The sequence below is a fragment of the Ailuropoda melanoleuca genome, chromosome 2 (genome assembly GCF_002007445.2).
Source record: "Ailuropoda melanoleuca isolate Jingjing chromosome 2, ASM200744v2, whole genome shotgun sequence".
Taxonomy (NCBI): Eukaryota; Metazoa; Chordata; class Mammalia; order Carnivora; family Ursidae; genus Ailuropoda; species Ailuropoda melanoleuca.
Window position 1 is genome coordinate 76429265 of NC_048219.1, and position 112932 is coordinate 76542196.

At 50.2% G+C, this 112932-nt stretch overlaps 4 protein-coding genes, 1 long non-coding RNA gene and 1 other non-coding gene across 14 annotated transcripts; 2 read left to right on the forward strand and 4 right to left on the reverse strand.

Annotated features, from left to right (window-relative positions):
* Positions 1 to 6: 6 nt before the first annotated feature.
* Positions 7 to 24346, forward strand: CELSR2 (cadherin EGF LAG seven-pass G-type receptor 2). Of its 3 annotated transcripts, none has more exons than XM_034654027.1 (34): positions 7 to 3441; positions 8005 to 8652; positions 10602 to 10824; positions 11243 to 11358; positions 11536 to 11624; positions 12023 to 12180; positions 12577 to 12740; positions 12894 to 13019; positions 13383 to 13549; positions 13844 to 14131; positions 14215 to 14389; positions 14621 to 14762; positions 14920 to 15040; positions 15667 to 15850; positions 16006 to 16107; positions 16841 to 16935; positions 17168 to 17377; positions 17852 to 18035; positions 18143 to 18271; positions 18358 to 18538; positions 18674 to 18841; positions 18940 to 19066; positions 19192 to 19392; positions 19706 to 19880; positions 20171 to 20283; positions 20433 to 20512; positions 20607 to 20733; positions 20827 to 20949; positions 21546 to 21673; positions 21909 to 21997; positions 22103 to 22297; positions 22426 to 22596; positions 22740 to 22974; positions 23305 to 24346. In XM_034654027.1, the coding sequence occupies exons 1-34, from the start codon at positions 117 to 119 to the stop codon at positions 23330 to 23332; spliced, it is 8787 nt and encodes a 2928-aa protein (XP_034509918.1). In that variant the 5' UTR covers positions 7 to 116; the 3' UTR covers positions 23333 to 24346. The 3 variants fall into 3 exon arrangements, with proteins under 3 accessions (XP_034509918.1, XP_034509919.1, XP_034509920.1); XM_034654028.1 differs by having other exon boundaries at positions 23448 to 24346; XM_034654029.1 differs by having other exon boundaries at positions 23702 to 24346.
* A 3137-nt stretch (positions 24347 to 27483) lies between these two features.
* PSRC1 (proline and serine rich coiled-coil 1) lies at positions 27484 to 31626 on the reverse strand. 3 transcript variants are annotated; one of them, XM_034654032.1, is made up of 8 exons: positions 31395 to 31626; positions 30858 to 30915; positions 30709 to 30766; positions 29803 to 30244; positions 29338 to 29452; positions 28998 to 29246; positions 28612 to 28705; positions 27484 to 28165 (listed from the first exon to the last, which is right to left on the reverse strand). In XM_034654032.1, the coding sequence occupies exons 1-8, from the start codon at positions 31425 to 31427 to the stop codon at positions 28162 to 28164; spliced, it is 1053 nt and encodes a 350-aa protein (XP_034509923.1). In that variant the 5' UTR covers positions 31428 to 31626; the 3' UTR covers positions 27484 to 28161. The 3 variants fall into 3 exon arrangements, with proteins under 3 accessions (XP_034509923.1, XP_011223268.1, XP_011223267.1); XM_011224966.3 differs by lacking the exon at positions 31395 to 31626 and adding an exon at positions 31151 to 31259; XM_011224965.3 differs by having other exon boundaries at positions 27485 to 28165; positions 31296 to 31433.
* A 19-nt stretch (positions 31627 to 31645) lies between these two features.
* Positions 31646 to 48056, forward strand: LOC117801025. Of its 2 annotated transcripts, XR_004623346.1 has the most exons (4): positions 31646 to 32660; positions 32754 to 32866; positions 41040 to 41144; positions 41261 to 48056. It is a non-coding gene; the product is annotated as an uncharacterized LOC117801025 (long non-coding RNA). The 2 variants fall into 2 exon arrangements; XR_004623345.1 differs by lacking the exon at positions 41040 to 41144 and having other exon boundaries at positions 31653 to 32660.
* On the reverse strand, positions 36158 to 48532 carry MYBPHL (myosin binding protein H like). Its single transcript, XM_019799632.2, is given in 8 exon segments — positions 36158 to 36536; positions 37396 to 37582; positions 38602 to 38738; positions 38832 to 38991; positions 39131 to 39270; positions 39502 to 39697; positions 40260 to 40348; positions 48068 to 48532. Coding segments are annotated over 8 exon segments (1065 nt in total). The 5' UTR covers positions 48213 to 48532; the 3' UTR covers positions 36158 to 36525.
* Positions 48533 to 50737: 2205 nt separating this feature from the next.
* On the reverse strand, positions 50738 to 93684 carry SORT1 (sortilin 1). Of its 4 annotated transcripts, none has more exons than XM_034654031.1 (20): positions 93551 to 93684; positions 91825 to 91898; positions 82446 to 82548; positions 81746 to 81910; positions 77909 to 77982; positions 75115 to 75164; positions 73900 to 74027; positions 71108 to 71252; positions 69981 to 70136; positions 68275 to 68381; positions 65030 to 65132; positions 64530 to 64698; positions 63532 to 63722; positions 62659 to 62781; positions 61189 to 61378; positions 57705 to 57821; positions 57012 to 57120; positions 55904 to 56010; positions 55494 to 55617; positions 50738 to 55323 (listed from the first exon to the last, which is right to left on the reverse strand). In XM_034654031.1, the coding sequence occupies exons 2-20, from the start codon at positions 91854 to 91856 to the stop codon at positions 55309 to 55311; spliced, it is 2208 nt and encodes a 735-aa protein (XP_034509922.1). In that variant the 5' UTR covers positions 91857 to 91898; positions 93551 to 93684; the 3' UTR covers positions 50738 to 55308. The 4 variants fall into 4 exon arrangements, with proteins under 4 accessions (XP_034509922.1, XP_034509921.1, XP_011223270.1 ...); XM_034654030.1 differs by having other exon boundaries at positions 73900 to 74030; XM_011224968.3 differs by lacking the exon at positions 62659 to 62781 and having other exon boundaries at positions 93551 to 93683.
* TRNAK-CUU lies at positions 76326 to 76398 on the reverse strand. The gene has a single exon. It is a non-coding gene; the product is annotated as a tRNA-Lys (tRNA).
* Positions 93685 to 112932: the final 19248 nt, after the last annotated feature.

A 112932-nucleotide genomic window follows, 5' to 3' on the forward strand; every position in this document is an offset into this window, starting at 1 on the left:
ACGAGTGGCCCCCGGGGACCGGCGCCCTGGCCCGGGCATGAGGCGCGGCGGGGCCGGCTGGAGCCGGAGGAGGAGCCGCCGCCGCCGTTGACCCGGCCGGCCGGGAGCAGGGAGAGATGCAGAGCCGGGCAGCCCGCGCCCCCCTTCCAACGCCACTGCTGCCACCGCCGCCGCCGCCACTGCTGTTGCTGCTGCTGCTGCTGTTGCTGCCGCCACTGCTGGGAGACCAAGTGGGGCCCTGTCGTTCCCTGGGGTCCGGGGGACGTGGCTCCTCAGGGGCCTGCGTCCCCGTGGGCTGGCTCTGTCCAGCCTCAGCCTCCAACCTCTGGCTCTACACCAGCCGCTGCAGGGATGCAGGGACAGAGTTGACTGGCCACCTGGTGCCCCACCACGACGGTCTAAGGGTCTGGTGTCCAGAATCCGGAGCCCACATCCCTCTGCCGCCAGCCCCGGAAGGCTGCCCATGGAGCTGTCGCCTCCTGGGCATTGGAGGCCACCTCTCCCCACAGGGCAAGCTCACCTTGCCCCAGGAACAGCTGTGCTTAAAGGCTCCACAACTGAGATGCCAGTCCTGCAAGCTGGTGCAGACCCCAGGGCTCAGGGCAGGGGAAAGGTCAACAGAAGAGTCCATGGGTGGGCGTCGGAAAAGGAATGTGAATACAGCCCCCCAGTTCCAGCCCCCCAGCTACCAGGCCACAGTGCCTGAGAATCAGCCAGCGGGTACCCCAGTGGCATCTCTGCGGGCCATTGACCCAGATGAGGGTGAGGCAGGCCGGCTTGAGTACACCATGGATGCCCTCTTTGATAGCCGCTCCAAACATTTCTTCTCTCTGGACCCAATCACGGGCGCTGTAACCACAGCCGAGGAGCTGGATCGTGAGACCAAGAGCACCCACGTCTTCAGGGTCACGGCGCAGGATCATGGCATGCCCCGACGCAGTGCCCTGGCCACACTCACCATCTTGGTGACTGACACCAATGATCACGACCCTGTTTTCGAGCAGCAGGAATACAAGGAGAGCCTCAGGGAGAACCTGGAGGTTGGCTATGAGGTGCTCACTGTCAGAGCCACAGATGGTGATGCCCCTCCCAACGCCAATATTCTGTACCGCCTATTGGAGGGGCCTGGCGGCAGCCCCTCAGAAATCTTTGAGATTGACCCTCGCTCTGGGGTGATCCGAACCCGTGGCCCTGTGGATAGGGAAGAAGTAGAATCCTACCAGTTGACAGTGGAGGCAAGTGACCAGGGTCGGGACCCTGGTCCACGGAGTGCCACAGCTGCTGTGTTCCTATCTGTGGAGGATGACAATGACAACGCCCCTCAGTTCAGTGAGAAGCGCTATGTGGTCCAGGTGCGTGAGGATGTGACCCCGGGGGCCCCGGTGCTCCGGGTCACAGCCTCAGATAGAGACAAGGGCAGTAACGCCCTGGTGCACTATAGCATCATGAGTGGCAATGCTCGGGGACAGTTTTACCTTGATGCTCAGACTGGGGCTCTGGACGTGGTGAGCCCTCTTGACTATGAGACGACCAAGGAATATACCCTACGGGTCCGGGCACAGGATGGTGGCCGCCCCCCGCTTTCTAACGTCTCTGGCCTGGTGACAGTGCAGGTCCTGGATATCAATGACAATGCCCCCATCTTTGTCAGTACCCCCTTCCAGGCTACTGTGCTGGAGAGTGTCCCCTTAGGCTACCTGGTTCTCCATGTCCAGGCCATTGATGCTGATGCTGGTGACAATGCCCGCCTGGAATACCGCCTTGCTGGGGTTGGTCATGACTTCCCCTTTGCCATCAACAATGGCACAGGCTGGATCTCTGTGGCTGCTGAGCTGGACCGGGAAGAGGTTGACTTCTATAGCTTTGGGGTGGAAGCCCGAGACCATGGCACCCCAATGCTCACTGCTTCAGCCAGCGTCAGTGTGACCATCCTGGATGTCAACGACAACAACCCCACCTTTACCCAACCAGAGTACACGGTGAGACTCAATGAGGATGCGGCCGTGGGCACCAGCGTGGTGACAGTGTCGGCTGTGGACCGTGATGCGCACAGTGTCATCACCTACCAGATCACCAGCGGCAACACCCGCAACCGCTTTTCCATCACCAGCCAGAGTGGTGGTGGGCTGGTGTCGCTCGCCCTGCCGTTGGACTATAAACTTGAGCGGCAATACGTGCTAGCGGTCACTGCCTCTGACGGCACGCGGCAGGACACGGCACAGGTGGTAGTGAACGTCACTGATGCCAACACCCATCGTCCCGTCTTTCAGAGCTCCCACTATACGGTGAACGTTAACGAGGACCGGCCAGCAGGCACCACGGTGGTGCTGATCAGTGCCACGGACGAGGACACAGGTGAGAATGCCCGCATCACCTACTTTATGGAGGACAGCATCCCCCAGTTCCGCATTGATGCAGACACAGGGGCTGTCACCACCCAGGCTGAGCTAGACTATGAGGACCAAGTGTCCTATACCCTGGCCATCACTGCCCGGGACAATGGCATTCCCCAGAAGTCTGACACAACCTACCTGGAGATCCTGGTGAATGACGTGAATGACAATGCCCCTCAGTTCCTGCGTGACTCCTACCAGGGCAGCGTCTATGAGGATGTGCCCCCCTTCACCAGTGTCCTGCAGATCTCAGCCACTGACCGTGACTCTGGCCTTAATGGCAGGGTCTTCTACACCTTCCAAGGGGGCGATGATGGAGATGGTGACTTCATCGTAGAGTCCACGTCAGGCATCGTGAGAACGCTTCGGAGGCTCGATCGTGAGAACGTGGCCCAATACGTTTTGCGGGCATATGCGGTGGACAAGGGGATGCCTCCAGCCCGCACGCCCATGGAAGTGACGGTCACCGTGTTGGATGTGAACGACAATCCACCTGTCTTTGAGCAGGACGAGTTTGACGTGTTTGTGGAAGAGAACAGCCCCATTGGGCTGGCCGTGGCCCGTGTCACAGCCACCGACCCTGACGAAGGCACCAACGCCCAGATCATGTACCAGATCGTGGAGGGAAACATCCCTGAGGTCTTCCAACTGGACATCTTCTCTGGGGAGTTGACTGCTCTGGTGGACTTGGACTACGAGGACCGGCCCGAATACATCCTGGTCATCCAGGCCACGTCGGCTCCCCTGGTGAGCCGGGCCACAGTCCACGTCCGCCTGCTTGACCGCAACGACAACCCACCAGTGCTGGGCAACTTTGAGATCCTTTTCAACAACTATGTCACCAACCGCTCAAGCAGTTTCCCTGGGGGTGCCATTGGCCGTGTGCCTGCGCACGACCCTGACATCTCAGACAGCCTGACCTACAGCTTTGAGCGGGGGAATGAACTCAGCCTGGTCCTGCTCAATGCCTCGACGGGCGAACTGAGGCTGAGCCGGGCATTGGACAACAACCGTCCTCTGGAGGCCATCATGAGCGTGCTGGTGTCAGGTAAGGAAGGGCCCAGGTGGTGTCGGGCGGGGGTGCCCCTTGGGGGAGGGCCCGGGCAGCCGTCCAAGGAGGAACCGCTGACCTGCCTCTCTGCCCAGGGCCTGGCACAGAGGTTGAGGGGCGAGAAGCAGCTTGGGAAGGAGCCCTAGGAATCCTGGCAGCTGGTGGAGGCCCCGCCTGCCGCCCCAGGCTGGGCTGGGCTGCTTTGGTTGGCTGCCCCTTGCCTACCACCCTGTGACGTGGCAGGGGAAGTGTTGCGAGGCTGCCCTGGCTCTGGCTGCCAAGACTGTGAAAAAAGGCGCGTGGAAGACTAGGGGGCCAGGAGAGCTGGGGGAGGGGTAGCGAGGACGGTGGTGTGTGGGTTGGTGGGGGGAGGCGAGCTGGTCCCCTCAGCACCCCTTCATGCCCGGCAGGCTATTTCTGTGATCTCATAACAGGCTTCTGACAGAGCAGAGGGCGATGGGGCACAGGGTTGCCGCCGAGGGGTCGGGACCCTGCAGTCGGGCCTCTTCTGGCCCCTTCTGGCTCCCGGCTGAGCCCCAGACTGGCTGAGGGGGAACTTTGTCTAGTGCATTCTTTTCCCTCCAGGCAGAAAGAGCCTGGCCTGGCTACCCCTTCAGAGCTCCCGCAGGAAGTGAAGCCAGAGCTCATTGTCTCTGTCCAAACAGACCCCACTGTCAGAGGCCATGGTTCGGGGTCCAGGTTGGGGGAGGGGCTGCAGTGAAGCCAGGGGCAGGCTGAGGCCTCCTGGGCCCCCTTGCCACCCCATGGGCTGTTCTTAGGATGCTAGGCCTTCCTTGCTAGCTGTGACCAGCCTGGGCTCGGAATGGGGTGTGGGACCAGGATGAGCCACGGGACTGGTGGCCTTCGAGGGTACAGCCCCCTGTTCCAGTGGGGAGAGAACAGAGTCCTGGGGCGTGGGAGCCTGGCCAGGACCCAGGCTGGGCATTCCTGCTGCTTGGCCAAGCGCTCAGCCTGCAGACTCCCTGGACAGAGCGTTGGGGGAGGAGAATTGGGGGGGGGGGTTGTTCTGTCTTCTCTGTCAGCTGTGGGGAGGGGCAAGGAGGGGACCAGCCCTAGGTTGCTGAGTCCCTTCCCCAAGCTTGGGAACCACTGGCACCCCCATGAGGGCCCCTTGTTAGGGGCACCCTGCAGATTGATGGGCTGGGGTACCCCACTCCAGGCACATCAGGGAGGGGAAGAAGAGAAGAGTCTGGCACTCCTCTACTGTCACCCCAGGGAGACTGGCCTGGAGGGGAATGAGAGGCATGTGGATGCAGGGTGTGGCTTCAGCCCCCACCCTGCTGTGGGTTCTACCTGGACAGATGCCTCCCCTACCCCACTTCTCAGGTGGCCATGGGACCTGGGCATGTGAGCTTTTAGAAGTCATGGACAAGGTTCTGTGCCTCTTAAAGCTTCAGTTTCCCTCCAGGAGGAAGTGAAGGGCTGGAGTTCTTGGATCCTAGATCCTTCTCCGTGCTGGTAGAAGCAAGCAGCCGGGAAGGATGGAAAAGAAGGGGCTCTTCCTCTTGTCTTCCCCACAGCCTGTCCTAGGTGAGAGTGGCAGGACACTGAGGAGGCCCCACCCAGCCTGCAGGCTCCTACCAGGGCAGAGCCCCTGACCACAGCTCCCCTAGGACAGAAGGGAAGGCCTCGGGCTGGCCCTCTAGCCCTGGCCCCATCCTGTCCCCTCGGCCCTGACCCTTGGAGGCAGTCACCACGGCAACCCCAAAGTTCAGGGAGGCTGGGGCGAGGGGGAATTGACTCCCACTGCCCCTTTGTTTTCCTTCTCTTGTTCTTTGTCTCTCTTTCTTTCCCGCCCCTGCCCCTGCCCATGGGGGCCCTCCTGCTCTGCCCCGCTCCGTGGCCCTCTCCCCATCTCCTGTGTGGCTCTCTCCTCCTTTTCCACTTTCTCCATTGCTGGCTCTTTTCCTGGATCTTTGTTTTCCCGTTTAGTCTCCACGTCCATGCCTGTCTGCCTTCCCCCTCTCTGGTTCCTGTGGCTGAAGCTGCCCCAGCTTGGGCTGGCTGGCTCTCCTGAAGCCCCAATTCTCCCTGCTTCTTTCTTACTCTGCTGGGACACACAGGAGCTCCTGTGCATGGTCCGGTCAGCACCCAGAGCGGTAGACCCTGTCCAGGCCTGCAGCTTCCACTGGCACATCTCCCAGGGGAGAGAGGCTTGGAGTCTGAATCTGCCACAGTCTGGGACCTGGGACCCCTCTTCCCACCCTGCCTTGGCACCTGCGGGGTGACCCAGGTCAAAGCAGGGGAGAGGAACAAAGAGGAAGGATTGAACAGTAGGTTGATTGCTGGGATGGGGGACCACAGAGGAGGGGGCAGGTGGCCACAGATGGTAGACCAGATGGGAAGCAACAGAGACATATTGGGTGAGGGGCATGGGCGGGGCCTGGGACTGAGGAGGGAGGCACAGGGAGGAGTGCTTGTTCCCAGGGCTGAGCGGTGGTGAGGCTTCTCTCGCTCATGGGCTTTGACTGCCCCCTCCCTTCCCTAATCAGTTAAGGGCACTGGTGTGGACTCTTGGGCCACTTTCTGCCTGGAGAGACTATCCCATCAAGGAATCACTGGGCAGAGGCACCAAATACACAGGAGCCCTGTGTCAGTTCCACGCCTCAGGGCAGGGTGGTCCGAAAGAGGGAGGAAAGTAGAGCCTGAGGTCATCATCTGGGCAGGCTTCCTGGAGTAGGTGAGCTTGGGGCAGGTGAGAGAAGTAGGAGGACTGTCGGCTGGTGTCTGGGTAGGCCAGGTGGGAAGGCTCAGCATGTCTGGTGGCTATAGACAGGAGTGGGAAGAGCAAAAGTGGGTAATGACATGCAAGCTTGCTGGTGAGAGCTGGCGGGCTTTGGCAGTCTCAGGTGATGAGGCTGGAGGGTAGGTGGGTGGACGGAGGACGGGGCCGAGATGGGTATCTGCCTTCAGCCTTCCCAGGCTCAACTGAGCTGCCTGGGGTAATTAGCCACCTCAAATACGTATAGCGTAGAAACAGAATCTATTTTCAGGTTCCTCTCCTACTCCCACCCCACCCCAGAAACACCATCTCCTGACCCGTTCCTGCCGGGGAGTCCTTCAATATCAACTCAGGGCCCCTGCTGTATTTTATTTTTTATTTTTTAAAAGATTTTATTTATTTATTTAAGAGCGAGCGAGAGAGTGAGAGAGAGGGAGCACAAGTTGCGGGGAGAGGCAGAGGCAGAAGCAGACTTCCCTCTGAGCAGGGAGCCCGACGCGGGGCTCAATCCCAGAACCCTAGGATCATGACCTGAGCCGAAGGCAGATACTTAACCAACTGTGCCACCCAGGCGCCCCCCCCCCCGTATTTTAAAGACCATTTCTTCACTATGGAGACATCAACATCTTAGTATTTACTGAACACCTACTATGTGTAGGACATTGTAATAAATAAAAGTATGAATACCTTTTAGAACCCTGCCAAGCCATTTCCCCCTCCCCACTGGCCTCCAGCTTTCATTTCTGAGCTAAATAAAATCCATCGCCATGTATATGTGCATCAGGTGCGCATGGTATTTCTGGGCTCAGAGTGTGGGTGGAGTGAGACACTAGAGTGTGTTAGCACCTAGCTGTTCATAAGTGAGTGTGGGGCCTGCAGGTGTGGCAGGCATTCCGGTAATGCGTGAGCCAAGTGGGCGATGAATAGCTGGAGGCCCAAGGCCAGAGGAGAGATCAGCCTAGTGGGGCTTTTCCGTGGTTTCAGGTTGGAAAGCTGCCCAGGCCCTTCCCTCTCTGCCCCCCAGATCCCTCACAGCATCAGGGCAATGGGTGGTACAGGCCCTGGTAAGGTGGCTCTGCTGGATTTCCTGGGGTGACCCCCCCCCCAGGCTATCTTCGGCAGCCCGGAGAGTTGGGCGGGAAGAATGCTTTGTGTGGGGCGTTGCTATGGGGATAGCCGGCCTGCGCCCAAGCAGCTATGGGGCTCAGTGGGAGGAGGACTGGGTGGCCCACTGACCCAGTTCACCCCCCACTCTGCCTTGGTGGGGGAGGAGGGAGCATAGCCAGGGTCAGGGTGATGGTAGTGTTCAGATATAGAGGCCAAGGGGGCAGGATGATTAATTTTGTGGGTATCTCATGGTGCTCTGGGCCCTGTAGAAATGTATGAAATAGGCAAAACCGGGTTCTTGTGCAGGGAAGCCCTGAATCTGGTGTAAGGGATCAAAACTCGTGGCTTGGACAGGGAAAGGTGCATAAACATTAGAAAAATGTACCATTCTTCCCAACGGAGGGCTTTGGGAAAGTATGCAAAGAGAACTTTTGAAAATCAGATTCCCCTTAGTGTCTGTGGGGGCTGATCCCTCAAGGTGCGACTTGCCTACAGGTGACATACATGTAGTTTCTTGGGCACCTTTTGCCAATTATAAAAGGGAGTCCATTGTGGCATCTGGGCAACGCAGGGCTTTGTGGGCTGGATCTCAGCTCCCACACCCTTCTGGGGAGTGGCTGCCCAGGGCTGTGCAGGGCTAGGTCTATGGCTCGGCACTCCTGCCCTCCCCAGCTGCACGTCAGGTCCTGACCCTTGTCGTTTCTCTGCAGACGGCGTGCACAGCGTGACTGCCCAGTGCGCACTGCGTGTCACCATCATCACGGATGAGATGCTCACGCACAGCATCACGCTGCGCCTGGAGGACATGTCGCCCGAGCGCTTCCTGTCGCCCCTCCTGGGTCTCTTTATCCAGGCCGTGGCAGCCACGCTGGCCACACCCCCAGACCACGTGGTGGTCTTCAACGTGCAGCGGGACACCGACGCCCCTGGCGGCCACATCCTCAATGTGAGCCTGTCCGTGGGCCAGCCGCCCGGCCCCGGGGGCGGGCCGCCCTTCCTGCCCTCCGAGGACCTGCAGGAGCGCCTGTACCTCAACCGCAGCCTGCTCACGGCCATCTCGGCACAGCGCGTGCTGCCCTTCGACGACAACATCTGCCTGCGCGAGCCATGCGAGAACTACATGCGCTGCGTGTCCGTGCTGCGCTTCGACTCCTCGGCGCCCTTCATCGCCTCCTCGTCCGTGCTCTTCCGGCCCATCCACCCCGTCGGGGGGCTGCGCTGCCGCTGCCCGCCCGGCTTCACCGGCGACTACTGCGAGACCGAGGTGGACCTCTGCTACTCGCGGCCCTGCGGCCCCCACGGGCGCTGCCGCAGCCGCGAGGGCGGCTACACCTGCCTCTGCCGCGACGGCTACACGGGTGAGCGGCGGTGGGGGGCGGGGTGGCCTGGTGGGCTGACGCAGCGGCGCAGCCGCAGACCCGGCTAAGCGGGCTAAGCGGGCTAAGCGCCGGGCGGCCTCGTCGCTTTCCAGAGTGAGGTATGGGTTACGCTGGGCGGCCGCAGATCTCACTGGCTGGTCTACAAGCTGCTGGGGAGAGTGGAGGGGGGAGCGCTTCTTCTCCGAGAACCCCCCGCCCCCCATCTCAGGCGGCTAAGTGAGGTCAGCACCGCTCTAGAGGCAGCCCGCTTGGGTTTATAGTACAGCTTTGCCACTAGTTGCGTGACCTTGGGCAAATTACTGAACCTCTCTGTGTCTCAGTATTTTCGAATGGAGATAATGACTCTGCTTACATCATAGCATGGTTGTAAGGCCTAATTAAATTAATTTAATACATGTGAAGAGCTAGCCCTTGGAAGGCGTTGGCTGTGATTGAAGACACCCCTGGGATCAGGTGGCTTGTTCTGAGTCTCACCTCACAGCTTGACCAGCCCTGAAGCTGGGCCTGGGACCTGGTCTCCCCCACCACTGGGAGAGTTACCTTTCTTTCTTTCTTTTTTTTTTTTTTAATACTAATTTTTTACTATGTTATGTTAGTCACAATACAGTATGGGAGAGTTACCTTTCTGAGCTATAAGCAGTGCTTTCCTTCCCAGGTATTCAGGGGAAGGCATAGAAGAAACAAGGGGTTTGGGTGCGGGGCAGGGTTGTTTCAGAAGGTCGTTGTACCTGTGTGACCCTAAGCAGAATAGCTCCACCCCTGCTCAGGTGCTGGAAAAAGGGTCAGGTGTCCTGGTTGGCCTGTGACCTGGGTCTTTACACATTCCCTCCCCAGCCTCTCCCTGGAAGGCTCACTGCCTCTGCTTTGTGCTCCTGACCCTGCCATGTGGGATCCTGTTTCTCCTCTGGTCACCCCCTTCTCCTCTCCTCCGTGGGCCCTTCCTCTCCAGATAGGTTAGGCCTTATTCTCTCTCCTCCACAGCCATGCTCACTGGCTCTGCCAGCAGTAGCAGGCAGACCCCACCGCCTTCCCTGCTGCATCCTCCTGCCCAGAACTTGCCAGACTTGACTCCTCTCAGCTGCTGCTGTGGGTGGGGGTGGAAGGGAGGGGAGGGCTTGGGGGATGGGAGGGGAGTCTTTGTCCAAGAGGATGGGGAGGGGGGCTTAGAGTAGGCGGACAACAGTTTCCATGGAAACAAGAGCCAGTCACTAGGCACAGGAGCTGAGAACCTATCTCTAGAATCTGGGAATGGGGAGGGAGAGAAAGGGGTGGATTTTCCCATCTGATGTTGTTGGAATTTTCAGCTCCTCCACTGAAATCCTGGTCTGCTCCCAAGGCTCAGTTCCCCACTCTGTCAGCATCTCCCAAGTGCACAGGGGGCCTCAGTCTGGACCCCAGGGCTCAGGGTGGGAGTTCTCTGCCCCATTCCTGGGAGTCCCCAGCTTCTTCCCCCCCACCCATAACTCTGACAATCCAAGTGGAAGCCTGGTCTCATCCCCAGAGAGGGAAACTGATCTTGGCGCCTGACAGGGACAAAAGCACCAGTGGGAGGGAGGGAGGGAGGAAGGGGGTTTGGCACCAGCCCTGGTGTTGTCCTGCACGCTCTTTCCTCCATGCACATTCACCCCTGTGGGAACAGAACGCTCCCAAGCTTGCTTGGTAGCCGTGACACCAAAAGCTAACTGGGACCTGGGCCTTATGACTGGGGCCCCCAGCGGGCCTGTGTGCTTGAGCCCCAGCCAGGAGTACAGAAGGGCCCGGGAGCTTCACGGAACTTGCAGGGCAGCAGTATAATGGGATGGTGGTGAGGATGCTTGGGAGAATTCAGGAGTGTTACAGGAGGTGTGGCTGGGCGGGGAGGCATCCCAGTTCCCCTCCACTGTCTCAGGCGCTTGGTACTCACTCACCCTGCCTTTCCCCCTGCCCAGGTGAGCACTGCGAGGTGAGTGCCCGCTCAGGCCGTTGCACGCCAGGTGTCTGCAAGAATGGGGGCACCTGCGTCAACCTGCTGGTGGGTGGCTTCAAGTGCGACTGCCCGTCTGGAGACTTCGAGAAGCCCTACTGCCAGGTGACCACACGCAGCTTCCCTGCCCGCTCCTTCATCACCTTTCGTGGCCTGCGCCAGCGCTTCCACTTCACCCTGGCCCTCTCGTGAGTGGCTGGGCGCTGGGAGGGGTGGGGGAGGGCGGTGGGAGCTTGGGGTGTCTCCCCGTCTGCAGACAGGCTGAGAGGTCAGGCAGCGAGAGTGCTGGGAGCAGGTTTTGGCAGAGCCAGGTCGGCAATTAGGGTTGCCTGTGCACTTTGCCGTCAGACCTTCCTCACCCACCAGGATCCACTGACCACTCCTCCTACACACTCTCGAGGGAGGAGAGCCAGGGGTCAGGGCTCTGGTTTCCGTCCTGGTGTGGACTCATTGTCCACACTTTAGCTCCGTGGCCCATAGAGCCAAGGGCCAAGGTGTCAGCCCTCCGGAGGGTCCTGAGTAGGATCAGGGGCTAGTTAGGTGGCTGGGGTTGTTGGGGTTAGGTGGGTGCCCCATTCCTTGCCCCCATGCCCAACTCCTGCTCAGGTTTGCCACCAAGGAACGTGATGGGCTGCTGTTATACAACGGGCGCTTCAACGAGAAGCACGACTTTGTGGCCCTCGAGGTGATCCAGGAGCAGGTCCAGCTCACCTTCTCTGCAGGTGACCCCGGTTGCCCCATGTCTTTGCCCATCCCCCAAAGGCCCTAGGTGTCTTGGCCCCCGACTCCAAGTCACACACTCCCACTAGCCAAACCTGGGTCTGGTCCCAGCCATGAGCACACCCTCCCCATTCCTAGCCCTCATCTGGTGTCCCAGCTTACCTGGGTCCTTTCCTCAGGGGAGTCGACCACCACCGTGTCCCCGTTCGTGCCCGGAGGGGTCAGTGACGGCCAGTGGCACACAGTGCAGCTGAAGTACTACAATAAGGTGGGTGTCAGAGGGGGTCAGGGGTCGCAGGGCTCTGTCCTTGGCTCAGGTGCTCAGACCAAGGTGGCACTTCATCCGGGGGGCTGGTCATGGCACTTCTGGCTGAAAGGGAGGGAGGGGGGTGCGAACTTGCCACTTGGCTGGGCTGTTCCCCTTCCGCCACCAAGTAGTGCTCGATACTCCGCGTCCTGTTAGACAGGCACAAACTCCAGTGAGTGTCGAGGAAGGCAGTTAAGCACGTATGTCACGTGAGCATGCTGTATGTGCAGGTGTGTATATATATTCACACACGTGTGTACAAAGGGGAGTCAGCAGCTGCTGGTGTCTCTGTGCCTGGCCCACGAACCTCGTGGGCTCCTTGTTCACGGCGCCCCTTCTCCGCCCTTCTCTGTCCACAGCCACTGTTAGGTCAGACGGGGCTCCCGCAGGGCCCCTCGGAACAGAAGGTGGCTGTGGTGACCGTGGATGGCTGCGACACAGGGGTGGCCCTGCGCTTTGGAGCTGTCCTGGGCAACTACTCCTGCGCTGCTCAGGGCACCCAGGGTGGCAGCAAAAAGTGAGCAGGGGAGAGGGCTGGGGCATGGGGCGCGGCGTGGGGCCAGGTGGGGAGGGCAGGTTGAGAGGGTGGGCCTTAGGGGCCCCAGAAATGGAAAGCCTTCCAGATGGGGGCCCTCCCTCACCTTGCTTCCCTAGCCTCTGCTCAGCCTTCTGCAGGGGTGGGGGTCAGGGGAGAAGCGCAAGATTAGGGGATTAAAGCAGGGTCTGGAGGAGAGGTGGGGATGAGATGAGAGTAGCTCCAGGTCGGGGTGCCTCCCTTCCCCTGTGCTGTTCTTCAGAGGCCCTTGGGCTTCTGCCTTGGCCCTTCCACACTCTGGCCTGGTGACAGGGAGAGGGGAGAAGGAAGAGCCAGAAGGCCCCCCATGGTGCCTCAGGTTGCCACCATTTTTGCCAGGTCTCTGGATCTGACAGGGCCCCTGCTGCTGGGTGGGGTCCCCGACCTGCCGGAGAGCTTCCCAGTCCGCACACGGCACTTTGTGGGCTGCATGAGGAACCTGCAGGTGGACAGCCGGCACGTGGACATGGCCGACTTCATCGCCAACAATGGCACCGTGCCTGGTATGTGAGCCTGGGGTAGGGGACAGGCCAGGAGCCCCGGGCAGAAAGGAGGGCTATGCCCGGTATGGGGACGTGTTGGGGGTTTCAGAGGCCCCTCCAGCAGCAGATTTTCTGTTTGGGGCCCTGAGCTGAGCCTCTTTCTCTCCCTTCTAGGCTGCCCTGCCAAGAAGAACGTGTGCGACAGCAGTACTTGCAACAACGGGGGCACCTGCGTGAACCAGTGGGACGCGTTCAGCTGCGAGTGTCCTCTGGGCTTCGGGGGCAAGAGCTGTGCCCAGGGTAGGAGAGGCAGCCAGCAGAGGCCAAGGCCCGAGAGCTGTCGCCAATGCTGGGAACACTGGCAGGGTCGGGGCAGGCACTGGGCAGGGCCTAGCCAAGCTGGGCTGTGGGTGGAAAAGCTTGTCTGGGCAGAGCCCCGAGAGGGTAGCACTGGAGACAAAGGACCCAGTCAGAGGCAGGCCTGGGCACAGTGTGGGGCGGGCCCAGGACAGGTAAGTGCTCTGGAGGGCGGGGCCAACGAGGGGAGTGGGCACTAGGAGAGGCAGTGCCCTGCCTCCCATGGCACCACCACCCCTGAGCATCATACCCCTGCAGCACCTGGCCGCTGCACCCCTCAGAGCCTGCCTTTATCTGCCTCCCCAGAAATGGCCAACCCGCAGCGCTTCCTGGGCAGCAGCCTGGTGGCCTGGCATGGCCTCTCGCTGCCCATCTCCCAGCCCTGGCACCTCAGCCTCATGTTCCGCACACGCCAGGCCAACGGTGTCCTGCTGCAGGCTGTCACCAGGGGGCGCAGCACCATCACCCTGCAGGTGATGCGGGGAGGGGTAGGGGGCAGGTGGGCCCTGACCAGGCTGCAGTAGCCTCCAGGGGGCTGGTCAGAGAGGGCTGGGCGGGGTCTTTTCTCTCCCCAAGGAAGAGGTGGCTAGAGCTGCTCATTGGATCACTGCTGCCATCTATTGGCCCTGAGGGAAATGATACCTTTTCCTCTGTGGCCTCCGCTGGGCCCTAGGATGGGTTTGGTGGTCCAGGCAGGAGGAGGACAGTGGGCTGGAAGAGCCGATGAAAGCAGGCTGCTGACCTTCTTTTCTTTTCTTCTGATGAAGCTGAGGGAAGGCCACGTGGTGCTGAGTGTGGAGGGCACAGGGCTCCAGGCCTCGTCTCTCCAGCTGGAGCCAGGCCGGGCCAATGACGGCGACTGGCACCATGCCCAGCTGGCACTGGGAGCCAGTGGGGGCCCCGGCCATGCCATCCTGTCCTTCGACTACGGGCAGCAGCGGGCAGAGGGCAACCTGGGCCCCCGGCTGCACGGGCTGCACCTGAGCAACATTACGGTCGGGGGGGTGCCTGGGCCGGCCAGCGGTGTGGCCCGTGGCTTCCGAGGCTGTTTGCAGGTGAGCATCCTCCTCTGCCTTCCCATCCTCCCCACCTGGAGGCCTGCTCCAGGGAGGGCCAACATGGCTTCTGTCCCTCCCAGGGTGTGAGGGTAAGCGAGACACCCGAGGGGGTTAGCGGTCTGGATCCTAGCCGCGGGGAAAGCATCAATGTGGAGCCAGGCTGCAGCCTGCCGGACCCCTGTGACTCGAATCCGTGTCCTGCCAACAGCTACTGCAGTGATGACTGGGACAGCTATTCCTGCAGCTGTGATCCAGGTGTGCCAGGGATCCAGGGAAATGGGGAGGTGAGCGGGTGCCCAGGGTCTCACTTCGGCTCTGCCGTGTGACCTGAGGCCAGTCGCGTGACCTCTCGGAGCCTTGTCTCCCGCACTACAAAGCCACAGCCAGCTGGTAGGACTCTCAGGTGGAAGGAGGTGGATTGAAGGCAAGTTTAAAGGAAGTGCCAGTGCAGGGTGGGGATTGAGCCTCTTGTCTTTACGGTCCCAGGTTACTATGGCGACAACTGTACTAACGTGTGTGACCTGAACCCATGTGAGCATCAGTCCATGTGTATCCGAAAGCCCAGCGCCCCCCACGGCTACACCTGCGAGTGTCCCCAGAATTACCTTGGGCCATATTGTGAGACCAGGTAAGTGGACCAGGGCATGCCGCAGCCTGTCTCTGGGGTGTCTCTCAGAGCCCCGGGAACCGGGCTGAGCCACAGCCACAGTCAGAAGGGCCACACACGGCTGCAGCAGACAGGGGTGGCAGAGGGGGCTCATGTCTGCCTGGGCCCCTCTCTGCAGGATTGACCAGCCTTGCCCCAGAGGCTGGTGGGGACATCCCACGTGCGGCCCATGTAACTGTGACGTCGGCAAAGGCTTCGACCCAGACTGCAACAAGACAAGCGGCGAGTGCCACTGCAAGGTGACAGCCCCAACCTGGGCCTCCACAGTAGCCACCTGGGCCTTTGAGGGGAGGCAGTGGAGAAAGCCTACCTGCAGAGAGCTCAGGGCTTTGTGCCCTTACTCTGATGGAGGGTGGGGGGGTGGGAGAGGACACAAGTGGCCACGTGCACTTATATGTCTGCGGTTTGGGGGGACCCAGGACCAGTACTTTACCAGTGAGCTCTAGGCCAGCTATACTGGTTGTTTGCAACCCACTTGGACTGATTGGTGTCTCATTGATGGGCTACACTACAAATCGTTACCAGTTAAATTTTTTTTTAAGATTTTATTTTTCTGAAAGAGCGCATGCGAGAGCGAGTGCATGCGCACAGGAGTGGGGGTAGGGGCAGAGGGAGAAGTAGACTCCCTGCTGAGCAGGGAGCCCAATGCCGGACTCGATCCCAGAACCCTGGGATCATGACCCAAGCCGAAGAGAGACGCTCAACCGACTGTGCCACCCAAGCACCCCTAAATATTTTGAATACCACTCCCGGGGGGACCTGAATTCAGCGAGCCTTCCTCTAGAGGGGCCACAGCCCAAAGGACCCATGAGCATCCTGGAGAGAGCCTGAGCCACTGACCCACTTCCTCCGTCCTCCCTCTCAGGAGAACCACTACCGGCCCCCTGGCAGCCCCACCTGCCTCCTCTGCGACTGCTACCCGACGGGCTCTTTGTCCCGCGTCTGTGACCCTGAGGACGGCCAGTGTCCCTGCAAGCCAGGCGTCATTGGGCGCCAGTGTGACCGCTGTGACAACCCCTTTGCTGAGGTCACCACCAATGGCTGTGAAGGTAGGCTTCCCATGATGGGTCGGTGGCTCTCCTGCTATGCGCTCGGTCCTGGCGTCCCAGGGAGGCCAGGAGCAGGGGCTGGTTGCAGGCCCGAGGCTGCTGAGGGAGGGCTGGAAGGACAGCTGCCCCAGGTGACCCTGTGTGCTTCCTTGCAGTGAATTATGACAGCTGCCCACGGGCCATCGAGGCTGGGATCTGGTGGCCCCGTACCCGCTTTGGGCTGCCTGCTGCTGCCCCCTGCCCCAAAGGCTCCTTTGGTAGGTGCTGGAAGCTAGAATGTGATGTTGTGGACTCAGCCTCTCATCTCTGGGACAAGGGTGGGAAGCCCCTGGCTGCAAATCCTGGCACCTCTCTCTGGTCTTCAGGTCCTGGAGACTCCATGTCCCATCCTTCCTGGGTGCACTGTGCCTCTGCTCCCAAGGTTGCCCAGATGAAGGGCATCTACATCTTGGAGCTCTTATCAAAAATGCTGACAAACCTGCAGCGTGCCTGCCGCAGGGTTGGGTACTAGAGATTCGAAGATGACTCACACAGAGTTCCCATCCGCAACTTGCCCCCCGGAATGGGAGTTATGCTACTAGCAAGGCGGTCTGGGGAGCAGAGGCTGTGTCGGGTGCTATTCCAGGGGACACAGCCCAGGGACGGGGGCTGGTGTTGGTCCTTGGATCGATGACCAACAGAGTTCGTAAGCAGAGAGGGGCAGAGATCCCAAAGTGGTGGCTGCAGAGGGGCAGTGAGGTCTGGGGGTTCGAGGAGAACACATGCCCCGTGCTTCTAGAGTCCTCATTTGGGCCGATCTTGCAGAGGTCTTGGCTCTAGTGTTCTCTACACCTGTCTTCCTCTTCTCACCTGGGCTATAGGAGGGCAGGGCCCTTGTTTGCTTGTCTCCTGTCTCTGGCCCATGAGGTGCTGGGCGCCAGGAACTCAGGCAGGTCCCGGAAGCCTCCTGTGTCTCTCCTGAGGCCTGCCCTCTGGGCTTCCTTCCCCCAGGGACCGCTGTGCGCCACTGTGATGAGCACAGGGGGTGGCTCCCCCCAAACCTTTTCAACTGCACATCAGTCACCTTCTCAGAGCTGAAGGGCTTTGTAAGTGAATCTCCTCATCTCTAGCTCCTCTCTCCCCTCCCTCCTGTCGGGTTTGAGAAAGGGGCTCTGGAGTTCCAGCCCCTGCCTCCTGGGGCCTCCACCCGGAGTGGCCATTTCTCCCCTTTCCTGAGGCCCTTTTATTCCCGAGTTCCAGCTCTGCCTTCTGGGGACCTCACTGCTGCCCTCCTGTGCTGACCTCCCTTGCTCCCTGTCCTGTCTGGCTCCATCCTAGGCCGAGCGGCTACAGCGGAACGAGTCGGGTCTGGACTCGGGGCGCTCCCAGCGACTGGCCCTGCTCCTGCGCAATGCCACACAGCACACGGCCGGCTACTTCGGCAGTGACGTCAAGGTGGCCTACCAGCTGGCCACACGGCTGCTGGCCCACGAGAGCGCCCAGCGGGGCTTTGGGCTGTCTGCCACACAGGATGTGCACTTCACCGAGGTGGGGCTTGGCTGGGGCAGGGCTGGCTGGTTAGATGGGGGCCATGGTGAGTGAGCCTGTTCCTGGGGTAACTTGGGGGCCATCCCTGCCTTTGTGGAGGGACCTCCCAGCTGGCATGAGGCCTCCAGGAGCTCCCTTGAGCCATGGAATTTAGAGCAACTCTTTCCAGCCCTTTTCCTAGTAAGATGTTGATAGAAACTAATGTTTGTTATTGGGGCCTGGTGTGATCAGGTTCCGGAGCAGAGGCCCTGCCCACTGTGCCACGGTGGGGAGGAATGAGTATCTAGTACCTACGTAGGAGTCCAGGCCCAGGGCCCCGAAGCTTTTAGTTGCAGAGGAGGAGGGAAGGTTTGAGGGAGGGGCGTGGTTCGGGTGGGTGGCCGGGTGGGTAGCCAGGGCTGGGCGAGGCACAGGTGGGCCTGGTGGGGGGGATGAGGAAGTGTGGGGCCATACGCGTGACCACGCCCACCCTAGAACCTGCTGCGAGTGGGCAGTGCCCTCCTGGACGCGGCCAACAAGCGGCACTGGGAGCTGATCCAGCAGACGGAGGGAGGCACCGCCTGGCTGCTCCAGCACTATGAGGCCTATGCCAGCGCCTTGGCTCAGAACATGCGGCACACCTACCTGAACCCCTTCACCATTGTCACGCCCAACATTGGTGAGACTGGGTTAGGGCGGGGTTTGTGCACAGAATCCCGGGCACGAGTGGCTGTGCTGGGGGCCTCCGTGCCAGCCCCAGGGTCTGACCTGTGACCCTCTCCTTAGTCATCTCTGTAGTTCGCTTGGACAAGGGGAACTTTGCTGGGGCCAAGCTGCCCCGCTACGAGGCGCTGCGGGGGGAGCAGCCCCCAGACCTGGAGACAACGGTCATTCTGCCTGATTCTGTCTTTCGAGGTCAGTGGGGAGCTACGGGGTGGGCCAGGGGCCAGGCTGGGGCATCTGTGCAGGGCCCAGCTGAGTGGACAGTGTCCCAATCCCAGAAACAGCCACTGTGGTCCGGCCTGTGGGCCCCGGAGAGGCCCAGGAGCCGGAGGAGCTGGCCCGGCGTCAGCGGCGGCACCCAGAGCTGAACCAAGGTGAGGCCGTGGCCAGTGTCATCATCTACCGCACTCTGGCCGGGCTGCTGCCCCATAACTATGACCCGGACAAGCGCAGCCTGAGGTGAGCCGCTGAGGGGACAAGGGGGGCCTGGGGGTGCAGGCTGGCGGCCAAGCCAGGAGGCATAGAGAGAGGCCAGCGGCTGGGGGTATACCCGAGACTGCCCTAGTGACCATACGCCTGCCTGTTCCTCGTCAGAGTCCCCAAACGGCCGGTCATCAACACGCCCGTGGTGAGTATCAGCGTCCATGACGATGAGGAGCTTCTGCCCCGAGCCTTGGACAAGCCGGTCACGGTGCAGTTCCGGCTGCTGGAGACGGAGGAGCGCACCAAGCCCATCTGCGTCTTCTGGAACCATTCCATCCTGTGAGCCTGCGCTGCCCTACTCCCAAGCCTTTGGGCAGAGAGCCAGGCCCCTGGGTGCCTTACTCTCCTTGTCTCCTGACCCTGCCTCCCTCCCGCAGGGTCAGTGGCACAGGTGGCTGGTCAGCCCGAGGCTGCGAGGTCGTCTTCCGCAACGAGAGCCACGTTAGCTGCCAGTGCAACCACATGACGAGCTTCGCCGTGCTCATGGACGTGTCCCGGCGGGAGGTTGGACCCACATTGGGGTGGGGGGGTGCAGCCGTGGAGCTAGGGGTGGGGGCCCAGGGCCCTGGGCTGGAGGCTCAGGCCCTGCCCTTCCTAATTCTCCTGGCCTCCTGCCACCTGCCCCGCAGAATGGGGAGATCCTGCCACTGAAGACACTGACATACGTGGCCCTAGGGGTCACCTTGGCTGCCCTGCTGCTCGCCTTCCTCTTCCTCACCATCCTGCGTGCCCTGCGCTCCAACCAGCACGGCATCCGACGGAACCTGACTGCTGCTCTGGGCCTGGCGCAGCTGGTCTTCCTCCTAGGAATCAACCAGGCTGACCTCCCTGTAAGATGTCTCTCCTCACCCAGAAACCGTCCACAACTGCCAGTCCTCTCGGCTCCCTAGGAGTCCTCCCCAGCTCCCTGCCCCGGTCCCTGCTTCTGCAGCAGGAGCTCTGATAGAACGCAGCCCAGCTCCCAGCCCATGGTTTCCTCTTCTCGAGCTCCCCCTCACTTCCCCGGCACCCGAGAAGTACCTCCCTCTGGCCCACACTTCCTGAAGCACCCCCAACACCCCAGCCCTCCCTCGCTGCCTGATAAGATGGAATCCGTGCCCTGGGGGTGCCCTGGTCACTGACCTGGCGTGGCCGGGCCCCCAGTTTGCTTGCACAGTCATCGCCATCCTGCTGCACTTCCTGTACCTCTGCACCTTCTCCTGGGCCTTGCTGGAGGCCCTGCACCTGTACCGGGCGCTCACCGAGGTGCGCGACGTCAACGCCGGCCCCATGCGTTTCTACTACATGCTGGGCTGGGGCGTGCCCGCCTTCATCACAGGTACCCCCACCTCCTTCCCGGGCCTGAGACTCTACATCTCTAGGCCCTGGGTCCACCTTCATGCCACGCTCTTCCCACCCACATCCCCATGCCCCAGGCCAAGTCGTCCTCAGCCCCCGAGGCTTCCCACCAGGGGTTGGGTCCCCCATCCTAGAGGGTCAGCATGGTCACAGGGACACAGCGTGGGTGGAGCCCTTCATCCTCAGCGCCTTCCCGTGAGTCCACGTGACACCTGACTGATTCCTGAGGTCCTACCACCCCTTCTCCTGCTGTTGTCACCGTACCCCCAGGTCTAGCTGTGGGCCTAGACCCTGAGGGCTATGGGAACCCTGACTTCTGCTGGCTCTCCATCTACGATACGCTCATCTGGAGTTTTGCTGGCCCCGTGGCCTTCGCGGTCTCGGTAGGTGCTAGAAAGTGGGCTTGGGGCGAGCAGGCTGCGTATGTCCTCAGGACGCCCTGTAAGAATGGTGTAACTGCTGGGCCCCCATGGGGTGGGGTAGAAGCTGTCTGTTCCCTGATGACCCCCTCCCTCATCCCCTCTCCCACTAGATGAGTGTCTTCCTATACATCCTGGCAGCCCGGGCCTCCTGTGCTGCCCAGCGGCAGGGCTTTGAGAAGAAAGGCCCCGTGTGAGTATGGGGTGTGGGTGCCTGGGCAGCAGGCAGTGGGCAGGCAAGGGCGCAGGGGGCCTCCGGGCAGGGCTCACAGCCTCCCCCTCTCTAGCTCGGGCCTGCGGCCCTCCTTCGCTGTCCTCCTGCTGCTGAGTGCCACGTGGCTGCTGGCGCTGCTCTCTGTCAACAGTGACACCCTCCTTTTCCACTACCTCTTTGCCGCCTGCAATTGCGTCCAGGTACCTGGCTGCGCCCCGTGGAGGTGGGAGGTGAGGCCTGGCCGTGGGGTGCCCAGACGGGCACTTAGACAGCCGCTGCCTGTTGCCTGCCAGGGCCCCTTCATCTTCCTCTCCTACGTGGTGCTTAGCAAGGAGGTCCGGAAAGCACTCAAGTTTGCCTGCAGCCGCAAACCCAGCCCCGACCCTGCGCTGACCACCAAGTCCACCCTGACCTCGGTGAGGGAGCCAGGGACCGGGGAGGTGGACGATCTCTGGGGCCGGGAGGAAGAGGCGGGAGCCCCAAGGAGCTCGCTCTCTGTGCTTTGGGCCCCACTTTTTCTTCATCCTTACGTCCTTTTCTGGAAGGAGGGAGGGGTGGGGAAATGGTATGTGTGGCCTGGGAAGAGTGGGATTTGGGGGTGGGGAGGAGGATTTTGACTCAGGAGAGATGGGAGTGGAGCTTGGAAGAATAAGGTGGGGAAGGGGCCAGACAGGTGATGCAGTCACGGATACCCAACATCAGAATCCCTGGCACATCTTGGTAAATTTTCTATCTCCCAGCACATTCTTGGGAGGTCATTTTTTACCGGGACACCTCATGTAGCCAAGTCCAGGGTACTTAGGGTGCCCAGGGCTGGCACAGCTACAGCAGAGATACAACCACTACTGGGCCCTGATATGGGGGGGCAGCTGAGATGTGGGGCCTCTCTCTTCCAGACCTGGGTGTGTGGGAGGTAGCCCTTAGGGCAAGCTCCCTCGGCCCTTCCACCCCCCCATCCTGGGGCCGCCCCATGCTGCTCCCCCACTTACTGATCTCTCTGTTCCCTGCCTAGTCCTACAACTGCCCCAGCCCCTATGCGGATGGGCGGCTGTACCAGCCCTACGGAGACTCAGCTGGCTCTCTGCATAGTGCCAGCCGCTCAGGCAAGAGTCAGCCCAGCTACATCCCCTTCTTGCTGAGGTGAGTGCTGGTGTTGGGGGCGTCAGCAAGGGGAGAAGAGCACCACCCATGCTGGAAGCCAAGCCAGCCATCTGCTGGGAGTTGAGTAGCATACAGGATGGCTGACACGGGTGGCAGCTTAAATTAGAAGCAGGAGGGCCACGGGGCGGGACCTGGGAAACCTAGGAGAGAGAAAAGAACGGGACACTGGGCAAGGGGCTGGGCTGACCCCTTCAGCGTGGTCTTGTCTTTTCAGGGAAGAGTCTACACTGAACCCTGGCCAAGGGCCCCCTGGCCTGGGGGAGCCGGGCAGCCTATTCCTGGAAGGTCAAGACCAGCAGCATGGTGAGAAAGGAAGCTCCTGGTGGCCAGTGGGGGACAGCTGCCTGGCTTTTGTGGAAGGTGTGCAGAGGCGGGTGGGTCAGCCCTGATCTCTCCCCCATCTCCCAGACCCTGACACAGACTCTGACAGTGACCTGTCCCTGGAAGATGACCAGAGTGGTTCCTATGCCTCTACTCACTCATCAGACAGCGAGGAGGAGGAAGAGGAGGAGGAGGAAGAGGCTATCTTCCCTGGAGAGCCGGGCTGGGACAGCCTGCTGGGGCCTGGCGCTGAGAGACTGCCCTTGCACAGTACCCCCAAGGGTGGGCCAGCGCCAGGGCTGTGGCCTTTGAGGGGGCAGTGGGAGGGCAGAGAGGCAGGGATTCCTCGGGTGGTGACTTTCCTAGCTGTCTGCCTTCTCTGGGCCTTACCTACTTCCTTTCTCCACCAGATGGGGGCCAAGGGCCTGGGAAGGCCCCCTGGCCAGGAGACTTTGGGACCACAACAAAGGAGAGTAGTGGCAATGGGGCCTCTGAGGAGCGCCCATGGGAGAATGGAGATGCCCTGCCTCGGGAGGGGTCCCTTGGCCCCCTTCCAGGCCCCTCTGCCCAACCTCACAAAGGTGAGTGGGGCATGCCCAGCTGCCGTGCTCCCCCACTGGGCAGCCTCACACCTCACATTTGCCCTGTGGCTGGTAGGGCTCCCTAGAGCAGCCCCATGATCCCCCCGCCTGCTTCTCATGGCACCTGCCCCCCCGGCCCACAGGCATCCTCAAGAAGAAGTGTCTGCCCACCATCAGTGAGAAGAGCAGCCTTTTACGGCTACCCCTGGAGCAAGGCACAGGGTCTTCTAGGGGCTCCTCAGCCAGCGAGGGCAGCCGGGGCGGGCCCCCTCCCCGCCCTCCACCCCGGCAGAGTCTCCAGGAGCAGCTGAACGGGGTCATGCCCATCGCCATGAGTATCAAGGCGGGCACGGTGGATGAGGACTCGTCGGGCTCCGAGTGAGTGGGGCTGGCTGGGTGGGACAGGGTGCACCCCACAGAGGCCCCGGCTGGGCTCAGAGCTGCTTCCTGGCCTCCCCAGGCTGCTCTGGTAGGCAGTCGGGGGACGAATGGGCTGGTGTAGCCCAGCTCTCTTACTGTGATGTGCCCACAAACCATGGTGGCCCATGGGGTCAGTTCAGCCTGCATCAGGCCAAGCGAGGGTGGGTGGGGAGCTGGGGTTGGTTGCTTTCCTGTTTTCCTTCTCCTGGTGAAAGCTTCTTGCTGTCTTCTCTGCTCCAACTAACCCCCGTCTGCCTTTTCTGTCACTTTCCTTTCCTGCCTCTCCAGATTTCTCTTCTTTAACTTCCTGCATTAACCCTGGGCCGGTGGTTCCTACACCCTGAGGCTCCCTTACCTTCCCCAGCTGCACTCATGCCCCCACTCCTGTCTTGTGCTTTATCCTGCCCCCGCTCCCCACCGCCTGCCCGCAGCAGCGACGAAACGTCCATCTGAGGAGCCTGGGCCTTGCCGGGAGGGGCACCCCACCCCACCCAAGGCCACCTAGTGCCAACTCCCTCCCCCACCATCCCCTTCACTGCACTTTGGACCCCTGGGGCCAACATCTCCAAGACAAAGTTTTTCAGAAAAGAAAAAAAGAATTTAAAAAAGGATCTCCACTCTTCATGACTTCAGGGATTAATTTTTTTTATATGCTGGAAACTGACTCCCCTTTCCCTTCCCAAAGAGGATAGGACCTCCCAGGATACTTCCCAGCCTCTCCTCAGTTTCCCATCTGCTGTGCCTCTGGGAGGAGAGGGACTCTTGGGGGGCCTGCCCCTCATTTGCCATCACCAAAAGGAAAGGACAAAGCCACATGCACCCAGGGCATCGAGCCCTGTAGGCTGCACCCCGGCGGGCCTCAGTATGGTGAGGGCGTCAAGGTCGAGGGCACTCCTCACCCTGCCTATGCTGCCCCTCCCAGGAACTGAAAAAGCCCCGTCCGGAGAGGGGGCAGAAGGACTCCGCGCCCCCGGACCCCCAAATGCTGCATGAACACATTTTGAGGGGAACCCGTGCCCCTGGGCGGAGGCCGGGCCATCCCCGCCCCTCTCCTTTCCCTGGACTCTGGCCATGTGCCGCAGCCCAGGTGTCTGCTCAGTTCGCTGACCCAAAAGTGCTTCATTTCCCTGCCTGACCCACACGGGGAAGGCCAGTCATGTGTTCAGTTGCGCTTCTTTGCTGTGGTGTGGGTGGGACAGGGAGGAAGAGTGAGTCCAGGGCTGGCTCAGTTGCCCCCAGAAGTCTCAAGCACACGTCTCAAGTCTGCGCTCTGGTGTCCACGCAGCCACCCCTGCCAAGATCAGACAAATCCCACTCTATCTGACCTACTGTGGCCTCTGAGACGTGTTCTATTTTTAACCCCTTTTCAGAATTGGCTCTCTTCTTCAAAGGACCAGGTCTCCTTCCTCTTTCTCCCCCTCTCCCACGCCCATCCCCAGCTCCCTGCGAAGAGAGAGTTAATATATATTTTTATTTATTTGCTTTTTGTGTTGGGATGGGTTCGTGTCCAGTCCCAGGGGGTCTGACGTGGCCGTGATGGGTTGGGTGTGTACCCAGCAGCCCTGGCGCGGGGAGCCGGAGGCCCTTCCCCTTGCTCCAGGCTGTCATCTCCTGCCTCCTCTCCTCCCGCCACCTCAGTTTTGCCAACCGCCGTTCGTTTGAGTTACCATGTACACTGAGCATGTATTCCCCACTTGTCACTGACTTTCCTCTGGAGCAGGTGGCTAGAAAAAGAGGCTATGGAAGGAAAAAAAAAATATTCCTGTTTCTCATGTGTAAGGCTGGTTGCTGTCTTTTCTGCCATGGATTCTCCCCCTGAACTCTCCCCTCAGCAATTCCTACAAAGGGTTAAAAATTTAACTGGTTTTTAACTACTGATGACTTGACTTAAAAAATACAAAGATGCTGGATGCTAACTTGATACTAACCATCAGATTGTACAGTTTGATTGTTACTGTAAATATAGTAGGGTTTTGTGTTCGTTTTTTTTCATTTCCCCATACTACTGAATAAACTATAGTTCTGTGCGGGTTGAGTGCTGTCATCATGTGCTTCTGTGCGGTGCCCTGTGGTTCCAGAGGGAGGCTCTGGAAAACAAGACCAGGCAGGGCCCTAGGAGGCCAGGGCGGTCAGGGGCCTTGGGTGTCTAAGTGGCCAATGAGCTGGCCCCACTACCAGCACCCCAGCAGTGCTCCCCAGAGAGCCTCATCAGCACAGAGCCCATGTCCTGGCATGTCCAAGGAAGATATGGCAGGTGGCAGGAGAGTATCCTTTTCATCAGAACAGGAGGGACTTGTGGCACTGGAAAGGCTGCGAAGAGCTGGCAGGTTTCCAGTCCAGCCCCTTAGGGCTGAGTCCTGGGACAGAATTCAGGAGACAGGGATGGCAGAGTGGCTGAGTGGCTCGGTGACTAGGTACCCCTGACTCCGCTCCTCTGGGTCATTTTGTGTGTTTTCCCATCGGAAATGAAGTAACAATCCACACTCAAGCCACCTATGTGTTCTGCAACATTACTCCTGTTCCCAAGTTTTGTGTTTTTCAAAGCGCAGTTCAGCACACTAGCTAAGGAGTTAACATGGGAGCCACAGAGGGTAGTGATTAAGAACACAAACCTTGGAACCAGACCCAGTGACTTAAGCACTCTGAGCCTTAGTTTCTCTGCCTGCAATATGAGGATGATAATAGTATCTGCCTAATTGAGCTTTTATGAGAATCAAATGAGTTAAAACGTGTAAAGTGCTTAGAACAGTTTACAGTGCATAGTAAGAGGCCAGCAAACGTTGGCTTCCCTCATTGTTGCTACCGGGGAGGGGTGAAGGGTAGTGCATACAGAGGAAAAGAAAGCCAGACCCAAAAGGAAGGAAGTAAGCAGGTAGCTGAGCAAGAAGGGCAGCTGTGGCAGGCGGGCCTCCTCGCTAGTCTAGTCGGCAAAGTCTACTGGATGTTGCTTAAGCCGGTTTTGTTACAGGATGGAGGCGGGGCAGGTGGGGGTTATGAAATTCCACACTGATCAAGGGCGAAGGGAACATGTCTTGTCCTTTCTGGCCACCAGGTGGCAACAACACAGGTCTGCCACTCGTTTCACCTCCCAAGCCACACACATGTGCCATCTGCTGGCCACACCTCAGTGCTTGCCTAGGTGCGCCGGCCTTGGAGGGCTTCAGCCGGATCAGGGAGTCGACAAGGACCCCAGTCACCAGATGCCAGCGCAGGACTCAGCTGGAGAGCACACCTGAGGTTTTCTTGCCTCTGCCAAATTTCTCCAGGGTCAAATAACTCGGTGTTTCCACATCCCCTCCCCCAGCTCAATTCTTAGAATCCCAGAGGCTGTAGGAGTTGCTGCAGGAGGCTCAGGGAAAGGAACGAAGCCCTGGGCGGCTGCCACTGTGGTACAGGTAAGTGTATTCAGTGAACCTGAAGATCAGCCGTAAAAAGAAGACAGAGGGCCTCTGTCTGGGCAAGGACATTTCAATGCCTACGTAGGGTGCTGATGGGCATATATATGGTGGGGGGCACTAGCTGACACTCGACTCCCTCCGCTCAGTTGCCTACTGGCTTCCTTAAGTCATTGCCCCGCCTTCAAAGAGGGAAGTTCTCTCAAAACTCACAAGGAATTGAGAGCACCTGGGTGGTGCAATAGGTTTAGCTGACCCTTGGTTTCAGCTCAGGTCGTGATCTCAGGGTCGTGAGATCGAGCCCTGTGTTAAGCCCCGCCTCAGGCTCCATGCTTAGTGCAGAGTCTGCTTAAGACTCTCTTCCTCTCTCCCTCTGCCCCTACCTGGCTCCCTGAGCGCTCTCCCTAAAATAAATAAATAAATCTTAAGAAACAAAAACCTCACAAGGAATTGAATTGGTTCTGGTTGCAAGAGTCAAAGGCTGTGAGAAAAGGGAGACCCTTAGTGAAATGTGTTAAATGAGTCTCTGTTATTCGTTCAACAACCCCCCATCATCTTGCACTCAAATCTATTTTTTCAACAAATGAATGAAATTCTCTGCCACATACAAATCATAACACTTGGCATGGCAGAGGTTTATAAAACCTCGTGTTCAGCCCTCAAGTCTAGGAACAATTCTAATGATACAAGGAAGAATGTGGTGAGGTGTTCCAGCATCTTCCGCTGAAGCAGTCAGCGAAACTGAAACCAGGGTACCCACCAAAGGGTCCCCTCATCTCATCGGTACAGCAGACTAGATGCCGAGGCATTCTCAGAAGGCTCCATGCTCTTGCCAGGAAAGGTCACCCAAGCTTAGGATATAAATAATAATTTGACCAAGACCTTACCTTGATAGCCTCACCCACATATTTCACTTGATCTGGACCTTTCAGTAACATATGCATCCTGGAAGAAGGCAGTGTGTTCCTATCTAAGGCCAACAAAGGGAGGGCGGGTGGTTCCGGTCTGACGAGCTCGAATCACAAGCCCCTTCAGCCTATTTAGGCCTGGCCTGGGAAGCTCGTCCTGGCTCCCTCATTGGAATAACACAGGAGTTTACTACAAATTTGTTTGAAATTGGAGAATTTACTTTCACATATACAGAGATTAGAAAAATACATTCATTTTATTTTAGAAAAATGCAGACCAACGTAAGCTTATCATCAACTGGCCTCTTAAGAGTTACAGAATTCACAGGAAACAAGTTCTGGAGACCAGGTGCCTGCCTCTGCCTCTCCAAACAGGCCTGCATCCAGCAGAGGATGTGCTTCAGGCCTGCTCCTCAGAGAGCAAGGAGGTTAGCTACAGAGGCATTCACATGTAAATGTCCAGTGGACCAATGCCTGGGAAGAAGATCAAACTCTCTGGGACTGAACACAAGAGTGGGGGTGGATGAGGACAAACTACTCTCTGGTTTTTCTCATTTTCTGCTTGTTAATTTCCCTGTCAGAAGGTGACCTCTTTTCCCTAATCCTCTTTCAACTCACAGGGTTTGATTCCCCTCCAGCTCAACCCTAATCCACCCCATCTCCCAGCTTTTTATTCCTGGGGCACCAGCCCTGGTGGCATCTCTTTCTCCTGCTCCTGGGCCAGAATCTGCTAGAGTCAGGGCCTATCTTCCATGAGAGGGCTTGGGAGGCTGAGGAGAGGTGAGTCCAGGCAGTGACTGTAGTGGTTTGCTACTGAATTCTTGTTTGCTGTCCTGATCTCTTTACCTAAAGAGTCAGAAGGAAGAACTGCTTTAAATTGTCCCTCTTGGGGCGCCTGGGTGGCACAGCGGTTAAGCGTCTGCCTTCGGCTCAGGGCGTGATCCCCGGCGTTCTGGGATCGAGCCCCACGTCAGGCTCCTCTGCTGGGAGCCTGCTTCTTCCTCTCCCACTCCCCCTGCTTGTGTTCCCTCTCTCACTGACTGTCTCTATCTCTGTCAAATAAATCAATAAAATCTTTAAAAAAAAAAAATAAAAATAAATTGTCCCTCTTCCTCAAGCCCATCTATCACCCAGCTGAGATCAAGTTTCTCAGGGAAGGAAGAAAAGAGACTCCCTGTCTCTCCAGGCCCCCCACCTCATCCCCATCTTGCTACACAAGACTCAGGGCTGGTGTGCATAACAGTTTGGAAGCCCAGATGACAGGAAAGAGACAGCCTCTCAAACAATCATACCTGGTAGGTCCTGGGACTGCAACTCTCTTGGGCGGCTGCAGACTGCTGCGAGTGGCACCAGGGATAGGAAGATTTGGTTGCTGGGAAATGGGAACTTGATGGGGGTTGACAAAAGAAATGAGTTAGCAAAGAGTTCACGTGGCCTTCTCAGAGTGAGCTTCTTCCCACCCAAGGTAAAAAACATAGGGTATTTGAAAACCATTGTTCAAACTCTTTCCCCGGGCCCACATCCTCTCTTTTACTTAGGCCTTCCCATCTTCAAATTGAGTGGTAATGAAGATGGAAGAAGTGGTCACTGGTCCCAGCACTGGGAGGGTGCATTCAAGCTGGGCAAGAGTAAGCATTCTTCCTCCTGATTTCTGACTGTTACGTCCACTCTTCCTCACCTCTGTGCCCTGCAGCGCTTGGTCGTGGAAGTCCTTTCCGAGCTGGCAGAGAAGTTGGAGGTAGGGCACCTTTGCTGGGTGGTACACTCCGGCTGGTGAGTGGCATTCGGCTGGCAGGCCTGGGGATGGCCGAGGGAACAGGCAGTCGACTGGAAGGCTTAGCAGCTGCTCCCTGTGGCCGAGAGAGGCGCTGAGAGTTGCTGGTAGAAAGCTGTGGGGCCAAGACTGGTCTGACAGGGGTAGGTGGGCCTGGTGGAAAGGAGTAGAAGAATTAGAGGCTCAGCTCCACATCCTTCCCCCCTCCCATTCACCCACAGCTTTGCTACCCAAGCCTTCTCACTTGCTGCTGTTCTCCCACTGGGCCCAGCTTTGCCCCGGATTGGAGGAGTGGATCGGGCAAGAGGAGAAGATGCTGGGCTTTTGGAGGCAGGGAACAGATTGCAAGTGGGTGACTCCTGAAATACAAAGAGAGAAAAAATAGAACTAGAATGGAAAAAGAATCTGTTCTGCTGGCTGTTTGAGAAATAGAGGTGGAGAGTTGCCTACATTCCAGTAGGGAAGGGCAGACGTTAGCTCCCAACGTCATCGTCACCTATACCATTTATCGTGAGCTTGTTACAGACACTACCGAGGTATGTGCAGATACCGTGGTAAGTGCTTTGCTTATGGTATTTTGTTTAATTACAATAATTCTGAGGTAGAATTTTACTAACCCATTTTACCAACAAGGAAACCACTCTATGGCTGTACCAAGTCACACACTGTGTCTGAGGGCACACAACCAACCCAGACCCTCCAAACTTACCCTCTTCACACTGGAGGGCCTCTTTCCAGATGTTGCCCGAAGAGCCCTGACTGACCCCTTCTTATCGGTGCTCCGGAGTCGGGGTGTCAGGCTGCTTGGCGAGGGGGTACTCCGAGTCAAAGAACTCACAGTGGGCAGCAGGTCTCGGACGGGACTGTCCTTTAGCACAAAGGTCTCCCGCCGAGGGCTGGGCTTCACCTTGCGAGGCCCCAGGCCCTCGCCTGTGCTTTCCTGCTCCTGCAGGGCACACTGCTCCAGCTGGGCCGCCAGCCGGTTGGCCTCGTGGAGAATCTCTTCCAGCTTCTCTGGACTAAGGGGGCCTAAGCTGAGCCTCACCCCCTGGGGGGCTGGGGCCACTGCATTTGGGTCACTTCGATTGGAAAGTCCTCTCCGGAGGGGTTTCTCTGGAGTCACCAACACTGCTATGTCTTCCTCCTCACGACTGAGACAGAAAACAAACCAGGCACCATGCCCACACAGAAGAGAGCAGGAGACTGTGCAAAGGAGACCAGCCCTCCCCCACACACAAACAGAGCCAGGGATTCAACCCCAAACCCTGATGGCCTTGCTGACTGTGTGATGTGGCCTCTAGATGATGAGACGCCTGGCTCTATGAGGTCTAACAGGCCTTTAGCCCTTATCGACATTGGAAATGATGCCAGGATGAAGATGCAGCAAATCCACTTACCCTTCTTCTTAACATCCTGAAGTCTCATTCCAGCTTATCCGTTTTCCCTTCCCCCAGTAGTGTCATTGCGGCTGTGTCAACAAGTCCCCCAACAGCCGCAGGGCACCCAACCTTGCAACATTACCCACCCAGACCCCAGGGCCAATAATTCAGCACTAAGGAGTTAGAGACAAAGAGGGATTGTTGGAGGAAAGCAAGTAGGTTAAGGAGGATGGTACCTGTCGCATGGTGACAGCCCTCCAAAGTCCAAGGTCTCATCCACTATAAACTTTACATCTGTAGGGGAGGAGGGAATGAATGCCAGCCTCAGGTCGCTAACACGGCTCTCAATCGCAGCACCTCATTCTTCCCTTCTTACTTTCCTTACCTTCCTCCAACTCTTCCATGTTCCAGCCGGCAGGAGCACGAGTCAGCTTAGACCTGAGCTGGAGAGAAAATATCCCTTTCTTCAGGTCTCCATCCTGCCCAAGGCTCCCAGCTAGACAGACTCGGGGTGCAAGCCAGGGGGTGGGGATCACGCTGGAGGTAAAGCAAGGGTCCCAGGAGTGGCACCTGCCCCGGTAACTCAGCCCTGTTTCCTCCGCGGAAGGTGCGGAGAGCGCACCATTCCCCCTCCTCAGGTTGCCCTACCGCCCCCCCTACGAACTGGTCTCTCCTCACCGGCGGCGGTCTGCACGCTCTATCTTCTTCCCCGCCACCATCCTCCGGTTCTTCCTCTCCCCAAATCACCTTTCCACTCCCACGGCATCACACCCACACCACACCTCCAGCCCACCCTCTGTTTTTATTTTCCGTCCCGCCTCACCGCTCGCAGAAGGTGCTTGTCTCCCACCACTTAGTCCCGGGAATCAGCCCCGAGGGGGTGGGGCTCCTTTCGAATCTCTCAGGCTCCACCCACTCCTACCGTAGGCGCCCCGTGATTGGCGGATCCCAGCATCCCTGCCCTCGAGGGCGGGGCGGTGACAGGCAGCCGGGCGGAAGTCTGCAGGTGGGGGCCCTGTGGAGAGCAGCTCTAAGAAAGACTCCATCCGGAGAGCTGAAGCGAGGAGGCCGCGAGCGCGCGCGCGCCCAGGAGACCTCCCTCCGGGAGTAGTCGGGGCCTTGTGGCGGGGCGCGATGGATCTGGCCAATGAATGTAGGTTTCGCGCCCGGCGAGCGCCGCCCCCCGCCTTTCTCCGCCCCCTCCTCCCGCTGGGCGGAGCCTGGGCTCACCGGCCGGGCCTGCGCGCGCCCGCCCTAAGACTAATGCCGTGCTTGAGGAAATTCGTTTGCAGAGGCTCACTCCGTTTGCAAGCACCGCGTTTGCCACATCTCCTCAGTTGTGATTTTTTCAAGTTGCGGGAGCACCTGGGTATTTATGTTTTAGGTATATGGAGTTTCTCTAAGAAGCACACCTTCCTTCGTCTTTTTAAGCGAGAACATTCGGAACCCGAGGTAGCCCAGGTGTAAAACAAAACAAAACAAAACAAAACAAAACAAAACAAAACAAAACCCACCACCACAACAGGCTTTTCGGACAGGGAGGTTTGGGTCCAATTCAACCGAGACTCCTCCGTCACGAGGCAGGCGGGCGTGGGTATATTGGAGCCCTGGCTTCCCCGCGGGGCGAGGATTCTGACCTTCAGTCCCGTTCTGCGGTCAGGAGTCACGTCCCGCGGTCGGGGGAACTACCGGTCTCGAGTTTTCTGCCGCGGGCCTCGGGGGCTTTTGAGCGTGTTTGTGACTGGCTACCGCTACACTAAAAGCTGTGTTTGTAAAATGCTTATTATTAGAGATTATGCTTATTATTAGGGATTTCCTTTTTGTTCTTTCCCAGGGGTTGCCTGTGATTAGGCTGGGCCACCCGTTACCAGGGCTTCTTCAAAATGTTCCCCCCAAAATGAGAAGAATGGCTGGAGAGCTTTAGTCTCCAGAGTTCATGACCATTACTTTGGCTACTTACGGGCTTTCGGGGGTTTCCTTCCTAGTCTTTAGCTGTGAGGTTGAGGTGGTGGGGTTTGCAGGCGCGAGCAACAAATGCCCCTGTCATAAATGCCGCAGCCGGCAGAGGGGTTTGGGATTTAGTGGGGTGCTGAGGGGCAGGGTGGGGAGTGGGGAGGCCCGGACCTTGCAGGCTTGCGTGCAGGAGAGCCGAGCGAAGAGGATTGCCTGGTTTTCCGGAGGCTTGCTGGTGAGCGTGGCCCTGCGGTTGCTGGTAGGATTCAGGCTCTGGGGAGGCGGGAGGCGGGAGGCGGGAGCCAGTAGCTTCCCTCTCTCCGGGCAGGTGGTGGCAAAGGGGAGCGGAGGGAGAGAAGCTGCGCGTGAACTGCGTTCCTGCTTTGCCTAGGAGCCGCCTGAGCGGGGAAGCCGTGCACCTGCTTCTTCACCCAACCTCAGGTGAGTGGCGGAGGCAGTTGTGGCAAATTGGCAGTGAGTTTCTCCTAAGGAAACTCCTCTTCAATGTCCTGTCAGCAGGGGCGCCTGGGTGGCTCCGTCGGTTCGGCTCAGGTCATGATCTCAGGGTCCTGGGTCGGAGCTCCGAGTTGGGTTTCCTGCTCAGCAGGGAGGCTGCTTCTCCCCCTCCCTCTGCCTCTCCCCTCGCTCATGCTCTCTCAGTCTCTCTCTCTCAAATAAGTAAAATCTTAAAAAAAAATTCCTGTCACCAAATTACGATTTTGAAAGCTGTTGCAGTACCAGAAAAAAAGCAAGCGAACTACTTTCTCCTCCATCAAAATAACAAAATCAGGAAATAGAGATTTCAGGCACAGGAGTTCTTAGCCTAAGGCCACTACTCTGGGAATTGTTTGCCAATGTTAACTCAATCCCAAAATGATATATATGAACGGATGTTTAAGATTTTGGATGAATAGTGAATAAATGAGTTAACAAAGAGAACACCCCTCCCCCCCCGCACGTGGTAGGCCTTAGTTCAGAAGGAACTCCATAGCGGTGAATGCATAAATGATAAAACTAAGGGTTCCAGGGCAGTCCTTCCTGAATGTGGAAAGATTAACTGTGACTGGAAGTCTTGTTCAGTGTGAAGATTTTATTCCTTCACCATGAAGGTTCAGAATATATGAACTGTAAGGGATGACCCTTGAGTACTTCAGCAGACAGCAGTGGCATGGGGCTGTGGGCTGAGGCCAGAGGTCTAACTGATCCTTAGGGCATCATAGCTGGGAGTATTCCACTCCTTCCTGACCTAGGCCCTGCTTCAGCTGGAGGGAGGCCTCTTGGCCATTGCATACATGACTAGCTGGCTCTGGACTCTGGGCCCCCTCTCTCCCCAACTCAGCATTCTCAGCAAGGGCATTAACCCTACACATAATTTATGTGGCTACTTTCTCAATTTTCCCAAGATGCTACGTAACTAGTAACGTTCTGAATGCATGGAAGTTAATTTATGACATACAATGGATGCCTTGGGGGGCACTGGGGCTTAATTCTCATAGTGCTCCAGTCAAGAAAGGCTGGAATAGACACTTTGCCTCAACTGAAAATAGACCTTTGGTGTGAACAGAAAAGCCCTTCTCACTCTTCTCAGCCAAAACACACCCCCTTCAAAGCCTTGCCTAAGATTTCCTGCCTCCTAGAAATCTTTTCTTTCTTAAACCCATGATCCCAACCCAGACCCACTACAGTGAGGGTCACTGGGTGAAAGAGAGGAGAGGAAAGAGGCAAGGCTTGAAGTCAGACAGACCTGGTTCAAATCCTAGCTCTGCGACTACCAGCTGCATGACTTGGAGCATAAACTTCAGTTGCCTCTTTGAAAAATGAGGATTAAAAGAGATAAAGCCTGACATTCAGTATCAGATGCAGAGAAGGCTGTTTCAGTTACATATTACTGTGTAACAGACCACCCCATATTTCATGGCTTGAAACAACAGCAACCATTCGTCTCATGATTTTACAATTTGGGCAGGCTTGTGCAAGGACCACCTGTCTCTGCTCCACAGGGTGTAGATTGGGCTTGACGAGGGCTGAAGGGTCTCAGGTGGCCACACATATCTAGGGTTGCGGTGCGGGCTGTCAGCTGGGATGCTTGGTGGTCCTGCATGTGGCCTCTCATAATTCAGTAATCTGTCCTGAGCTTCTTTACATGGGAGCTGACTTCCAGAAGCAAAAGCAGAAACTACAAGACTTCTTGAGGTCTAGGCCCAGACTGACACATCACCTCCACTATATTCTTTTGGTTAAAGCAGGTCACATGGTCAGCCAAGGTTCAAGGGGAGGGGAAACAGACTCCAGCTCTTGGTGGGAAGAGCGCCATGCCCACCCTAGCTAGGATGGGAGGAATTGTTGCTATCTTTTGCAGATTCCATCACAGAATGCCTTTAATATCTTGTTATAAGAATGAAAACAAACATGCAGACAAGGGCACCTCACCTTTATTCTTTCCCCAGGGCTTAATGAGACTGCTCCAATTTCTTTAGTATCTCCCAGCCCTCAAGTCTTAGTGCTCTGTCTTTAATTAGCTATGTACATGTGTTTGTGTTCTGCTGTCTGCGTCTCTGTGATGGATGTGCATCCTGTTTTCCAACTTACACTGGAAAGCGCAGAGAGGAAGAGAGCAAGTCATGTTTAGCATCTCTTTCAGCACCAGGCACTGGAAAGAGTTGAATTCAGCTCTGTCATAGACTCTAGACAAAAGGACAGTGTTAGAAACCTCTGTGGAAGAGAATGTGGGTATGAGGAGAAAGAGGGGTCTGAGGGTCTGCAGATTCCATACAGTCTGGCTAAAGAATTCCAACTTTCTAAATGTTTTTCCCATAGAGAAAGGCTCAAACAGATGGATACTTAGGCAGAAGATCCACACATTTATTTAGATTAGTCCAAACCAGACGCTGCCCTGGAGCTGCTTAAGAACACAGTCTCGCCACAGTCAGGCTTCCTGGAGGCACAGAAAAGAAAGGGTATGTTGTGGCTGTGACAGCAAACGACCCGCGCACATCCAGGATGCTGAGGCTATCCTCCTCACGGCCCTGGGTCCTGTGCTGTCACCTTTCTACTTACCCTGCTTTGTTGCTGCGTGCCGGCTGAGAGAGAGGTAGCAGAGCAAGTCCTACCCACAAGGCTAACCCCAATGTAACATTAACCCGGAGAAGGAACTGAGGGGTGGCCAGAGAACTGTCTGCAAGCCAACTGGCAGAGAGAGCGCTCCTGAGAAGTCTGTGCTTTTAATGCATCCCTGAGGGTTTTTATTTGGTCTATATCAATGATGGACTCTAATGGCTTCTAGGGTGGTATTCGTCCTCAATTTTCATCAGTCAGGAACTGCAAGTCCAAGGAGACATTGGGAACCAGTTCTCCTTAATTCTCCCACGAGCTGCTTTTTCACTCCACTTATCAGTTCATACATAGCATTTCTACCGTGAGTGATTTAGCACCTGAAGGAGCTATCCCATTTTAAATGATGATCTGAGTTGCCCTTTGTCAGTAATGTGCTGCTTGGGACCACATACTCACGTGTTCGATTATTATTGACACGACGATAATGGTGGTTTCTTCTCTCAGAAGGGAAGGAATCCATAAACTTCAAAGTAAAAGACAAGCAAACTAATCTGTTTCTCACCGTGCTCCTGATACTGAGGTAGAAGAGTGGACAGGAGCAGCTTCCTGTCTCTCCATGCTGCCGCCACTTACTGGTGGTGACCCCCATCCATCCTCCATTCCTGATTGTTCCCTTGATGCCTTTTCTTATAGCACCTGCCCGCCTCCCTCCCACAGAACTTGCTTAAAGTTAGGTAGATGCTGTCACTCCTTTTCAGAAGACCATTAGGTTTAATACCCATCATCAACTTGAGTACAGATAGATAGAGGATGTGACAAAAGTAGTACCATCTATGATAAACTACTTCCACGGAGATGAGAGTAGGAGCTTACCAAAAAAAGGGGTTAAAAGGAAAGTAGTCACCAGTGACTGCATGGTTGAAAGGCCCAGGAATACGTATCTGTCCCAGACTCAACACTAGCCATAAACATGACTTACTCCATTCAGAACCCTGGGCCCTCTTTCCTTACCTTTGTCAGAGTTGCACTAATCCTCTCGGGGAGCCTCAATGAGGAGCTGCAAGAATTCAGACATTGCTCAGAGTTAACATCTCAGAAATCTCTGGGAAGCTTTCTTGTGGAGCACTGGGAAGGGATATACTTCTCGGGTCTTTCCAGAGTCCATGGTGCTAATTAGGAGTCTCCGCAGGGGAAATAATAGGGCATGTGACGGCCTGTTCATTCCTGATTCATGCTGTGCACACTTAGAGAGTGCCCACTGTGTCAGAAACTGGGCTTGGTGCCGGTGGTGGGGGGAGGTGTGGACAAAGGCACGTCAGACTGTCCCCGCCCTCACAGTGCTCTTGGTTTAATGGAGAAGCAGATCGGTAAATAGGCGCTATGCAACAATACGCTACATGCAATGGCAGAGATCCAAACAAGGTGACGGGAATGCATGGATGAATGAATACTTTAAAAGAGGTAGAGAGGATGTGCAATTCTCCCTTTTAACAAACCAGAAGGGCAAGTGCTCTGGTTTGTTTAAAAGCCTAACAGACAGCTGTAGCTTTCCTGGACTGAGTCAAAGACTGCAGTTTCAAGACAAATGATCTGAGTGAAGGCCAGGGGGCTTGGGCTCTTTCCAATACAGTGCCGACTCGTCCCTTAAGCAGTGCTGGGACTCTTGGGTAAAGCGATCATCGCCCTGCGCTTCAGGTTTCTCCTTTGCAGAATGGAACTAGCCATTCTGTATTACAGAGTTATTTTGGAGAGGAATAAGATACTGGGTAATAAACACGGCTCTTCAAATCCATCCTGATGATGACAGTGCCAAGAGCACCTGCAGGGGGAGCCAGCTAAGCCCTGTTCCCTGCAGGCTTGTGGCTCCGCCCCTGAATTGTCCCCCTGTGGAGAGAGGGGATGAGTTCTGCCCTTACCTTTCACATCCACCCGACAGTTTACAGACGCCTCCCGCAGGGGGTTAACCGCCTTGCAGGTGTAGATGCCCCTGTCAAAGGGACCAGGCTTGCGGATTTCTAAAGAGCAGATTCCCAGGTAACTGAGAGCTCTATACTTGGGGTTGCCTTGGATTTCCATCTTGTTCTTCAGCCAGATGATCTTTGGCTGCAAGATAAAGACGGGGAGGGGGGGCAGCACGGGAGTGGTGAGAACCAGTTGTTCTTTCTGTGCTCAATCCCGGACTCTTCGCCTGCAAGGCTTGGGGACACACTGGCCAGAGAAGCCGGAGGAGTAGGGTGCCTTAAGAACAGGTGGTACGGGATCGAGAAGAGATAATGGTCTTCTAGAAAGCTCCCCATTCCTTACATGTGGGGAGGGGTTCCCTTTCCAGTACCCTCAGAAGCCTCCTAAGCTCCTTCTGTTGGTTTAAGAGAGCACCTGAAACCTTGCCTTGTTCATCAAGTATTCCAGACTAGAAAAAAGGTAGGACTTTCTGTCCCATTTTGTGCAAGCAGCTCCTTCATGGATCCTAAGTATTGCCTCTTTTTTGTATATACATTGTTGAATTTGAATCATTCATATTCTGTTCCCATTGTTGCCTTGGGACTCACTGTTGTCCCCTCTGGTTAGAAAGTAGTTTCTAGAGTGAGCTTATTGACATTCTCTTTCTGAGATGTTATCTCCATGGGGTCTGGCCCAGGACTTCTATGCGAAAGGAACTTGGTAAAGTCGTTAGTGATCTTGTATATGGTATAGTGTACAGAAGTACAGTGACTAGATTGGAAATAGACTTGCTCAGGGTTGTGGCCTCAACTCTAGACAGCTGGCACGCAGATGGCTCGGAACAGGTGAGGCATAGCGGGTGACTAAGGGGAAACCAGGGAGACTCCATCACCTCTGCTGGAGGGACAACTTGAAGCTCATGCCCAACTGCCAGAGGATCAGTATGTGACATCTTCATACACAAGGAACAGATGCGAAAAAGGAAACTGGAAACATCCTGCACATCAGCCTGCCTTGGACTCTGCGTGTCCTGACTGTGCATAACCCACCTCACCTGCTGTGGGAGGGGCAAGTGGTGGTGATGGGAACAACGGTGTGGTTAGAATGCACTTCCACACAGTGGGGGTTAGGGCAGGAGCAGGGAGCAGCGCAGTGCGGCCAGCCCGCGGAACTCCGCTCACCTTGGGAGAGGCGCGGACGCAGCAGAAGAGCTGGGTGTCATAGCCAGTGACCGTGGTGCAGTCTGCCAAAGGCTGGGTGAACTTTGGGGCTTCAGAGAAATCTCGCTGCGCAAACCCCTCGGTCTTGCAAACAGTCGCTGAGTGGACCAAAGGGCCAATGATGTAGTGCCCGAGATCCCCACCCCTCTTCAACACTTCAGCCTCAACTCTTCCCAGCTCCCGGGCCCTACCTGCTTTCTGGATGTGGGCAAGGTCAGCAGTGATGGGAGCAGTCTCACTGAGCCCACACTGGTTCTCAGCAAAGACTCGAAATGCGTAGGAGTTGCCCACGATGAGGTTGGAGACCGTGAAGCTGGTGCGGTGATAACGCTTCAGCACCGTGAACCACAGCTTTGGGGTCCCAAGAAGATGTGAATGAGACCCATGTTCTGTGAACTCACTCCACCTCAGCCCACTGCACGGAGTTACCAGAGCCCCATTCCAGAATGCGTTATTCCTGTCTCCCCACTCCCTCCCAGCTGGGCCTCACCCCAGATTTTGTGTCAGCCTTCTGCACGGTGTATCCCAGGAGTGCCGCGTTGCCTGTGTCTTGGGGAGGTGTCCACTCCAGAGTAGCACTAGAGCCCCAAACGTCCACCAACTTGATACTCTGCGGAGGACCTGGCCTCTCTGAAAGGGCCAGTCATGGCAGTGGGCATGGGACAACTCACATATGTATGGAAATCACTTTGGGAGTGCCTTTCCCCTTCTCTGCTCAACTGCGCCTCCTCTCACCCACCATCGTGCCCTACCCTTGCTGTGGGGAGTCACCCCGGCTTCCCCAGCTCTCTGTGATGGCTCCTCTTTAGCCCGGAGAGGGAGCCCCTGAGGACCACCTCTCTCCCACTCCCCACACTGTACCAATCACCAGGATGTCAATGGTGGCAGTGGCTTCCAGCTCTCCCAGCTGCACACTGAGCTGGTAGCGACCCGAGTCAGCACGTTGGGCTTCTCAGATGAAGAGGATGGAGTCCTGCTCCCCATTCCACACACTCACACGGCTGGCATCCAAGGCACAGCCATCATGTTTCCAGGTGGCTCGAGGTTTGGGTTTGCCCTAAGAAATGGGAATAGGCTGTGAGTAACCCTGAGATGCCTCGTGACCCCCCCCCTGCTGCAGTGGGGGGGGTGTTTCAGAGCCACCCGAGGCCCACATGGTGACTTGACTTGAACTGCAAATGCCTGGAGTTAGAATTTGGTGGACCGTCCCAGGGGACTTGCATCTTTCATCAACAGCCTGAGGATCATGGGGGAATGAAGGGGTTTGGCTTTGAGTTTCCCACCCTCTGAGAGTTCTGGTCACCTGAGGCAGCTGGGGGCAACAATAGCTGCCTAAACTCCCAAGAGCCCTCCAAAACGAGAGCTCCCAGACCTCTGCTGACCGAAGGACATAGGTTAGCCTCAGCTCGTCACATGGGACACAACCCAAACTCCATCTCAGGAGTGAAGATGGAAGGGTCATTCTGCCTCAGACTTCTGGTGACATGGCCCCCTTCATTCCAGGCCAGGATGACTGCCCCAGTGCCAGCAAGACTCTTAGTATCTGTTTCCAAATCAAAACCCTGGCCTGGTCCCAGCGTGGACCCAACATGGACCCAGCGTGGGGCCAGCACGATCACCTGGAATGGGATTTGTAGGTTCACAGTGTCTCCAACCTTGCAGATATAGGTCTGCCTCAGGGTCCGTGGTAGCCAGATCTTGGGGTGCTCTGAGTGATGGAAGGAAAGAGAACAGTGGGTGGCGAGCCTCCTGTGGTGGGAGGGGCAGAACTCAGAGGAAGTGGACACCGCATCTGGCTTTACCCCATGGGCAGATGACCCAGGTGCTCAGCAAATCCACCCTCTCCTAGGGAATGGAAAGATTTTTCCCATCAGCTCGCTGGGGTTTAGGAAAGAGTGATCGGCTGAAAGATCCCCTTGAGAGCATTCAAGTCTTGGCAGAAAGCACTGGAGTGTGAGCCTGATGCTTGCTTCTTTTAATTTGTAACTCTCAACTACTGACTTTTCATCAACTGAGATTTCTTTTTTCTGTTTGTGCTCAGACTCGTCTAGCCTGTGTGGTTGGTCTCTGTACACCTTTCCTACATTTGTGCTTAACCACACACCTTTTATCAAAGCCACTTTCAATGTTAGTCTTGACCTCCAAGTGTCAGCCCTGCTTCCCAGCTTGATGCCAAACTTGAGGAGAAAGCTTTCCACTCTGCGGGCAGAGTCACACTCTGGACCCACTAGGGCAGCACTAATGTCACTGCGCAGGGAGCTGGCACCTGAGGCCCTTCCTCTGCACACTGCCCCACTCGGGCGCCCGCACAGGGCTCTTCCAGTTCATGGAGGATCACTTTGTACGAACAGAATCTGGGAAAGACTAAGTCCACTGCTCACTACTCCTTGATCTCCCAGGTGTGTTCCAGTGAGAAGAGGGATTTGCTCCTGTCCCTTGGCTTCCAGGATGGAGGCAGGAGATGCTCAGGAAAGTGCTGAGTGTAAGGTGTGGAGGCTGACCAGGTGTGACCTCTCTCCGCTCAGGGACCCTCGGGCTGCCTTGGCTGAGAAAGGGCCAACATCCCACCTGGGTTCCCTTGGGAGCCCGGCTGAGGCTACACCATTTTCCTGCTTTCTAGGGCTCCGCTCTCCTCTCCTCGGGCAGAGGTGGTCCCCTGCTGCTGTTGTCTCAAGTGGACTGTGATACCGCCTCAGGTCTCACCAACTCCCTGGCCTCTCCCCACAATTCATTCGAGCAGTTGTCAAAACTGTACTTAATTCAGCTATGGCAAACAGCACAGCGGTCTGACAGAGGATTCCAAACTTTCTGATTAACATTTCCCTGCAAATACGTTCCTGAGCATTCTATTGCAGCGTATGTGTGTTTACTTATTAGTTGGACTGTTTAAATATGTACATTATACATTGCAAACTTTTGAATGGTGAAATTTAAAATAAAGTGAATAGAGTTTCCACTATGTTCTTCCTACACCTCAATTTGTAGCCCACTGTTTAGAGACCAGGAACTTCCCTCCCACGGTCTGTCCCATCACCGTCTCGAGATTTCTTTTTGCCTTTGTAAATGTCTATAAACACGGCTACTCAGCGCACACTGTCCACTGTGTTGATCTAGCTTCCTTTTTCACGGTGTGGCTTACGCTTCCCCCTGGGCGGCACAGTCTTGGATGGCACCTCACCCCGGCTCCTGGCAAGAGCAGGAGCTAAATGGCACAGGGCCTCAGCGCTGAGCGGCTGTCCTGCCCCGGACTGCTCAGGGCCCGACGCCTCGGTAAGAACAGCGCAGCGGCCGAGCCCCAGGCAGCTGAACGACACTGCTCTGCTTGCCCTCTGTTCGACTTTGGCGGTTTGGAAGGGGGTGGGGCATGAAAAACAGAAGAAGTGTTTGTGTGATGTGTTCCTCTCCTGTGGCCGTCTTGGCGAGCAACCAAGGAGCTGAGAACAAGCGGATATGACTTAAGGGTTTTCTGAAAAAAGAGGGCGACGATTGAAAAGGAGGTCAAACCTCATCTTGTTGGGCTTGGTTCGCCACTGCTGGGTGGGGAAATAGCCCTTCACACTTGCTGGAGAGAAGCCGGCTCTGCTGTCCCCTGCTCCGCCCGCTCGACGCAGAAGGACCTGGATGAGCACCCGGAACAGGAAGACAGGAGGGAAAGGGCTCTGGGGGAGAAACAGACTTGTGAAGTTAGGCTGCCTCCCCATCTAGAAGCGTACGCCTGAAGGACCCGTTCTCTGAGCTCGGCGTATCTGCCCGCTTCCGGGCCCTCCACTGTCCACTGGGGCCTGGGCACCACAGTCAGGGCCCTGACGGTGATCTCGCCCTTAGGAGAAGGAGGCAGAGAAGGGAAGGCAGAGGGCTACCCTCAAGAATTGGACAGGTCGGGGTGAGGAAAGGAGCCCAGGTCATCGCGCCTGGAAGATGCGCTGTCTGAGCCCTGCTCGGAACTCCGGGGGTGGGGGGGGGCGGGGAAATGGGCTTTTCTATAGATGGGTGCAAGTTGACTCGTATCTTTGTGCTCACTTAGTGTTTCTTGTGTTGCTTGGACAACTACCTTGGAAGATGTACATTGTTTCACCTGAACTGAAGAGAATGAGTAAAGAAATAGGTTTATGTGGAACATAAATGAAGATGTTGGCATTAGGAGGATGAGCAGAATGGCCCTGAGATCCAGAGCGGAGGCAGAGAGACAGAGGAAGAGGGCTGACAGCTAGATGGCAGTCTCTTCCTCCTTGGGGGGCTCCCCTGCCAGTTCTTTGCTTGTACGTGGGCTTCCCTGACAAGATGATGAACTGCCAGGGGGCAAACTTACGGTATCGTAATGTTGTGAGTTTGAGGATTAGCAGGTGAGGATTCTGCTCTCGAAGGCTCCCAGACCCCAGTGTGGGGAAAGAGGATGGGCTTGAGGCCAAAGCAGCTGACAAGGGGCGGGAGGTGGCAGGAGAGCGCTTGGCAGCTGCGGGTGCCCGGGCAGCAGAATGCTCTTTCCCGGCTCCGCCCAGGCCCTCCCACGTGCCCAGCAAGCGCGCAGTCCGCCCCTTCGCTAAGAATGTTCATCAGAGGCCTCATTTGGGACACCTCTTTTCACACATCTGTGGTCAAGAGAGGTGTTAATTGTACTGACCTTGGGGAAATGTGGCTCTTCCCTGATGCCCAAGGTCTTTCTGCTCCTCAGATGCCAGGACGGATGTGAACCAAAGACTGAGCCCTATGGTACAGCCTGGGTTTTCTGAGATCAGGTTTGGGACAGCTACAGCGTGGTTTTCTTTCATTCATAGAGTCTTGGGGAAAAGGCATTTTGAAGAGTCCTTTGAGAGACATTGGCTTCTGAGCTGTGCTGCTGTGAGCACTGTCTTTCTCAGACAGAATGCTGTCTAATTCTTTCTTGAAAATTAGCAGAGAAGGAGACTACTACTTAAAGGCCAAAGATCTTGACTCCTCTGGATTAGAAAATTCCTCTTAATTCTACCCTAATTTCATCCTATTGACGTTTATGCCCATTTCCTTATTCTGTGCTCATGGGAAATAAGTGTTCATATTCTATCAATATTTCCCTTCACACCATTAAAGATTTTCCTCCAGCAATTTCTTAAGGGCCATGTAGTTCATGTAGTTCACTTCTGGCCTGGAGCGTGAAGGAACAAGACAGACACATTGAAAGAATGAAAGGTGTGTGTGTGTGCACGCGTGCACCTATGTGTGAGATAAAGAGTGTGGGCAGGTGTGCGACAGTGTGTGCATGGATGTGGGTAAGTGTGTGAGACTGGGAGCATATGTGTGTGTGTGCATGCATGTGCCTGTGTGAGTGAATGGCTCCCTAAAAAGTGCAAATGCACAAAACAAGCTATGGCTTTGAGACAGGATGTGACCTTGGCCTTATCAGAAACTTGTCTGGAGGGGGCTGAGTGGCTCAGTCAGTTAAGCGTCTGCCTGCGGCTCAGGTCATGATCCCAGGGTCCTGGAATCGAGTTCCGCTTCAGGCTCCCTGCTCAGTGGGGAGTCTGCTTCTCCTTCCTCTCCCTGCTTGTGCACGCTCTCTCTCTCTCAAAAATAAATAATCTTAAAAAAATAAAAAGAAACTTGTCTGGAGGAGTGTCTTAGGTGACCTCCAAAGCACCTTGTGAAGAACTTCAGCTTCTTGAAGTCTGTGAGACTCAGGTCAGAAAGAAACTGAAGGATATAGAAACAGGCAACACTTGTCTGAGATTTGTGGCAGAGCTACAAGAGGGAAGAGGCCTGGGGCCTGGAATTATTGCATGGAGAACTATTTTTAATAGAAATAGAGAAACTTTTTAATAGAAATAAACATCTATTGTTTTTGAGCCTTCAATTCTGAGGCCTGTTTGTTACATCGACGGGCATTCCCTGATGAGCACAGTCTCTGCCCCTAGAGTTCTGTTCTCCAGCTCTGCTTCCCCAGCACCAGCAATCCTGTGGCACCGTGGAGACCTCTGATCCACGCCTTCCCACCCCTGCACTCCCTGTCACTCTGTAGGTTACCACTCTCTTTCCCACCCAACTTACAGTCCGGTAGGTACACTCCCTTATGTACCCACTCAGATCCCTTAATCCTCTGGTCGTCCACTGCGCTCTCCCTGACATGGCCAGCCTCAGTTAAATGCTTTCCAGCCACTCAGTGCCCACGTCTGCATACTGGGGAAAATACAGCGAGGCTGACTGTAAGCTGATGGCCACTAACAGTGACCACTGACTCCCCATGGCCCCCTGGCAGTTCTTCCAGACTTCCTAGGCCCCCTCAGCCTCCTATTCTCCTAGGTGACAACTGCACACCTTCCGCGTCTAAAACCTCCATACCCTCTCCCTCATCCTCATGTTCAGTGGATGACCTTGCTAGTGTCTCAGGCCTTCCTATAGCCTATTCTTAACTCAGCAGTCAGAAAAAGCCTTAAAACCTATGCCTGATCATGTCAGTTCTCACTTAAAACCTTGGCCAGGTTGCCCATCGGTCTCAGAGTCGAACCGCTCTTCAAAATGTCTTCCTCTCTGCCCCCAAACCTACCATTCTCTCCCTCAAGCTGCTAGAGGCACAGTGGCCCCAATCCATAGGGCCCACTCCTGCGTCAGGACCTTTGCACTGACTGTTCTCTCTGCATGGAAAACATTCCCCTCAAGTATCTGCATGCATTTTTCTCTCATCTCCTTTAAGTTGCATCTCAAATAGCACCTTATTAACGAGACCGTCACTGAATATCCTGTTTAAAACAGCAAACATGTTTCCCACCCCCAGCACTTTCTGTCCTCCTCTGCTTCATTTTTTGGCACATTTCTGACATATTATATATCTTATTTTTTTATTACAATTTATATATTGTCTATCTCCTTACACTAGAATGGAACCTCCACAAGGGGAGTTATTTTTGCCTGTTTTATTTCTGTAGCAATGCCTGGCGCATAATAGGCATAAAAGAAATATTTGTAGAAGGAATAAAGGGGATAGGAAAGTAGGAGGAAGGAAAAAGGAAGAAATGAAGGAAGGTTGCTCCCAGGCATGGGCTCCAGCTTCCCAAGCCTGGAAGACACAGAACAGTTTGCTTCACAAGGAGATGCAGTTACTCTGAAATCAGCAGATGGGCCCTTCCTCTGGGTCTCAGGGTCCCTCTTCTCCATGCAGGCTGGAGGCCTCCCCACCCAAGGCTGCTCTGGGTCCCAGTGCCTCTGAGTAGTGCGGCGTGTGGACAGAAATTGTTTCCCGATGCGGGCTGCCTACTGCTGCTGATTTAGCTAGAGAGAAGGCTTTCTTGACTGAAAGCTCAGCGTTGGCCAGTTGCAGTTTATTTTGGTGTTGCAGATGAATTTCTGCCTCTGGTGCCTACTCTGTTTCCCATGTACACACATGCTCACCGCAGGGCCCCTCTGGGTCCTGCAGCGCTCCCCATAAGGTAGAGGAAGAAAAAGGCCTTGGAACTCACAGGAACTGAGGGACCATCTAGGCCAGGTCCATGGCATTCTGAAGGACCTGTGAGTGGACTTCAGGGGTTCTCTGAGCTCCCTGAACTTTTTTTTGAGTGTTTTTCCTGGGATAAGATTTTATAGATGTCACAGACTTTCCTATGGGTCCATAGCCATTAAAAGGTTATCCTTCAATTTACAGATGAGAAAATGGAAGCCCAGAGATGGGCACTGACTTGCCTAGGGTCACAGGACAGAGCTAGGACTTGAACTCATGTCTTCTCTAAGCAGATAACAGAATCAAACATACTTTGCCAAGTATCACAAGCACCACTGACTATCACTGACTTGGGATGCTAACGAGTTGAGCTGCCGATGCTGGTGGCCCTGAGGCCTGCGGCTCTTGAGGCTGCCTGCACTCCCCGTGGCTGGCCAGCGGCTGTCAGGAGCCCATGGCCCACAGCACCTACTCACAGCCAGAGGGAGGAGCGTGGGTGAGTTGGGATGCCCTCCCCCAGGGTCTTAGAGAGACCAGCCAAGTCGGGAGTCAGCAGTCCTGGCTCTCATTCTCACTCTGTGGCTTATTCCCTGGACGTTTTGGGGAAGAAACTGGTTTTCTACCTCAAGACCATCCCAGTCGAATGTGCTCACAATAACTTCTGCTACCCCGACTTTCTTTTCAAGGGAGCAAACTCAGCTGGCTTTCTGCCTGCGGCATTCAGACAGCTCCCGAAAACCCAGCATCTCCCATGAGGATGAGAAGGGGCAGCCAGCTTTCCCTACCCAACCCCATTTATAGGTAGAACTCTCAGTCTTTGCTCCTGACTTGGAAATAGCTTATTATCTATTCACATCTTAGTTTGGCCTCTTCCAAGGCACTTTGGATCCTCTCAACAATCCTTTCAACCACCCTACTAGGTAGATATGATTAATTACCATTTTACAGAGAGGAAACTGAGCAGTTGCTTGGCTCGTCCAAGGGCACAGAGCTGCCAGAGGTGGCCCTGGGCGGAGTCTAGATCACGTCGTCTTCTACCTTTCCCTACCCTGGGTTTCCAGGAACTTCTTGTTTGCGGTCTTTGCATCCCCTACACTCAAGATGTCGGGGGGCCAAAAGCAGGGACTTTTTGCAGGTAACTGTCTTAAATGTGTGAGGCGCCTGTGGTTCCTTCTGCCGGTTACCGTGCAGGAGAAGGGAAAAGCCCGGCTTCTGGCTTCCATCTCTGGCCGGCCAAGCCAGGCACAGTGGGCGACACCCCAAGTGAACATCACTGAGCTCACAGAGCTCACAAAGCTGTTAGCTGCAGAGGCCTCCGCCAGGGGCAGCTGGGGAGTGGGCGGCTGGGCTGCTGGCAGGGACACTGGGACTGGAAGGGCCGCCCACCACCTCCTAGCTCAAAAGGGCCTCTTGCTTAGAGGCTCACAGAGAACACTGCGGAAGGGAGGCCAGTGCTTCTCCTCGATGGGCTCTGCTTCCGTGGAGCTCAGACCCTGAGTGGCCGGGGTTTTCCCTGGGAGCCAGTTGGAGGGTTAGGGTTGGTCCTGGACCCACGGCACTGCTGAGCGAGGGGCAGAGTGTCATGCACTGTTTCTTCACCACCCAGCCTCTCGGTTGCTAGAAGCTTTTCATTTCCCCCTTCCAATCCATCCAGACGGCCACCATCTCACCCCTCATTCCCTCCTAGCTGGTATTAGTATATCAGGCCCTCAGTCCCTGGGACAGACATTTTACTACAGGTGTAAATAGAAACGGATCATTTTTAGTCACTATAAAGTGCCACAAACACCGTTCACTGACTTCTCCGCTAAAAAGCACAAACCCAGCAGAGACACTTGAGCAGCAAATACGAATCCACCAAGGAAAGGGGTGGGGGCCCCCACTACTGCTCCTCCATCCTCGGTACCAAGCCCATGAAGTCATTCGCCTGTGCACAAACCTAAGGACGTGCAGCCGGGTGTCAGGGAGGCCTCCCCAACTCCTACCACCCAGTCCCCCACCCTTCCCAATCCCGTGGATCACCTTCTATTGGGGACAGGAGCTGGGGAATGGGGCTGCCGGACTCTTGTTGAGATGAAGCTGGGGGTCCTTCAGCATCGGCTGGGCTCATTTCTTTCACCTTCAGTGTGGATCCCAAGGCCACCTCCAGAGCCATGGCTGCCTCCATGCTGGGCCACCCCCAGGCTGGGCTCCAGCGGGAGATTTTCACTGTTGGTGGTGAGGGAGGGGCTAAGCACCTGCTCTCCAGCCTGGCCGCCCGGGGTCCCAGCCACAGGCTTACGTAACTGGCCTGGCCTTCTCCCACCCGGCTCCTCTCAGCAGAAGGGCTGAAGCAGGGACTGGGAAAGAGAGGGAGATCAGACAGCAGCCCAGAATAGCCGCAGGAGGACTGAGGTGACAGCCCTCGCACAGCACTGGGGAGGGAGGGGAGGGCTGGAGCTTCGAACAGCTCCCCTGACCGCGTGCACAGATCCCACAATGGGGCCCCGGGNTCCCATAACGCCGGATCACGCCCTGAGCCGAAGGCAGATGCTTAACCGCTGTGCCACCCAGGCGCCCCTCACCAGCACAACCTTAACGGCTCCTTCTCTCTCTGCTCCATAGTCGGGGAGTTGTAAAGTTGTGCCAACTCGCCCTTTTCGGGGTCCGTCCCCATCCCCTCTGCCTAACCCCCTGGTGGTGGTGGCAGGTAGAGTCGGCGCTCCGCAGCCGGACTACCTGGACTCACTTTTGGCTCCATCACCAACTAGCATGTGTGACTTGCCACACATCACTGTCTCTCTCGGGTCTGTTTCCTCACCTGTAAAACGGAGAGGCTAATGACCATAGGGTTGTCGTGGGGATTACAAGAGCTAATCTGCGTAAAGTGCTTAGCAGAATGTAGCTGACGAAGTGCTCTGTAAATGCGAGCTATTTTTAAGTCAGGCCGGCATGTGGCCCTCAGAGAGCTCACTTGCCTCTGAGATAAAGCACCAGCAAAGCGAGAGGCGGCCGCGGTGGAGGGGAGCCAGGGGCATGAGGCCGTAGGACGTTTGTGACTTCTGGCTGTGCTACTCGCTCGTGAGCTAGGTGACCCTGAGCCAATCACTTACTCTGAACCTCGGGGCCCTGGGCTCTGAGACCAGGGATGATGATGCCATCACCGTGTGGAGGAGAAAATGATAAAAGTGGAATAATTGGCCAGACCACCGTGTTAGTTACATACTAAAGGTCCTGCATGAGGTCTAGAGTTACCAAACCATCATTCCTCACGTCCTGTACACTGCATCTAAATGGTTCCTATCGTACCCTCACTTTACTAGCTCCAGAAACCAGCATCCCCTCCCGTGTGTGTGTGTGTGGAGACGTTCCTTTTTAGAGCAGCTTTATGTTCCCAGTAACGTTGAATGGAAAGTACAGAGTTCCCACATACTCCCTCCTCCTCCCCACCACCCTTTTCTTTTATGGAAAAACAAGAGTGTGTTGAATGAACGGGCTCTGTACACTCATTTTCCCCCTTTAGCCCTCAGTTTGGGGCAGAGTTGATAGGATCCCAGGAGCATGTGCTGATATGGGGTGTGGAAGCTCCTTTTTGCAACTTGTAGTGGGGCTGAGGGCCAGGACAGCCTGTAGATGTGCTTCCAGCCCAGGAACCTGTTTACCAGGAGCTGGGATGGCTGAGGAGGGCGCTACAATCTTGACCTCTGAGGCCGCACTCGTGTGCATCAGGGCTAGCGTGAAGGCCTCTGCTGGTTTCTCTTGCCTGACCAGCCAGAGCCCTTATGAGTACAGAGTCCCCACACCAGTGGTAGGAAATTGGCCTAGACTTTCAGTCTGAGACCTTTGTTACAATAAAGGTGTAAAAGAAGCAAGTTAAAAATGCAGACTCCTAGGGTCTGTCCATTACAAAGTCTAATTTAATGGGTCTTGGTGGGGTCCAGGAATCTGCATTTAAAAAAGCAACCTAGTGATCCTGGTACAGTAAGTCCTCTGACACTAGATGAGCAGGACTTCCTGAAAATAAAACTACCAGACACGACCTCCTGAGGGAGGAACTCTTCCACCAGATAGCCAGCTCCTTAAGAGAACGTCTTCTGCCTTGTGGTCTTCAGATCATGACGTCAGAGTAAGTTTTCATTGGAAACGTCACTCAGGATGGCAGGCTGAGCAGCAGTCTTCAAGGCTCGGCTAAAGGCTCAAGGGAGGTGGATGGGAACCTCTCCTAAAAGAAATATTTGGGGAGAAAGGAAAGCTGCAACTCTTTGAAAGGTCCTTGAATTAAATGGATCAGGCAGGACTATGAGCAAGGGCAGCAAGAGAAATCTAAGAGAGGCGGCGGCTGGGAAGGTATTGAACTTAAGCTTCCCGTGTTGTCATCTGTCAAACCTGCCTGAAGAGACAGCTAATTCAGGACAGTCATTCTATGCTGTTGTGTCCAGAAGGAAGTGGGTAGCAGTCGCACGCTGAGAGGGCATGTGGGGTAAGAATGGGAAAGCTGGTCCTACAAATACCCGTGGGAGGTAGACCTTTAGGGGCATAAAGAACAAGAAAAACTAAGTTTTCCCCCACAACTTATCTAATACCCTCGTGCTACCAATGTAGTCCCGGCTCTTTACCTGGCTTATTCTCTCATTGCTGGAGTTTGATTTCTGAAGCTAGAAAACTGGGAAATCTGTCATGGTAACAAACTGTAGCTTAGTCATTTCGATAGGTCAGGTATCAAAGTCCAGTCTGTTTTATTTCTAACCCAAATATTGCAAATATACAGAAAATTACCAGTACAAAGTTAAACACATCCAGATTTATTTACACAATGCTAATAAAGAAATTTAAGTCTGATTTCCATTTTGTGGAATTTTGCTATGGGGTCTGGCTTTGTTGTGTAACTGACATGGGTCACTGAAAATTGATTATCCCACCCCACATGCAATTTTCTGTCCCAAGGGAACAGAAGACTTGGGTTATAAGCGCACATGCAGTAATGATGTTAATACTGCTTTACACTTTAGTAGGAAGGCAGCTGTCCCACAGCTGGGGGAGGGGGCAGAGAAGTTACAGGACAGGGAGGGACCACATGCTCAGAAAGGGAACAAGAGACAAGAGAGGGTTAAACAACAGGCACATGGGGACCCTGAGCATTTCTGTGCATGAGGATAAGGAGGGTACGACCAAAACCCTCCTTCCCTAGATGTCCAAACACGGGAGGTGGGCAGGATTATCGGGGAACATTCAAGTCACCCGACCACAAACTGAGGGCATGCGGAGGATGAGAACTGCATGAAAGATCTGGGACATATCAATAAATCATTAACATGTACACTATACAGTTTATACATGTATATATGTACATATATATATATAAAGGTACAGATTAGTTTATGTTATTCTGTATAAACAAGGATGCTTAAGAATGTACTGGTGTGAAAAAATGGATACAGCAAGTTGTTGAAGACAGTTTCAAATTAATGTTCTGACTCTTATTGTTATAATGCAACATAACCACGGAATCAACATGCTCCCGCTGTGTCAGTGAGCCTCCATGAGGGCAGGCCCGGCTCTGCTCAGGCAGGACGGTGCTCCCAGAGCTGCTGGGCACACGGGTGGCAGATGAAACAGAACACCCGGCACCTGCTGTAGGCCAGCGCTGAAGGTCTGGCCCCCCCAGCACTCCGCCACGCGGTGCATCTTACACTTTGGTTTTGTTCAAAGGACACTGAAGTCCATGTTTATCTCCCTGCTTGAGGCCAGGTGGTAGCAAAGTTGAAAAGCTGAATCTCTGATTTTAGCAGTTCCACGTATCCAGGCTTTCTGTGGCGAGGAGGATGTACCAACAATGAGCAGGAAGCACCCCAAACCACCGAAGAGAGGCAGGGTTCTTTAGGGCTCTCCTGAAGGGAAAGAGGACCTCTCTACTTGGAGGACTGGCCCAGAACATAGAGAACTGACCGAAACTCTGGGCAGCCCCGCCGCCTGGCATGGGTGTGGACGGTCCTGCACTCCTCTCTGTATCCTGGTCCTGTGACCAAGGCCGTGGGAGAACCAGCTGCGGCTTAGAGAGCCAGCACAGGGACTGGAGGTGGCCAGTCTGCTACTAATGTGTCACGGCTGAAAGGCCAGCTTGGACATGGAGAGGCCCAGAGGCAAACCGAGGAATTAGAGAGGTACACACTGGAAAGCCTACTCAGAGGCAGATGGCAAATTCTAAATTTCACTGATAGCTAATCTAGTGAATCTCCTGAGCCCAGCTTAGAACTGCCAGAACCCTCCAGACATTTTCTTCTCCTAAGTGGTGCCCCCATTCAAATACCAGCCCAGGTGCATGTACTTCTGGCCTCTAGAGTCACTAAAAACCAAAAGCCCCCTTAGGTCCAAGATGCCTGTCGCAGGTGAGGGATGGTTAAGTTCTCTACCTGGATTTAAAAGCTCAGACCACTGAAGATAGTCTGATATGTCCAACCTCTGACAATGCTCAATCCTATCGCTGAAACCTCCAGAAATCATCTCTTCTGCTACCATCAAGCCTGGGATCTCACACAACGATAAGCTACACTTTACTTTCAAAGACGGTGTTCCCAACCTAGCGTCAGGAGGACAAATTAGAAATCATGTGCTCTTCGAAGCTATCATGGATTTAGGCTGTTATACTTTCTGGCTGAGGGCATACGTTTGTTGGGTGAGCCAGGCTTGTCAGCAGTCCTCCAAACGACGGAGCCAGCCAGCCAGCCAGCCAGCCAAGGACGAGAAAACAAGGAGAAGGGAGAGGGGTGGCTCATCAAGGGAGAACGCACTCCCGCAACTAGGTGAGGAGGGGCAGTTTCTAAACACATTTTCAAAATCACCATTAATTTTTGTTTTTCAGCCATGAAAAACAGGAGAATAAATTTTTCTGTTTACCACAATGGCAAAGAGGCGCTACATATGGCCCGACACCGATGCCACTGTCCCTCGCCTGAAGAACAGCGAGGCGTCCGTTCACTGGGAGCCCTATCCGCTCCAGGCACACAGCACCCGCGTGCATGAAAACGTTCAAAAGCTCTGAACACAACCAACCAGCATGGCTCACGACACACACAGGGACCCTGGACAATCTACTCACTTTTTGTACCTCAGCTCTGTCTCCTGAAAAATAGGGATGGCCAACCCCTGTCTTCAAAGAGAAAGTCTCCTTGAGAATGTTGTGAGTTTCCAATGACTTATTGCCAAGTGAAAGTGCTCTGAAAACTGCCAGGCTCTACGGAAATCCCAGATACCCTTAGAAGCACAGAGCTCTAACCTTATTGGAGAAGAAGATGAACTGTCTTACATCCTCAACAAATCAGAGAACTACCACGCACGGGCACATCTACCCAGGCGGTATATGCTGTGGGGCGAAGTGCGCAGAAGTGGGTCTTTTCTGGGCATCACAATCACTCTGGGCAGGAGGTGAGGGTGTCCGGGACAAAGACTGACGCTTTATCATTTGTGAGCTGGTCTACCTTTGGAATTTTTTAAATTATTATTTAAAAACGATGCAAAATGAATGAGCTTTCCCTAAAAGACCAGTGCTCTCTGTCTCAAATACGAATTCTCTTCACAAAAACTGCCCTAGCTTTACTTCTCGACTGAAGCTCCCTGACTCATTTAGCTCTGCTGCAGCTTCTAAGTCTCTAACCTTCTCCATCCACCCCCTCTCCCACTTTCCCTGCTGCTGTTAATCCGTTCTGGAGAGGAGAGAACGCAGCCATCTGCTCATGCATTCTGACAAAAGTTGATTTGGCACGTTTACTTTTTCGTGACTTGATCACCATAAAATGAACTAGCAGCAAAATGGCAGTTACCAAAGAATGTCCCAATCATAATCACTGGGAGAAACTGTGGCCAGCACAGTAGGGACACTAAGACCAAAAACGTAGTATACTATATTCCTGGATAGCAAATATTCAAGCTGTATTAAAATGAATTACTGCAGTTTTCCATTACTGTGTGGCCACCCAAAAATCCATCTCACCGCATTCTACTGTTAACTTGATTTGAAAAAATGTCCAGTGGAAAACTTCCTTAAATTTAAAATACAAACTTAACGCATCACGTAAAACATCACCCACACTGGACGTGTGTTTCCAGTTGGTTCTGCCAAAAGTTTCATGCCAACAAATTACTTGGCAAAGCTGGGGAAAATGGGTGAGGAGGAGAGCCTGGTAATAAAATCCCGATTTAATAAAAAATAGCCTATAATCTGAAAACATGCCTAGTCCTGGCTCCATGTACATCAGCAGTCCAAGAGGAAGCAAGCAAATGAGCAGCTGTCCTAAGGATTCCCCACCTCGCCCACAGGTGGCAGAGGACATGGAAGACTGTGACGTTCAGTCCTCAGGGGCCACCCCGGGCACCCTCCCTCGGCTCCAGCAGAGAGACCACTCGGCCTGGGCAGACATCCAGGGCAAGCCCTAAGCCTGTCCTTGAGCTAGTCCACTGGCACAAACACGAAGCATGGCTGGAAAGATCTTGGAAGAAGCAAGAATTTGTCCTTTAATAGGTGCTAAATCTAGTCAATTCCCTGCTGCTCCCTTCTTCCTGCCCCAAGTTAAAAATATTGCCCTTTAAGTTTTCCTGATTTAGTGTCTTGGAAGCACATGGTTAAGTCAGTTACCAAAGGGCAATTAACGAGGGTATTGCCTAATTAAACAGGGGGGGAAGAGACACCACTGTGGCCTATGGTCCCCGAAAAAGCAAGCAAGCAAAGGCGGGGTGTGTGTTTGAGGAGCTGGTGTGCAGTGTTCTTGGGGCAGGGCTGTCCCTGACCGGGGAAAGGCCACCAGGCTGTGCCAGTCCTTGCGGCCCCCGAGGCCCTCTCGGCAGCTGCTTTGTGTGGCCAGCAGAGCCCGGGGACAGCACCGGGTCCTTTGTGAGAGTTGATGCTGGGGTTGGCAGGTGCCCTGGGGCAGGCGCCATGCAAAACATGCAACAGGGGGGTTAGTGAAACGTTCCCTTCTGATCCCATTTCGTTTCCCTTATTAAACAAAAACAAAACCAAAAGAACCCATACTTTGCAAAAAGACAGAGCTTGAAATAAAAAGTTTAAGAATTTAGTTTTCCCCCCCTTTTCAGAGCCAATCGTGAGACTGTTTAGGGTCCCCACCCCCCTGCATTTCTTTAGCGCAGGTCCTTTTGGCTTTGGTGGAAGCAGCAGAAACAGAGCTGGGGCCCTTGCAACGGGAAATTTATTCCCCCAAGTTGGTGCCACAGGGAGTGTCAGAGGTACTGCGGTTCCATCATCTGTGCTCGGTCCCAGCTCCTCTGAGGAGCTATTCCAGGAGGTCCTGAGAAGAGAAACAGAGACCATATTATTTACACACTAAAAAATTCCTATTTTGAAAGTTATGACCTAGTTACACCCTCCTTCGCCTCATTCGGATCTTGATTATGAACAGGAAAGGAAACACTCTTTTCTTGGACTTCTGGACCACCCCTCAAGAAGAAATGGTCTCACCTCATCTGAGTCGTCGTGATAACCACTCTTATGAGTGTGGGGGGCCGTGTCCAGGGCGTCCACACCATCCACACCGTTGGCCTCGGCGTGCTGCTGCAGCACGGAGTACCGATGCACCAGGAACCTGGGGGTGGAGACCTCCGTGAGCCTCACGCGGCGAGCAGGGGTGCATGTCTGACAGGACTGTGGATTTTCTGAGTTTTATACGCTCACAGCCTGAGTCACACACATGGGAAGCACAGCCCACAGTTGGCATGTGGCAAATATAAACTCTGAGACGACCTGGGCCCGATGCTTCGGGAGCATCACTTCAACTAGCCAGTTTTCGCTAAGGGCCGGCTCAACTGCACGCCCTTGGCTGACTCTGGGGCTTGAATTCAATACCTCTGACCGACTTCCATGCTCCTTACCTGCCCCCACAGACGTATTTCTTCACAATGAGCACCCCTGCTACGACGGTGACCAGCATCAATCCCACGGTGGCCAGGATGATTGGAATAGAATTTGACTTGGAGTTCTAGACAAATTAAAACAAACAATTTCAGGTGTGCACGTGCTAGGACCAAACTCAAAGAGGCTGCTCCTTCCCCTGGTTTCTCTGGGAACGATCTGCAGTCTCTAGGCCCTTCGTGCTTTCCCAGCTACCAGGAGCGCATCACTGCTGGCAAAGGGTAACCAGAATTCGGCTGCCCTGAAGATTCTGGGAACATTGTGTCCCTGGGGGCAGGAGTCTTGTGCAATCGCGTGCACGCACACACACACACACACACACACACACACTCTGAGGAGTACAGGGTTGGGGTGCAGAGAGGAAGGAACTTGCCCCTGACAAGGACACACACCCACACAATCTTCTCCCACTACCTTCCTAATCCCACCCGTGTCGGGGCCTCATCCCTTAGAAGGCCAGGGGCAGGGGGGACCGTGGATTGTCCACCTCCCATTTTATGGATTAGGAATCTGGGGCCCCCAGCTGACTGCCCCCATCACACTGCTGGTCCAGTGCTTCTTTACCCAGAGGTTTCCTCTGAACCACTTCCCACGTCACTGCCAGACGGTTCAGTCTACAGCTGTAATCAGCCCCGTAACTTGCTTCTACATCAAAAGCCCATTACTACCGCAGTTCAGTTGTCCAGTCTGAACGCACTCGGCATGACTCAGCACAGAGCCCACCTAAACGATGGCCCAGGACTCCTCTCTTCCCGCCCTTTAAGGCCCGACTTCAAGTCTTTTCCCTAAGTGACTCTCAGCCTCAGAAATGTCCTCAACTCGATGCTTCCAAGACTCGGAACAATTTTATGGAATTCTACCTTGTTCCTCCAACAAAAAAATTTTTAGTAGGTGAGTTTATCATCTGTGTGAGACCTATCCTCCACCTAATGGCTTCCGGTGCACAGCAAAGCCTGCTGGAAGCAGTCTGGCCACTCTGTGCTCAGGACTACAGTGCTTAACGCTGTCGCTTGTTCTGGGAGAACACGAAACCCCACTGGTACCGAAACCAGATCTACTTCAACATACCTGCTTTTCGGGACTCAAAAAGTTGCTTGTGCATTTCTTTTTCAAGTCTTTTACTTCTCGGACTGGATTCACACCACCCTGGCATCTGTCTCCGGGAATTTTTCGGTACCTGAAGGGGCAGAGACAATTTGTTATCAGACCATTAGGATGCATTCCTGGGTTCTTGCCTCGTTCCTGAAAAAAGATTTGAAAAGCTGCAGAAAAGCTTCTCAAACATCCGCCACCTTTCAGGCCTGAGGGGAGAGCCTCAGGAATGTTTTGGGGATGTTTTGTGTCATTTCAGGCCTTGAACAGACCACGAATCCCTGGCCGTGCCGAGGAGACACACCCACCTTTCTGCCTGAAGAGATGGGGCCAAAGAACTGTGACCCAAGGAAAGCACACTGACACGTGGCACAAAAATGGGAGTGGGGACAGTGTATAGCGGAAGGTACTGTGTCCCCTCCAGAGCAGCACTGCTGAATACAGTGGCTACGTGCACTGAAACTAAGTAAAATGAGTTCAGTGCCTCGGTTGCTACACAGGGTTAGCGGCGGCCATATCGGACATGGCAGAGTGCTACAGAAAGTTCTGTTAGTATTTTGCTGGCATGCGCCAGAACACTGCTTGCACGGAGGTGTGCGGCGCTGTGCGTGGGGCTCACTCTGCACGGGGAGGACACGCCGTCACGATTCAGGAGGAGAGCCGCCTCACCCATTTGTTGTCAGGTGCTCCTCTCTGCCGTACAGACAAAACTCCAGATCGTGGCCCTTTAGTTCTGGCTGTTCCACACATTTGGAGTCATTCTCTGGACGGAAGTAGCCAAAATCACTGTAAGAGTCAGGAAATAAAGTATCCTTCAGAGTTGCTGAAAGACAGTGAGGTGACTAGTAACAAGGTTTCATGTGGAGCAGTGGCAGATTAATATTCCAGTCTTTGGTCGCACGGAAGCAGCCCAGTGTTGTCTGTAAGGAAGGCCCACTTAGGAGGACAGACTTGGAGAAGACTTAACTGGGGCACCAGTGGCTTACGGAGTAGGCCTGGGGGACTCGGGATTCGGGAGCTAGGAGCCCTGTGCAGACAGTGGCGGCCCCAGGAAGGCACTGACAGCAGCAGGGCGGGGACTCGCTCCAGAAGTAAGACACTGAGGAACAGTGGCACCAGCGACAGATCCAACCCCACGATGCTTAGTCACCTTTTCATTTACCTCCAAATCACTCATTGTTATGTTCTCTGGCAGCATACCCCAGGTGCATGTCAAATCTTCCCTGCCTGCCCCATTTCTATCCCTCCTAGCTTCTTGGAGGATCCCTGCCTCCAACATGAATGCCCTGTCCTGCCCTCCATTCTATCCTACCTCTCCACGTGCTTCCCATCGGCTCTCCTTTCTCTGTTTCCCCCAAGCAATAACACCCTGCCTCCTCTCCACGGCCGACCCCCTACATGAGCATCCTTGGCCCATCCTTCCTGCTGCCCTGGGACCCTGCTTGGCTGACCGTGTGGAGGGACTGCCAGGCCCACTCACCTGGGGGCTTCTCCTTAGCCTGTGCACATCCTCCCCCTTCTCCCTCTTCTTTACCAGCCAAACTCCTTAAAGAATATTTTGTATATTTTGTACTTGTTCTGTTATACTCGCTTACTTTTTATTCTGCGCATTTTGGCTTCAACCCCCTCACCACGTTGGAGGCAAATGTCTGAGGCCCCCGGGACGCACTAGTCCCGCAGCCTCGGGGAGCCCTCTCTGGGCCGGCCTGTGCTGTGGCGCCTGCCCCCGCCCCTGTGAAGCTGTGCTCCCTGCTTCTCTCTGCTCGCTTTGCGCCTCCATCCTCCTAACCTGGACACGCAGACCCTTGCTTGCGGTCTGCAGTTCACTCTCTTACCCTGTAGCTGCTCTCCCTGCATGAGCTTTAACTATTTGTTGCAGTGAAAACTTCCAGGTTTCACCCTTTGGAAGCTGTGATCCTGTATTTCCAAGTACCTGCTGGACGTCACCACCTAAGTCTGCCGGCAGAACCACCAATAAATAAAGCATTCAAAACACATCATGTGTTCACTTCCAAGCCGGCCTCGCCCATCACTTCCCCGTGTTTGTCCACGCCACTACCTTCCTTCCATTATCTAAGCCGAATGTTCAGCTTGGTCCTGCCCCATCTGCACCCTACTTGCTTCTTTATCGTGACGACTGCGACTTCCCCTCACGGCCTATCTCCCAGCACAGCCTTCCTGAGCACGCTGGTGGGTATCTGTGCTCGCACCGGTGCACTGGCTTTAACGACTTGTTTCTGCCCAGATGTGCATGGTCAGGTCCTCGTGCCTGTCAGGGCTCAGCTCAAATGCCACCTCCTCAACAAAGCCTTCTTTGAGCCGCCTCCTTTCGGCTCTCGATGGAACGGCCTTTCCCTTCTCTAAATCCCCAAGGCACTGTCGCACAGCATAATTCTGTGCATCTGACCAGGAGCGTCAACAGCAAACCTTCCACTGTCCCTGCGCACAGCAAGGATGCAACAAATGTCTGGGGACTATGCTGATGCTTGTACTTCAAGGTGTCGTGACAAATATTTAGGGAGCAGGGTAAGAAGAACAGAAGATGCCAAAGACATTCCGGTGACAATTTTAGGTATGCAGTCCCACATGTCAGGGCAAGTGCCCCTCCTGGCCACAAAGTACACACTTCTCCAGCACGGGCGGTACAGCGTGTAGGCTCCGGAGCTGAGCCATGGCGGGCAAGGTAGTGACGACCTCTCTGAACCTTCCTTTCTCCCTTGGTGAGATGGAAATGGCAGCAGTCCGTGTCTCAGAGCTGCTGGGGCTAAATGTAAATGGCTCGGACAGTGCCTGGTACAGAGTTAGTGCTTGGTAAATGTCAGGAGCTACCGTGACTATTGCATAGTGATCAAATCTAATCTGCCCTCAAGGAGTCGAGAGTTTACCGGCAGAACCAGACTTATCCCCGATAACCAAGATATGGCAACAGGCCTCCTGCAGAAGCCCACATGAGGGGAAGCTGGGAAAGGCTTTACGGAGGTGAGACGTGAGCTAAGTACTAAAGGCTGAGCGGGACTCCTCCAAGCCTGGGGGTCAAGCAGGGAATGTGGGAAGCCTTCCTGGGGGGAGGAGGCCGCATGTACAATGGCGCGGAGCTCTGACGAAGCACAGCAGGTCTGGAAAGCAGGAGAAGGCCGCGTCATCAAGACCCGGTCTGCGCGCCGTCTTGGACGAAGACAGCCCGCTAGAGGGTCACAGTGTACAAGCTCTAGCCCTACAGTGACACCACAGCCACCGGAGGGATCCCCTTCCCTGCGGAAACACAGAAGGGGCACCCCGGCCCATTCGATCTGCAGATGTGAGCTACAAGGTGGGGTGGGGGGCACACTGGTCAGACTGGGGTTCGCTCAGTCCCATATTCTCTGTCGCCTGCAGTTCTAGAGAATGTGATGTAGAGGGACACAACTGCTGTCCGTCGGCACTCTTTTCTAGATCCTCTAGGATTCGCCTCTATTTCCTGCCAGTACATTTTGCAGGAAGTGAGTTCCATAAGATTACTGGCCGTGACAGGAAGTAGTACCCTGCTTGGCGACCCGGGGACTGCCTTGCCCTTAGATAACCAACTAACTCCGTGCCGGCCATGCTACTGACCCTGCAGCCCGGATGGTCCTGAACTTGAGGGATATCACCTCGATGGCCTCTAGGCCTTGACAGGACATCTGGACCATCAGTACCCTGACGTCCCCTCCTGTCTCAGAACAGACCCACACTCTCTGCCTTCAGTCTCGCAGACAATCCAAAACCTGGTGCCCTACCTCCTGCTGACCTCGGGCTGTCAGTGTTCAATGAGCACACGGAAGTCCCACCTCCTCCCAGCTCCTGCACTGCCTTTCCGGCTGGGTTCTGCCCTCTCGTCTCCTCTCTGGGTTTCTGAGTTCTCCTCCTCCTTACACACCTCTGTCCCTTGCTGACAGACCAGGATTCCTGGGGATTGTCGCCAGCCCTGTGCAACAACCGTCTGCCGTGACAACTCAACCTGTCTGATCACCAGTCACTCTGGATCCCTTCTCTGTACCTCCGTCTCCTCAGTAAGAAGGAGCAGCTCGCCCCCAGGGAAGGAAGGATTTCAATCCTTTTCAGGCCTAGAAGACAACTGCCTTTCACCTCCTCCCGCACAGCAAGGGGCTAACAGGGATCTGAGGGATGCTGATACCAGAGGAAGTCCTCCAGGGAGCAGGGACAGACGGACGGCTGCTTGGTCACAACGTAGTCCCGACCGTTCTGGCAGACGGACGACTTGCGAAGCCGCAGGTACTGTTCCTTGTAGCCCAAGATGCAGCCGTCTCCATAATCTCCAGGGTCCGCGGAGTGGGCCAGCCATACGGTATAGTCCTTCTCCTCACCTAAACAGAAGACAGGCTGTTCAGGGCACCGCCTGGCCCCACACCCACACATGCGAAGTGGCTGCCAGGAGGACAGCAGAGCAACGAGGGGAACTGGGGGTGTCTGACTCATGCTACTGCCTCGTTCTGGAACTGCAGACATAAGTTACAGGACGCGGAGCCTACCAGCAGCTGGCATCTCCTCATGCCAGAGGAAGATTCTCCGTGTCTCACCGCCCATTTGAGTATTAGGAAAAACCTCATTTGTTTCAAAGTGGGCAGCCGGATGGAGCACCTCTAAGCTTCCTTTCCAGCGGCGAGGCTGCTGTCCCCGTCTTGTGCGCCGCTGCCACAGGTGGGCAACCAGCTGTTTCCTTTTAGGACAAGATATCCGTCAGCCAAAAGCACAGGTTCAGTTTCACCATGGGTCAGCTTGCCTCAAACAGAAGGGAAGACCATCTCTTTCTAGACTTTTTACTTCTCTAGCCCACTGCCTTTCAACTGGACTGTTGATGACAGCCCACCTGGCTTCATAAGTCGTACCATCCACTCCTGGACAAACGACTCAAAGGCCATGGCCTAAAGACTGTGGGTTAGGTTTTTATCCTTTGGGATACGAAGACCAGCACAGAGCCTGTAAAGAAGCAGGTGCTCACTAAATCTTTGAATGGCGTTAAACTTCAGGGATAACCACAGACCTGCCTTATGAGGGGAAAACTCATAGGCCAGCTCCTTTACAGCCTAGTTAATGAATCTGGATAATGACTCTCGGGTATTAAATCACATTTAAACACCTTGTAGAAAAGTAAGGTCCAAACGGAGTGTCTGCTTCCTCCAGGAGTCACTGAACTAACATTCTGAGGAAATGGACCCACCATACGGTTGAATAACAGGACAAAAATTCAACCACAGGGACTTGAAACCTCAAGTCTTTTATCGTAACACAGTAGCAAGAAACTGCAGCTTGCTGGGCGGGGGCCTTTTCTCCAGTTTTCTCTTTTATCCTCCACATTCTTCAGTACAATGTCAGCATCTTTGGTACTGGGGCCTGGCTTTGCTTGGGATTCTTTTTACCTCCTTTTCTTTCTTTCTTTCTTTTTTTTTTTTAAAGATTTTATTTATTTATTTGACAGAGATAGAGACAGCCAGCGAGAGAGGGGACACAAGCAGGGGGAGTGGGAGAGGAAGAAGCAGGCTCACAGCGGAGGAGCCTGACGTGGGGCTCGATCCCAGAACGCCAGGATCACGCCCTGAGCCGAAGGCAGACGCTTAACCGCTGTGCCACCCAGGCGCCCCTTTACCTCCTTTTCTGAAGCCATTTTCTGTGCCTTTAACATGCCTTCCAGCATGAAGCCACGGAATTCTGAAATGGTCAGTGTGGGCTCCGTGCTCACCCCATCCACATTCTAGAGCCTCACCTGTAACTGACATTCAAGCCAAAACTCTCTATGTGAAAACTTTCTCACTTCAATGTGGTTTTTTTTTTCCACTTCAACATTTTGATAAGGGACACAATCAGTCAGACGCTCTTTGCAATGCACTTTCCTCTAAAGCTTTCTCTTTACAGTTCTGCTGCAATCAAGGGTGAAAACCCCCAAATGTCATGAAATAATTTTAGATAAACGCAAGCATGCATTATCCGTCCAAGCAGAAAGTTGTCCCATAAAACGTTACTGAGCTCCAACAGCGTGAAGCTACCCTCTCCTATGTGAGAGCCTTACCCACTTACGGCTGGTCTGAATTGAGATTTACTATAAGGAAAGTGTCAAATATACACTGGATTTTGAAGCCTTAGAAGAGAAATATAAAATATAAAACATTTCATCGATAACTCTTAATATTGCTTACATGTTGAAATGATAATATTTTGGATAGGTTAAGATGATTATATTATTATTAAAGTAGATTTCACCTCTTTTACTCCTACAATGCAGCTGATAGAACAACTTAAATCACACATGTGGTCCTCATTTATTTCTCTTGGACAGTGCTAGTCCAAAGAGGGAAGCTGCGTTTCTGATACCATTCTATTGCCTGATTACCCACGTAGAACATTCTTCAGCCCTCTTTCCTATGCATTTTCTTATTCCAGCTAAAAGAAATGAAATTGAATTGGTTATTTAGGAAAACGGGCTTATAAGTTTCTGGTAGAAAATGTCAAAGGAGGTGCTCACAGTTCCTTTCGAGGACATCTTTAAAGTCAATGGTGTAGGAGACCCACTGGCGAGTCAGGAACGATTCTGTGAAACCCCAAATGCTGATATTCATGGACCGAGCTCCAGGTTCTGAAGCGAGGCCAGTAAAGTAGATGGGCTCCCTGGTGAACATGTAGGTTTGCCAGCACTGACCTTCATCTGTGGAGAACCTGAAACCACAATTAGAGAACAACTGTGACAGAGGGTCAACATGTATGGCAGTATCAGGAAACCACTCTAGCTGTTTGATCCCAAACCAGAGAAAACCCTCATATTTAGGTGATGGCTTATTAACTGATGATTATATTAATTTTTAATGCCTCCAGTTAATAGGGTAGGTAAAAGGGATTCATTCAAGAGTACAGAAGAAAATGCCTTTATAAAATTTCTTTCATAGGAAAGAGTGGGCTTCTAAATAAACAAACAAATTATTTTGTATAATATACACTTAAGGAATCATCTTTCATCCAAAGTGTTTAAACGCTTCTGTAAGATTCTTGTGGAGAGAAAGAAGAATATTTTTATTTATTTTTTATTTTTATTTTTTTAAAGATTTTATTTATTTATTTGACAGAGAGAGAGACAGCCAGCGAGAGAGGGAACACAAGCAGGGGGAGTGGGAGAGGAAGAAGCAGGCTCATAGTGGAAGAGCCCGATGTGGGGCTCGATCCCACAACGCCAGGATCACGCCCTGAGCCGAAGGCAGACGCCCAACCGCTGTGCCACCCAGGCGCCCCAGAAGAATATTTTTAAAAAGTGACGAAAAGAGTTAGCTAGAGGAAGTCAGAAGAAAAAGCAAAGCCATTGAATGTGGGTTGCAATCCCTTCCAGAATGTTCCCTACAGTTCTATAGATTGCACACATTTGAATCAGGGTCTGTCACCAGCCCTCATGCCCCCAATCCGCCCCACAACCGAAAAGCATCCCACAGTTGCCCTCCCCGCAGACAGTGTGGGCGGAACGGAGCTCATGCATACTTAATCACATTGATAGGATGGCTGCTGTGCTCAATGGCCACAATGATGCCTCCGGAATCCAGGATGGTGTAATAGTGGGGTCCTTCCAGCATCTTGGTCCAGGAGTAACCCCCATCATCTGAGATGTACACATCTGGGATCATCACTGAGATGGCATCCCCTACACTCCCTACAACACAATCCACCATCTTGTCAGCAAAAATCAGCAACGAAACAGGGAGGATTTACTGCCGAGAGAATAATTTTCGAAGAATTTACTCTGGTTATTTCCCATTATGCCTCTTGTAATAGAAAAAAAAAAGACCACAAAATTTGGGAAAGGGAGAAGTCACGTCTCTCTCTCTAGGGAAAACCCGAAGTATCATTATCACGTAAGAAATTCTACGAAGGATGGTAAAAGTCCTGTATGGTGGTTTTCTTACAGGATTCAAGGCTGGGACGAGTCTCAGTGTGCTCAGCTGATGGTTCCCGGAGAGATGGGGGGCGGGGGGGCTGCTTACCGTGGGCAATGACTATGCCGACGGCCTTAGGCTCTGAGAGTGGGGCCATCGGAACGTTTAGCTTCTGAGAGATGCTGTAGGAAGCGTGAATATGAAGGCTGCACTGTGAAAAGAAACCAAAGCTTAGATTAAAACCAAAGGTGTAATTTTTTACTCATCTCACAGAGCCTTCTAAGGAATCTTTGAACTTAATCCAGGCTTCAGTGGGATACTCTTTAAAAAAAAACTGTGGATAAATTACACATACCATTAAATTTACCGTCTTAACCATGCGTGTTTAAGTGTACACACAGTTCAGTAGGGTAAAGTACATTTACAACGTTGTGCCACCATCACCACCATCTATCTCCAGAGATTTTTCATCTTGCAAAACTAAAACTCTACACCCATTCACCAATAACTCCCATTTCCCCTCCTCCCAGTCCCTCCTAGACCCCGTCCTCCCGGACCTCCAGAACTTCCAGAATGGGAACCACCATTCCACTTTCTGTTTCTATGAATTTGACTATTCCAGGTACCTTATAGAAGTGGAACCATATTTGTCTTTTCACAACTGGCTTATTTCACTTAGTCTTACGTCCTTGAGGTTTATCCATGTTGTAGCGAGTGTCAGAATTTCCCGCCTTTTTAAGGCAGAATATTATTCCGTTGCACGTGTCTATCACATTTGGCTTATCCATTTATCTGTCAATGGACACTTGGGTTGCTTCCACCTTTTGGCTCTTGGGAATAAAGCTGCTATGCACATGGGCATACGAATAGCTCTTCAAGACCCTGCTTTCAGGTCTTTGGATACACAACCAGAAGGAGGACTGCGGGATCATATGGTAGTCCTGCCTTTAATTTTTTGAGGACCCACCATACTGTTTTCCATAGTGACTGCATTATTTTTCAAACCCTCCAGCAGTGCACAAGGGTTCTAATTGCTCCACATCCCTAGCAACACGTTATTTTGTTTTGTTTTGTTTTTGATAGTAGCCATTCTAGTGTGTGTGAGGTGATCTCTCTGTGCCTTTGATTTGCATTTTCTTAATAATTAGTGATGTCAAGCATCTTTTCATGTGCTTTTTGGCCATTCATATGTTTTCTTTAAGAAAATGTCTATTCAAGTCCTTTAACCATTTTTAATTTGGGTTTTTTTTTTTGGTGGTGAGTTATAGACCCAGTGGGATATTCTTGATTCCAAAATGCGTTCGTATATTTGGGAGCAAATTATGCAATTATTTTCTCATGTGCAATGTCTTAGTTTATTTTATTCCTGCATTATACTGAAGCCTCTGATCAATCTTTACAGCATGATTCTACACAAATAAACTTGATGAACACCTGAAATATTTCAGGTACTGTACAAGATGTGGTGGTGACTCAAAGTAAGACCCAGTCCCGCCTTTAAGAGAGATTTCTGAGGGGCCATGGGGTAGCTTAGTCGGTTAAACGTCTGACTCTTGGTTTCAGCTCAGTCATGAGCTCAGGTCCTGGGATCCAGCCCTGCATTGGGCTCCGCATTCACCAGGGAGTTTGCTTGAAGATTCTCTCCCTCTGCCCCTACCCCCACACATGCACGCACATGCTTTCTCTCTCTAAAATAAATAAATCTTTAAAAAAAGAGAGAGAGATTTCTAAGAAACCAGTTGAGCTAAAAAGCACAACGAAAGTTAATGCTTTACAAGAGATCTGTGTTGGATAAAATGTTGATGCTATGTCATATATTATACTGCAGTAAAAAAGAGGTTCAAGCAAACTATTGGTGAAATGAAGAGGAAGGATTGATTTTATTTTTAAAAAATATTTTATTCATTTATTTGAGAGAGAGAGAGAGGTAGTGAGAGATTGCACGAGCAGGGGAGAGGGAGAAGCAGGCTCACCACTGAGCAAGCTGCCTGATATGGGACTGGATCCTAGGACGTGAGATCATGACCTGGGCCGAAGGCAGACGCTTAACCGACTGAGCCACCCAGGCGCCCGAAGGATTAATTCTAACTGAAGAGGGCACTAAGGACGGTCAGGAGTTCCACTAATTCTAATGACTCGGGGGTGGGAAAATCAGCCACATTTCCCCAGGAGTCTGGTGGGCAAGGCCACGGCGGCAGGGGTGCCTTCCGGGTGTTCAGGGGGCAGCAGAGGGCTACATTAAAGAAAATACCAGTGATAAGATGGACAACGACAATGAACAGGCAGAAGAGAGCCTGACAGGAGGAGAGGATCTTCTCTCACCAGGTCAGAGGCACGGACTTTCTCCACAGGCCAAGGGGAGCCCTGAGGTGTACTGAGCAGGGAGAGTGAGTGAACTGGGAGTGTGACAGTGGCCAGGCCAGGCAAGAGGCCACTGCACCGGCCAGGCTTAAAGTGAGGAGGGCAGGCACGGGGCGAGGCCACGGCAAGGGATGGGCAAAAAGGAGAGGGGAGAGAGGCTCACGGCACCTGCGAGCACAGAGAAGGGAGAGCGCGCTGGGGGCACAGGTACACTACCTCACGCTGTCCGAGGGTCTTAAAACAAAACAAAAATCCCCCCTACAACAGCAGAGTGCCTATCAGCCACAGGTATTCGGAGGAGACCTCGGGAACCACCAACACTGTTGCTTTTTGAAGAAAGCTCCCAGGGTTTCCCGAAGCTCCTCTCAAATTCCGTAGGAGCCAGACACAAAGCTTGTTTCTCTTTTTTTCTTTCTTGCCTGTCAAGACCCATCGCTCCTGGAATCTGGGACCTCCCGGAGCAGCGCCTTTGCATCTCTATTCTTAGCCTCTCCTCAGAGGGGTCAGCTCTGGCTTTCACAGCTGCGATGGCGCGGCGTCACCACCCACACCCGCCGGTGAGCCCAGGCAGAGGGGGAGAGAAGGCCGAGGTCTGCGGCCTGTTTCCGGCCAGCGCGGCTCGGCACTGCTCACGAACAGCCGGTCTGCGGCTCCGTGCAGAATGCCGGGTCTCAGCCGCCGCGCCGACTCGGAACTGATCACAGGCCCACCTTCCACTCTGCATTCAGCAGTGCAGTCAAACACAAAATTTTAGCCTTCAGCTTTGCTCTTCTTTAAAAGACAAATAATCCGTAGTATTTTTGGCTTTTCTTTGCAGTTCCTTTTCCTACATTCTAAGTTCCTTTCATTACTCTCATTTCCAGACTTTCCGCTCGTAGCTATGGGCCCTAATCACGTATGAAACTTCGTTATTCAAAGGCCTGGCACCGATCAGAGCAGAACAGAACGGCTGCCTTGCTCCAAACGCGCGGGACACTCGGGGTAAAACAAACCTCATTCTTGTTTTTTGCTGTAGCATCGCATTCGCTGTTTTCAGGTTTCCTCAGATGCTTCCACCTTCCTCCTTGGTCAAAAGTGATCATAGTCTGGATAGAATTATCTGAATGGGAAAAGAATGATATTAAGTCTGCTACACTGTTTATCATTGCATCTCTCTCTCCTGTGACCACATGATACCATTAGCAGTCTGGAGTCCCACAGCTTGTAACATCCAACGGACCGGCTCAGGGTTGGTGGGCAACTGAGCAGCATTCTATGGTATTTAAGGAAGGCTTCCCACCTCAACAGGCCCCAGCTGATGGCAGAAATCTAGACTGCTACTCTTGAAAAGACACCTTTTATCTCCTCAGCAACACAAACAGGCTGATGTCCGTTCTCCTTCCTTGCTTGCTTGCCTTGGAAGCAAAATCTACAACGGGAGGGCAACACTCTCTTTCCTCAGATAAGGCCGGGGCACCAGGCTTCCGTTAGGGACTCTCAAGATCTGAATGTGATTTGAATGTATGTGTGTAAGTCTGGCGAAATAATTCCTAGTTTTTGTCTTTCTGCTACTCCGTAACTGATCTCTTACACTTTTTTCTGCATGTCTCTTCCCCGTTCTATTTTCAATGACATAACTATTGCAGGTTTAAATTCAGAGACAATATGTTTTGAGACGTCCAAGGAAAATCAAACGAGAAAGCAAATGAAGGACAATTCATTTAGTCAATAAACATTTATTGCGTGCCTACTATGAAAACTGTTGTAAACTTTTGGGACTCTATCAGTGAACAAAACAGAAAAAAAAACTTGGGGAAATATACATCCTAGCAGGGTCAGACAAACACCAGACGCTGTAAATAGGTAAATTATACAGTATGTGAGACAGTAAGTGCTATGGGAAAAACCTGCCCAGCTAAAGAGAGGCTGAGTGTGTCCATGGGGGGGGGGGCAGACAAGTTTCCAACAGGATACCCAGGGCAGGTTCCTGTCAGAAAGCAACACATGAGCACAGATGGGAAGGGGCACGGCGTTAGCCTTGCAGCTCTCTGGGGAAACAGAGAACAGGGCCTGCGAATCTCTAAACCATGTGTGTGTGCAGAGGGCTGGAGCGACCAGAATAGTAAGCAGAGGGGAAAGGGGTAGAAGGTGAGGTCAGAGAGGAAATGGGGGCCAATACCGCTTAGGACCTTGCAGACTACTGCAAGATCTTTACAAATAAAAACAAATGACCCCCACCTCCTACCAAAAAATAAATATATATTTAAACAAAACCTTAAGAGCCTTTTTGTACTTTAGGGTGACGTGTTTATTTGTAAAACCGGGCCTTAGCAAGGCAAGCTCTGCAGAACCACTGACTAGAACACGAGAGAAATGCAGGCTCAGTTGCGTCCTCTACAAGGCGAAAAGCAGGCAGTGGTTCAAACTCAGGCTCGTTCCCCTAGTCCTGAACCTCCCGATATAGAAAACTTATTTTTTTTAACTTAACACTTATTTTAAACAACACAGAACCCAAAAAGTCTTTCTTTTTACCTGCTGTTGCTTTGCTTTTTTTAAAGTTCTATTTACCATAACTTACGTAAAATAAAGAGCCAGAATTTACATGGATAGGCTTGTAGGCCAGGCAAGCTACATTACTGGGGGCACAGGCCCATTATTCTCCCCCAAAAACCTCAACTCCCAGTATTTTCAGCTGAAGGGCAGCTGTGGCCAGACTCACCTTCTGAGAGCACACTTGTTATGTAGACCCCACGCAGGGAGGTCACATTGGTAAAGTCTGTCTCGCCACCTGTGGTGGTGTAGAGATGTCGGTCTAAGGACTTGGAGTAGACGATGCCTCGATCATCTGAGGTAAAGATTGTGCCAAATCCGGTATCTGAAAGAGGCAAACAAACAAAAACACTAAATCCTTGGGAGGGAACAGAGAGAACAACAGTCCAACCATACGAATGACTGACTGACTGACTGACTGACTGCATACATTAGCCAACCGTCTCTCTTCATGATATGGATGCAGACCTGAGAATTAATCATGGTGGATACTGTGATTTTCATGTCCACCTTTAATTCCAGCCCCCAGCTTGGTGCCTGGAGCATGGGAGCTGCTGTTTGTTGGCTGGATTAATCAGATGCTACAGCAAAGACCTTCCGAGATATATTCTGGTGCCAGAGGCAATGCGTTTGGATTCATATCATACATATCTCTAAATCTTTATATTCCAGAACATTGCTTCTCAAACTATCTGTGGTGAAGGATCCATTTTTTTTTAAGTTTTATTTATTTAAGTAATCTCTATACCCAGGGTGGGGCTTGAACTCACAACCCCAAGATCAAGAGTCACATGCTCCTCCGTGCCCTGGTGAAGGATCAATTTTTAAATTTCTATTATGGCACAAACGGATCCTTTGTAAAATACAGTAAAAATTAATCATAAGAAGAGTGAAGTACAAAAGATAGACAAAATATAATCCACAACTTTTCAATAATTAGATTCAACAGATAAGAAATCACTTTGTCAAATGGCTATAGGAGTTTCTCAATTCTTGCTATTGCTTTCTGTGCTTACTCGGTAACAGAGTGAGCAAACCAGTGTCGGTCCTCTGACTGCTCTTTGAGCAGCACTGCGCTAGAATGCTTGGACACACCCTTAGACCATACTCTAGAGTCAAAACAAGGGGCCTTCGTAACAGAGACTACATATTATCTGCAAGACAGTGTAGTCAGTAGGACACTAATAAATACCTAGGGGTAAGAGAGAAAGTCAACGTGTAAGAAGGAAGCTCAAAGACAAACTTGAAGCTTACATCTCTATGCATTCAAGGGTGGGCCACTAAAATGCCTCTTACCTCCAGGTTCGTCTACATGCATGAACACCATGTCATCATTAGCTGCTAGAATAGAATAGAATTGTTCCTGCCCCACCGAAGGTAGCTGGGCCATGCTCCATGTGTCCCCTTGATCTGTTGACACATGAATCCTTCTTGTTGTATCCTGGAACAAATGCCAATATTTACCTTTTTAATTTTCTGCCAAGATGCCCCGTGCAGGGACATGAATAGGAACGTTATTTTTCATAATTACAAGTATCATTACCCATTTTCTCACTAGGTACAACTGTTCTAATTGACAAGTCCCCGTACCAATTACCAAAGCAATTTCTAACCCCTAGCAAAGTTCCAGGCCATGGAACAATCCATTCTATTGTAAGTTAAGGCTATCTTGGCTTCCTCTTTGGCTTCTTCACTCTGGTATGGCCCTGTAAAATATAATCTTCCCAACCTCTGACATTTCCACTTCCTTCAGTAGAGCTAAGGGCCATGAGTAGTTTGGCTTCACAGCCATTTGCATATGCTTGCTCAGATAATTCTTAAAATGAGGATTGTTGCACAAAAGTTTGGTCCCCTTGAGATAGTCCTGGCATAATCCAAAGAATTAGATTATTAAGAGTCTAAAAATGGAGATGAAACCCATGCTTGGGAGATTACAGGGAAGTCAAGATGTGACACGTCTCCTCTTTCAGGAAGTAAGTGTCTGTGAACAGCCATAACGACAGTCACGTGCACAGCCGGGGAAGTGGCCGATACAAAGGAGCTGACCAGGGAGCATTTATCTGCTAAAAGGAGTCTGGTAAGGAGGCAATTAACACCTCCTCTCTGATAAACAGCTTCAGATCCTACTAGACACAGTTGGCCCGGGCACAAGGTCCCAGTGCCTTCTTACGTTCAATACTCTTTAAAGTTCAGTGCCAAATGCATTTAGCTTACTTCTCTAGCTCATATCTAGACGTTGACTTTCACTCTTGCTCATTGTTACAGGTAGGAACCAGAGTTCAGAAGCGAACGGGAGGATGTTGACGGTGCAGACAGTAATGGAATACTGCAGGACGCCACCTCCAGAGGCGGGACGTCTGACTCCCGCCACGGCTCTATCTCTGGGTGACCCTAAGCAAGTTACTCAATTTCCTCAGATACACAATGAGGCAAGAGGGGACCCGCTCCCACGGTCGCTGGGGGATTTTGTGCAACTGCTCGAGGGAGTTCCGTGTAGTTACTGTGTCTACTTCCCTATCTCCGCTCCCGTTCTCTCTGAACCCACTGTAATCAGCCCGTTAACCCCAGTCCTCCGAAGAAACTGCACTTGTCAAGGTAACCGGCAACCTCCACTTCGCCAGCTCCACTGGACCATTCTCAGGACTCCTCTCATTCCACATCTCAGCTGAGTTTCACACAGGTGATCGCTTCTCCTCTTCGAGACGCTTTCTCCACTTGGCTTTCGTGGCATCCCTGTCTGATTCCCCACCGCCCTCCGTCCGTCGTCTTTGCTGGATTCTCATCTCTTTCCAACCCTTCAGTGTCGCTGGGGTGCTCCAGCACGCGCTCAGTCCTCCAGAAGGTATCATCGCGTCACACAGCTTCATACACCATGTAGTTTGGGGATGCATATACCCAAATGCTTACCCGACATTGCCACTTAGCTGTCTAGTGGACATGTCATATCTAAAACTGAATTCTTGATTTTCCTCCTACAAACTTAGTTCTCTTGCCATCTCAGGAAATGGTACCACCATTCACCCAGTTGCTCAGGGCAAAGATTCTAAAGTTACCTTTGGTTCCTCTCATGCCTTCACAAACCACGTCTAATTCATCAGCAAATCCTTTTGGCGATACGTTAACAATATATCCATGATCTCAGCCCTTCTTCCCTCATACACGTCAACAACCTACCATCTCTCTCACTGCTGTCATGGCCTCTTAGCTGCTCTTGGTGCCTCCATTCCTGCCCCCGTCAGGCTATTCAGCACCTACCGACTCTGTCAAAACAGAAGCCAACTTACGCCATTCCCCTGCTCACAACCTTTCACAGCTTCCTGACACATGAAGAATAAAAGCCAAGATCTTGGCCTATAAAGGTCTCGTCTGATCTGACCATGGTTCCCCTTTTGGACCACGCTCCTCTGTGCTCCAGCCATGCTGCCCTTCTCACTTTTCTTCAACATTTCAAGCATGATCCAATCTGAGGGTCTTTGTGCTTACTGCTCCTTCAGCCCGATGTGCACAGAACTATGCTCTCACTTCAGTTGGGTCTCAGACAGCCCATCCAAGCCACCTTATCTAAAATAGGACTGCTCCAGCTCCTAGCACATTCTATTTCCTTACTCTGTCATAGATTTCTTCGTAGCCTGAATCATTACCTAATATTATAATGTCATATTTATTAGTTTAGTATCTATCTAATTCCCTATTTAAATATAAGCTCTGAGAGCAGGACATTTATTTGTTTTGTTCAATGCTATAGTCCTGGGGCCTAGAACAGCGCCTAGAATACAGCTGGTACTTAATTAATATTACCTATTTCTATTATCATTATTGGATACTGAGCAAGTGGACTGCTTTTTTTCAGGTATCTGTGTCTGAGTAAAGTCCAGACACCGGGGCTGCGGGTGTTCATGCGGTGACAACAGGCTGATGTGCACAGTAGCCCAGAAGGATCGATCAGCCTCTAGAAAGAATCACCTCCAAATGTTAGTGACACTAAACGCTGCAGAGAGGCAAGCAACTCTGCCAGTACCAGCAGTAAAAGGGTCCATTTGAGGCACATTTACAGAAATTTCAGAACCTCCAAAAGAGGCAGCACTCACCTTATCAGCCATCACAGAGGCAAAAAGGAAACGTCCCCCGAGACCAAATGAGTAGATTTTCACACCAATCGTTTTGAAGCTTTTCCCCAAGTCTGAAGTTCTCCATAATTCCAGTGCCCCAAGGTCAGCTTCTTAAACAAGACAAAATATTAATTAAAATTGCACATACTGCTGAGCCTCCAGTTCAAAACAACTGTTTTAGAGGAATGTTCTCAACTTTATAGTAAAGGATTTTTAATCCTATGCTAGTTAATCAAGCGACAATGTAAAATGACACAGCATCAGACACAGGGAATTCACATTTGGGTTTTACTTTTATACACGTGAGGTTTTGCACTGGACAGAAGGACAGAGTTTACTTAATTCGAATACGGTGTCGCACGAGCATGTCACGGCCAGAGCACCCTGTTTTGCTTTCTTCACGACGCACTTATCTTTTTCTATTTTAAGTAGTCTTGTTTGAGTTTTTGGTTTTCTTACTGATCGTCTAATACCCCTACTGGAATTCAAGCCCCACGAGACAAGGGCTTGGGTGTCTTGCTCTCTCCATCCTTAGAACAGTGATGGGCATACTACTGCAGGTGTGCAAATCAATGAATGAAAAAATGAAATGAATTTGTTTGAATGAATAAACGAAGGACCATGCTTTCTGCTTAGAAACGGTGCCAACAGGGGCGCCTGGGTGGCACAGCGGTTAAGCGTCTGCCTTCGGCTCAGGGCGTGATCCCGGCGTTGTGGGATCGAGCCCCACATGAGGCTCCTCTGCTATGAGCCTGCTTCTTCCTCTCCCACTCCCCCTGCTTGTGTTCCCTCTCTCGCTGGCTGTCTCTATCTCTGTCGAATAAATAAATAAAATCTTTAAAAAAAAAAAAAAAAAGAAAGAAACGGTGCCAACAACATCCACCGACACAAACACAACCTCCATGCTCTTTGGCAGAAATCCAACGTGTTTCAACTTGTTATTGTTTGTAGCCTAATATTTACTTTATTTAAATATATTGCTAAAACGAACTACACTGCCTCAGTGTTTAGCTTACGTTTTTATTTGGTCTAGGCTCAGTACTTTCAAAATTTTAAAAATGCTTGACAGTTATCTTAGCTATTAAAATTACAGGAGAATAGAAAGATCTTTGATGTTTCTACCTTTTACAACCCAGAACGTTCTACTGTGAATGGACAACAGGACACTCTTATTCGGAACTAAAATATACTTACTGCAGGAGCCGTTCGCATAGGTGGTAAAGAAGATGGTGTTTTCTGATCCCCTACAGAGAGGCAAAGACAGAGAAAAGACGGTTCAAGACTGCTCTCAACCGCAGTCACAAAGCTCCAAGCAAGGCTACTAACGATAAGCTCCATCCACAGGCGCCAGCCGAAACAGCCCTCTGGGATGCCGGACGCCAGACTTCCCAGCTGCACCGGCCAAGGCGCCCCCCAGCCCCACGCCAGGGTTTCCCCCAGTCCACCACCTCTCCACGTGAACTCTTCCAGCTGCTCAGACTGGTCTGTTTACTCTCCAAATCTGCCTCTTGCACTTGCTCTTCCTGTTTCTGGCTTAAAATGCTTTTTTTCCTCTCCTATAACCAGATCCAACCTCACAATCTTTAGGCTCCAGCTTAAAATCTAGCCCTTCCATGAAACTTGCCCTTGCACTCCAACTGGAAAGCTTCTTTGCCGCAAACTTCTAGAGCGGTGATTCTCCACCGGTGTTGGGGGGGCGATCTTACAGGGGCCATTTCTAGTTGTCACAGCTGGGGGACGGGGAGTTGTTGCTAGTATCTAGTGGGTAGAGGCCAGAGATGCAGAGGACGACCCCCCCACAGCAAAGAACCGTCTAGTCCAAAACGTCATGAGTGCCAAGGTTGAGAAAGCTCGTTCTAGGGTGCTGTGCCGTTCTGTACCAGCCGCTCGGCACTCCTTTGTCTCCTGTTTAATTACTTTAATCCAACAGTGTATGCCTTCGCTCTCCTACTACATTATTGGGTTCTTCTGGACAGGTATGAAGTTTTATGCTTTATTGTTTCCCCTCAGAACCTAGTTCAGTGCTTTGCATGTACTAAATAATTTAGTTCTTTCATCTCGGATAGACAGCTAAGTCAGAGGTTGAATTATTTAAATTCTACCTCGGAAAGGGAGTTTGCAGGAAAGTGGGTTCAGACCCTGATAGTACTTATGGATTAGCACCAGCACAAGGTGCGGGGTCTGAGCACATCCTTTCAGCACTTCAGGCTGTCAATTCCTACAAATCAAAGATCTAAAAGGTGAGTAAACAGTTATCAGCAATCCAGTTATCTTATATTTAGACACTAATCAAAGAAACGAGTTACAAAAAAATATTATAGAGCCTACAAAATAAAATACCATTTAAAAATGAACTTTTAGGGTTTTTTTTTAAAGATTTTAAAAAAATTTTTAAGTAATCTGTACACCCAGTGTGGGGCTCGAACCCATGACCCTGAGATCAAGAGTCGTACACTCTACCGACTGAGCCAACCAGGCATCCCTAAATGTTTGGTTTTAAAGATGAGTTTTCTATTTGTTTCTTTTGGCTTTATTAAGGTATAACTGACCAATACCATTGAGAGGGCACACTGTGGTGATTGATATACATATATCAAGGTGAGTTTTAATGACCAAAATTTACTACAGTCTTACTTGAACACGCCCTATATACTTTAGGTCCATCGAGAGTGAAGCAACTTAGTAACTTAGTTCCTTTAAAAATTACTTCCTTCCTGATAAGACCGTCTTTCACAAACACAATTTGTGAAAACACACAGACCGAATACAGACGTAGCCCGTGTACCATAGGGGCGCAGCACAGACCTCACGTTACCAGCAGTTTCTGGGAAAAGGCCACTTTCAGCAATATTTTTTTAATATTTTAATTTCAGTAGATATATCTGGCAATGTCTCTATTACACATCTCCCTGACTCCCTAAGTAGAGGACATTAAATATTAAATTCTTGCTCCGACTATGGGTCATGTTCACGAACATCGAGCATATGACGCTATAACACAGTGTTCCCACTAGAAGTTACTGAGCTACGCGTGCTCTCTGGATCCAGCATGAAAGGATCGCATCCTGTTAGCGTCCCTCTGTTTCAGCTGGCTTCCACAGTTCTCCTGCCTCTGCGAGCTCTCAGCAGCGGCTTCTCATGCTGGCGTGTGCTGGCTGTTAGCAAGCATGTACCCCACCTCGGGCCCCCATCTGCTATCAACAGGGAAACTAGATTCACAAATTTGCTGAAATTAGTCAAAGAGAAAGAAGAAAGAGGCTCTAAACAAGGGTGTGCGCCTAATCAGAATTTTGGTGGTATAAAGGTTTTTAATTTAATTCTTGCACCCCCATCCCCCAAACTCCCCCCAAAAATCTCCTTTCATGAAAGGGAAACACGAAAGCCCAGAGAGGCTCAGCCGCTGAGTACCCAGCTTGGAACAAAGGCGACCTGACGCCCAAGGAAGAGCTGCGCCGCCGCATCCTCTTAGGGAGGCCCCAGGTGGGGGGGAGGGAGGGGGCCCCACCGAGACAAGTGAAGGATTTTCGGTGCACGGACAGTGTGACTCTGATGGTCTGGAAGCTCTTTGGGCTTTCTTCCCGATTCCTTGCTACATTCCGCACAACTGAAATGGATCTCTAGGTGAGGGAATATGAATCTGGGCACAGAGAAGTACGTACGTAAGTCCCCAGATCAAAGCTGTATTTTATGCTAGTCTGACTGATGTCACCATTTATGGAGAATCAACCTTTGCAGGCAGCGGCTACTCGGTCCTGGGCCCTGTTTCATACTTTCTACCCTAACACTTAGTGAGATGAAATATTCTTGCCCAGCAGAATTCGAAGTTCCTCCAGGTCAAGATCTGTGTCCTACCCTCCCCTTATATCCTGATGGCACCCTGAGGACGACTTGGCACATAGTCAGTGCTCAATGTTTGTTCACGTGACTTCTGGCAGCACCGTCAGGAAAGGTTCAGGGCTCTGCACAGATGGAGTCTTCTGTTACTCACCATTTGGCCAGACATACTGCTTTGTGGATTTCTTCCCATTTTCCCCCAAAATCCTTGGACACCCACAGGCCATTCTGAAAGATTATAAATGACTTATCAGAATTCCAGCTTTGTCCTGTGCAGCTGCTTGTATGACCTTTAATAATTCATATCCAACCAGTCAGGGCAGGAAACACACACACTGAAGTTGCATCCAAGCTGCCTATGCTACACACACACACACGCGCGCGCGCGCACACACGCACACACCCACGCGCACGCACCCACGCGCACGCACACACCCACGCACACACACGCGCACACGCACACACCCACGCACACACACGCGCGCACACACACATGCACACACACACACACGGGTGATGGGGCCCCCGCAGGGTTTTGGAAGTTCGGAATAACAAATGTTTATGAAGTGCCTACTGCGTGCCAGGCACTGTCCCAGATGTTGCACTGGGGACACAAAGACAAGATACACTCCCTGTTCTCGAGGAGCTCACGGTTTAACAAGGGGCGTGGATAAGAATCTGATACAACGTGTAAGTTATGGAAACACGGTCTCCAGGGTGAGAATGAGGAAGGGAGGGACAATGCATCAGTGACGGTTTGTGAAGACCGCTGAACTAGTATTGAATCATGAGCAGTGAAACCGAAAGAAGGCAAATGGGGAGATGGGACGTTATTGCGCAAATACACACGAGTACTAGCCAAGGCGAGAGGTGATAAAACGTCACAGCGTGGGCAAGGAGCTAAAAGCCTTCACGCACTGATGGAGCACAAATTCCAAGGTGAGGAAAGAAGGGGCTAATGCTAGGGACAGAGGTGAGGGCCAGCTCACAGAGGGCCCACGGTTTTACTTTTTTTTTTTTGAAAGAGAGAGAGAGGGTGCACATGCACACATGAGTAAGGGATGGGGTGGGGGAAGGAGGGGAAGGGCAGAGGGAGAGAGAGAATCTTAGGTAGACTCCATGCCTAGCGTGGAGCCTGACACGGGGCTCGATCTCACGACCCCGAGATCACAGAACCTGAGCCAAACATCAAGAGTCAGGCACCTAACTGACTGAGCCACCCAGGCGCCCCTCAGTTTTACTTTTTTAAAGGTGGAGTACTTGGATGGCAATGGGAAAGATGGATTTCAGACCAGAAGCAGGAAAGGTAGTGAAAAAGTAGTGATACATCAGTTCATTAAGAGTTAGTGAAGCCCTAGGGCCCCTGGGTGCCTCATTCAGTTAAGTGTCTGACTTCAGCTCAGGTCATGATCCGGGGGCCCTGGGATTGAGCCTTGTGTCGGGCTCCTTACTCAGCAAGAAGTCTGCTTCTCCCTCTGCCGGCTGCTCCCCCTGCTCATGCTTTCTCTCTCAAATACATAAATAAAATCTTTAAAAAAAAAAAAAAAGAGCTAGTGAGGCTCTAAACCACGGCTGTGAGGAACAGACTCAGGAAGAATCTAGAAACGAGATTCAGTAGAACTGGAAGCTTTATCCCGTAGGGCAGAGGGTGTGTGTGTGTGTGTGTGTGTGTGTGTAATAGGGGAGCAGCAAGATAGAAATCTGAAGCCCTAGGAAGAAGCCAGAAATACGGATTTGAGAATCGTACACATTACAGGGGCAGTTACAATGGTCGGAGTGGAAGAGATTGCTCAGAATGAAATGAGCAGTAGGGATTTAGGGCAGATTGACAGGAGTTTACAAAAGAGACCAGGAAGGAATGGTTAGAAGGTAAGAAAGAAGCCAAGCAAGCAGAGTTCCCAAAAGGAGAGACTGGCCAATATTTTCAAACATAGCAGAAGCTCAGTAAGATAAAGACTGACAATGTCAGTTCCATTGGCAACACAAGCCTATTGGGCCCAGACCCAGGCAGGTGGGACAGAGATGTCCTGGTACAGGTGAAATTAAAAGGGGCTGATCTAGGCAGAATTTACCTACAGTGCTCCCCCACTCTCACCCACCATTCTTCCTTCTGTAACTCCTTCCTCCTCGGGTAACGTTCACCTCCCAGCATTTCTAATTTACCCAGCTCCACTTGGAAATAGGAAAGGGTCTGGTACCACCTATTTGCACTTCAGTACACATTGGTCCATCTTCTCGACCCTGATTTTTTTTAAAGATTTTATTTATTTATTTGAGAGAGAGAGAGAGAGCAAGTGCAGGGGGGAGGAGGAGAGAAAGAATCGTAAGCAGACTCCACATTCAGCACAGAGCCTGATGTGGGGCTCAATCTCACAACCCTGAGATCACGACCTGAGCCAAAACCAAGAGTTGGATGTTTAACTGACTGTGCCACCCAGGTGCCCTAACCCTGATAATTTTTATTTCCAACTTACCCTCAACTGGAAGAAATTTGAGGTATAAAAGCAGACTGGGGCTACCTATTTCTGAGGATAGCATGTTTCAATAATCTTAAGACACTTGGTAATGGCGATTGGGTAGTCAAAAGGGGGGCTGGTGACTCTGTCCATTCCTCTGGGGGTCTCTTTGCTCCCTTGAAGGGCCTATAGTTCAAGCTGCTGGAGGCCAACTTCCTGGAATTGTTGCTTTAAGATCTGAAGCCTACCCAGCAGTCCAGTTTCCTTCCTCTGGCCTCTTTTGGCTAAACTTAACTTTGACCTCCTTGAGTCTTCCAGCCTTCCCTCTGCTCAAAGATCTGCACAGAAGGCCCAGACCCCTGACAGCTCTTCGAGTGCCTTCACCCTCCCCGTGCTACCCCTCTGCTCAGTCTGACTTGTCCACACTGATGATCCAGTTTCTGTCCCCACAATGGTCACCACAGCAATGGCTCTCAAATTTTAGTGTGCAGACTCAGCTAGCAACTCAGTTGTTAAAAATACTAGCCATCTCAAAACCAAAAGTCACTGATGGACTATGTCTGGATCGGGGCCTATGAACTGCACATTAAACGAATCTCCCTGGGGTTTCTCTCTGATGTTGCTGGCCAGGAGACCACACTCTAAGAAATAAGATGAGAAAGAGCCCATGTAAATGTAAAGTATAATTCTGATTATCATAGTCTAGCAACTCAGCCACTTTGGACCCTTAAAATCCATGGTAAAGGAGACTGGTCCTCCAGGAAAGGAAAAGTGAAATGTGCTCCTCCAGAGAGCTTTCAGAAGAGAGGTGGAAGGGAAGGGGGGGGGGTACACCGGTTTCTGGGGACAGTATAGCAATCGTGGTAGGGGATGCAGAGATTTAAAATTCAGGATATTTAATACAGGAGTATCAAAGACAGAAATCAGGGCGCCTGGGTGGCGCAGTCGTTAAGCGTCTGCCTTTGGCTCAGGGTGTGATCCCGGCATTCTGGGATCGAGCCCCACATCGGGCTCCTCTGCTAGGAGCCTGCTTCTTCCTCTCCCACTCCCCCTGCTTGTGTTCCCTCTCTCGCTGGCTGTCTCTCTCTGTCAAATAAATAAATAAAATCTTTAAAAAGAAAAACAAAACAAAGACAGAAATCAATATGCTTTATATACTGGGAACTAACAAAAAAAATTATGAAGATGTGGTTTGGCCATAGGAAAGCAACAACACCATCAGGAGTTTGACAATTTATGCCTGCCCCCTGAAGCACAAGAATGATCACATTAAACTGTTTGCTGGTTCATTACTCTGATAGCACACCACATCTACTCGCTTAAAAAGGCATGTAATGCCGGCTAGATACTACACTTGTCTGAGCTCCATAGCACATGAAAATCAATTGGAAAAAAATGCAAAAAATTCATAATTCGTGCCTTAAGAAGTCACTAGAAAGCAGTCCAATATAAAGGCATTTCCTACAGGGTTCTTTGGTATATTTTGAGCCTATAAAAACGCGAAAAAGCAAGACAAGTTCCTCAGCTCTACTTACTTCAGTGCTGAGGGCTAAAAGATAATCAGAATTCTGAGGGCTATACATCATCTGAGTCAGAGGATGGAAAGGGAGATTGGTCTGAACAAAGTTCTTGGCAAAATCTGATGATCTGAAGATTCTTCCTCCGTGACTTCCTCCAGACACCTCTGCTGTTAAAATCACCTGATTAGGGAGAAAAAGTTCAGAGTCAGAGTGTAATACTGTAAAAGCACAGAAGTCCTCACACTATTTTCACCAGATAGTTGTTGAGAAAATCCCAAAACTAAGAGGAGTTATAAAAACAGATTAGTTGGTGTACTGCACTCCTCAAGTATTAGTCCTATAACAAATATTTCCCTCCACTGAAATAGTGCAACAGAACTAGGAATTCGGCCTGCTTAATCTGAGATTAGCTAGCTGCCCAAAGACTAAAATGTTGTTTTGCAGATTATACATCGTGACGCCAAACCACCACTACGTAATTACAAAGAGTTTGGCTGGATCTTGGATAGGGACCAAGAAAAAAAAAAAAAAAAAGAAGAACCTGTGTGTTGAATTCCATTCTTTTATGAATAGCACTAAATTCTGTTTAATTTTAAAACGCACTAACAGCAAACTAAACATACTGCTGTACACAACCGGGCCATTCCAACGCCGTCATCTGACAGCCCGCGCGCGGTACCAAGCACAGCTTCATCTGTGTACGAATGAGTCTCACCTTCCCAGAATTCTCAGGACCGATAGCCATGCCAAACTCAGTCCGAATGAAGGTGTTGTTGATGAGATTTGTAATATCCTTAAAGTTCTTCCCATAGTCCTCGCTGAGAGGAAGAAAAGCAAGACACGTTTAGAATGTGGTGGTCAAGGACACTGCCGGGGCAGCTGCCTGGCTTCCCGCGACCCCACCCCACCGGCTTCGCTGAGGCCCTCACCACCCTCCCCTGCACAGTTACCCCAGGGGAGTGGATTCCATCTCTAGCTCCAGTGGAGGGCCTGAGCAGTCTGAAGGAAATTCCACCCCCTTACCAGTGATGGGGTCAGAAATGGGGAGTGACCCAGGTTGAGCCAATAAGACAAAAGGGGGAAATTGGGAGTCTTTGAGGAAGACACACTTCTTTATACTTCAGATACCCGCCTGACAAAATGATCTGTCTTCCTTCAGCCCAGTGGTTCTCAATCAGTGTCTTTCTATGACCCACCCCCCACCCTCGCCACTGCACACCCGTGGCCATGTCTGGAGACATTCACGATGATCACAGCCCAGGGCAAGGTGCTGCTGGCATCGAGGGGGTAGAGGGCACAGCACGGTTTCACAACAAGCAAACACGATCTGACCCCATGTGTAATACAGAGGTTCAGAAACCCCACCACTGTTCTATGCGAATACAAAGCAAAAAAATTGCTACAGGCATTCTGGCATGATGAGAACACAACTTGAAAAACAAGCCAACAGAAGTGGAGAGAACTGCTGAGGGAATTCTGGAATTCTAGAGAAGCAGAGCCTATGACACTAGATTGAACGAACACTGGGGCCCATCCTTCTTCTGTAGTTAGGAGCCGTTCATTCCCTTATTATTCAGGCTAGTTTGGGTTGGGATGTCTGCTAAATGTACCCAAAGGCCTCCAACGAATCTAGTCACGTGCGGTACTACTGATAAAGCTGCAAACGGGGAGGAGTCCTGAGGGCCCGCCACTCCCGGAGGGGCCGTACCAGGTACCGGCGGCTACCGCGCGCGCCGCACGCAGAACACAGCTCGGGGAAAACAAACAAACTTCATCTCATCTCGGGTTGTCAGAGCTTTTCCCGAAAGTTCATTACAACAATATTTTTGAGACGTACTCAATTCCATGTTTAGAGTTGGAAAACTAAAAGCAAAAATGTCGGAGGCTATCTACCTCCGACAGGCTTCGTGCTGTGCGCCATCTGCTAAAACGCGCTGTAGAATCCAACGCCTTCGCAGCCGTGAAATCTGACCACTGGGTGTTGCATGTTAGTTGCCCAGGGATAAACGCAACGTTCCGCGGTCTGCACTGATACAATATACGACTTAACGAATGGTACAATTTTGGTAGCAGCCTCAACAAATACAGAATCACAGAACCACAGAACACAGAACACATGAGATGCAAGGGACAGAGGAGAACCTCTTGTCCAACTCCCTCATCTCACAGATGGTGAGGTTCAAGAGGAGGCAACTGGTCAAAAGTCGACCAGTTAATCAAGGGCAAAACTGAAACTTCAGTGCAATTCTCTTGTAACTCTCAGTCCTGTACTAGAAGCAACTTTTAATTATTCGTGAGGAGTTTTTCTCTTACGACCTGGAGACTTCCACAATCCTGCCAGGGCATGTGGCCTGGCAGCAAAGATGGGCTAAGAGGAAGCTGGAGGCAGACAGGAAGGTGGTGTCTCGAGGGTTTGCGCAGGTCCCTGACAGCATGCTAAAGCGATCTACACAGGACTTCAAGTTGTCTGAAAGACTCTTCCTCAACAAAGTCGGGATTAGGCGCCACCCAACTGATTCCTTACTACCCTTTCCTTGGCTTTGGAGCACAAGATGGGTTCTTATCCTCCGGACGGCGGGTCACAGGGATGTGCGTAAACACTCCCTAGCTCTAAGACACGTCCACGTCCTCAATCGCTCTGACAACCATCTGGAGGGGTTTGTAGTGGCTTGCTTATCACTAGCTCACAAATCTCCCCTCCTGCATGACATCCCCAGGGAACCTCCACAAACCTGTTGGCAAGCCTGCTTGCTTTTTAAGAACTTGGCACAACAGGGGCACCTGGGTGGCACAGCGGTTGGGCGTCTGCCTTCGGCTCAGGGCGTGATCCCGGCATTATGGGATCGAGCCCCACATCCGGCTCCTCCGCTATGAGCCTGCTTCTTCCTCTCCCACTCCCCCTGCTTGTGTTCCCTCTCTAGCTGGCTGTCTCTATCTCTGTCGAATAAATAAATAAAATCTTTAAAAAGAAAAAAGAACTTGGCACAACAAACACATCCCTGCCCTTCAGAAAAGAAAGCAACATGAACAAAACAAAAAAAATCCTCTGCGACACTACTTTGGCCACTTAAAAAAAAAAAAAACAACTGGAGCACAGAGGACTAGTATCGACCTGCTAGGATTTGTGTAGGGTTCTGCTAAGGCCACCAAAGGCTGAGGAATATATTTTAACACTTCATTTTAAAGTAGCTCTGTTTGGGGCACTGGGTGGCTCAGCTGGTTAAGAGTCCAACTCTTGGTTTCAGCTCAGGTCATGATCTCAGGGTCGTGGGACTGAACCCTGCATCGGGCTCCATGCTCAGGGCACCTGCTTGAGATTCCCTCCCCCTGCCTCTCCCTCTCCCTCTGCTCCTGCCCCTGCTTGCGTGTTCTCTCTCTCTCTCTAAAATAAATAAAATCTTTAAAAAAATAAAGTAGCTTTATTTTCTATCAGCATGCAACATATATCAGGAAGAGGAAATCAATGCAACATCTTGACAAATCTACTTTTCAAAATCCATAAGATAATTAATAATGTCATGAATAGCAGTCAAATGATAAGTAACTCCTGTGAAACCATCTGCTTTAGAAACAAATCTTTTGAATAAAAAAATAACCAATTTCTGGTTGCCAAAAATAAATGATCACTTATGCGTGTATCTGTGCAGTAAACACACACAAGATTATGCACATACTTGCAGCTGAAGAAAGTGTTAAAATACAAATATTTTCAGACTAGAACCCAATACCCCCAAAGAACAAGAAAGATCTAGACATTATTAAAATAAATGGAAAAAAAAAAGTAATCATCACACGGGACTTCTAGTAAGACAGAGCATCAAAATTCCTAGCAGGATGAAGCGCTCAAGGCGGGTTTTTCCACGAGACTCACATACTGACACTCAACCCAAACGTCAATACTCAAAAACTAGATCCTTATTTTTGAGGACTTTTCATTTATAGTATATTGGAACTTGTAACACCAGGCATCTGAACCACAGACATTTAATGAAAAGTAACAGCATGAGAGTTCTACAGTATCTCAGATACTCTCACATTTTATTTTTCTCAACAATCAAACAAGCATACGGGGCACCTGGGTGGCTCACTCAGTGAAGCATCTGACTCTTGATTTCAGCTCAGGTCACGATCTCGGGGTCATGAGATCGAGCCCCAAGGCAGGCTCTGTGCGGAGCATGCTTAAGATTCTCCCTCTGCCCTCCCCCCCTCAGGCACGTGCACCTACACTCTCTCTCTTAAAATAAACAAACAAGCATAGATATCCTTGTTTGGTTGGCTCTCAGGCCTCACTGTTTCTCTCTTTAGTTCATTTTTGTCATGATTAAGTTGCTATAAATTGCAACATAAAAGCAACAAGGATGACGAACTTTAAAAAGATCCAAACTACTGTTTTGTAGTTTTCACAAATCAGGAAAGCTTATACAGTAGATCCTTATTGTTCCTAGATCCCATATTTGCAAATTTGACTACTCATTCAGATGTATTTGTGACCCTTACTCTAGGCACTTTTGCAGTCATTTGCAGGCACGCACAGAATGAGGAACATTTGAGTAACCCTGCACGCACACTCCCCGCTGAGGGTCAATAAGGGGACACTGTGCCTTCCTGGTCCAGCTCTTAGCCTGTTAATAAGTGTCTTCACAGTCTATTTAGTGCCACGCATTCTGCACTTTTGTGGTTTTGTTGGTGATTCCGCTGCGCAGAAGAGCACAGTGTTAAAGGGCTAGTGTTCCTGAGCACAAGAAGGCTTTGACGTGCCTTATGGAGAAACTATGTGAGCTAGACAAGGGTCTTCTGGGCATGAGTTACGAGCTCAACGTTAATGAATCAACAATATACATTCAATAAGGTGTCTTTCAATGGAAATGCACATAAAACTACATCATGTACAGGGGCGCCTGGGTGGCTCAGCCGTTAAGCGTCTGCCTTCAGCTCAGGGCGTGATCCCGGAGTCCTGGGATCGAGCCCCACATCAGGCTCCTCCGCTGTGAGCCTGCTTCTCCCTCTCCCACTCCCCCTGCTTATGTTCCCTCTCTCACTGTCTCTCTCTCTGTCAAATAAATAAAAGCTTAAAAAAAAAAGCAAAACTAGATCACGTACTGATCAATGCACAAAAACGAATGTTGTGAGCAGAGGTTTACAGGAGCTGGAATTTTTTTTTCTTTCCCCGGGGAGCAATGGCTCCATGCTCGACAATTCAGTGTACATGGCGACCCCGCAGAAAAATGCCAACCAACTGCATTGAGACCTCCAGTTAAGAGACCAACAGGGAAAGAAGGTAGCTTGTTAAGATGTGGCAACACACGAGCAGACCCAAAACCACAGACTGGCCAGTAGAATGGGCAGAATTTGGATTCACATTAAGCTGAACGTCAGTCTCTCTCTCTCTTTTTTTTTTTTTACTCCTGTCTAATGCTACCTTATGTCTTTTTATTTTAATATTTTATCATTTTATTCTTACAGAAAAAAGGATACAAGTTTTCTGTAGAAACTTTGAAAACACAAGTGGGAAAATAAAGGGGGTAATATATTGTGAATAAAATCCTGGAACTTTTCATCAGAAGGAATGTGAGTATGCAGCCGGTGTCCCTATTTTGCTTTGGTTGACAAGGCAATTCTAATATGTAGTTTAAGGGGAATATCTCCTAAATGATGAAAACCGCTGAGTTTCATGATTCTCATGTGCCCTAAGTTTGTGGACGTGATGCTGTAGTAAAAATGCCATAGTCAGACATTTCAATAAACTCTTTCTTTAAGAAAAAAGAGCAGTAAAATATATTTTGTAATGAGTTCATGCTAACCTTGTAACTAAAATATGTAGTCATCATTAATAATCTACTGCAGTGAAAACTGAACCAAGCGTATCATTAAAAAGGCTGTCGTGCAGGATATCTTGGAGAAGCCAGCTTACTACACTTTGCTTTAATATCTGTTGATACCTTTGCATTAACCTTTTTTTTTTTTTACCTCAAGTAACATCCTTAAACATTTACATTGACTACAGAATAAAATTTAATGTGAAATTTAGTCATGTCAAGATGCCCTAACTAATTTCCAAAAGTTGAACGACTCTCAATAGGAAATAAAAATCATAAAAAATAGCAGGGTTTTTACTTATCTATTTATTGGGGGGAGGGGCAGAGGGAGAGGGAGAAAGAGAATCTCAAGCAGACTCCCCAATGAGCGCAGAGCCCAATGATGAGGGGCTCGATCTCACAACCCTGAGATCACGACCTGGGCCAAATCAAGAGTAGGACACTTAACCGACTGAGCCACTGGGTGCCCCCAAATAGCAGCAGTCCTGTGGTAACCGGGTACAGAATTTCAATCTAGAATACGTGTACAGGTGCTTCAGTAAGTTGGTCTTACAGTGAAAAGTCAGACTCAAGAGGCCATCGAACAAAAGCACGCAAAACATATTTCAGTTGCCAAAAACCAAATTATCATCTTAACCATAGGTATGGTTTATTTCTTTTTAACTTCACATTTGAAAGAGGCGAATGTACTTTACAATCTATTACATAAATTATTCCTTATTGGGGGATCAAAATTTAAGCTACTCAAATATAACTCCTTTAAATTGAAGACATTAATATATTATTCAATTTTACCTAGTTATCAATGCCTAGGGACGTTACTTATTATTTCCCTAATCTTCCCACAATTCTTTTTTATAACCTGAAGATCAAAGTGTATTTCCCTCTAACTCGGCGTAGGTAATGGACACAACTTCCTTCTATTCCTGTGAGCCTCTGGGCCGTAAGACTCGGAGCAGCTGGCACGCGATCAAGTGCCTTTTATTTGATTCCCAAATGAACCTTTGACCACGTAAGATACTGTACAGAAAGATAATCTGCTAAATAATATAATCGGGAGCGCTGTGAAAAACAAGAGTCTTCGGAGGGGATCCGACAGGCTTTTATTTTATTTTTCTGTTGGGCAACCTGAGCGCGTTCAGGACTCCTCCTCATCGAGCCGCCCCCTCCCCTCCGAAGCCACACGAGCCCCTGGGCTGGCGGCCGGACCACACGGGTCCCTTCAGAGCGCCAGGCCAGCCCCGTGGGAGAAGCAAGGAGGCCTCTTTACAGTCTCCACCTAAACTCTGGAAGAGCTCTCACTGCACAGCAGGGAGGAAAGAATTAATATTCAAAATGACCTTGGCAAAAACAAACCACCACCAGACAAGACGCTGCTGTGCGACAGGAAGCAGGAGCAGCTCAGTCCCGGGAGGCCATGCGAGAAACAAGCGGCTGCCCTCTAGTCAAGTGCGCGCTCGGGGCTCTCACAAACACTAGACAGATACGGGACGGGAAGGGCTGAGTCACAGGCTCGTCCGTATTTTAACAGTAACACTTACTGATCCCGCTTTTGTTTTGTTTTTTGGTTGACTTAAAGCAAGCGCAAAACTGAAAAGTAGAAAGGTAGGAAAAAGAGTCCTGAGAACACATTTCACTCCCTTCCTGGGTATGACTCACGGACCGGTCAGGTCCAGCTCTAGCCACACACTTTCAAAAGCAGTGTAGACAGGAAAAAGTGAATTCAGAAGGCCAGCAAGAAGGCCAGCAAGAAAGTGGCCAAGGCAAGAGGTATAGAAGATAACTCAACCTGGAGAGAGAGGGAAGAGTTTAGTGAACAGCCCTCACAGCAGGTAGGGACCCATCAGAGAGGAGATTTTCATTAGCTACTAAAGAATGAACTGGAGATCAGCCTCTTCTATGACGCAAACATGTGTGGTATTTACCACAGCGGCATCAGTAATACTGAAAACATCAGCTGCAACCTAAGTGTCCACGAGGATAGTGATTAAGTAAGTTCTGTCAATCTAGCAAAATGATGCGGGGATATGAAAAATCACAGGGTCTGAGCACTCACCAGGTGGAATGGAGATAGGCCATCACGCCAGGTGTTAGTAATACTTGCACATCGGCAGGGGCAAGGGTATGTGGGCGTTCGTAGAAGCCATGGAAGCGTCTGGGGGTGGACAGTCACTCTTTGCCAACTGGCGCCAAAGGCTTTCAAATTCATCTTTACAACTGGTGACAGCAGCGCCAGCATGAGCTGGCTACGTGCCGTCCCCGGCTGTCGGCACGCCGGCAGCTAGCCCCACTACGCTCCTGCTCCACGCCAACCTCTGCAAAGTACAGCCTGCAAGGGCTCTACGGTGACCATTATTACCACCTTTCCCTTACAGATGACAAAAAACTGAGGGAGGCTAAATGACTTGTTCGAGTTCATTCTGCTTGCAAATGACAGTGTTGAGATCCAATCCCAGGCCTGTTTGCCAACACAATCTGGCAACTTAACCCTGGACCACGCTGCTTCCCAAGACTATGTAGCCATATGATTAATGTGAAAGGGAAAAATCAAGATAATAAAATGTAAATAAATTAAGTGTAAATAATTTACTTTTTAGGGTGACTTTTTTCTTTTAAAATTTTATAATATGGTTGTTTTATAATATGGTTTTTTGCTTTTATCATGAAAGGTAAACTGGTAAGAAAAACTGTATCATAAAGATTTTCTGACAGCAATGTTTTTTAAACGAAGAGTTACTGAAGTTACAAATTAAAAAAAAAAAAAAAAATTTTCCCTCCCCGAACAGGATACGTTCATCTGTCTGAAATCCTTCAACTACTGTTCTGAATAAACAAAATCACCTATAAATTATAGCCCTTTCTAGCACTGGGATTCTACGAGGCATTGTCAATCTTTATCAAACAAATAAAAAATACTATCAGCCTAAAAATTATGAGAAGCCAAGGTATTCATTCATTCAATTAGTATGTACTGCTTGCCTGCTATGAGTCAGCTGTTGGGCTAGTTGGAGAACCCCGGGTTAGTCAAGAACCTTGCTTTCAAGATGGCAATTCCTTCTTGGCCAATTTTGAAGCCAACATCACTGTGCTTCAGCAGTGAGCCCTGGCTCCAGGCTCAGGAGCAGCTGCCAGTGATCATGCCTACTAGGGAAGGGAGGTTGGGCTGACCCACTTCAGAGAATCAGCATGGGTTCACGCCCTCCTGGACCAAGATCAACAGTCAAAGAAGGAACCCTGAGAGAGTACAATGGCTCTTGGGAGGTCCCTTGGCCCTGGGGGGCAGTTTTATGTCATCTGTTGGGATGTCATCTTTCTTTCTTGGGGGGAAAATGGGATAGACACAAATGACTGAGAAGACAATCAGCAACTGAGACTTAGCTGGTCCTGAATCTTATAATTAAGGGAAAGAACCTACTATTTAACCACGCTGTACCTTTGTGAAGACAACTCTAAAACTTTGTAGATGTCACCGGATAGATTATCGTTCCTGAACATACACTGCCACCATCATTACCAGTATGAACGTCATGATGCCCTTGGGTTAGGTCTGACCTGAGAACATCCTCCTGCTCTGGAAACAAGCTGTTTAGGGCTCAATATATGTGTCCACTTTGTTGTCAGATAAATCACATTTGCTTGAAAGGTACAGTGAGGACTGTTATTTCAGGGATATAAAAACCATTCTGTGTTATTTCAGGGATATAAAAAAACTCATAATAAATAGAAAGATGGTTAAACTCTATGCTACCTTCCCACAAATATATACCCATTTATTTTTTATTTTTTTTTAATGATTTTATTTATTTATTTGACAGAGAGAGACAGTGAGAGAGGGAACAAAAGCAAGGGGAGTGTGAGAGGGAGAAGCAGGCTTCCCGCTGAGCAGGGAGACCGACATGGGGCTCGATCCCAGTACTCTGGGATCATGACCTGAGCCGAAGGAAGATGCTTAACGGCTGAGCCACCCAGGCGCCCCAAATATACACCCATTTAAATGAAGAGCTACAGATCCCTACGGACTCTTCCTTCATCTTCCTTTATCGTTTTGCCACTCAGTGAGGTCAGCCTAATCTCCTTGGAACTAGATCCCTTTCCATACTTCTTCAGGTTGCTAAGCAGACACTCAGTGTGCTGAGTGTGACAGTCTGGTGAAAATTTAAGATGGCTAGAAGATCCTTTAAATCACCTTTTAGACTCCATCATGTCTATAAAAGTAGAGAACTTACATTCACAATGTGTTACTCAGCCAATGCCCCAGCCACAAGTTATACATCTCACCTTCGATATAGCTTGGACTGTCCGAAAGTCATAATTACCAGTGGTACATGGAAGGTAGTCAAGACTAGAATGATCTGGGAAGAGACAAAAGCATGCAGTCAATAAGAAAGACAGTCCAATTTACATGCTTGCATGTGATGGGATTAAATCAACATCTGAAAGCTTGCCATAGCCCTACCTTTAGCCTATACTGTAATATCAGAAAACCAAGAAGGACCATGATTCCAGGGTTCACAACGACTCAAGATCTCAACTCATTTTGTTGAAATGACCCCATCACATACACATGAAGTAGTAAGGCAGAGCTAATCAACCATACATTATAATAAAGGAAGGGTTTAACTATTTTGTGTTCCTATTTTTTTTTACTTTTTTTTAAATGTTTTTTTATTATATTATGTTAGTCACCATACAGTACATCCCTGGTTTCTGATGTAAAGTTCGATGCTTCATTAGTTGCGTATAACACCCAGTGCACCATGCAATACGTGCCCTCCCTACCACCCGTCACCAGTCTATTCCATTCCCCCACCCCCCACCCCTCTGAAGCCCTTAGTTTGTTTCGCAGAGTCCATTTATTGTAAGATATTCTCAGGCAAAGATCATCCCTCTTTCTGCTTACAGAGGCTAGAATATATGTTCTAACAGAGGTCACTATGTCATATACATTTGTCCTTTCCTTCCTCTCCTCGCTGTTAGTTCTCCATGAAATTAATTTTTCAAGTAAGTATTTTTCTAGACACAAATATGCATGAGGAAAAGACTCTGATAGTAGATTAGTACAAGAGGCTATGGAGTCTCAAACAGCCATATAACAAGAAACCTTAGAGATACCAACTATCTTAGAGAAATGGATAAATCATGGAAATTGGTGCGCTACTCAAATTTTAGAAGAAACTGAGACATGGTTAAAGACATTCTACCAGAAGTTTAAAAATTAATTAAAATAAGAAATTTATAACTTGCTTTTCAACACCAAAATTCTATTTCTTTCAATTCCTGATACCACCATTATGGGCCTCCGTGCTATGATATATATGTTACCAGAATACCAGAGGGTATGAGCTGTGGCCCCGGCCCCTTGTTCAGACAGAGGGACACAGAGCCAGCAATGACAAGCCCTGACTCAAGACCTGAGGCCACCCTCAGCGCTCCCTCCTACTGGGAGACCATCTACACCAGCAGGGATAAGATGCTGCTGGACTCTGCTTCCATGCCGCCAGTCCCGGCAGGGGCTCCTCCATGGTAGGGGAAGAGACAACAGATGGGGCTGAAGAACTGCAAGCCCATGGGCGCCACAGTCCTTCAATGCTTACTGTGGGAAAGGACACAGGAACAATACAGTTTGGAGGAAAAATGCCAAGATGTGCAAAGTGCAGTTTTCTGCGGCTACACAGGGGTTTTCCCAAGTATTGTGAGGCTCCCGTCGGAGCAAGTGGCACTCTCCTTCCTCTTTCTTCTTCTTGCTCATCTTGATGCCAAGCAGCCACCAAAAACTAAAAAGGTGTCTATCTTCCTATTACGCAAGAAAGCAGTCACTAGACGTTCCCAGTTCTAAAGCAAAACCAAACCAATCAGAACTTCCTGAAAGTCTGTACAGCAAACATGCGTTTTCTGCAATGGAGGTTGGAGACCACTTCAGAAAATAACAACATTCAGTGTTAAACCCCTAAAATCCCTTCTTCTTCTTGCTACACTGAGTTAACAGACTCAAAATACTACTTACCCCAGTGCCATCGCCAACCCAGGACAAGGATACTGAGACACTGAGATCATCAAACACATGCTATAAGGGAAAAAAAAAAATTCATTTAGAAATGACATCTGTCTTTCGAACTCTGTCTTCCTTAAATAATTCAGAACACTATTACTTTCAAAGTAATTAAGTTCATAATTATAAGGGGGTATGAATTCCCAGAAAAATCTGGGAAAGCCGGGATTGAACTACTTAACCCAAATTACAAATAACCTGGACATTTTAATTTTCCTTCATACGAAGTAAGCCAAGCAGATGAGTTTTCTTACTGCACAGATGGGGGGATGGAATAATCTAATTGCTTTCTCCAACAGAACTAAATATACAGATATAGAAAGAATTCTTAGGATGCTTTAAAACAAGAGATCACAGCCCACATTGACAGATATAATTGTAACCCAATCGGCATAATTTGAATTCTTCTAGGCAGCCTTCACAGTATAGCTGAGTAGTTAACAGCCGGATTCCTTTTGCTTCTAGGCTAACTCACTCAAAATGGCAAGGGTCAGAAGCAAGAGCCAATGCCCTGTTTCACCTTTAAATAGTGATGATGGGGGCACCTGGGTGGCTCAGTCCATTAAGTGTTTGACTCTTGATTTTGGCTCAGGTCACGAACTCAGAGTTGTGAGACTGAGCCCCGTGTTGGGCTCTGTGCTCAGTGCGGAGTCTGCTTGAGATTCTCTCTCCCCCTCTCCCTCTGCCCCTCCCCCTACTCTCTCTCTAAAATAACAAATAAAATAAATGTTTAAAAATAAATAAATACATAGTGGTGATGGTCATAAATTATGATAGAAGAACAGTCCTAACAGTTGTGGTAAGAGTGAAGAAAAAGAAAAGGGAAAGCTGGTATATTATATCCAAGATATGGTAAACATGTTGGAATGTAGCTATAATCATCATCGTTTAGGGTTGGTTTTCAAATGTGTTCTCTATTTATAAAAATAATACATATCCATCATAGAAAATGTAGGCAATAATGGGGAGGTATGATAAAGAAAACATAAATTATTTATAATCCTATCACATGGAGATATTCAAGGCTAACATTATGGGTATAGTCTTCTAGTCTCTATCATTTTTATTTTATTTTATTTTTTTATTTAAATTCAATTAGCCAACATATAATACATCATTAGTTTTTGGTGTAGCGTTCAGTGATTCATTAGTTGTGTACAACACCCAGTGTCACCACATCACCTGCCCTCCTTAATGCCTGTCACCCAGTTACCTCATTCCCCTGTCATTTTTTTAACCGATAAAGAATTCCAAAAAGGCAGGCAATACTGGCACTTGGTAAAAATTTCCAACCATACACAAATGTATACAGTTGGTCCTTGAGCAACGTGGGGGGAAAGGGTACCGACCCCCAGCACAATAAAACATCTGCGTATAACTTTCGACTCCCTCAAAACTTAACTACTAACAGGCTACTGTTGACTGGAAACCTTATCAATATCATCATCAGTAGATTAACACATATTTTGTATGTGATATGTACCATATACTGTATTCTTGCAATAAAGTAAACTAGAGGAAATAATATGTTATAAAGAAAATCATAAAGAAGAGAAAATACATTTACGGTAATGCACTCTATTTATATAAAAAAACACAACAAAACAACTACATGTAAGTGGACCCATGCAGTTCAAACCCATGTTGTTCACAGGTCAAATACATAACAAAAAGTGAAGAGCTTTCCTCCTCCCCTACCACGTGCCCCACCACCTCCAGCCCCACTCTCCCGAGCAGTGAATAGTTTAGTATACGCTTCTGCTAAATGTTGACGATTATGCTTTTCACTTATAAAGACTTATTATATCTTCTTCAGTTTTTTAGTCTGAAGCGTGCCCTGCCTCTCCAAGTATGAGCAGTTCCTTAGAAGCAGAGGCTATAACTTTATGCTTCTTGGTATTCCTTGTGCCTGACATGCTACTTTACACCCTCAATAAGCATTTGTTGAAAATGATTATACATCCTTCCCAAACCAGAAACTCAGTCTCAAAATAGAACATGTCTATAAATGGTGGGATGCCAGCCGCTTGGTCACTCAAGCCACTACCCCAGACTTCTTCAGAGAAGTCTGAAGAAATATGACTCAAACCACTAATTGTTTTGCTTATCTTCTCATTTTCTTTCGTGGTCCTCCTGAACGGGTTTCTGAATTCACCTATGCTATCTGCCCCCTGGACTGTGAGTACCTTTGAGATCAGCAGAAGCTCTTGAACAATCGCTGGAAATGGTACAATCAGTGCCTCACGAGGGCCTGCTCACTAAATGCTGGTTAACTCTCAAACGCTCAGGCAGAGCGTCCCACAGCCTCTGCAGGACAGAAAGGCCATTCATACACGGAAGCCGGCTAGGCATCTGAGAAAAAGTAGGGCTGCTAGAGACATCTGGAACCAGCAGCTTAAAAACGGACACAGCAATGTGTCTTGTAAGATATTCCACGCAGAGCAAGACGGCCCGTTCTCTCGAGTGAGGATACAGTGTCTGAAATGACATCAATGAGCTCCTTGAGGAGCAGGAATAGCCAGAGCTGCCACACGCACCAGACAGACCACACGGGCTCACAGTCATCTAAATGCAGGCCATCTTTCCAAGGAAGGCTCTGGTCATCACAGCTGACTAGGATGAAAGAAAAATTCCATCACTGGAGTCCCGGCTATCTTGATCGGGCCACAGTATACTTAGTCTCAAGCCAATCGGGATCTGCAACTCGCTTTTCAGACAAAGCTCTACACGCCTGACCCAGTCCGTGCACACTGGCCTCACTCACCATTTCCTGTTGCCCAGTCACAGAAGGAGGAGGGTCATTAGACATCACTAGCGATGTCTAATGTGAAGACATCCAGCTTCACCTGAACAACTCAAAGGATAGCTGGCCTCATTTATCATCCAAAGAGTTCCTCTGGAAATGCAGGCCAGATTTATTAACTCTAAATTGTGGTATTCTGCTGCCCTTAGCCCTCCCTCTCTTCCCTTCCCCTCCCAATAACCAAGTACATTTTACTTTTGAAAACATACAAACGCACTGGAAAAAACCCATCTGTCTACGGCAAATGCAACTAACGTTTTATATTCCAGTCTTTAACATTCTTATACTTGTGAAAGTAAAAGAAAAAAATGAAATCAGATCTAACAACAGACCAAACCTCAGGTGGAAAGAAAAGGTCATATGGAAAGAAAAATTAACCCTCGTCTAAATGCTATTCTGGTCTTGCCTTAAAAAGCTTTAAAACAAAACAAAACAAAACAAAACACCAAAAACCCAAGAACCAAAAGGACCAATCCACTGCCAAGGAACCTAACTATGCCCCAGACCAAAGTTTAAGATATTTATAGGAATATAAAAATATCTAGCACTTGAGAAGATAAAATTCACAATGTCCAACGTTCAATCAAAAAAACCAGGCATGCAAAGAAGCAAGAAAACAGGAACCATAATGAGGAGAAAAATCAATCAAAATGACCCAGAAATAACACAGATAACAGAATAGAAAAGGACATGAAGATAGCTGCAATTATACTCCACAGGTTCAAGAAATTAGAGAGTAGATTGAGCATGCTAAATAAAGGCATAGAAGATATGAAACAGACTCAAACTGGACTTCCAGAGATGGGAATTACAGTGTCTGGGATGAAAATTACCCTGGACAGCATTAACAGGCGAGGAGGCACTACAGAAGAAGACATTAATAGACTCAAAGCCATAGCCATGGAAACTATCCAAGTGAGACGCAGCAAAAAAAGATAGGAAAAATGAACAGAGCTGCAGGTAACCTCATATATATGTAATAGGAGTCTCTGGAAGATGAGGGGGAAGGGGGGGGGACAGAAAAAAAAATGAAAGAAATAAGAGCCCAGAGTTTCCCAGATTTAATGAAAAGTATAAACCCAGAGAGCCAAGAAGCTCACAAATCCCAAGCTTAAGGAGCACAATGAAAACTACACCAAAGCACATCATATTCAAAATGTTTAAAATCAGTGATAAAAATCTTAAAAGCACCCAGAAGAAAAAATGACATTGCATACAGAAGAACAAAGAATCATAGCGGACCTCTGCCTAGTCACAGCACAAGCCAGCGGATCGGGATCTTTAAAGAACCAGGGGAAAACTGTAGAGATAAAATTCTATGCCCAGTGAAAATAATGTTTAAATGCAGGCTTCAGAAAAGAAAGGTTCTGTTCTTCTGAACTCGTTCGTTGCCCCTCAGTATTAGATGGCGAGTGTTCCTTTCTGAGAGCCACGAGAGAGGGGCGACGCCGGGACGAGAGATCGGAAAGACAGCCGAAATCCCAACTTGCCATGTAAAACCAACCTTCCTGCTTCCTAACGATCACAGCTCACGTGATTCCCTCCTAGACGTCATTCTCACAGCACGTACGGATGTTGCTGGTCCTATAACTATTTACGTATCTGGCTCCTGGTTCTTCGATGGCAGGCACCGTGACCTGGCATCACCCTTCAGGCCTAGCACAAGGGCCTGCACGTACTAAGTGCTCCACAAATACCCCCACACAAGTCTATTCACAACCCTCCGCTGCCAACATGACTGACCTGCAGGTACGCTTCCTTCTAGCGTGGTTACCCACATTTTACTACATAATGGCTGAACGGGGATTCTTCCTATGCCCTTTCCGCCAGCCAGAACACTGTTAACACCAGGACATGTTCTGGACGCTCACACACATAATGCTGATCTCCCTCCTCGCCTTCCCACTATAATTGCCATCGACTCCATGGCCCAAACTGGTAAGAATGCCCTGCATGCATCAGAGTGTTTGGAACACCGGCCGGGGGGTAGACTCTTACGGAGGAGAAACGCACACATCTGAGTACGAAGAAACAATGGTCTGCGTACTGAGATTTAAGCAGGGCTTCCAGGGGTGAGAATAGCCACAGGCAATAGCAAGGTGGCGGGAGGAGGCTGTTGTGCAGGTAAAACAAACATGAAGATACACGCAAGCCTTCTGAAAAATGTCAAAGGATAACACAAGGAACATATTAATGTCACCCACCAGTCAAGCGCGGAGTATACAGCAGACGCTATACGTGCTTGTTCAAATGAGCAAGAATTTTAAGATCAGGATAGACAAGTTCTGGTAGGAATAGAAGGAAAATAAAGAAATACAGAAAAGGAAATGTGTACAAGAAGAAAAGTCCTTCTGCTTGAATGCCCACAGAAAACAGAGATGAGGCCCCGGGATCACTTCCTCAAACAGGCACGGCTTCCAGTGGTACATACAGCTCAACATAGCCAACCGATACGTTATGGTTCCATTGTGCTGATAATCAAGGCAAAGTAAGATGGATAAAAGAAATATGAGCAGAGGACAAAGCTGTGTGGCTAGAAAGAACTGAAGGGCAGAATAATACCTTTAAGAGGAGAAAACCCCAAACCTTCAGGACAGTATTACCAATGAACAGCCTACGATATTAAAATACTGAACATATAAAAACATGTAGACAGGTAGGAGTCGAGGAGTCCAGCCAACACAAGGTATAGGGAATGTCTCCCTCAAGCACTGCTGCAAAAATGATGTTATGTACTAGCTGTATACACGACAACTGAAATGGAGAAGGTGGGGAGCGCTGAAGCACATCTTATTTCTGGAAAACCGTAGCTGCGTTGCTCCAGTGTAGTGTGCCTAAGAGGTAGATTATTCAGCACAGAGAGAACATGATCCGGCCGCTTCCTACTGCTACGCAGCCAGCCAAATGTACAATGCAGAAGCAGGTCAAAATTAAGGGACACCATGTAAAAATGCTGTTTATGTGATGAACGATCCAAAAGCCAGTATCCAGAGGGGCCACAGAGTAAATACAGTAATTCCGATTACTTTATCATACCCTACGGTAGGAAGCCCAGAAACCAAGCCGTTTAGGACTAGCTATGTAAACATGTCAGCTTAATTCCATCAGGAACAGATGAGCACGGAACTTGCCACTTCTAGAGAGGGATTTATTATCTCCTGGCACAGTTACTGGCACAGGAATAGACAAGACAGATCAATGGAACAAAACAAAGTCCAAGACTGGGCAAGGTGTATGACCAAGCTAGCATTTCATGCTAGTGGTCGAAGTGTTGGAAAAACTAGCTATCTGGAAAAAATAAGCTGGGTCCCTAAAACCCTTCTTACTCCCACTCCCAAATAAATTTTACGTACAGCAAAGATTTAAATATAAAAAGTCAAATCTTGAAAATCCTAGAAGTATGAGTGACTATTTTTATAATCTTAAAATGAGAAGACCATTTCAAAAAATGACGCAAAAACTGGAACTCCAAACATACTACAGGAATTACTTGGACTACATAAAAAAATTTTAATGGCAAAACACAAAATAGCAAGTTGAAAAAAAAGGAAAAATTATTTGCAACAAGACGAAGGGTCACTATAGAAAAGAGTTGTTAAGTCCATAAGAAAAAGACAAAGACCTCCAAAGAAAATAGGCAAAAGACACAAACAAGCAATTCACAAAGGACAAGGAAATGGCTAATAACATGCGAAAGGCTATTCAATTTCACCAGTAATCCAAAGAAAATCAAAGAAAAATCATGTAATGACATTTCCACCTTCCAGAAAAGCCTGACAGCACGTATGCAGTGAGGACATGGAGACCAGGCACCTGTGTGCACTGTGGGTGGGAGCATATCGACTGCTACCTGCTCTGCTGGAGAGCTGCTCAGCGATGTGAATCAGAACTGAAAATGCCCACGCCATGTGACCCAGCAATCCCACCCTTAGGAATTTATCGCAGGGGGATAATTACACACCTTGACAAAGGATGTTTGTACCTGGATGTTTGTTGAGGCTAACAACCACTGAGCGCTACCTACAGGCCATCTACTGTGCGAAGGCAACTTAACACACTATCACTTAATCCATGTAACAACGCCATAAGAGATCGCTCTCTTTGTGTACTCCAGGTGAAGGATTAAAGCTTTGTGAAATATGCTACGACGTGCAATAAAGCATACTGGGCGCAGTTGAAAACGTTTCAGGTATTCATTGACACTGGAGGATAACCCCAATGTGCTGCCTAAAAGGCAAGTTATAGAATAATATGCAAAATCCTGTGTGGGTCCTTATGGTTAAAAGCTACCTGGAGGGACGTCCTTCAGAAAATCAATAGCAACTGTCTCTAAATGGTAGAACTTATGCGGATACTTTTTCTTATCTTTTTTCTGGACTGACTGAATTATTCCCCACCCCACCTCCAACAAGCAGGAATCATGTTTAAAAATAAAACTACAGAAGTTTTATTTTGAAAAAATGATATATAAAAGAGTGGTATAAAAAGCATACATAGACCATGTCAGTTTATCCTCCTATTATACTGGCTAACGGGATGCAACAGAAGGTTACAGGACAGGTCGGAGAGCCCCACTCCTCCCAGCCACACTAACACGGGTGGTCTCGATTTAAGGTAGACATCCCAATACCACATCCCAACATTATTATTCACTGATATGCTCCCAGTCTTCCGTTCATCACCTGTTGAACGGTGATTTCTAATGTCCCAGATGGCACTGACAGCCATTTGCTGCCCCCAGTAGGGAAGCTCTGGGCAGCAGGGAATCATTGGCTGGCATTTAAAACCAAATTGGTTTTCAGGGACTCATTATGTTAGGAAGTAGGGGACAGCTTGTACTACCTTCTCTGAAATACATCCACCTTGACAGCTGATGGTAAGATTTACCCATGCATTTATTGCCTACCATTTTAAAGTCTGAGGTCCACACAGTTTAGAGCCCATGAATGAACACAAACGTTCATTTCTGTGGTCCTGTGGCCAATCGCTAACTCCATCTGGAAGAAGAGAAAGGCCACAAAACACAACATTCTTCACGGGGATAACTTCGTCTTCACATCTAATTAAACCAGAAGCCTAATTAAACTACTGTTACTACAACTTAGAGAACTTAGAGTTGGTCCTGAGAGTCACCGTAGCTTGGAGAGAAAACTTGGTAATGAGAAACTTCTGCCTGTCTTAGCTGCACACCTGATCGAAAGTAAACTACTAAAGAACCGACACTGGCACAATCAAACATGGGTCAGTTTCACAGGGCTGGCCCTGTGAAAAGCCAGTCGCAGATGACCCGACCATCCTGCCATCAGGAACCACTTCTCCGGCTAGTAAACAAGGGAATGAATCCCATGACGGCATCCTTCACACACGTTCCTTCTTCGGACAAGTACCTCTGTGTGTCTACCATGCGCCAAGCACTATTTGGAGCCCTGGGGAAACAGCAGTGAGAGTCCATGTTCTGTGCTCACGGAGCATTTATACCCCAAAACACACTTCCTACAGAAGTCTAAAAATGAAGGCTAACCATGCTAGACCTTTAATCTACAGACGACAGCCCGTCACAGTGAAAACACAGCTACAAAAGTGGGTGTGAAAGCACAGTCCAGTAACTCGCTGGTTGGAAAAACAGGCTCAAATTATTTTCTCTCTTGGGAATCCACTTCCTCAGAAGTAAAACTGAATTATGCTCCTTCGCTCAGTGGAATAACAAGACTCAAATGAAATAACATACAAAGGCAAGGCCCTGGTGATCCCACAGAAGCTGGGAATTTAAGATTCTGGCTTCCAAACCCCAACTAGGGAACGCAGGGACAGGACACAGTGCTGTGCAGGAGAGGTCTGGGACACAGGCTGGGTGATGTTCTTGCAGGCAGGAAGGAAATCTTCACAGAATTCAGTTCTGTTAAATAAGGCGCTGCTGGGATCATAAAACATGAGCTAAAAATAAGATCACAAATGTTCCAGTTCTCATGGAGACTATTCTTAGAAATGAAAACGCTAAACACAAAACATTACACAAGTTTTCATACCTACTCAAATATTCAGAGTTTTCTGCAAGGCAGGACGATACAGGGAAGAGCACTGGGCTAATAGTCTGAATTTTATTTCCAGCTCTGCCGAAAGCTGTGGGAACTTGAGCAGTGCAACCTAATTTCACCACCAAGGTGAGGGAGCTGGAATGCCAACATTTCTAGTCCTTATAAGCTCTAAGAACCTATGACTCATCAATAATTTAACCGCTCCATTTGCTTTTCCACGGCTCTTTGTTTAAAACGAACAAACAAAAACCAACTCCGCGGCTGGCTCCACAATACTTCAGTGTTGAAAGGGGAGGGCAACAGCAACCTGCATTAGATAGAAACCCCAAAGACCTAAACACGCACTGGAAAGAAAGCAAGGGAAACCTCCGACGCCAGAATCTCCGTGGTAGAAATCTACGCGTTTGACCTCCAAACTAAACCTGCAGACCATCGCTCTGTATCAATTTGCTAAACTTGTCAGATTGCCTCCAATTAGTACTGCATTTTCTTAGTTTACAGAAGCAGCAAATAAAATTTAGGGGCTAGTGTGTCTCAAGACAGGGTCAGCAGCAAAAAGAACAGGATATTGCAAGGGGACTATCATTTCTGCAGAACAAAAAAGTGAGCTTCGACAAGCAGACAATGGGCTGTTGGAAGAAAGGGGAGAAAACAGCCCCATATATCCCAACAGGGCATGAATGCCATACCACATTAAAATGATGTGAGTGGTGGCACAGCACAGTTTAATCTCTTCCTAAATGATCAAGGGTCATAGTGTTGACTAAGAAGGCAGAGAAATATTTCAGAAAGATTCCCATTAAATAAAAACAAAAAACCTTTGGCACTTAAAAGGGTGGGCTTAGTTTTTGAAAACTTCACTTTCATGGGATAACTCAATTCTTGTTATGCCCAATAAATGAGCCAAATTTCAAAACTGGTAGCGTTTACTTTTTACATCTTAGTCCCACTTCAAAGAAAAAGTGATAAGGGCTAGGCCCCCACTGCCAGCCACTGACCCACGGCGGGTGGGGACGAAGCCCTCACTGCCTCTGCTGCAACCACACCTGCCTGCTTCCAGATCCTTGGGCACACCGAGTACTTCCCAGCCCCAGGCCTCCGAACACGTGGTCCTCTCTGTGATATTCCTACTGATCAAATTCTATTCATCTTCAAGTCTCAGTTTAAATAATTTCTCAGTGAGTCCTTCCTAATGCGCCCAGACTCAAAGGACCTCTGTCAATTATTCTCTTGTCGTTATTTTTATTCTTCTGGGCACCTGTATTTATAACTACGTATTTGTTTAATGTTCATGTTTTCTGCTGGTTCATAAAAATTGGGGTCTTGTCTACTGTGTTCCACCATCAGTTCCCAGGACTTAGGATCTAATACAAGGCCCAACATCTAGAAGGTGTGCAATGAGCAACTGTTGAAGTAAAGAATAACAATAATAGTCGTGAACTTTTTACAGAGCACCTACGATATATAACGTACCACTACACCCTGAGAGAGGCAGAAGCTGGCTCAAAGAAGTTAAGCAATTTGCCCACACAGCTGGTAGGTGAAGAGCAAAGATTCAGACCTCTATCTGATTCCAGACCACACATTGAATGACTGTATGGGGCGGAAGTGGTGACGGAATAGCACAAGCATGGCCCCTACCTTTAAGATTATAATCTGCAGAATAAAAATGGAATCAGTGCAAGTGGGTACAAGACAGACTACTATAGTTAAATGCTAGCTCACATGGCATCGTTAAATGTTGCAGGAGAGTAAAGAAGAAAGCCACCAGGGCTAGAAGGGCATTCAGAAAGCCATGTGAACAAAGACGGAGAAGCACGGAGCACATGGTGAGCTCGAGGGCCTGGTGGAAAGGTCACACTAACTGGAACAGAGGGTTAGCACAGGCCGGGAAGCGGTGAAACGTTAGCCTAAAGAGGTATGCACGTGAGAAAAAATAATTCCATTAACATTCTGGTCTGCCGTGCTTCCAAGCAAAGTTCCTGAGAAGTACCCATCACATCTCGTCACTATTGTTTCAAATTTCGCAGAGGCTGGTACCCTGCAGAGCTGACCATGGTGGCTCAGTTCACAAACGAGGGTGCAGCCGGCAAGGTGCCATTCCAGAGCTGCCAACTTAAAACCACAGTCACTGACGCCAATGAACTACAGTTCAACAAAGCAGAAGCACCGATTAAATAGTAAGTAGTCTTATTTTTATAACTGTAAATTCTTTAAAACCATAAGTAAACAACTATAGATATATTTGAAACTACCAGACCAAATGACCAGGGATCTGGCGATGGTGCAACTGTTCCTTCTCCTTCACCTCCCATAGCTTCAGGAAAGACACTTGGGTTAGATAATGTCTCTCTCGCTTTATACCCTTGTTCTTAAAATCTCAAGTCCGAGGACATAAGTAGTACATATTTCTTAATCCAGATTTGGTTTCTAGGGTACCCATGATGATTTTCTAGGAATATTACAGCTGGGAAAAACAATTTCAAGTGCATACACAAATATTTGAGCCTCTAACAGGTAATGCATCCGAAGTTTGTGGAAATAATCATTATAAGATATAATAACAGATGGATTGCACACTAAATCCCACATCTCATTTACTCTTCACAATGACCCTAAGACATAGATATTAGGACACCCATTTTACAGATGAAAAGACCAAGACTCACTGAAATTAATTTGTCCATGGTCACCACTGAAGTCTGAATCTAGCCAGGTCTGACCTGAGATCATGTTCCTTCCTAACCACTGCCTCAAGGAACTGCCAATCATATTCACAAGTTAAAATTTTGATGTAATCATGAAGGTTAAAAAAAGAACACATAGGCTTCTCACATTTCTGCCAATCTTGACTCACCCTCCCTCTTGCCACCCCCACCCAAGCCTGTCACCCAACCCTGCCAAGTGATAAAACCACTTCGTCTCATGTATCTCCTTTTATGCACGTGTTCTTCTGGAGTTGGTATGTATCAGGATCGTTTGGCTGACAATTGGGCCGTGTGGAGTCAGCAGCCAGATCAACAGGCTTATTAAGAAATGACATAAATTACACATACGGCACTCCAAGGTTTTCAAAACATTTTCTCTTCAAAGCCTCTGATAATGCTCCATTCTATATGATGGGACACTGAGGCTAAAAAAGGCTAACTGAGCTCTGCTGAGGGTTCAATGACCATAAAGAGCAGAGAATTCACAACTATAGGACTTAAAATTGGGGTCTATAACCTCGCCTTATCCCTAAAGCAAATGCATTGACTTAAAACATCCCTATGAGGGGCTCCTGGGTGGCTTGGTCGGTTAAGCGTCTGCCTTTGGCTCAGGTCGTGATCCTGGGTTCCTGGGATTGAGCATCCCATCAAGCCCCTGCTCAGTGGGGAGTCTGCTTCTCCCTCTGCCTCTGCTGCTCTTCCCTACTTAGGCTCTCACTCTCTCTCTTTCTCAAATAAATAAAATCTTAAAAAAAAAAAAACAAAACTCTATGAAACACTTCCAAACGTCGCACCATGTTGGGACATATGTGCTCTACTCTCAGTTCTTGGCCCACATACAAAATCATTTAGCCTCATCAGTAAAAGTAAGAGATCTGACCAGCTAATCAGCCTAACAATCTGTGATTCAAACTGTTAAGCACGTTATCAGCAAGAATTCAACCTGATCCTGTTCACAAATATTAAGAAAAGATAAATCTGTTCATTGGCTTCACCATCTTATAGCTCCTGGATTTCTCACGCCTTGGCTCACGTTCTCCTCCAGTAAGGTCCAGAAGTCCAAGAGAGTTCCTTAGAACTTTCAGCACCTCAGGTATAAAAGGTGGTCTGCCCTGCCCTCTATTCTTCAAAGCCACAGCAATGGTCAACCTCTAAATGGTCAACTCTTCTTGGCTCCCCATTTCCACCTCTGGTTTCTCCAGCTCTAGCCTCATGTCTAACACTACCTGTTAAAAGATGTTCCCCAGGAAGTCCCAATGCATAGCTCCCTGCCCAGCCCTCCCCTCTCTTTCCTCCTCCTGTCCTTGCCCAAGACCTACCTTTTTTGACTTCTCTGTGTTTTTCTGGAAACCTTAGACATACTCCTCATCAGCTACTTCTCCCTCACAGAAACTTTCCATTGACCATTCCTGAGCACATCCTGGATTTCCCTACCATCATGCCTTTACAGATCTCCTTAAGAATTACCTCCATGCCTTGATTCTCTCTTCATCCAGGAGGACTTCCCAGACTACCGCACTGTAGGGGGCACGCCTTCTTCAAAAATTCTTCCAAACTTTCATCAAGCCATCTCTGAACACTTAATCCTTAAAGCAGCACCAATGAGGATATCTTTCATGTTTGCCTTGGATGTCCAAAGGCCTGGACTCCACTATATGTAGTTTAGTAAGTGCTTAAATGAACAACATTGACATAATACATTTAACAAAACATTTTGATAAAACTTTCTATTTCACCTTCCAAATAATCCTAAAGCTGCTTCTTTAGGTTAAAAAACTATAATAATGGCCAGAGAAGTTCAGTGATTGTCCACGATCACATAGCTATAAAGCAGCAGAGCCAGGCCTCCAATCTGGGTATTGAGATCTTTCTCTTGAATTTTGTATACAACATCTGAATCCCTCTGACAAACAGTAGGTACCAAATAGACATCTGATTTGAACTATCTGGTCTGGGAAGTATAAAGTTAATCAAAAATTCCCTTCCCAGTTCAATTCTCTTATTCCTTCTCTTATTCTTGACCCTACTGTTGAACCAGACTTGCAAACTGGCTTAAGTACAATATCAGAACTGAGTTTCTTAGAACATACAGGAAGAAAAGAACAAAACTCCTCACAAAAGCAAATATGAGAGAGATAGTATTCAAGCCCTAGAAGGAAAAAGAAACATACATTTTCTTCTGATGAAAAAAATATCAAGCCAATTAATCACTCATATGTTTCTAACTAGCACAGGGCTGAGTATATTAATGGTAAGCTGACCACCTATTTTCAAAAACACAAGCAGCCAGGACAAAAAAAAAACAAACAAAAAAAAACCAGTCCCAGTTTGGCAAAGTACTATAGGGAAGGAAAAGAACAAAATTTACTGTTCTATGTTTACTGGATTTGCTTCTGGACTATCCAAGCTAGCACCTTTGCTTAGCATTAGATTTTTCAGGCAACAAAGAATGATAAAGTATTACCCAAAAAATAAACGAGTCAAATGTCTTTCATAGTTATATGAAAAAAACCGCTCCTGCTATCTTGAAGAACACTCGTATTTCTGTGAAGCAAGCTCTGGAGGTGGTAACAAATTACCCCCAGATGTGAAATCCGGGCTACGTTCAAGTTCAACTGAGAAGCAGAACAGCCGCAATTTGCTTCTAAATTTGGAATCAGCCAATAAACATTTGTGATCACAACCCCTGGCCTCCCCCTCTTCCATATGAATCAGAATTTTTTAGACATTTTAAATCTAATCCAAAATTTCTCATGTTGTAGATGAGGAATTGAGAGCCAGATACCAAAATGTACAACAGAAAATAAATTGCATTCACAGAAAACTTTCTCAGCAAAACACCGCAGGCTCTGAATGGAAGATTCGGTTTTTGCTGTTGTTTCCTGGGACTAGGGTTCAGGGCAGAGTGGGGAAAACAGCCTCAATCTTAAAAAAAACCAAAAAACAAAAACCAAAAAAAAAAACAAAACAGAAAAAAACCTCCACATGTGCAGCACTCACCTAATAACCTCTATAGGCATGAAGGGTCTGTCACGAAGATTCATTCAACCCAGCTATCTCAAAGCCACATATTACTAACCCAACTTTGACTACAGTCACCATGAGAACAATAAGACACCTGTCTAGAACAGCCGAAAATTGACCAGCATGTTCCTCATGCCCCATTACTCCTCAAACCCACCTACACACAGATCAGTGAGGCTACCTAGACAATGGGAAGAACAATTTTCCACCAAATGTTTTTTAAAAAAATAAAAGATTCCAAAGAAACACTAGTTACAAAGGGATAGGAAGGTAATTGAAAATTTTTTTGGAAATTTACAAATGCAATATCTATTTCATAATATTTTTAGAGCAACTATCACAGTGCCTTTTGCAAGAAAAGCTGTATTTTTAATTACATGTCAAATTTGATAGTTTTGTCTGCTGTCATATTAGCTTCTAATCATATAAAACATCTGAGCATTTCTCCAGTCTCAAAACACAGTGCACTTTCTGTAAGGACAGAACTTGAAGGGTGCCTGGGTGGCAAAGTCGGCTGAGCGTCCAGCTCTTGGTTTCAGGTCAGGTCGTGATGTCAGGGTTGTGAGATCAAGCCCCAAGTAGGGCTCCGCACTCAGCATGGAGTCTGCTTGGCACTTTCTCCCCCTCTCCCTCTGCACCTCCCACTCATGCTCTCCCTCTCCGTCTCTCTCTCTCTCAAATAAATAATCTTAAAAAAAAAAAAAAGACAGAACTTGAGGGGTAGGGGTGGGTAGAAAGGGAGGGAGAGGAGCAGACATCACTCCTGCTCCAACCATTACCACTCAGTGTTAAGCACTGCCCTTCCTGTGAGGATCACACAAGGATAACAGGCCAACTAGGACAAAGTTGGGGAGCACAGTCTCTGCAATCACCCACTGAGCATCCAATGCTTGTTGGCAAGAGCTGATTGGAAATCGGCAGAGTGCAGAAGTTGCTAAGAGCCTCTATGAACCTGACATGAAAGAGCAGATCAAAACAGCAGGATGGAGAGCCTGTTATTATTATCATTACAGAAAGAAAATAACCATTAGAAATTGACCAGAACATAAGCCTTCTTCCAATTATTTCCACAAACAGGAGACTCAGATTTCTAATTAAAAATCACTATGCACAGAGCCAGATATTTGAGTCAGCAGAGAACTTACCTAATTGTTACACTGCATTCCCTTGAGCCATTCGTCCTGCCTGGATAGCTCTCTACCCTCACCCCAACCAACCCACAGATGAAGACTAACCCTTCCCCAGATAAATGCACTGCATCGAATCTGCTGATACTCGTAACTGAAATCCCCAATGCAGAAGTCATTTTAACAGCCATTAGGGGTTAAAGGTCTGATCAGTACACTGCAAGGGAGTAGCAGCCTCATGGGGCTTCTGCTCATTCTGCTCAGCCAGGACCAAGAAGGAAATCTACAGAATTCCTCTTCTTTGACCCCTGTGTAAAACAAATGGGTGGAACAGGGCTCCAGAGAAGATTAACTCAGGGGTGAGGGTGGGAGTGCTGGGGATGGCAGTATGGAGAGGGGCTGCATGTCAGAATAAATGAGGCAGTGAGAAAGTTCCGGGGCAGCTAAAGGCACTGACCTTCAGATTTCCGGGTATGACAAAGATCCACAACAGGCTAGGAGCGGCAGCTCCTTGAACCTCCAACAGGCACATTCAGTCCTGTCAGCCTGCACTCAGCCCTGCCAGCAAACAAACACGCGCATTCTTCTCAGAGCCGACATGCCACACAACACAGTCTCTCTACAGGGCCTGTTTATTTAAGAAACCAGATGCTTTGATGTTGGGGTACAAGTTGGGAAGTTCTGTGTAAAGAAGCAGTTAATGACAGGAGCAGAGGGAGGACAGAGAATGAGCAACAGTTTCTGGCTTTTAATCATAAGTTTTGAAAGTTTTAAGGAAATTATCAAATGGTCTGAACACAGGAATGAGAAGTAAGGAAATTATGTCAGCAACCACCATAACTCTGGCCAAAGCATTTCATCTGTTTCTTTAAGAGAGTTTTCATGCCTAACCTCAAAGGGGTACTTATAGGAGGAATGTTTTGAAGCAATCCAACTTAGCAACCAACATTAATAAAATCTTCTGTGCTTGCTCAATTTCTCTCGTGTGCAAAGGTTATACGTGTCACAAATACTCCAAGCACTTAAAGGAAAGAATCAGTTAAAAGTGTGCCATGAAAACAGTTTTGGGTTAAAGGCAAAAAGAAGGTTATTTCTTGAGTCTGAGAGGAGGGCATTTATAAATACATATACACGCTTGCCAGATTTCATGAGGGAAGAAGCCTGAGGTATAGCTCATTAAGGCACAGGTCTCCTAAAACCAGAAGAATATAAAACGCTTTAGTTTTACCTTGCTTTTTAAAGAAGATGAAATGCCAATATAATCTCACAAGCCAAACAAGCCACAGGTCTAGGAGATTTGCTAAAACCTTCTAAGGCTTTTCACTGTCCAGTCTGAATTATCTTTTCTTTGTATCTTGGCACCCCCAGCATCCAGCACATCTTGGACATTTGGACGGCATTCTCATACACTGACTATACAAATTAATGTGGCTTAACATGAACAGCAAGTTTTAACAAATAAGAAGAGAACCAAGAACTTCTGATCTTCTTTGGGAACTGAATCCTATCATCTTATGAAAAACTACTCTATGGGGTGCCTGGGTAGCGCAGTCGTTAAGCGTCTGCCTTCGGCTCAGGGCGTGATCCCGGCGTTCCAGGATCGAGTCCCACATCGGGCTCCTCTGCTGGGAGCCTGCTTCTCCCTCTCCCACTCCCCTGCTGTGTTCCCTCTCTCGCTGTCTCTCTGCACATAAATAAAAAATAAAAAAATCTTAAAAAAAAAAACAACAAACTACTCTAAATGGCACTTTCCCAGCTGTACAAAAGTATACAGTATCCCTGATAAAAAGTTGTTCTGCCATGCTGATGCTTTTATTGCACACTGTTTATAAAGGGTCCCTAAATACTGGATCTCTTCAAGACAGCTCAGCATGATTTATCAGGACTTCCAAAAATGAAGAACTGAAAAGCAGAACAGACTACTACATGACAATTGCAGGTTAAGGAGGTGGACCTCTAAGAACTGCTTTACCTAACCATTTCTAAGGTGAAGATTATTAACAGTCTCCACTTTCACCCCATTTACATGTTATAAACAGGATGGGATTTCTGAAGAAGAGACCACGGTTGATTAACAAGTGCAAAAGGCGCAATTTAAAATTAGGTCACTGAAAGAAGACTGAGGAAAAAAAGCAAAAAAAAAAAGAAAGAAAGAAAGAAAAAAGAAAGAAAAAACAAAAAGAAAAAGAAAAAAAATTCACTGGAAACAGTAGCTAAATGAAATGAGAGAAATAGAGGGAAGTTTCCTTTCAAAGAACAAAGTTTCAGATCTGCTCTTGAGTACATCTGGCCTAAGGATCCCCTGAGCCAGTTTTTTCAACCTCTAGCTTTAGAAATCAATAGTTTGCAAAAGATGTCTCAAGTCAAACCAATCAGGGAATAAATCCAGGAGTAGCAGCAGGTCCTAAGGTAGGTCAACTAGCAAGGGAAGAATCTAAAACATGGGGTCAGAATGCTATGTCCAACTGACTCCAGGAAGGAAGTGGTCCTGTTTAAGTCCAGCATCAGTGCGGTAAAGCCTTCCTCAACTCCCCACTGTGAGATGGAAGTCTGCACCATTATTTTTTCCTCAGCAAACAGGAAGTCTTCCCAGGACTCATTCCACCCTATCCGCATCCAACTGGTCCCACCCCGCCAGCACTAGTTGGCCACCTTTATGGGGCTGCTGCCTGTGTGGCCTTCAGTGAGGCTATCCCTGCCTGCGATTGCCCCCGGGGGGGGGGGGCCCACATCTGAGAATTCTGCACAGGTATCCGGTATAACCTAGGCAGAGGGAGAAAGGTAGTTCAAGGGGAGACTGAGATTTGGCTGACAGGGAATGTGGTTATACATGCACAAGTGCGGTGAGCCACTCATCTCTGAGCCTCTGTGCAACTCTTTTTTGAAAGAGGAAGGGATGTAACGGAAACTATACCAAACTGAGAATACACTGTGCAATTACGGGTAGCGACAATTAAACCATTAGTTCGAGGAAAAACATGAGGAAGGTGCCCAGGGTGCACTGCAGCAAGAAGCCAGGACCTTCTTAACAATGGGCTTTGTCAGGCCAGGAGTGTGCAAAGGGTGAGGCGCTTGTCCCCAGGGAGAGCACTACCACGATTTTTAAAGTTTTTGACTAGGACCTAGCGCAGAGTATCTGCAATGTGTGTCCTAACTGTGGGAAATCTTGTTACAACAGGACTGAGACAACCTGGCCCGAGTCCGACCCAGAATAGAAGGTCAAATTGAAGGCGGAAGAGAGATCACATATATACTGTCATCCCATTTCCAAGCTGGCTCCTTCCCTATTAGGGCACACACAGTAACCTAAGAACTGCTGCGGGATCTGTGAACAGCCGCCTGCCCACCCTGGAAGTACTGACCCAGCGAGGACACACATCGCTTCTGCGCAGCCCAACTTCTCCAAGCACTTAAGGGGTAATTAATTATCCCTCCAGCCTCCTAGTGGGTTATTGCGTTACTGGGTCCCGATTATTTACACAGACGCAAAACAAGGCGCTCAAGAGATTCTGACAACTTAAAAAAAAAAAAAAAGAATGCCGTGAAAGTCTAAGGCTGCCTCCCCTGTGACGAAACACAGCCGAAAAAAAAAAAAAAAAAAAAAAAAAAAAAAAAAAAAAAAAAAAAAAAAAAAAAAAAA

What these genes read in the sequence shown, in the direction of transcription:
- CELSR2 (XM_034654027.1), top strand. Translation starts at nt 117, where the DNA reads ATGCAGAGCCGGGCAGCCCGCGCCCCCCTTCCAACGCCACTGCTGCCA. An exon ending in GCTTCCGAGGCTGTTTGCAG is followed by an intron (nt 14,132 to 14,214) that starts GTGAGCATCCTC and finishes TGTCCCTCCCAG; the next exon opens with GGTGTGAGGGTAAGCGAGAC. An exon ending in CTCTGCCCAACCTCACAAAG is followed by an intron (nt 22,597 to 22,739) that starts GTGAGTGGGGCA and finishes CCCGGCCCACAG; the next exon opens with GCATCCTCAAGAAGAAGTGT.
- PSRC1 (XM_034654032.1), bottom strand. Translation starts at nt 31,427, where the DNA reads ATGCTGGGATCCGCCAATCACGGGGCGCCTACG. An exon ending in CAGTGGGAGAACAGCAGCAA is followed by an intron (nt 29,247 to 29,337) that starts GTGAGAAGGCTT and finishes CCTTTCCACCAG; the next exon opens with GCCCACCTACCCCTGTCAGA. An exon ending in AAGCGCTGCAGGGCACAGAG is followed by an intron (nt 28,706 to 28,997) that starts GTGAGGAAGAGT and finishes ACCCCCATCAAG; the next exon opens with TTCCCATTTCCCAGCAACCA.
- SORT1 (XM_034654030.1), bottom strand. Translation starts at nt 91,856, where the DNA reads ATGACTTTCGGACAGTCCAAGCTATATCGAAG. An exon ending in CCTCTGTGATGGCTGATAAG is followed by an intron (nt 71,253 to 73,899) that starts GTGAGTGCTGCC and finishes CATTTGTTCCAG; the next exon opens with GATACAACAAGAAGGATTCA. An exon ending in CGGCATAGTCATTGCCCACG is followed by an intron (nt 64,699 to 65,029) that starts GTAAGCAGCCCC and finishes ATTGTGTTGTAG; the next exon opens with GGAGTGTAGGGGATGCCATC.